The sequence below is a fragment of the Corythoichthys intestinalis genome, chromosome 9, assembly GCF_030265065.1.
Source record: "Corythoichthys intestinalis isolate RoL2023-P3 chromosome 9, ASM3026506v1, whole genome shotgun sequence".
NCBI classification, from domain to species: Eukaryota; Metazoa; Chordata; class Actinopteri; order Syngnathiformes; family Syngnathidae; genus Corythoichthys; species Corythoichthys intestinalis.
In genome coordinates, this window is record NC_080403.1 from 54,748,176 (window position 1) to 54,865,442 (window position 117,267).

The window sequence follows — 117,267 nt, forward strand, 5'->3', positions numbered from 1 at the left end:
ATCAATCAGGGAATAGTGTCTTTTCTCGTATTTATCAATCGACTGTTTGTATTACTCTAACACACCCAATATAAAGTAAAAAGCACTTATACCAAAGTTTAAGGAAAACAAGCAGAATATAGGGCATAAGAGATACATGACGCCTTCTTATCATGGAAGCTGTTGAGTTAATTCTCGAGGGTTGATTGAATATTTGCTTGTGCTCATATATACCTAATGCATATTTTTTATTGATATAACCAGTAAATTATTATTGCTTGCTATTATAGGTTGTAGTATAATGTTTAAAGTGTTATAAAGTGTTAAAGAGGGTCGGGGTGACAACTGCCTTGCTTCATGGCCGCAACATTGCGTAACAAGACCTTCTGGGACATCTTCAGCATCTTACGTCTAGACTTTCGAGGACATCTTCCATTCGAGGACATCTTCCATGGCCGCAGCGTTGCATGACTGAAGTGTCTGGGTCAATCTGACCACTTTATCTAAATCCCCTTGCTTACACACGTGTATTTAGTTAGTTCCGCCTACATGCTCACACATAGCCAATCAAAATCACATGGGTGTCTCCAGCTTGCTTTCCCCTCCCTTTAGGGCGACACCTTTCTGTATTAGGACAAGCCCCTAATAAAAGAAAGAGTAAGGAGTTTAGTTTTAGATCAATTTTGGTGACTAAACAGCGTAATCTAGCATTTCACTGTCTAGTCCCTCCTTGCTCTCCTTGGCCAAGAAAACTGAGTGTCTTCTCTCCTTATTTTTGGGTAATTTTACAAATGTCTACCTAAGGATCTATTTTTGAACTTGACAGAAGCCCAACATGTGCGTCATGCAACTGACTGAGCAAGATTGACGCTGACAAGCCCACGTCTGCAACACCAACTTTCGCAATCAGTTCTCCTGGACAGTCCAGAAAAAATGGCGGGAAGCCCTGTCCCAACAAAAGCAACACCGAAAAATGCCTGATATCCAACTGATAACACAAATGATATGAAAAAAATCATTTTCAGTGTGGCCAGTCACAGCTGTGTCTTGACACTCGGTGATACATGCTACGTGGAGTTTTTGGATGGAAAAGAGGTAAATACGCGATAATATCTTGTAAAAATCATGGCGTCTTTAATTTTGCTCTTGCGTGCTCTCACCTCTAGTTAGGGTTTTGCTGTTTAATTTTTTTTTTTTAAATGCCTTCCTGTTCAAAAATTTTCTTCCCTCAGAAAATTGAGATTTTAAGCTTTCCAATGATGTATCAGAGGACAATTTTTAAATTTGGCCAAACTGGTGGTCTTAGAGCGGAACTTCAAGTCACCTGAGTGTTTTCCGCCTTATATATCTTGTTTATATCATAATTATTACATTTGCCGTGCTTAAAAACTATTTATAAAAAATATAATATAAATATCAGGGTTTTCATAGTTTTTTTTAAATGATACTTTGGGAAATACTTGTCTTATGTGCATCTCTTTCCAATGCTGTTAAATCTGAATAAATACATTGAATAAACACAAAAAAATTATGTAAATACTAATAGGCTCCGCCTATGCTTCGCGGATTTTATTTTTTCGCAGGGGTGGGGGTAGGAGGCACTCCCTATTTACATTTACATTATTAACTTTTTTTCCCGATATTTTTTTTGTGTTATTAACAGAGTTATATACACTACCGTTCAAAAGTTTGGGGTCGCTTTGACCCCAAACTTTTGAACCGTAGTGTATTATATGGGATTTTTCATTATGTACAATCCGGTTCAAAAGTTTGGGGTCAAAGCGTTCCCAAACTTTTGAACGGTACTGTATGTACAAACAAAAACAGGCTCTTGATAGTACAGCATTTTAACAAGAAACAACAAATAACACTCTACATCACAATCTACATAAAATCTTACTTGCTTGCCATATGTTTGCATTCAAACACTCCCCCCCCCACACACACACACAAAGCATCTTCAGAGACCTATACCAGAGAAGAAACTCATTCATCCAATGTTTAAAACAAGGTTTTGTTTTAAAGAATCTGCATTTGTGAATGAATTTTCCGAGTATTACAATCACATCAACCAAATTTTTATTTTTGCCACACACTATGGTATCTAGTGTCCACATTAAAAGATCAATTTATTTGGACTGAAGCCAGCTCCGCATATCTTTCCATAACAACTGCACTGAAAAAAAGTAGACTGACTCGTCCTTAATGCAATAGCGTCATCTAGCTGTTAAATTTGGTGATATTCACATATAAAGAAGCGGTTGTTGTTTGGTGGCGCTACATAAATTAAGACCACTGCCTCTGCAAATTACTTCACCCCCCCCCCCCCCCCACTCATTTTGTCTTCACAAACCATAATTCAAAAATGGATTAAAGTCATATTGGCCCCTCAAAAATTACATATGACACAATTAAAAAGCAATAATTTATACATGAATCTAGCTTACTCAGTCAGAATTCATAGTGTTTCATATGTATTTTATGTAACATGCTTGTTAAAATTGTTTTAAAAATTCCGACGTTTAAAATGCGACACTGCAAACATTTTTTTATATTATATTGCCATTTCAAAATGGAAATCATAAGCGGATTTTAAGGGGGGGGGCCTAAAAATGTCATTGCATGTAATTGACTTTCCTATACATCTAAAAGTTGCAAAGCAATAAAACTGCAACAAAAATGAATTAAATTAACAAAAAAAACAAATTTTTATGATGGGTCAAAATTATTTTTCGAGCACCTTTGACGGTCATTTGCTTTGCATATAATTTAAAAAATATATATAGTAAAATAAAACGAAAATATACATATATATATAAAAAAATATATATATATATATATATATTTTTTTTTTTTCAAAATGATATTTTTCTTTGATTGAAATTTTTTTTTTTTTTTGATTGTCGCAACTTTTTGGGGGATTAAATGATTTAGACACAAATGTCCTAATCATAATACAGGCCAAACACAAAAAGGATTGCTTCAATCAAAGAAAAATTTTTTGATAAAAAAACTAACTTTTTGAAAATCTATATTTTTTTGAAGAAACTTATTTTTTGATTGATCAGTAAAGACAAAAATGTCCAGGCAAAAATGTGGCCCAAACACAAATTAACATTACTTCAATCAAAAAAGTTGTTTCAATCAAAAAAAAAAAACTTGACTTCAATAAAAAAATTTAAAAAAAATATATATATAATAATAATAATAAATAAAAAATAACTTTCACATGCATTTTTGAGGGGGGGGGGGGGGGGTTGAGTTTCAAATTGATTTTTGCATCCTTGAGCAAGATACTGAACCCCACATTGCTCCTGGTGCTGCGTCACCAGTAGGTGGATGGCGATGTAGTGTAAAGCACTTTGAGAACCTTGAAAGATGGAAAAGCGCTATACAAGTACAACACCATTTACCATTTACCATTCAAACACATTTTTTTGGATTGAAGCAACTTTTTTTTGATTGAAAATAAAGACACAAAATCTACCTCCATATGGCTCCGCCCAGGCTCTCCTGGTGGCCTAAAAATGTCATTGGATGTAGTTGACTTTCCTATATATCTAAAAGTTGTAAAGCAATAAAACTGCAACAAAAATGAATTAAATTAACAAAAAAAACAAATTTTTATGACGGGTCAAAATTATTTTTCGAGCACCTTTGACGGTCATTTGCTTTGCATATAATTAAATAATGATAATAATAAAATAAAACAAAAATATACATATATATAAAATAATAATAATAAATAATATATAAAAATATTTTTTCAAAATGATATTTTTCTTTGATTAAAAATTTTTTTTTTTTTTTTTGATTGTCGCAACTTTTTTGGGGATTGAATGATTTAGACACAAATGTCCTAATCATAATACGGGCCAAACACAAAAAGGATTGCTTCAATCAAAGAAAAAAATTTTGATAAAAAACTAACTTTTTGAAAATCTATTTTTTTTTGAACAAACTTATTTTTTGATTGATCAGTAAAGACAAAAATGTCCTAGCAAAAATGTGGCCCAAACACAAATTAACATTACTTCAATCAAAAAAGTTGTTTCAATCAAAAAAAAAAACTTGACTTCAATTAAAAAAAAAAAAAATAAATAATAATAATAATAATAAATAAAAAATAACTTTCACATGCATTTTTGAGGGGAGGGGGTTGAGTTTCAAATTGATTTTTGCATTCAAGCACATTTTTTTGGATTGAAGCAACTTTTTTTTGATTGAAAATAAAGACACAAAATCTACCTGCATATGGCTCCGCCCAGGCTCTCCTGGTGGCCTAAAAGTGTCGTTGCATGTAATTGACTTTCTATACATCTAAATGTTGTAAAGCAATAAAACTGCAACAAAAATGAGTGAAATTAACACAAAAAAATTTTTTTTATGATGGATCAAAATTATTTTTCGAGCACCTAAGACGGTCATTTGCTTTTCACATAATAAAAAAAATAAAAAAATAAAATAAAACAAAAATATACACACACACACACACACATATATATATATATTTTTTTTTCAAAATGATTTTTTTCTTTGATTGAAAATATTTTTTTTGGATTGACACAACTTTTTGGGGGATTGAATGATTTCGACACAAATGTCCTAATCATAATACGGCCCAAACACAAAAGGATTGCTCCAATCAAAGAAAACTTTTTAAAATAAAAAACTAAATGTTCAAATGCAAATTTTTCAATCACAAATATTTTTTCGCGTTCAAAAACTTTTTCTATGACTGAAATTCTTCTTATTTTGATTAAAGTGATTTTTCGTTTTGAAAATCTATATTTTTTTTGAAGAAACTTATTTTTTGATTGATCAGTAAAGACAAAAATGTCCTAGCAAAAATGTGGCCCAAACACAAATTAACATTACTTCAATCAAAAAAGTTGTTTCAATAAAAAAAAAAAAAAACCTTGACTTCAATCAAAAAAAAAAAAAAAAAGAAAAAAATAATAATAAAAAATTAAAAAAATAACTTTCACATGCATTTTTGAGTGGGGGGGTTGAGTTTTAAGTCATTTTTGCATTCAAACACATTTTTTTGGATTGAAGCAACTTTTTTTTGATCGAAAATAAAGACACAAATCTACCTCCATATGGCTCCGCCCAGGGGATACAATTTTGACTAGGGTAACTACATTGGCTTGACACCGGCGGGCATACCATATTTAATGGATGACGATCTTGGCGAAAAGTATAGCTGTCCACAGCAGCCTGATTTAGAATTGCCCTCAAGAATGATGGGAAACAAAAAACGCTCATTGTCAACTATTATTATAAATATTCTTGTAAGTTAATTTTATTGCTGACACAGCGTTTCGGGTTCATCAACATGTTGTGCTCCCCCTGCCCCAAAAATCAAACTCCGCCTATGATAGAAATTGCTTCCTTTTGGCTGATTTTATGACAGGTTTCGGAATTTCGGAAAATAATTTTACAAATTATCGTAAAATTGTAGCAGATATTCGTTTAAAGGGGGAAAACAACCAATAGTTTTGCTTCAATAGTCTTTATTTCAAACAAAAGGCGTGGAAATTAAAACTTTAAAACGAGTTCGGATTTTCCACCTCCCGTGTTTCGCTCCTGAACGCAACTCAACTCAGGAACGACTTTGCGTGATGACGTATGCTCGCGACGTCACCCGGACTTGTCTGGAGCATCTCTGGTGGCTAAGCTAGGTGGCTAACCTCGCCGCTCTTGTTGTTTTTTCCCCCGACAAGAACAACAAACATAAATTTCCGTTTTCGCAAGAATAGGGAACACTTTGTCTTTTTCCCAAGTGTCCGCGTCGGGCCACTCGCGATGGCTCTGCAAGGCCCGGAGGAGCTGGGAGAGCCGGTGGAAGAATCGGAGGACCTGGACGACCATGACGCCAGTAGTATCTCCCCGGCCGAGGAGATAACGCTGCCAACCGGGCCCGGGGGCGATGAAGAGGACCCAGCGGGGAACACCGTGTTACTGCCCTGGGACCGCTTCTCTGCCTGGCTGCACTGCATATGCGTGGTGGGCTTCGACCTGGAGCTGGGACAGGCGGTGGAGGTGAGGGAAGACCCGCCGAGGTCACCCGGCGCGCCGGGAGAACTAAGTCCGATGGGAATGGATCCAAAAGTTAGCTATGTTCTGGAGTCCGTCTAATTCCTGGATAGAAAAACAAAAACTTTATGAAGCTGTCTGCTTATTGCTTAGTTGCAGTCGATAATCATTAAATTGGTGTCAAACATGCATATTGGGCTTAAAAAAAACATTAAATATGGACTAGCATCAAAAATATTTGGCAAAATATTTTGAAACGAGTAACATAATTATTACTTAATAATCTGCCAGAAGAAGGAGTACATTTGACATTTTAAATTTTACTCATTGATATGTTGACAGCCCTCTGAGATTGATTCATTAGCTGCCATTGACAAAAATCGAAGTCGAATTGATTTAAACTGAGAGGACTGGCTGTGAATTAGTGCTGTAACGATTCGAGTAATTTGATTAGAAAAAAGCTTTGGATCAAATGTTGCTGCTTGGAGTATTCGTTTAATTAGAGTGATGTTGTAATTAGGGTTGTTCCGATCATGTTTTTTTGCTCCCGATCGTTTTAGTTTGAGTATCTGCCGATCCCGATATTTCCCGATCCGATTGCTTTTTTTTGCTCCCGATTCAATTCCAATCGTTCCCGATAATTTTTCCCGATCATATACATTTTGGCAATGCATTAAGAAAAAAATGAATAAAACTCGGACGAATACATACATTCAACATACAGTACATAAGTACTGTATTTGTTTATTATGACAATAAATCCTCAAGATGGCATTTACATTATTAACATTCTTTCTGTGAGAGGGATTCACGGATAGAAAGACTTGTGACTTTGTATATTGTGACTAAATATTGCAATCTAGTGTATTTGTTGAGATTTCAGTAAATTATACTGTAGCCATGTCCAAATGCATGATGGGAAGTGGAACCATGACTGTGCGTAGTGCTACCAATTGATATAGCTGCTCTGCACATTGCTTCCCATGAGATTTCTAATCGCAGGGAGAGGAATTGCAAGGCTTTAGCCATTTTAAAAAAGGCTCCAAAGGCTGCCAAAATTCACTCAACTCATTTTACGCTGCCTTTTATCTCTCTATATAGGTAAAACGGTGTCATTACAGATTGAGCGCGACAATGCGTGAGTGGGTCGTGCAGCGCATGCATTAATTGCGTTAAATATTTTAACTTGACACATTTTCTAAAAAATTAATTACCGCAGTTATCGATTAAATTTGATAACCCTGCCTTAAGCCTAAACTAAAGACTCTGGATGAGTGTAACATATTATGTCTGTAACGTTAAATACAATTAGAAAACGATTTAATTAAAAAAAAAATATATATATATATATATATATATATATATATATATACTGTATATACAGTATATATAAAAAAAAAATTTTTTTAATGCATGGCCGATATTTTTTTGCCAATTCCGATACTTTGAAAATGACGTGATCGGACCCGACATTTCTAGTTTTAATGCTTTGTTTTGAAAGTGTTTGCATTTAGTTTTATTGATTTTTTGGGTGGATACACTGCCCACTAGTGGGAACAGTGAGTATGACATAACTCATTTCACAAAATAATAAATCATCATAATCATTTCACATGGCTGAATCAAGCTGCTCCGTGTTAAGACCAACGTAAGATATATATTTCATTTAAGATCATACGTTTTTGTATGCATTCTTAATGTAGTTTACAGGTATATTTATCTGTTTTTTTTGGGGGGGGGGGATTATGTGTTTGAACGATTTATTAAGTGCATTGTCAAAAAACTTTGGCATTTTATAACATTTAAGCAAGCAGACTTTTGCAATGCAAACTAGCCAATTGTTCTTTTGTTATAATTAGATCCTCATTTATTTATTTTAAGCTCAGGTATTTTATTTGATTTGTAAAATAAAAGTGCAATACTGCATAGTTTAAAGAAACTCTGGAATTTTGTTTTGTATTCACATTTAATGCTACTTTCAGAGTGCAGTCTTAACAAGCCTTTGTTTTACATCTCCTAAATTTAATTCTACAACATATTAAATGCTCCGACTCCGATTACTTGATTAATCGACTACTAAAATAATCGATAGCTGTAGCCCTAACAAGTACATTTGACATTTTAAATTTTACTCATTGACATGTTGACAACACTCTTGAGATTGACTCATTGGCTGCCATTGACAACAATGGAAGTTGAAATGATTTAAATGGCGAGGACTAGCTGTGAATAGAATACTCATCTTCAATGCCATTGTCGGCGCTAGACGTCCAATCCATGTTGACATCCAACATGGATTGGACGTCTAGTGTCATCAATGGAAATGAATGATTTAAATGGATTGACACATTAAAATGATCGTTTTACTTTGGCTGGCCGTGACCCAATTTTGTTGTTTGGCCAGTTTTTCCATGCAATTATTCCAAAATTCCACAATATTTTGTGACGAAAGCTTTGGACTTGAAAGCGTCTAACAGGGCCCATTTGTCCTCCAGGTGATCTACCCGCACCATTCCAAACTGTCGGAAAAAGAGGTGAGTGAACCATGGCAATAAATCCGATCTGCAACGTTCTGGTCCGTTCACACAACTGATAAATCCTGCCATTGTTGTGGTTTCCCTCATAGAAAACGAGCATTTGCTACCTTTCCTTCCCAGACTCCAACTCAGGTAAGTTTTAACTTGAGTTCTTTTAAATAATTTGATGTTAAAGCCATGTTAAGATGTTTGAAGAGAAGTTTGTTTTTACACCAAGTTCCATAATATTACCTCTACATGAGAGTTGTCCGATAATGACTTTTTAACCCACATCCTGATATTGTCCAACTCCAAAAGTCCCATATCGATATCAGACTGCAACAGATATACGCGGTCGTGGACATATTAAGGCAAATTGTATTGTGATGCCTCACTTGATGCTTTAATAATGATAAATGTAACAACTTCAAGGTTTTCCAAACAAATGTCGAAGTATCAATTTGACTAGCAACTGGTAGTACAGCTTGCAAGCAATGAAATAATGTAACTAGTGCTGCAACGATTAATTGATTAACTCGAGTATTCGATTAGGAAAAAAAAGATTCGAATTGAATTTTACTGCTTCGAGTATTCGCTTAATTAAAGTGGCATTGTAATGGTTTATTTTGAAAGTGTTTGCATTTAGTTTTATTGATTTGAGTGGATACACTGCCCTCTGCATCATTTCTCATGGCTGAATCCAGCTGCTCCATGTTAAGACCAACATAAGCTAAGTTTTTGTTTGAGCTAAGGTTTTTTTTAATGCATTTGTAATTTAGTTTATAGGTATATTTAGCTGTTTTTGGTGGGAATATGTGTCTGAACCATTTAAGAGCGTTGTTAAAAAAAAACGTCAGTGTTTTATAGCATTTAAGCTTGCGGACTTTTGCTGTGTGAGTTAGCCAATTGTTTTTTTTTGTTGTACATAGATCCTTATTTACATTTACATACAAATGTGACATAATTTGCCGGATCACATCTGTCATAAACATTCAGTAAAGCCCAGGTTGGTGTCATGTCATAATTATGACGGTCTTTTGACAATCTTATGACCCCGCTGTCAAATATAGTGTTACCTATTACCCCAAATAAATAAGCAAATAAGCTGCACCGGACTATCAAAATGAAAGAAAAAAGTAGCGGCTTATGGTCCAAAAATTGTGGTACATACACATCAAGGGCGTAGGTTTGCATAGGGATGGTATGGACATAGTACTACTAACTTTTCAGGATGCTTAAATTGTCCCCACCAACTTTTAAGGAACCTTATTTGCATTACATAATGACTTCAGTTATATAGGTCATTTAGATTGTCTTCTCATATGTTGTAAGGATAGAATTGACTAGTGATGCACGATAATACATTTTTCAACCGATACCGATAACCGATAATTTCCTCCTCATTTCAACCGATAACCGATAATGTCAAGCCGATAATTCTATTAAAACATTTATGTAAAATTTTAAACTATACACAAAAGAAAATATTACTGTGCAAAAATATAATTTATTTCTCTTTTTTTCAACATAAAATATGAACAAGTATTCAATTCCAACATCTAAATAATGACAGATTGTCTGACATTGTGTAATGGTAAACTTTTGGCAATAATTACTTACAGAGTAATACCTAAGTTGCACAAAAATGCCTTTAAAAGTAAGCCATTCCTAACATATATAACATTAATACACGGCAAAACACACCTCCCTAAAACTAGTCAGTTTTAAGTGTAAATCTATTGGAAATAAGTGAAATTATCTGCCATCGCTTCAAGTGTATTTCTCTCAGATTTCTTGGAAGAAAAATAGCTAGCTGAAATTAATCTTAACAGCCTTATTTTAAGCAATACATTATTATACTTAATCCTAAAAAAAAAAAAAAAAAACTTAGAAGAAGAAAATATTTTGAATAATATTTGTGGCTACAGAATATTGTTGTTATTTCATTACAACAGGAATGTGCATATTTAAATTGATAGGTTTTGATTATCTACTGTGACTGTAATTGAGCAGACAAATAAGTTAAATTAATTTTAAAAGTGATTGTTAATGTTATATGCTTTGTTGCACACTGTGAAAATGATTAACTCAAAAGAGCGAGATGTCATGTACCCATTCTGCAGCGCTTTGTTTACATTTGCGGCACTCACGAGTCACGACATTTGCTTTACAACAGCTAAACTGATACACGGCAGTACTATCTGGATGGAGTTGGAGCTCGCATCTCCGTGCGTGTTCTTTTGTGCCTGAGTTTTGTTAAGCCGAAAATAAAGGCAGCGTTACAAAGTCATCTGACCGCTCGTCATTTTATATACTGAATGCATTATTGACTGGCTGACTTTGTTTTCTCCATGTTTAAATTATCATCTAACCACTGTGCCGTCATAAGCTTTCTTACTGGACATCACTTTTCAAAATGTTCATGGTGAAAATGCGATTGGCATGTTTTTCATGAAGAATGGTGGTCGTATAAACTGCATTATTTTTTTAACCAGGGCTTTGGCTCTCGGGTCATTTCGGTAAAAAAAAAAAAAAACGTCTCTCGTCTCGGCGGCGGCGGCTACGTTCGTACCGGATAATCCGCCCGCACCGGCCGGTTCGCCGCGGCGTATTCGAGGCCTGGCTCTGCTCGCACGCCGTGGGGGAACGCTCGAGAAACCGGGGTGTTCGCCGGAGGTCCTGAAGCCGGAGAACCGGGCTCGTTGGCGGGGCGGCCTACCGGACCGTCCAGAGCAGCAGGCTGCGTCGGAAGACGGCTACTTGCCGACTATCGGTCTCCAGTCGTGCCGGTGTTTAGCTTTAGATGCGAGTTTACCACCCGCCTTGGGCTGTTTTCCCAAACAACCCGACTCTGTATTGTCACAAGCCTCGTAGTTTCACTTAGTTTGTGTTTACAATAGCTTTAGCATTCCCGCTAGCAGCAGCCTCGTATTCGTTCCAAAGATCTTTGTGATGCAGTTTTAAATGGATGCTGGGTTAGTGGTTTTGAATGAGGACGCTTTCTTTCGGCCCCGTGGAACTTCTGCGGTACATGTTTCGAAGATGGCGAGAGCGTCGTTTTTTTAGTAACAGCCACCATAGTATTCAACTATTTCTTGTCGTGTAACTCCTTCTCCTCAACCCCTCCTCCCTCAGGGGCTTCAGAGAGGGGAGGGGTTGAGGAGGCGGCGTGCTGAATTCTTCGGTTGCGCACATTTGGAGGCTAAATCAAGTACATAATTATCGGATTGCATTATCGGTTGAATTTTTTATTATCTGGATTATCTGTGTGACGTCATAATTGCCATTATCAGCCGATAATTATCGGCGACCGATATTATCGTGTATCTTTAGAATTGACCCTACCATTATTCAGTGAATTACTTTCATTATGTTCAGACTTACATTGACCCCTTTTCACTTGCTGAATGTGTCATTTTTTTTCTCAAATGCACTTTTGATTGGCTGATGACCTGACCCCCCCATCACAGCCCCAACACAAATACAATATGCCGCCCCCTTCGAAGACGAGGAATATAGTTTTTTTCCGCTAGCAGTATCCACTATAAGTAATGTAAAAAAACATAAATGTTGTGGAGGTGGGGAACACACCACTAATTGGCTACTGAAAGTCCGACCTGCATCAGAGTTAGCATAGCATTAATCTGTGTGTATTTCCCGAGCTCGAGTGGAAGCTGTTTTGAAAGAAATATCCTCCTGCATTGTGAATCGGGCTGCAGCTATCGAATATTTTAGTAATCAAGTATTCGACTGAAAATTCTACCGATTAATCGAGTAATTGGATAAAACATATTGTAAAGGGCAATTATAAATGTATGTGAGAAAACAAAACATTTCACCTAATATTGAACCATTTTTAGACGATCAATGTCTTTATTTTCAATGTACATTGTTGAAAACAGCCCGTAATTGCATCTCAGATGTGACTACAAAAAACAAAAACAACAAATTCACGGCTTTCACTCAAAAAACTTCTAGATCTCGTAAAAATTAAAAATTAAAAAAAAAAAAAAAAAACTTCTTACTAGGGTTGTTCCGATCATGTTTTTTTGGTCCCGAGCCGATCCCGATCGTTTTAGTTTGAGTATCTGCCGATCCCGATATTTCCCGATCCGATTGTTTTTTTTTTGCTCCCGATTCAATTCCAATCATTCCCGATAATTTTCCCCTATCATATACATTTTGGCAATGCATTAAGAAAAAAATGAATAAAACTCGGACGAATATATACATTCAACATACAGTACATAAGTACTGTATTTGTTTATTATGACAATAAATCATCAAGATGGCATTTACATTATTAACATTCTTTCTGTGAGAGGGATCCACGGATAGAGAGACTTGTAATTCTTAAAGGATAAATGTGACTTTGTAAATTGTGACTAAATATTGCCATCCTGTGGATTTTTATGAGCCTCCAGTAAATGATAATTCAGGCATTTAACTTCTGCCCAAATGCATGATGGGAAGTGCAACCATGACTGTGCGTTAGGGCTGGGCGATATGGCCTTAAACATGTATCACGATAAATTGAGCAGATTTATCTCGATAACGATAAATGACGATAAATTCGCCCAAGCGGACTGTTATATAATTTGAAAATCTGAATCAATGCATGAAATACAGATTAACTATTTCTTGTTGATTTATTTACCAGCATTCAATTTGATATACTGTATTTAACAATTGTACATGCAGTCTAAACATTAAATTTGTAAAAATTAGGGCTGTCAAAATTATCGCGTTAACTGGCGTTAATTAATTTTTTAAATTAATCACGTTAAAATATTTGACGCAATTAACGCACTTGCCCAGCTCAGACATATTTAAATGTCACTAGAGTGAAAGGCCCACCTGTTGTGTTTTGCGGAGTTTTGCTGCCCTCTGCTGGCGTTTGGGTGCGACTGATTTTATAGTGTAAGTAATTATTGCCATCAACAATGGCGGGCTACTAGTTTATTTTTTGATTGAAAATTTAACAAATTTTATTAAAACGAAAACATTAAGAGGGGTTTTAATATAAAATTTCTATAACTGATTTAGAACTGATTTATTGTTATAATAAACAAATACAGTCCTTATGTACCGCATGTTGAAAATATATATCCATCTTGCGTCTTATCTTTCCATTCCAACAATAATTTAGAGAAAAATATGGCATATTATATAGATGGTTTGAATTGCGATTAATTATGATTAATTAATTTTTAAGCTGTAATTAACTCGATTAAAAATTTTAATCGTTTGACAGCCCTAATAAAAATGTATTTGTAAGCAATAAGAATTCAAGTATGAACATTTATAACAGCGTGTATGACTTGAACAATGTACACTGTCAAAATCAATATGCCTGTGCAAACATGTAATTGTAACACAAATGACTTGCAGCTTGAACAGTACACTTCAAAAAGACAACTTATTGTTAATGGCTGCTGTGATATAATTATTAAATACAAGTGTTTACTTTATGGTTTAAGGGTTTTTTTCCCCCCCAGTGCATTTTTTCATAAATGCACGCACAATAAAAATAGCTGGGGCCATTTCTCGGTCATTATAAGTTTCGCCGTTGGATTGTCCTTTATGCAGAATTCTTTACCATCACAAAAGCTATCAGAGGAATCACACACACAGACAGATACAAAATAACGCCACATAGTAATTGCTAGATGCAGTCCGTGCCCAATCCACTCATTAAGTTCAGCCGTTTCGACCAGGTTAGAGCCTCTATCCGACTCCATAACGTTCATTTGTAGCGTTAGCCGCTAGCTAGCGTTAGCCTGGCTACCAGTAGAAAGCACTGAAAGCACCATCTCCGGAAATCGTGAGAACAAAGGAGGACAGCGGGTGAAAGCCCGTCTGGATGCCACCAAGAGTCTACTAAATGTCGGTTGAAAGTTTGGTGAACCTCCCTTAAGCCACACTCCATCACGTTTTGCTTGTAGCGTTAGCTGCTAGCGTTAGCTTACCGGGCTTCTGTTTGATTGGCTTCCTGATGATCACGTGACTCCCTACGTAAGCACATTCACTGCTTTCTTAAAGGGGAATGAACATAGACGAACAACACAGAATCAAAGCGGGATGAAAAGACTATTTTCTTGTTTTATTAATTTACCGAATTTACCGACATGGTCAAAATTACGTCGGTCATCGTTAAGAATTTCGGTGACGGTAAATTTTCGGTTTACCGCCCTGCTCTACTGTGCGTAGTGCTACCAATTGATATATCTTCTCTGCGTTGGGGATTAACCTAAGGTGGTACGACAAAGATCAATTGCTACCATGCTTCCCCACATTACTCCCCATGATATTTCTAATCGTAAGGCAGTGATGGGATCTGTCGTTCACTTGAGTAAACGAATCCATTCCGGATCGTTCAGTAAAAAGATTCGTTCAAACGAATCGTTCAATGAATCGTTCGCCCCCCTCATCTCCCTCCCCGCCCAAATGAATCGTTCGGTTAGTGAACGGGAAGTGACGTTGCCGAACGAATCACCAAAGACCGCTTCGCAGTATAACTGAACGGGAAGTGACATTTTTGGTCCCTCCCTCTCTCTTGCACACAGGCTCCTCATTGACCGCTCGTCGTAGTTTCAGTAATGAGTGACAGGCAATATCATTCTGCTTTCACAGACAGCCTCGTCTCCCTCCCTCCCGCTGCTGCAAAAGCGAGGGAGAACTTCCGCGTCGTCTGTCCTAGTTTAATGGGATCAAAGTCATGGCTCGTGCTTGCATTTCGATTGAGGACACGGTTAAACATTTTCCTTTTGTGGGGGGAGCGGGGGGTTGGGGTCGGGGGCGCACGGACTTTCTTTAGCATGTTCTTAATCACATTTACAATGCTGCTGCTACCAGCCAACGCAGCATGCTTGCTGTCACGAAAATAAAAATAAATCGAAAGTTTAATTTCTAAATATGGAACGACCAACACATCATATTTACCTCTCGCTCTGTTGTATTTTTGTTTTTATGCTCATCACTATTATTTTTAGTTACTATTGTTAAAACTATAAGTGTAAATAGCTAGTTGTCGAATGTGCTGCTCTGAAATAAAGACAATACTACATTTTGATATTTGACAGTTTAATTGCAAACCAGTATTAAGATGATCGTATTGAATTTTTGCACTGGTATTAATAAATAAAATAATCCGGTCAACTCCCCTGTCGTCCCCGCATCTCAGATCGTCAAATGCTGACGAGAAATGATTGCTTGCTCTTTACGATGTCGCCTTTCTACCCTCATTAGTCTGTTAAGAAAAATGTAGACATATTGCGACATCTCCCGTGTCCGCGTGCGTTGTTTTGGGGCGCTTGAGTAGCGCATGATGGTAGGATTGACATAATTTGTCAAACCAACCGACACGCTCTGACACGAAAAAAAAAAAAAAAACACTCGGAAAAAATTGACATGTATATACAGTTTCATTGCAAATCAGTATTATGGTGATCGTATTGAATTTTTGGACTGGTATTAATAAATAAAATAATCTGGTCAGCTCCCCTGTCGTCCCCGCATCTCAGATCGTCAAATGCTGACGAGAAATAATTGTTTGCTCTTTACGATATCGCCTTTCTACTCTCATTAGTCTGTTAAGAAAAATGTAGACATATTGCGACATCTCCCGTGTCCATGTGCGTTGTTTTGGGGCGCTTGAGTAGCACATGATGGACGGATTGACATAATTTGTCAAACCAACCAACACCTGACACGAAAAAAAAAAATAAAACACTTGGAAAAAATGGACATGTATATACCGTTTCATTGCAAATCAGTATTATGGTGATCATACTAAATATTCTTTTTTTCTGTGCACATATGAGGTAAATATCGCTGCCATGAAGCCTCCTTATAGTGACAGTTCTTTGCTCCCTTCATTGCCGTCACGCGACCGCAGCTCAGCTTTTGCTTGCCTCGTAGCTACCCGTGTTTTAAATTACTGTAAATTTGATAGTATGTCGTAATAGGTAGTCGCGAGTCTGTTGAGAAAAGTAGTACACTAAACCATGCTCGCTAGATTTGTGTGGTGTTTTTGTCTTTTTGAGCTGCATTTGATAGGCTCCACGTTAACAAATATGTGACAAAGTCCTTTCCTTTCATTTTTTGATTCGTTCACCGCATAGTCATGACTGAAAAGTCAAGTTAGCAGCAAGCTAGGTCAGGAACCGGAGGACCGAGTCACTGAACGGGAAGTGACAAAACTCAGTCTTGCCCCCCTGCCTGCACGCTGGCTGCTCATTGGCTACGCGTGGAAGTGAGTGACATACGCCCTGTTTCTGTTTCCGGTCCCTCCCCTGCCCGCGATGAGGCTGGCGTCTGATTGGTAGTGTGCGATGTCAGAAGCCGCTGCCGCTTGCTCAACGCCCTCCCACGCAGTGAACAAGCAACAACTTCATAGAACGAATCAGTGCAGATGGTGATTAGTTCGGTCTCGTTCACCCAAACAATTCATTCAAAAAGAACGAATCGTTCGCGACCGATACAACACTATAAGGAGAGGGATTGTAAGGCTTTAGCCAATAAAAAAAAGGCTCCAAAGGCTGCCAAAATTCACCCTACTCGTTATACGCTGCCTATTATCTCTCTATATGGGTAAAACGGCGCCATTACAGATTGAGCGCGACAATGCGAGACTGGGTCATACAGCGCATACATTAACTGTGTTAAATATTTTAACGTGATACATTTTTTAAAAAATTAATTACCGCAGGTATCGGAAAAATTTGATAACCCTACCTTAAGCCTAAACTAAAGACTCTGGATGAGTGTGACATATTTTGTTTGTAACGTTAAATACAATCAGAAAACGATTTAATTAAAAAATATATATATATTAAAAAAAGGCATGGCCGATATTTTTTTGCCGATTCCGATACTTTGAAAATGACGTGATCGGACCCGATCGATCGGCATCTCTACTTCTCACCTAAAAATGTCATTACGCTGGATAACACACACCACTTAAAAGTTAGGTGTTTTTCCCACGTATTTTAATTGAATTTCCTTTGTGTCGATTACATCCGATTACTCGATTATTCAAACTAGTTCCTTGATGAATCGACTACTAAAATAATCGATAGCTGCAGCCCGAAATGTAACCATATTTGACCACAAATGTTATCTTTGTAACGAATTAACTTTAGATATTTGTAATTAGCCGTTAGCCTCACAGAACTCTTCTTCATCGGCCTGCAGGTTGCCTGGGCGACACCCAGTTCTGCTTCCGCTTTCGTCAGGGCTCCAACAGGAAGTCGTCGCTGGCTTTCTTCCTGGAAACGAGCGACAGGGACGCGCCGCCTTGTCTCAAGGTCGTGACTCAAACACACAAATGACTCCCTTTTTTAGCTCATTCACTTTCAGGACTGGTATATGTTCAAAGTTGACCAATATATCGGCCGACCGGCAATTAATCTCACACAATTAATCACGATTAAAATGACCTTTGCTTACTGTAGCTTTAAAAAAATGTCTTCCATTTTCCTCACATATGTGATGGTTTGCTAGAAAGTCATTTTCCGGAAACTAAATGTCAGCCGATATATCAGCCGATATCACTTATGTCAGGATAACCGATGTTCAGTTTGTGGGTAATGATCCTACTAAAAGAGGTGGACTGATATATTGGCCGGCCGATATATCGACTCGATATATGGATTTTTCAAGCTCCGCCAATACAGTGCCCTCCATAATTATTGGCACTCCTGGTTTTTTAGCTTCTAATCTTTTTTGTATTTAAATGATATGGGACCTTAATGGAAAAAAAGAGAAAAATCCAACATTCAATACAAGTGCACTTATTCAGTGGGGAAAAAATCCCACAGAAAGAAATAATGATTTGAATTTGAATGAATGAATTTATTGTCATTGTCATCATCATCATCATCATCAAATCATCATAAAACAAAAAATCATCAAAAAAGAAAACATTAACAGTTTCAGAGTGTGGAACATTATCAGAGTGTGAATTTGTTTACCCGAAGGAAAGACAAAGATGAAGACAGACAAGGAAGACGGGAAAAGCAAAAGTTTATCGGAAACCCGTCCCCCATCCGCCCGGGTCGCACAAGCAGCATATTGTGTATCAGTCCAGTCATAGTCTAACACATTTCGTTCAAAAGTAATTGATTGCCATGGAAATTTCGCATATAGTAATTTGAGTTTATTGTATCAGTTCATGTCCAAGTAAGGGAGGGAAGGCCTGGGGTGCTATGGAGGCTCGCGTGTGTGGTATCCACTGTAGGAGATTTCTCATCATCATCCCTTGCCCGGTTTAGGAGATTAGTCATCATCATCCCTAGCCCGGTTTGACCGAGCGAGTCTCTCATGATCACGCAGCTCCGCATCGATTTTTGTGGCCAGTCGTGCAGCGGCGTCACTTAGCGTTGCTTGCTCCTTCGTCACCAGTGCCAATTTGTCGCCGTTGTGACGAGCAACCTCCAGTATCTCGTGGAGTTGGTGCTTCATCCTCATCGAGAATCTGCGAACCCAGAGGGCACCAAGTAGCAATAGGAAGGCAAGAGCCATCAGAGAGCCGAAGATATACAGGTCCTCAGCGTCTTCTATCTGGAGGGACGTTAGGCATAGCGGCCTCCATTTACCCCAGGCATCCTCCACATAACCAGACGTGAAGGTGGTGGCTGGACATGGGCGTTGTCCCGATGTCGGTCTCATCGTAGAGAATATTTTATCCATAGAACTCAGTGCCCAGTCTACCAGTTCCATTTTGTCTCAGGAGTAAACTCAGCACGCAACGTTGCAATGGCAGTTCAGTAGTGTGATTTTGCTGAAGGGCATGTCCTAAGCAAGTGTTATGTCTTGTTTTTTGACCCTGACATTTAATCATCCTTTGCTGTGAGAACATCTTATCTGTGATGTGTGTGCATTTTACAGTTGAGTTTGGTCAATGTACTGTTTTATTATATCTTGTTTATACATTTTTTTGAAGTCACTTAATGAATTTATATTTGTTAGCGCTGCATCACATGTATTCCGTAGGCGACCCCCAGTGTTTACAATCGAGAACGATTTCATTGTAGTCCTAATGGTCTGGTAGGAAAACATTCTACTTACTCTCAGATCGTAGGAGGATTCTCTTATTTGGAATAATGCTTGGAGGTTAGTCGGGAGACTGTTTGTGTTGGCCTTATACATCATTTGAGCATGACATCAAATAATGTGTGTCACAATTATTAGCACCCCTGGTGTTAATACTTTGTACAACCACCTTTTGCCAACAAAACAAGGTCTGGGGACTGAGATGGCCATGGGAGGAGCTTGATTTTGTGTCTGGGGAAAGCTCAATCTTGGTCTCATCTGACCAGTTGAAGCCTGGGACCGTGTACTTTGGTCAGATGAGACCAAGATTGAGCTTTTTGGCAACAAACACTCTAAGTGGGTCTGGCGTGCCATGAAAAATGTGCATGCTGAAAAGCACCTCATACCCACTGTGAAGTATGAAGGTGGGTGATACTGTGGGGCTGTTTCGCTTCCAAAGGCCCTGGGAACCTCGTTAGGGTGCATGGCATCATGAATGCCTTGAAATACCAGGACATTTTAAATCAAAATCTATTGCCCTCTGCCCGAAAGCTGAAGATGGGTTGTCACTGGGTCTTTCAGCAAGACAATGACCCTAAACATATGGCCAAATCTACACAGAAATGGTTCACCAGACACAAAATCAAGCTCCTCCCATGGCCATCTCAGTCCCCAGACCTTGTTTTCTTGGCAAAAGGGGGTTGTACAAAGTATTAACACCAGGGGTGCTAATAATTGTGACACACATTATTTGATGTCAAATAATTATTTCTTTATGTGGGATTTTTTCCCCCACTGAATAAATGCACTTGTATTGAAGGTTGGATTTTTTTCCATTAAGGTCCCATATTATTTGAATTAAAAAAAAACTTATAAGAAACTAAAAAAACACATCTTAACCAGGGGTGCCAATAATTATGGAGGGCACTGTATATAGTTGATATACAGTGGTACTTCTACTTGCGAACATCTCTACAAACTGAATTTTTAGGTTACGACACGCCTTGACGGGAAAATGTTGCCTCTCGTTACGAAAGAGTTGACTGAACGTAACATACTTATAGCTGCAAATGTATATGATGTGTTTGTGTCCACAGAGGGAGCAAGGCCATTATTATGGTTATGTTTATTTTCGTCAAGTGCGTGACAAATCTCTGAAGAGAGGCTACTTCCAGAAGGTGAATGAAACGCTTATTGATATGTACAAAAGTATTATTTTGATGGATCTTGTTATTTTATTTGCTCTACAGTCACTGGTTCTGATCAGTAAGCTGCCCTATGTGACCTTCTTCCACTCGCTGCTCAAGATCATGGCTCCTGAATACTTTGAGAAGCACGAACCCTGTCTAGAAGCGGGTATGTGGAGGGGGGAAAAAAAATAAAAAACAAAAAGAAAACACTTTTTTTCCCTTTCTTTTGGGGTTTTTGAGAGGCTTTCAGTACTTTTTTTTTCCAGAAAGCAATATGATGAACCAAACAAAATGTAAATTATAGTGCATCCAAATGAAAAAAAAAAAAATTCTGGATAAAATACAGTATTTGTTGAAAATATTGAACGAAATCAAATTTATTAGATAGAAATACTGAAATATTGGAACGAAACACAACTATTAGTAAAATATGAACATAATTCATAAATAAAAATATTATTCGAAAAATAAATAATAAAAAATATCATTTTTGATCATTTATTTTGTATTAATTTAATTTTTATTTATTTCATAATTAAATACAAAATAAAATTATCAACAAATATGTATTTATATTTATTTAATATTATATGTTAATATATATATTATTTTATATGTTAATATATTTATTAAATATGAAAAATTAAACATGTTAATTAGAGCTGGGAATCTCTGGGCACCTAACGATTCGATTACGATTACGATTCAGAGGCTCCGATTCGATTATAAAACGATTATTGATGCACCCCCCTCCTTTTTTTTTTTCTCTCTTTTTTTTTTTTTATTTATTTATTTTTTTAATGTTTTGTACATTAGTTCCAAAATTGTTCAAAAATACTCTCAGGCTAAACCACACTACTATTTCAGTATCAAGTTAACATATAGCAGTAAACAAATATACAAAAATAACAGTAAATAAAAAACTCCAGTCCCCATTCTGTAACAGCAGCTTTAAACTACATTCAATTAATTTAATGTTGTGAATCAACTGTTAAAGTTGTTAAAATTGCTCCTGTTATTCCATAATTTCCCTTTTGTCTACTTTCGACATGTGAAAGTTTTAAAACTATTTTAAAGATAGATTCAAGTCAATATTTTACCGATTTAGGAGTATTTTAGATAAAAAGTTAATTAGGTTTGCTTGGAAGGTTCGCTACAACAGCCTTGCAGGGAAGTGTACTGCTTTAAGATGGCGGCCGTTTACTAACGCCCGCATCTAGCTTTTTGTAGATGTGCTGCTAACACTACCAAATCTATAAAGCATCTAGTCCTATATTAATGATATCCACCGTAACACTATATGGATGTACTTGTAGCAGCTTTTCGGCAGCAGTCAGGTATGTTGTTGTGTTTTTTTATCTCGTTGCATGAGTTGAGCTAGAGCCGTGAGTTGAGCATTGGCATTACCTGAGGGGCCGGGTAATGGGAAGCATGATGTTTAGCTACTCTCGCTCTGTTCCGTCCCGAAGACTGCGCGGCGCGCTGAGTGTTGTGTACTTCCGCTTTACTTCGCATATTTCAATAATCGGAATTTGGATGTTTGTGAATCGTTCTCGAATCTTCCACGGCCGAATCGCGAATAATCTAAGAATCGGAAATTTTGCACACCTCTAATGTTAATATATAAAAACATTTGTTTATGTTTATTATTTTATTATTTTAATTATTTTTTCATTAATTTTAGATATTTCTCTTAAAAACAGTTTACCACAGAAATTGGAAAAAAAAATTGACAAAAAAAATTTCATGAAAATATTAATTGAAAATAAATGTTACAAAAAAATATTAATAACAATGTAAAATCAAAACATATTTCAGAAATTGCACCAAAAAAAAAAAAATCAAACAAAAACCCAGCCCAGAAATTGAAAAAAAATAATACTTAAAACAAAAACTATAGTAAAAATGTAAAACAAAAATGTTAACATATATGAAAAAAAGAATTATACACTTGAAATTTTTTAAAAAAAGCCCACATATTGAGGTATAAAAAAAGCATGTTGCATTAGGAAAAAAACAAAAAAAGTCAAACAAAAACATACCCTTCAAATGGAGTGGGAAAAAAAATACAAAAACATATTTTGCCTCCTAGCTTGTAACGACATGGACCGCTGGCCCGCGCCGCAACCGGGGAGGATCCTCACCCTGCCTATCATGGGCGTAGTCATCAAGGTGAGATCGGCGTGGTTGCATTCAGTCCCAAAAATGACTTTTTTAACACACGCCGTAGGTCCGCATCCCCACCTGTTACGACAAACCGGGAACGTCGCAGCTGGTCCAGTCCACTCAGGTGACGACACACGCACATCCGTACATCTCGTCTTCCATTTTATCGAGTCGGCTCACACTTAGCGTGATGTTTTTTTCAACAGAGTGACAGTCTGGTGTCCATTGTGCTTCCCACCATCCATGAGGTGGACCTCTTCAGGTGAGAACTACAAGCTGAATCATCTGTTTTCTTGCAACCAAACCCAAATCAAATGTGGCTGCCTGCCTGCACGCAGGTGTTTCTTTCCAGTTTTCTTCCATATCCAGATGTTGTGGGAGTTGGTGTTGCTCGGCGAGGCGCTTGTGGTCATGGCGCCTTCTCCGGCCGAGTCGGCGGAAACCGTTCTGGCGCTGGTCAGGTGGGTGTGCTCATGCCACACATAAATAATGCTCAAAAATTGTTTGTAAAAAAATGTTTTTGGCTATACTAAAACATGCACTCTCTCTGCACGCAGTTGCATTTCGCCTCTGCGCTACTGCAGCGACTTCCGGCCTTACTTCACCATCCATGACAGCGAGTTCAAGGAGTACACCACCAGGACGCAGGCGCCGTCAGTCAAAAGACTCATAAGAATTCTGCTTTTAAAATACATAAATGTTTTAAAAAAAAATCCCATTTTCTTGCAGACCCTCAGTCATCCTCGGCGTCACCAATCCTTTCTTCGCCAAGACTCTGCAGCACTGGCCTCACATCATCCGAATCGGTGACATGAAGCAAGCAGGTGATTGCATATTCAATTGTGTGGTATCAGGCAATATTGTACCGAAAAATATACATACGGCATATACACATCAAGGGCGTAGGTCTGCATAGGGACGGTAGGGACATAATACTACCAACTTTTCAGGATCCTCAAATTGTCCCCACCAACTTTTAAGCAACCTTATTGGCATTATATAATGACTTCAGTTCTTTCGGTCATTTAGATTGTCTTCCCATATATTGTAAGGATAGAATTGAGTCCCCCTCCCCCACAATCACAGCCTCCTCCGGCACCTTCGAAGACGAGGAATATTAAAGTTGTTTTCCGCGAGCAGCAGCTACTGTAATGAATGTAAAAAGACGTCAGTGTTGTGTAAGTGGGGAACACACAACTAATTTTGCTACTGAAAGTCCGACCTGCATCAGAGTTAGCGTAACATTAATCTGTGTGAATTTCAAGTAGGAAGCTGCTTTGAGAGAAATATCCTCCTGCATTGTAAATAGAGATGTCCCGATTTGATATTTCGGACGCCGATATGGGCAAAAAAATACGCATCGGATCGGAACACGGAAAAATTCCGATCCAGACTTCCGATCCAGTTTTTTTAAAATCCCGTCCGGGTTTTCCAGCCCACCGATTTACATAATCCATTCCAGTTTTTGCTTCGGTTTCCCTAAAATCCGGTCCGCATTTTACGGCACACCGTCAACACACTACATTTACATTACCGTCTCCCAATTTACCGAGAGACTTTATCGGTAAAAATGTCAGCTGTGTGGGGTGATTTCACCTTAAAGGACGACAAAGACGACGAGGCAGAGTGCAACATATGCCACAATAAAGTCAAGCGTAGTGGTAAAGCTATAAGAAGTTTTAATACAACCAACCTAATCAAACATTTAGCGAAATAGCACCACAAACAATATGAGGAGTATGTTAAGAAAACCGGAGACAAAAAGAAAGGTCCTACGCAACTAACACTGGCAGAAACTTTTGCTATGCGTGACAAACTGGCACTCGACAGTCCCAAAGCCCACGGAATAACATGAGTCATTGCCGAAGAATTCATTCTGGATGACGAGCCATTATCTCACTTGAGTAAAGACGCACCATCCAACACTTAGAACCACGGTACAACATGTCCAGCCGTCATTACATCCTTGAGCGGTTTGGCCGTGGAAGATTCGAGAACGATTCACAAACATCCAAATTCCGATTATTGAAATATGTCAAGTAAAGTGAAACTAATACACAGCGCGGTCTTCGGGACGCAATGAGAAACTGACCGGATTGCGTCCCGAAAGTAAACATAATGCTTGTCATAGACCCGGGTAATGCCAGTGCTCAACTCACGGCTTTAGCTCAACTCATGCCGCTGGATAAAAAACACAAGAATACCTGAATGCTGCTGACAGCCGCTACAAACTACGTCAACGTCGTTTTACTGGAGATAATAGATATCATATGTATATAGAACTAGATGCAAAACGACAGACTCGACTGCGTTAGCAACTTTGAAATATTGAAAACCAGATGCGTTAGTAAACAGCCGCCATCTTAAAGCAGAAGACTTCCCTAGTAGGCTGTTGTGAACCTTCCAAGCGAACCTAATTAACTTTTTATCTAAAATACTCCTAAATCGGCAAAATCTAGACCTGAATCTATCTTCAAAACAGTTTTAAAACTTTCACATGTCAAAATTAGACAGAAGGGAAATTATGGAATAACGGGAGCCATTTTAACAACTTTAACAATTGATTCGCAAAATTAAATGAATGTAGTTTAAAGTTGCTGGTACAGAATAGAGACTTGAGTATTTTATTTACTGTTTTAAAATGTTAACTTGATACTGAAATAGTCGTTTATTTAAACCTGAGAGGCTTTTTATACAATTTTTGTAACTAAGCATCTAATATCTTGGGGGATTTGTGGGATTTTCCACTGAGGTTGTTGGTGTGTTTGGCTTTTTTAAGACAGTTTACAATATTATTTGCACGTTTTACTGACTGACTATGCCATTTCTGTTTGTTATTTATAATGTTTTGTGTTTGTCACTGAATAAACAGGTCAGTTTCTTGTTACCAACCGTTGTGTGTTATTCAAACTCACCTAATTCAGCTGGCTAGTTGTTATCAAGAGTACTAAAACCTTTTTCAACATGAGTCTGACAACTTAGTAAGGAGGCTAAATAACTTGAAACTTTAACACATGCTCAGATAGGTCGGTATCGGCCAGTATCGGTATCGGATCGGAAGTGCAAAACAATATCGGTATCGGATCGGAAGTGCAAAAACCTGGATCAGGACATCCCTAATTGTAAACATATGACGGGTAAGATGGCGCATTTTCACCTCGTTCTTGTTTCATCAGACGTAAATAGCGTACCGCACGCAACACGTCACTTTTGCTCATTAATATTCATGACGTTAGCAACTGTTGCTGGGGGGGGGGGGGTCAAGGTCGCGTTTGTCCCTCTTGCTAGATACATGTAAATAGTGTACAAACGAGATGTTCACTGAGCTAAACTTACCAACTCTATCCGAAAATGATGTCCCTGGTGCCAAATTCACTGGTAAAGATGTTCAGTTAAAGAGATGGCTTGAGTGTCAAGGGCTGAAAAAGACGGGAAAAAGAGCCGACCTGGTCCAGAAGTAGCTTACCTCTTAGGTAATAAGGTTGTTTCTTTACAACAGAAAAGGTAAAGCTGTTAGAGCCTACCTGTAGGCATGAACAGGCTTACTATACAAAAAGACCAAGGCCAAAATTTGTTAATTTATTTAAACATCCGTATTTTAGAAAAGTAGGCCTACATGACTGTTGTGATATATAAATAAAATTTTGATTTTTTTCAGGTCATTCATTGTCAGACAGAAGCAGCACGGCAAAATGCCACGCTAAAAAATAAGTACAAACAAAATGGCTTACCTCTTCGGGGCAGGATTGTCGATCTGTAGGATGATGGCCCCCAACAAAATTTTTACTGCTTATGAAAGTGAATTGCTTCACCTTGCTGGCATTAAACTGGTCTTTTGGACGTCCATACAAGTTAATCCATTGTTCACATTTTGTCTATCCGAGTTTTTGGCTTAGGGAAACGTATGAAGAAAACATCCTTCATATGTGGACGGTCGTAATGTCTAGAGTTGTTTCTACAAGTTCCATAGCAGCAGTGTTTAATCGCCATGTTCTTTTTTGAAAGATTACCGACAGAAAACAAGCAATAATAGCTAGGGTTGTTCCAATCATGTTTTTTTGTTCCCAATCCGATCCCGATCATTTTAGTTTGAGTATCTGCCGATCCAGATATTTCCCGATCCGATTGCTTTTTTTTTTTTTTTGCTCCCGATTCAATTCCAATCATTCCCGATAATTTTTCCCGATCATATACATTTTGGCAATGCATTAAGAAAAAAAATGAATAAAACTCAATTCAATTGCTCCAAGTATCTTTTTTTATTGTCCAAGATGACATTGTTCCACTGCTTTGGATCAAAACAAAGCTTATCAGCACTGTGCCATAAAATATGAAAACAATAAACATGTTAAATAAACAGTTTTTTTCGGTGCCACACTTTGTGAGTGCGACAATAAATGGCAAAGGAGGATGTTTGTTGTTATTATGAACCAATCTTTAAACCAAAACTAAAGACTCTGGATGAGTGTAAGACATTTTGTCTGTAACGTTAGATGCAATTAGAAAACGATTTAATTAAAAAATATATATGTATTAAAAAAAAGGCATGTCCGATATTTTTTTTGCCGATTCCGATACTTTGAAAATGACGTGATCGGACCCGATCGATGCCAATCGATCGTGACATCTCTAGTAATAGCATTAGTTGTATGTGAGTGCGCTTATATGTTGACCCTCTTCTTTATCATGGTGACGTCACGTTGCCTTGTGGTCTAAAAATAGCATTCTTGCGGTACGCTATCGGCAATCTTTTCGTCATGTTACAATCATCCAAGATGTCTTTTCAGCTCCTCGTCGTCATGAAAAAATTGTTCGTTAACGAAATGTTTTTGGTGTCGTCGTTGACGAAAACAACACTGTTGGCAACTAATTTGTTTATCGATTTTATTTGTTTTAATTGATTAGTTATTGCAGCCTTAATATAATACTAAAATACTGCATACTTACCTGAACATAAAGTCATTGCTATCATGTTAATAGACGTCCAATCTAGGCATGTCGCGATAAAAATTTTTTAGTGTGCGATAATTTATCTCATAAATCATTGCGATATGCGATATTATTGTGCCCCCCCCAATTTTTTAAAAACCAATTTACAGTAACAGAGTGAGAATACAGTATATATTAATAGATCAAGTACACCCATTTAAACGCGATAAGAAATCACAACTAAAAAAAAATAGGCCATGCCTCTTAAGTAAACAACAATATTAATACCGCACAGAAACACAGAGTAAATAAAATGTGTTTTTCAAGGGAAAAAAAACTATTGCAGTTAATAACTTAAGCATTTAGGCAAATGAAAACTTTTCCCCTAATAGCTTCAGCAATGGTGCCTCATAGGGATGCAACAATACAGTTAAGTCAGTGTTCGGTACGATTTTCGATACGGGGACACGACTTTCGATCTGATTCAATGCATTTAATGCACTGGGGAAAAAAAGTAACAACTGTATTTTTTTTGTGTCTTTTTTTTTTTTGCAAACGAGCAAAAATTAAATTGCCATCATATAAACATTAGGGCTGTCAAACGATTAAAATTTTTAATCGAGTTAATTACAGCTTAAAAATCAATTAATCGCAATTAATCGCAATTCAAACCATCTATAAAATATGCCATATTTTTCTGTAAATTATTGTTGGAATGGAAAGATAAGACACAAGATGGGTATACTGGACTGTCTCAGAAAATTAGAATACACAATATTCTAATTTTTTGAGACAGTCCTGTGTATATATACAGGACTGTCTCAGGAAATTAGAATACACAATATTCTAATTTCCTGAGACACAATATTCTAATTTCCTGAGACAGTCAGGAAATTAGAATATTGTGTATTCTAATTTCCTGAGACAGTCCTGTATATATACACAGGACTGTCTCAAAAAATTAGAATATTGTGTATTCTAATTTTCTGAGACAGTCCAGTATACATTCAACATACGGTACATAAGGACTGTATTTGTTTATTATAACAATAAATCAACAAGATGGCATTAACATTATTAACATTCTGTTAAAGCGATCCATGGATAGAAAGACTTGTAGTTCTTAAAAGAAAAATGTTAGTGCAAGTTATAGAAATTTTATATTAAAACCCCTCTTAATTTTTTCGTTTTAATAAAATTTGTAAAATTTTCAATCAAAAAATAAACTAGTTGCCCGGCATTGTTGATGTCAATAATTACTTACACAATGCTCATAGGTGCTGAAGCCTATAAAATCAGTCGCACCCAAGCGCCAGCAGAGGGTGGCAAAACTCTATTAAACACAGTTAACAAGTAAGCGTTTCACTGTACCATCATTTAAATCTGTCTGAGCGGGACATCTGCGTTAATTGCGTCAAATATTTTAACGTGATTAATTTAAAAAATGTATTAATGCCCGTTAACGCTATAATTTTGACAGCCCTAATAAACATGCTAACTTCTTACTGATCTGAAGAAATTTAGTATAAAAGTGCTGAGAACAATCTTTACTGTTTGTAAAGTGAGGCGGGGCACACTGTTGATTGTTACAGCTCTCTTAGCAGCTAGGTTTACTACATGAGCAAGACATCCTATTTGTGGTCCGAATCCATCTGTGTCACGTACAGAATTAACAATATTTGCAGCATTATCTATAGTCACTGGTATGGATTGATTTGGCCTTCTTAACTTCCATTCAGTCATGGCGGTTTATACTTCATCGATGTAGTAAATGGACTAGTGCTGCAACGATTAATCTATTAACTCGAGTATTCGATTGGAAAAAAAGATTATAATTAAATTTTGTTGCCTCGAGTATTTGTTTCATTAGAGTGGGGTTTTGATTGATTGATTTGGGTGGCTACACTGCCCTCTAGTCTGCCTCATTTCAAATGGCTGAATCCAGCTGGTCCATGTTAAGACCAACATAAGGTAAGTTTTTGTTTGAGCTTTTGTTTTCTAATGCATACATAATTTAGTTTACAGGTATATTTAGCCATTTCCTGTGGGAATATGTGTCCGAACCATTTGTTAAGAGCATTGTAAAAAAAAAAAAAAAAAAAAAATTGGCGTTTTATAGCATTTAAGCTAGCGGACTTTCATATGTAAGTTAGCCAATTATTCTTTTGTTGCACATGGATCCTCATTTATTTATTTATTTTATACCATTTGAGGCTTATCCCAGGTATTTTAATTTTTCATGTTCCTTATCCGATTACTCGATTATTCGAACTAACTAGTTCATCGATTAATCGACTACGAAAATAATCGATAGCTGCAGCCCTAATATGGGCTACATGTCCCATAATCACTCTGGGCTCACGTAGCCAATGCCATGGCACATCTAGTTTGCTATTTCATGATATCTAGTGTGTGCACGCATTATAAAAGGCCACAGAAGTCACATCTGCTCATTACTGCACAACACCAGCATATGACAATCGACTTTCATAAACAGGACGAGTTTGAAGCACAGCGCTCTTAATTTGCCACTCAAATATCTGGTGTTGTGCTGAAAAATAGCCGCCCCGCGTGAAATGTCACCCCTGCCGCACGCTTGCACGCACGTGCACACGAGGCGACAAATCGCAGCGGAAAAATTACCCCCTTCATTTTTATTTATCGTGCGATAAATGGAATTATTGCATCTTGCGACAGGCTTAGTCCAATCCATTTGAAGGGCAAGGGTGGCAGCAAATTTCATTCAATCGGTGCCACCCTTCCTCATTAAATGGATTGGACGTCTACGAGTGATAAACCCATTTCAATTCACGGCAGACGCATGAAAAAAAACTTTCATCGCCTCTACCAACATGGCTGCCCCGAGGCGATTTTTCCAACAGAGTCAATGCAGTGACGTTAAAATTAAGTCATTACTACCTTAATTTCTTAACCGATTTTTTAAAGATTATTCGCTGCCACCCTCCCACTTCAAATGAATTGGACATCTCCTGGTGATAAACTCATTTCAGTTCTTGGCAGAAAGATGATTGAATGCCACATGATTCGAGGGTAAATCATATTTTTTTGCATGATAGCATGCCTAGCTTGTGGCCATCTTTGGGAAAGCGACCAGCGGTTGGAAACTTGGTCTCAAAGAGAACATATTCTCCAGAATCTGAATGTTATTTCTTCGTACTCTCAGATACCGATGACATCATTTTAGTGTTGTATCTGCATCGGTGCAGTACGAGTTAAACTATACTTTCCTCACAGGCGACATGGTGAAGCAGATGAAAGTGAAGAAACTGAAGAATTTGAAAACTCTGGACTCCAAACCTGGTAAAATTCCGCTCCTGGTTTCACTCGTAAGGTAACGGAAAGTCTGAAGATTTGGCTGAATTCTGGGTCTTGACTCCTTTCAGGTGTATACACGGCGTACAAGCCGTACCTCAACAAAGATGAGGAAATCATCAAGCAGCTACAGAAGGTAAGGGTTTTAGCTATTTGGCTGGCCAATGGAGATAAATGCATTTCCAATGTGAAGCAGCAGAACATTTTTTACTTTAACGACAGCAAAACTGAATGTATAACTTTTGGCATGCCATCCATGATGAATGCTCTTGAACCCAACTCTGGTGCTCTGGCACCCGTTTACCCATTAATTTATTTATGTGTGGGGAAAACTGCGTGCACACGGAAGCAAAAAAGTGCAAGAAACCTCCAATTTGCCTCCAATTGTCCATTCCCAATGTGTAGGTGGCAGCACCCGAAAAAAAAAAAAAAACACGCACACAAATGAATGACAGCTAGTCCCCGGGTTACGACGTCCCCGACGTACGATTTCAACAATACGATGAGTCTCGTCCTGTTGCTTTTTAGTTTTTTAAATTATGTTTGTCGTTCTCTAACATCATAATTTACGTTTTCTTTTATCGAAAACCCATTTAGAAAAAAAGAAAAATCATTTGTTTTGCTGATGATTTTCCGCTCTCAGGGTGTCCACCAGAAGCGTCCCTCAGCGGCCCAGACCGCCATTTTACGCCGCTACTTCCTGGAGCTGACGCAGAGCTTCATCATCCCTCTGGTAGCTACCGGTCCCGAGAGACAGCGAGAACCAAAAGTGGTATCTGCCATGTGGCAAAATGGATTTTACCATGTGGCATTCTTTATGCCATGTTACAAAATGGATTTCGCCATGAGGCAAAATAGATTTTGACAAGTAGCATTATTTTTTTTTGTATGTGGCAAAATGGATTTTGGTGGTAGCATTTTTGGGTGGGTTTTTATATGTCATTTTTGGGGGGTAAATGGCAGTTTTGCAGGCCATGCACGTCCATGCCATTTAAAACGTGTAGCTGTGATTTTTGACCATGAATGCAAAATTTGGACTTGCATGGCCGTCAATGGCATGGATGTGCATTGCCTGCAAAACTGCCATATACCCCCCAAAAATGCCATATACCCCTCAAAATCCATTTTGCCACATGGCAAAAAAAAATGCCACATGGCAAAATCAATTTTGTCACGTGGCAAAAAAAAAAGCCACATGGCAAAATCACATTTTGCCACATGGAAAAATTGCCACATGGCAAAATCCATTTTGCCACATGGCAAAAAAAATGCAACCTGGCGGCATCCATTTTGCCACGTGGCAAAAACAATTTGCCACATGGCAAAAAAAATGCTACATGGCAAAATCCATTTTGCCTAATGGCAAAAAAATGCCACATGGAAAAAACAATGCCAGATGGCAAAATCCATTTTGCCACATGGCGAAATCCGTTTTGTCACATGGTAAAATCCATTTTGCCACATGGAATAAACAATGCCATGTGGCAAAATCTATGCCACATGGCATGCCACATCTATTTTGCCACATGGCAAGAACAATTTGCCAAATGGAAAAATCCATTTTGCCAAATGGCGAAATCCATTTTGCCACATGGCAAAATCCATTTTGCCATATAGCAAAAAAATGCCACATGGCAAAACCTATTTTGCCGCATGGTAAAAAAAATGCCATAGGGCAAAATCCATTTTGCCACATGGCGAAATCCATTTTGCCACATGGAAAAAACAATGCCATGTGGCAAAATCTATGCCACATGGCATGCCACATCTATTTCGCCACATGGCAAGAACAATTTGCCAAATGGAAAAATCCATTTTGCCAAATGGCGAAATCCATTTTGCCAAATGGCGAAATCCATTTTGCCACATGCCGAAATCCATTTTGCCACATAGCAAAAAAATGCCACATGGCAAAATCTATTTTGCCACATGGCAAAAAAAATTGCCATAGGGCAAAATCCATTTTCCCACATGGCAAAAAAATGCCACATGGCAAAATCTATTTTGCCACATGACAAATACCACTTTTGGTTCTCGGCCCTGCTGTCAATCAAAGACGATCAGTGACGAGACTTTTAATGTTTGGCTTTACGTTTGCTGCAGGAGCGCTACGTGGCCAGCCTGATGCCGCTGCAGAAGTCCATCAGCCCTTGGAAGAGTCCTCCGGCACTGCGGGCCTTCGTGCAGCAGGACTTCATGAAGACGCTGGACAAGGCGGGTCCCCAGCTCACTTCCAGGCTCAAAGGCGACTGGATCGGGCTCTACAGGTGACCTTTCATTTCTTGTACTTCTGTCCTGAGACGGCTGTTATTGGATTTAAATGGAGTATCGGATGTAATGATGTGAGGCCCGACAAAATGTCATGCTCTACACTACACAGACGCAGATTTTTTTTTTTTTTTTTTTTATTCCTCGCCATAAAATGGAAATGTAAATTAAATGAATTGTTGTTAGGTTAACAATCCTTTAATCTGTAAGCGAAGCGACAACAGTTACCTCATCTCGTGCCTGCCTAGAGAGCGCCATACTCGGGTTGGGGTTGGCAGCCACTCGCTCCGACGTCAGTCGGTTTGTCCGCCGAGAATTTTCGGCGTTCATTCCCCTGCTGCTCCCCTGGCGACGAGCACTCCTGCCGGACGCCGGCTGACATTGCCCTGGGTCTGATGGGACTGCCTGCCAGGGCCGGAGCAGAGAAACGACGAGCCGAAACTTGCTCGCCGCCGGGGGCTGGCCGATCGGTGAAGGCAATCACCGTGTGTGACAAGAATCGGGGCAGTTTTATGTGATTTTTAACCCCAACCCTAACCAGTGTTCGAAAGGAAAGGAAGAGCCGCTCGATTTGGGTTAGCATGTAGCCTAGCTCTCACGCCTCCTCTTTTGTTTACGCTCTTTCCTTTGTCTCCGAGGCTGCAGTAGGGAAATGACAAGATCCTTAGTCACTGAAACTCCGGTGGTATGAAATACCGGTCAATTCTTGTTGTATCACCATATAAAATTATCATCATTATCGTGAGCCTTGTATCGGAATTTTTATCGTGAAGTACCCAGAAGTTCCCATTTCCCACCCCTACTTGTGACATTATCAAGAAGCACAGGCCCCCGAACAGTTTGTGCAACTCGAGCAGTTTGTTTATCAACACCGGCCAACAAATTTGGACAATTTGGTTCTAATTTGTAATTTCTCCACCTTCTGCCAAAGGCATTTCCTGAAATCTCCCAATTTCGACGGCTGGTTCCGGAACAGGAGGAAGGAGATGACGCAGAAACTTGAGGCTTTGCACCTGGAGGCGCTATGCGAGGAGGTAAGGTAGAGAATTTGTCAGTTCCGCTTGCTTTTTTTTCCTCAGACGCAACCGTTTGTCTGTGTCAGGACCTGCAGCAGAGAGTCCAAAAGCATTCAGAGGTGGAGACCGTGGACCTGGTTCTGAAATTGAAGGACAAACTTATTCAGGCGGAGAGGGAGCGTCTGCCCGTACGCGCCGGGACGTTGGCCAAACTGCGATCTCACATCGACGGCGTCATCCTGGCCTTACCCGAAGACCTCCAGGGGATCCTGCACAAGCCCGACACGCCCTGAACGCCTCATGCAAAATGGCCGCCCGACACTGAAGGACGCTGCTTTTTAAATCTTCAATTTTTCTTTTAACTTGCTTTTTAAGTGCACTTCCTCCCTCCCGTTTGCGTACGTGAATATGCAAAGAACCCGGCAGCCAATCTTGGTGCTTTTTAATTTTCATATTTTCAAAGGAAACAGCACAAGAACAACAACACCAGCGACACACGGGAGCCAATCGGCCGTCTGCGTCGATGTCATGTGACCACTCCCATACCCGGAAAATTTGAGAGACTTCCCTCGGGAAATGTGACGGAATATCCCTGGAGAACATCTCGAACTCAAGATATTTTCCAGGTTTTTTTGTGGGTAATATGGGGAACTTTTTGGGAAATATTTCCAGAAAGTTTTCCAAATTTCAAGGCTGTTGTTGAATTTTTTCATGGAAATTTTAGAGAAAATTTTCAGCAGATTTAGAAATTTCTGCTCAAAGTTTTCAAGTACATTTGTTGGAAATTGTCCGGACGAAATTTGGTCAATGGTTTCTGCTGAAATTTGGGGAATTTGGCTGAAAATTTCCAAATTTCTATTTTTTTTTTTTTTTATGGAAATTTTGGAGATAAACTCCTGTAAATTTATGAATTTCTGGTCAGTGACTAAAAGTTTTCAAATAAATTTGTTGGAAATTGTCTCAAAGACATTTGATCAAAAGCTTCTGCTGAATTTTGGAGAACTTTGCTGAAAATTTTCCAGAAAATGTCCAAATTTCAAGGCTGATGAATTTTTTTTTACAAAAATCTTGGAGAAATATTTCCAGCAGATTAAGAAATTTCTGGTCAGTGTACATTTCTTTCGAGTACATTTGCTGGAAATTGAAAGAATTTTGGAAAAGTTACTGCTGAATTTTGGGAAATTTAGCTGAAAACTTCCATTTCCATCATTTTTCATGGAAATTTTGGAGATAAATTCCCAGTAAATCTATTAATTTTTTGTCTGTACCTGGAAAGTTTTCAATTGAATTTGGTGGAAATTGTCTCAAAGAAATTTGGTCAAAAGCGTCTGCTGAATTTTGGGAAACATGGCTGAAGATTTTCCAGAAAATTTGCCAAATTTCAAGGCTGATTAATTTTTTTTCATGGAAATTTTGGAGTATAATTTCCCGTAAATTTATGAATTTCTGGTCAGTGACTAAAAATTTTCAAGTGAAATTGGTTGAAATGTTTTCAAACAAATTTGGTCAAAGGTTTCTGCTGAATTTTGGGAAACTTGGCTGAAAAATTCCCTGAAAATTTCCAACATTTCAAGGCTGTTGAATTTTTTTTCATGGAAACTTTGGAGAATAATTTCCACTATATTTCTGGTCGGTGTCAAAATTTTCTACTGGATTTGGGGGAAGTTGTCTCATACACAAATCTATCAAATTTTGAGGCTGTTTAAAAAATTTTCATGGAAATTTGGGAGAAAATTTCCAGTAAATTCATGAATTTCTGGTCATTTCCAGAATATTTTTGAATTAATTAGGTTGGGATTTTCTTAAAGAAATTTGGTCAAGTTTCTGCTTAATTTTGGGAAATTTGGCTGATTTTTGATTTTTTTCATGGAAATTTTGGAGAAACTTTTACAGTAAATTTATGAATTTCCGGTCAGTGACTGAAAATGTAAATTGGGTGGAAATTGTTTCAAAGAAATTTGCTGAAAATTTTCCAAAAATGTCCAAATTTTAGGTTGATAATGAATTTTTCATGAATGTATTTAGTGGAAATCTTCTCAAATTTTTAGTATATATGGTTTTTGGGAAAGTTTGAATTTAAAAAAATGGACATAAAGAAATTGATTAGCACTTTTTGTTCTCAGTAAATTCAGAACTACAAGCCAGAAACTATGTAAAGGTTTCAGCCACAGACTTGAAATTTAAAAAATTTGACTGGAAAATTTTCCATAAATTCTACACCTGAAAGATTTTCAGCCATTAACCTGAAATTTACTCGAAATAATTTCATTTTTACATCAATGTGTTTCAGCAGCTCCTTGAATTTTAAAAATTTGCTGTCCAATTTTAACAAATTTTGCAGCAGTTTCTTCCAATTTTCATTTCACAAAGTTTGTTGAAATTTCTTTTCGGCAACAGCCTTGAAATTCAGCGCCGTCAGACAGATAATGAGTTAATGTCCATTAAACTAACATAATTATTTTTTTAAAAGTGTTATTTTTATTTTTATTATTTTACAGTATAAAATGCCTTGAAAATCTCTCAGGAAGTCTCGCTAAATTTCACTCACACGACAAACAGACATTTTTTTGGCTTTGCTTGTAGCCTTGAATCATTTTTGAGCTTACATCATCGGCGTTAGATGTCCAATCATTTTGGACATCGATCGCCGTCAATGGCAGCGGATGAGTTCAAGTTTACTTTTAGCATTTCAATTTTTTGTTAAGATTTCGTGTAACAAGATGGCTGCTTGATTCATTTAAATTAATAATTTTATGTTCTGTTTTGTTTCATGCGTTCGGCAATGGGGAAATTATAACGGAAATTTCCAGACGGTCCTCGAGTTTACCCTAAGGATACTTTCCACCACAAGCTGGTGAGCTGTGACAATTCTCGGAATTTCACAAAATTGGGGATACATTTCATTCCAAATCTTTCCATGAGAAATTAAGAAATTCCAAGAATTAAAAAAAAAAATCATGCAAAATTTGTGAAACTGAATTCATTACTGTATTTTGTGTCATTTTAGTTCATGTAATTCATTCAGATAAGCAGAGGGTTTTATTTACGAAGGAAAAACATGTTTTGTGGTAAATTGTACGGAAATTTCTGCTTATTCTAGTATAGTTTTCAAGGTGATGTACAGTTGTGGTCAAAAGTTTACATACACTTGTGAAGAACATAATGTCATGGCACTCTTGAGTTTCCAGTTATTTCTCCAACTCTGATTTTTCTCCGATAGAGTGATTGGAACAGATACTTCTTTGTCACAAAAAACATTCATGAAGTTTGGTTCTTTTATGACTTTATTATGGGTGAACAGAAAAAAGTGTTCAAATCTGCTGGGTCAAAAATATACATACAGCAGCGCTAATATATGGTAACATGTCCCTTGGCCATTTTCACTTCAATTAGCCGCTTTTGGTAGCCATCCACAAGCTTCTGGTTGAATCTTTGACCACTCCTCTTGACAAAATTGGTGCAGTTCAGTTAAATTTGATGGCTTTCTGACATGGACTTGTTTCTTCAGCATTGTCCACAAGTTCTCAATGGGGTTTAAGTCAGGCCATTCGAAAACCTAAATTCTAGCCTGATTTAGCCATTCCATTACCACTTTTGATGTGTGTTTGGGGTCATTGTCCTGTTGGAACACCCAACTGCGCCCAAGACCCAATCTTCGGGCTGATGACGTTAGGTTATCTTGAAGAATTTGAAGGTAATCCTCCTCCTTCATTTGCCCATTTACTCTCTGTAAAGCACCAGTTCCTTTGGTAGCAAAACAGCCCCACAGCATAATACCACCACCACCGTGCTTGACGGTAGGCATGGTGTACTTGGGGTTAAAGGCCTCACCTTTTCTCCTCCAAACATATTGCTGGGCATTGTGGCCAAACAGCTCGATTTTTGTTTCGTCTGACCACATAAGTTTCCTCCAGAAGGTCTTATCTTTGTCCATGTGATCAGCAGCAAACTTCAGTCGAGCCTTAAGGTGCCGCTTTTGGAGCAAGGGCTTCCTTCTTGCACGGCAGCCTCTGAGTCCATGGAGATGCAAAACACAATTGACTGTAGACACTGACACCTGTGTTCCAGCAGCTTCTAATTCTTGGCAGATCTGCTTTTTGGTAATTCTCGGTTGAATCTTCACCCTCCTGACCAATTTTCTCTCAGCAGCAGGTGATAGCTTGCGTTTTCTTCCTGATCGTGGCAGTGACAAAACAGTGCCTTGCACTTTCTACTTACAAACAATTGTTTGCACTGTTGCTCTTGGGACCTGCAGCTGCTTTGAAATGGCTCCAAGTGACTTTCCTGACTCGTTCAAGTCAATGATTCGCTTTTTCAGATCCATGTATGTATATTTTTGACCCAGCAGATTTGATCACTTTTTCTGTTAACCCATAATAAAGTCATAAAAGAACCAAACTTCATGAATGTTTTTTGTGACAAAGAAGTATCTGTTCCAATCACTCTATCGGAGAAAAATCAGAGTTGGTGAAATAACTGGAAACTCAAGAGAGCCATGACATTATGTTCTTCACAAGTGTATGTAAACTTTTGACCACAACTGTATATCATTGCTATCTGAAATGTAAAAAAAAAAAAAAAAAAGCAACAGGAATTGACCTATAAGTGCCCCAAAATTAACAGGAAGTGACTCGATATCAAGAAGTGACGCATAAATACCACAAAATCGATAGAAAATCACTGATAAATTCCCCAAATCAACAGGAAGTGTCTAACCGACCAGCATATAAGGACTTTCTGCAGAATCTGCATTGATTATAAATGATTATTATTGTCACTTGCTTTTCATAAAGCTTTAACTCCTTGTCTGCCATTGACGGTGCTAGACGTCCAATCCGTTTGAAGTGGGAGGTGTGGCAGCACGTTCATTTGCTGCCACACCTCCCACTTCAAACGGATTGGATGTCTACGAGTGATAAACTCATTACAATTTACATGATTTTTGTTTAAATTGACAATTTAACATAAAGTTTATTTAAATGCTCTGCATTAATAGCTGTATTATTATTGTTTTTAATTTTTATCTCACGTGATGCACACTCGGAGCAGTGAAACTTTTATATTTATAACAAATATGCGTATTTTAACAATATTTTTTTGTTTTGTTTTTTTGTTGTGTGTGTGTAACAAAAGTTTTTGTATGAAAAGGTGTCATGTACAAATTATTATTTTGCAAAATATGGATTACGGACACTAGAATTGAACCACTATCAAAAACCACTTGGGTGATTTATGATATGAAATGATGGATTATTTCAATTGAAAGTACACTTTAATTTTTCCTAATTTTTAATGAACAAAAAAAAATGTATTCTTGAGTTATTAGTGTTCTAATAAATTGTTCGACCAGCTACACAGGGAAGTTTTTTAATTTTGTTGAATTATTATTATTTTATTTTTGTTTTTTTAGATTTTTTTAGGACTTTTTTGCATGTTTAATTTTTATTTTTTTTAATAAATTATTTACTTTTAATATTTCTTTTTAAAAAAACATTTCATTTTATTTGAAATATTACATATTTTAAAATAGTTTTTAAATACTGTTACAAGACAAAAGTATAGTAAATAAAGTAAAAATATTTTTTTAATTAAAATTTAATTTTAAAATGTATTCTTTTTAGAATTAAATTTGTATTTCTATTATTTTTTGGCTTTTCATTTTTTACTTTAATAAATGTTTTTATTTGAAGTAAGTTTTTAGGAATACATTTTATTTTTTACATTTGTTTATTTAATTTATGATTTTATGAAAGATGGAATTCATTTTATATATAAATACTTAAAACTACATATAGAAACTTTCAATGAAAAATACAGCTAAAAATGAGGAAATCCTACCATTAAAAAAAGATTTTAAAAAAAATAATGATAATGACATGTAAATATAGACACTTTATTTTTTCCAATTTTTAATGAACAGAAAAAAATATTTATTGAGTTATTAGTGTTCTCATAAATTGTTTGACCAGCTCTACGCGGAAGTTTTTTTTTTTTTTTTTTTTTTTTTTTTTTTGTATATTTACATTTTTTTTCGGATTTAATTTCTTAAAATTAATGTTTTTTTCGGACTTTTTTTTGCATGTTTATTTCTTTTTTTTTTTTACGAATTTATTTATTTTTAATAAATATATGCATATTTTGTCTGATTTTTAAAATATTTAATTATTTGAAAACATTTATTTCTGATTACAGTATTTTTAAAAAAAAGTAGAAAATGAAATAAAAAATATTTTTAATTTTATAAATGTTTTTATTTGAAGTAGGTTTTTAGGATTACATTTTATTCTTTACATGTTTTTTTCTTTTAAATTTATGATTTTATGAAACATTCGATTTATTTGATATATAAATAAAAACTTAAAACTACATATGGAAAAGTTCAATGAAAAAAATACAGCTAAAAAGAGGAAATCTGAACATTAAAAAAATATTTTTAAAAATAATAATGATAAATGTCCCATGGGGCCCGGCCGGGCACTGCCCGAAAAGGCAACGTGGGTTCCTATCCCATGGGCTCACCACCTCTGGGATGGGCCAAAGGTGTCTGGTGCGTAGGGAATTGGGCGGCAGCCAGAGGCGGGCACCTTGGCCACACAGCTTGGTTTCTGGTACCAATCCTCTCGAGAGGGGTTGGACTCTCTTCCACTCTGGAGTTGCCCACGGTGAGAGGCGCCGAAAAGGTTTGGGCATACTTATTGCCCCCCGGCTTGGCGTCTGTACGTTGGGGTTTACCCTGGTAGACGAGAGGGTAGCCAGGGGACGGGTTTTGACTGTTGTTTGCGCCTATGCACCGAACAGCAGCTCAGAGTACCCACCCTTTTTGGAGTCCTTGGAGGGTGTGCTCGAGAGAGCCCCCTCTGGAGACTCCCTCATTCTCCTGGGGGACTTCAACACTCACGTGGGCAAAGACAGTGAGACCTGGAGGGTTGTGATTGGGAGGAACGGCCCCCCCGATCAGAACCTGAGTGGTGTTCTGTTATTGGACTTCTGAGGTCGTCACGGTTTGTCCATAACGAACACCATGTTCAAGCATAGGGGTGTCCATATGTGCACTTGGCACCAGGACACCCTAGGCCGCAGTTCAATTATCAACTTTGTAATCGTGTCATCGGATTTGTGTCCGCATGTTTTGGACCGGGTGAAGAGGGGGGCGGAGCTGTCAACTGATCACCACCTGGTGGTGTGTTGGCTCCGATGGCCGGGGAAGATGCTGGACAGACCTGGCAGGCCCGAATGTATTGTGAGGGTCTGCTGGGAACGTCTGGCAGAATCCCCTGTCAGAAAGAGTTTCAACACCCACCTCCGGCAGAACTTCTCCCTTTTCCCGGGGGATGTGGGGGACATTGAGTCCGAGTGGGCCATGTTCCACACCTCCATTGTTGAGGCGGCCGATCGGAGCTGTGGCCATAAGGTGGGTGGTGCCTGTCGTGGCGGCAATTCCCGAACCCACTGTTGGACACCATCGGTAAGGGATAACGTCAAGCTGAAGAAGGATGCCAATCGGGCCTTTTTGGCCTGTGGGACTCCGGAGGCAGCTGACAGGTACCGGATGGCCAAGCGGACTGCAGCTTTAGCTGTGGCTGAGGCAAAAACTCTGACATGGAAGGAGTTTGTCGAGGCCATGCAAAACGACTTCTGGACGGCTTCGAGGAAATTCTGGTTCACTATCCGGCGTCTGAGAAGAGGAAAACAGTGCATCATTAAAACTGTGTATAGTGGAGATGGGGTACTGCTGACCTCGACTGGGGATGTCAAGAGTCGGTGGGGAGAATACTTCGAAGCCCTCCTCACTTCGAACGACACGCATTCCTGTGAGGAAGCAGAGTCTGGGGACTCCGAGGTGGGCTCTCTGATCTCTGGGTTTGAAGTCACTGAGGTGGTTTGAAAGCTCCTCGGTGACAAGGCCTCGGGGGTTGATGAGATCCACCCGGAGTTCCTAAAGGTTCTGGATTTTGTGGGGCTGTTGTTGCTGACCCACCTCTACAACATCGCGTGGACATTGGGGACAGTGCCTCTGGATTGGCAGACCGGGGTGGTGATCCCCCTCTTTAAAAAGGGGGGCCGGAGGGTGTGTTCCAATTATAGAGGGATCACACTCCTCAGCCTCCCCGGTAAAGTCTACTCAGGGGTGCTGAAGTGGTCCGTCGGAAAGTCAAATCTCGGATTCAGGAGGAGCAGAGTGGTTTTTGTCCCGGCCGTGGAACGGTGGACCAGTTTTACACCCTCGGCAGGGTCCTCGAGGGTGCATGGGAGTTCGCCTAACCAGTCTACATGTGTTTTGTGGATCTGGAGAAGGCGTTCGACCGTGTGCCTCAAGGAATCCTGTGGGGGGTGCTCCGGGAGTACGGGGTACCGAGCCCCTTGGTCAGGGCTGTTCGGTCCCTGTACGACTGGTATCAGAGCTTGGTCCGCATTCCCGGCAGGAAGTCAAATTCGTTCCCAGTGAGGGTTGGACTGCGCCAAGGCTGCCCTTTGTCACCGATTCTGTTCATAATTTTTATGGACTGAATTTCTAGGCGCAGCCGAAGCGTTGAAGGGGTCTGGTTTGGTGACTTCCGCATTGAATCTCTGCTTTTTGCAGATTATATGGTGCTGTTGACTTCATCAAGCCGTGACCTCCAACTCTCACTGGAGCGGTTCGCAGCCGAGTGTGAAGCGGTTGGGATGAAGATCAGCACCTCCAAATCCGAGACCATGGTCCTCAGTCGGAAAAGGGTGGAGGGCCCTCTCCGGGTTGGGTATGAGATCCTGTCCCAAGTGAAGGAGTTGAAGGGGTCTTGTTCACAAGTGAGGGTATGAGGGAGCGGGAGATGACAGGCGGATCGGTGCAGCGTCTGCAGTAATGTGGACTCTGCACCGGTCCGTAGTGGTGAAGAAGGAGCGGAGCCGAAAGGCGAAGCTCTCGATTTACCAGTCGATCTACGTTCCTACCCTCACCTATGGTCACGAGCTGTGGGTCGTGACCGAAAGAACAGGATCCTGGATACAAGCGGCCGAAATGAGTTTCCTCCGCAGAGTGATCTGGCTTTCCCTTGGAGATAGGGTGAGAAGCTCTGTCATCCAGGAGCCGAATCTCTGTGTTAGGTAAGGTTTGCCATGTTTGACATCATATCCAAGAACATTTCCCGAGCCGCTACTACTCCGCGTTGAGAGGAGCCAGCTGAGGTGGCTCGGGCAGCTGGTTCGCATGCCTCATGGACGCCTCCCCGGAGAAGGGGGTTCCAGGTATGTCCCACCAGCGGGAGGCCACAGGGACGATCCAGGACACGCTGGAGGGACTATGTCCCTCAGCTGGCCTGCGAATGCCTTGGGATTCCACCAGAGGAGCTGGTTGAAGTGGCTGGGGAGAGGGAAGTCTTGGCTTCCCTGGCTGCTGCCCGCCCCCGCAACCCGACTCCGGAGCAAGCGGAAGATGGATGGATAGTGATAAATGTAAATATAGAAAATGAAATTAAAATACATGCGTTTTTGAAATTTATTTTTTTAATATAAAATTATCATTCTTGCTTTTTTTTCCATTTCTAATATTTTTTCAAAAAAATGCCTTTCTTTAGAAATATAATTTTCTGTACTTTTTTTTTTAAACATTTTTTGAATTGAATTTTTAAAACTTTCTTTCAATGAATTTCCCATATTTTCTCATATTTCTATTTTGCATTTTGTAAGTTTGTATCTTTATTTATATCATTTCCAAAATTTAGTAGTACATATTTTTTTCAATTTACTTATGCACTTATGTTTTCCCTCAATGATTTTTGGATGCATATTTGTTCAATGTAAATTTACGCATCAAGGGGTTCATCCACATTTTATAAATTTGTATTGATAATGACAAACATTTCCTACATTAAAGTTAGATTTGGACATCAATTTAAAAAAAAAAGAACAAAAAAAAAAAACACAGAATTCAAACCCATCCCGTTTGACAACAAATAGTAATGTTTTGAAAATGATTTCATAAATGCGTATCATATAAATAATTATACAACAAGAATGAATCCAAGCATTTTTCATGCAATGTTTTATTTATTCTCCACTTTTTAGTGATTACACAAAAATGTATGATGATTTCAAATTTGATTATATAGTGTTATTTTTTTTTTGCATTGTGAAGAATTATGACAGAATTAAGGCTGTGTTGTGTTTGTTAGTAAGATTTAGATGACCCATGAATGAAACCAATGAATGATTGGAGATGTCCAATCCATTTGGCAGCCAAACTTGCAAGAAAATCGTTTTTCATCCAAATTTCCAACATTCACCAAACTTTAAGAGAAAACTTCTAGCAAAATTTTTGGGGAAAAATTTCCCATACATTTCTTGCAAATTTTTTGACATGAAATTCTTCAATTTGATGGACGTTTTTCATAAATGTGCTCAGTCATTTTGATATTTACTGGAACATTTCCTCCAAATTTAAATCCGAAAGCACGACGGACTTGTAAATTCTCATGTCTGAAATTTACTGGACATTTTTTTAGCAATTTTCTTTAAGAACATGTTCAAAAAGTATCATGAAATTTTGAAATTGAAGTTTTCTTCCAAATTCACTTAACTTTCTTAGACAAACATGAAATTTGGAAGTTCTCATTAAAACATTTTGAAATTTAATGGAAAATTTGCAAAAAAAATTCTCAAACACGTGAAATTTAGACTTTCACTAGAAATTCTCTTAGTTTTCTGAAATTCCGAAATTTACCGTAAATTTTCACCAAAGCTATCTTTAAATTCTGATATTTACTGTAATTTTTCATCCAATTTCCATTTTTTGAGCGAAGGACAGAAAGAAAAAAAAATCAGCAAATTTTTGCTTGAAATTTTTAATTTTACTCAAAAATGTCCTCCAAATTGTCCAAACTTTCTCAAAAAAACATGAAATTTGGAAGTTCACAGGAAATTCTCATCAAAAAATGTCTGAAGTCTGAAATTTACGGTAAATTTTTTACCAAATTTTTCTTCAAATTCTGATACTTTACTGTAATTTTTCATCCAATTTCCGTCCTTGTCAGCGAATAACCGAAAAAATTGAATTTTTTTTTTTCATAATCGTGTTAAATAACAACCTTGAAATTTACTCGAAAATGTCCTCTAAATTGTCCAAACTTTCTCAGAAAAACATGAAATAGTTCACTAGAAATTCTGTTATAAATTTTCTGAAATTCCAAAATTTACTGTAAATTTTCACCAAATCTTTTTTTAAATTCAGATATTTTACTGGAATTTTCTGTCCAATTTCCATGTTTTCAGCAAATGATCGAATAAACTGAAAAAAAATTCTGCAAATTTTTCATAATCGTGTTCACTACCTTGAAATTTTGGAATTTACTCAAAAATGTCCTGCAAATTGTCCAAACTCTCTGAAAAACATGAAATTTGAAAGTTTACCCGAAAAACTGTTTTGTTAAGTCTGAAATTTACCCCAAAAAGTTCACCAAATTTCTGTAGTCGTGTTCAGTAACTACCTTGAAATTTTTTAAATTTACCTGAAAATTTCTCAGAAACACGTGAAATTTAGACGTTCACTAGAAATTCTCTTCTAAGTTTTCTGAAGTTCTGAAATTTACCGTAAATTTTCAACCATTTTTTCTTCAAATTCTGATATTTACTGTTATTTTTAATCCGATTTCAATCTTTTCAGCGAATGGCCCAAAAAAACTGAAAAAAAAAATTCTGCAAATTTTTCATAATCATCTTCAATAACTACCTTGAAATTTTGAAATCCACCAGAAAATTTTGCACCAAATTGTCCGAACCTTCTCAGAAAGGCGTAAAAATTAGAAGTTCACGGAAAATTCTCAGTTTTCTGAAGTCAGAAATTTACTACAAAATTTTCACCAAATTTCCATAAATGTGTTCAATAACTACCTTGAAATGTTCAAATCACCAATCATTTTTTTTGCCCTATCAAGTTTCAGACCTGAAATGAGTGGAAATTTTCCCACAAATTTTCCATAAAATTGATTTTTTTTTTCCAGGACCAGACCTGAAATTTCGATTTTTTTTTTTTCCTCCAAATTTTCCATAAAGTAACAGACAATAAATTCAGAAATGTTGACCCTCTTGTTCAAAATGGATTGGACATCTATCACCGTCAATTGCAGCCAGGACGGCTAATTAGCTGTTACAATTTCTTTAGCGCCTTCTTTTTTGCTCTTGCGCATCTTCTTGATGTTTTTGCCACGCTTGGCCGCCTGCTGTCGTTCGTAGACATCCTCCACCAGGGCGCGCCCCGTCAGCGAGTAGCGGATGTTGGACCACGTCAGTACCGAGCCGGTGGGCCAACTTCAAACAACGAAAAGAAAACAAAAAACAGTTCTTAAAACCTTTTACAGTCACTTAAAAATTAAATAAACAGTGAAACTAAATGTATCGGTCAGCCGATATATCGGGCCGATAACTAGCCGACATAACTTACAGTATGTTAGCTGTTTAGGTGCTGATCCTTCTCATAAAGGTCGACCGATATATTTGCTAGCCGATATATTGAGCCGATAGATTGACTTGATTCAAGATCGGCCGCTATTAGCTGATATTTTGCCAATATAAGACAATAACTCTTATGTTCATTGTTTGGGTCACGTTATTATCTGGTCTTTGCCTTTTGGCAAAGACCAGATAATAACGCCTTTAATAATAATAATTGCCTTTTTGGCTTTTTTTCGGCGCGCCACACAGCCCGTACTGCTGCACCGATCGGCACCGTTCAGGTATCGACACGTCCGGAATTTTCGTGTGACTGTGGCTTTTTGTCAAACGGCCCCGAAAAATTTTCCGTTCTGCCGTAAACGGCGATTTTCCGATTTTTAAAAATTTTTTCAAAACGCTACTTGTCCTACAATTTTCGACCAAATTAAATAATTTGGACATCAAAAATTCCGGGACGGTGAGGGGCATAAAGGTATTATACAGAATTTGGGAAAAATTTACGGTTCCCCGGAAATTTGCCAAAAACTTTCCTATTCATTTCTAATGGGATTTCCAATGGCATTTACATTGCATTGAAGCCATTGACGGCCATGCATGTCGAATCTATTGATGCCAATGTACTTGGGTTCAATTGATTATATGGATGTCGATGCCATTGACGGCCATGGACGTCCAAAATTTTTCCCATTCATTTTCAATGGGGAAAAAACAAAAATTTCCCCAAATCAACAAAAAATGACCAGATATCAATAAGACGTGTCCCCCAAACATCCCCGATTCTATTGACGCTTATAGGGGGTGCTGCCATTGACGGCCATGGACGTCCAAATTTCCCATTCATTTCTCATCGCATTCACTTTGTTTAATGACGTTGACGGGCATGTTTCTCCATTGTATTGATGCCAATGTACTTGCTTTCCATTGAAGCCTATGTAAGTCGTTGCCATTGACAGCCATGGACGTCCCAAAAATTTTCCCATTCATTTTCAATGGGGAAAAAACAAAATTTCCCCAAATCAACAGAAAATGACCAGATATCAATAGGACACGTCCCCAAATGACCTGATATGATCAGGCAATGCCCCCCAAATTTTCCCAAATGACCTTATATGATCAGGCGACGCCCCCAAATGCTCCCAAATTACCTGATATGAATAGGCCACGCCTCCCAAATGTTCCCAAATGACCTGATATCATTATCCCAGGCCCCATAAATGTCCCCAAATAGACAGGAAGTGAACTGATATTGTCCCCGAATTGTCCCCAAACCAACCTAGGCTGGGTCTAAGATCCGTATCTCCACATGGCAAAGACCGGAAGTAATTTCTCCCGAAATTGCAGTTTCTTGTTAATTGTGATATTGCACCATTTATGGGCCAATGTCGGAAAAGGAAGAAGCAAATTTGAACTTTTTAATAATTAAATAGAAAATGCAAATTCTGGAGGAACTGCGATGGTAGCTTCGCTGTGATGGTTGGTATATTGGGTCACTTCCTGTTGATTTTAAGGAAATTTTGGGTCACTTCCTGTTGAAATCGCATCACTTCCTGTTGATTATAGGCATTTCGGGGTTGCTTCTTGTTATCATCAAGTCACTTCCTATTTATCTGGGGTCATTTAAGGGTCACTTCTTGTTATCGGGTCACTTCTTGTTGATCTCAGGTCATTTAAGTGTCACTTCCTGTTAATATCGGATCACTTCCTGTAGATTTTGAGGCATTTCAAGGTCACTTCCTGTTAATTTTTAGGATTTTGAGGGTCTCTTCCTTTTGATATTGGGTCACTTCCTGTTGATTTGGGGCATTTCAAAGTCACTTGCTTTTGATTTTAAGGCATTCCAGCCAGTGTTACTTCCTGTAGATATTGGATCATTTCCTGTTGATTTGAACCATTCCAAGGTCACTTCCTGTATATTTTGAGGCATTCCAAGGTCACTTCCTGTAGATGTCAGGTCACTTCCTGTTAATTTTGGGCATTTCAATGTCGCTTCCTGTTAATATCCGATCACTTCCTGTTAATTTTGAGGCATTTCAAGGTCACTTCCTGTTAATTTAGAAGAATTCGAGGGTCACTTCCTTTTGATATTAGGTTACTTCCTGTTGATTTGCGGCATTTCAAAGTCACTTGCTTTTGATTTTAAGGCATTCCAGTGTCACTTCCTGTTGATATTGGGTCATTTCCTGTTGATTTGAGCCCTTCCAGGGTCACTTCCTGTTGATTTTGAGGCATTCCAGGGTCACTTCCTGTAGATGTTAGGTACTTCCTGTTAATTTTGAGGCATTTCAAGGTCACTTCCTGTTAATTTGGGGCATTTCAGGGTCACTTCCTTTTGATATTAGGTTACTTCCTGTTGATTTGCGGCATTTTGAAAGTCACTTGCTTTTGATTTTAAGGCATTCCAGTGTCACTTCCTGTTGATATTGGGTCATTTCCTGTTGATTTGAGCCATTCCAGGGTCACTTCCTGTTGATTTTGAGGCATTCCAGGGTCACTTCCTGTAGATGTCAGGTCACTTCCTGTTAATTTGGGGCATTTCAAGGTCGCTTCCTGTTCATATTGGGTCACTTCCTGTTGATATCAAGTCACTTGGGTTGGAAATCAATAGGAGTGAATGGGAAACCTACCTGAAAAATTCACAGTAAATGTTTAAGTCTCACCCGTAGCTTGACCTAGCCACGTAGTTGAGGATGCCGTTGTAGGAAAGCGGAAAATCCCACATCTGAAGATCGGTCACCTGACCGTTTGTGTTTGACACAGCGACGATGGGCTCACCAGACCATGCGTACTGAGCACACGCAAACACAGAGCAGGTTATTCACAACTACCAATCGAATCGGCTCCTTGAAGGAAATTTTTGGCCTAATTTCTCCTCTGATGGGATGTCCGTTTCACCTTGGGAACCATCCCTTTCCTGATGCTCATGTAGCCTCCTTTGAAGATCTGCACGAATCCCTTGACGGAATCCACCACGAGACATATTCGGTTCCACATGTTGTCTGTGAGGGACCACATCCTCACGTTAGCTCTCAACCTGACGGACTGGTAGCTGCGGCCCCAGGTCAGCCTGTAGCCGTTGCCGTCATAATATGACGTCAACGTCAAAGCGTCTGGGCTGTTCGGGCTGAGGGTGAAGATGTTGTTGCTGTCAGGGTCCAGCAGATAGCGTAAACACACTGTCACACCTGGAAAAACAAGTTATGGTGATTTTGGGGCATTTAAAGAGCACTTCCTGTTGATTTGGAGTTACTGAAAAGGAAGTGACTCGCTAATGTCCCTAAATAAATTGGACGTGACTCAAAATAAACAGGAAGTGACTTGTTCATGCCCACAAAATCCTCAGAAAGGGTCCCAAAAATCAACAGAAAGTAAACGTAAGTGCCTCAAAACACAGGAAGTGTCCCAGAAATGCCCCAAAACCAAGAGGAAGTGACGAATAAACAGGAAGTGATGTGAAAATGCCCTACAATCAACAAGAACTGATCCTAATTAGACAGGAAGTGGCCCAGTAATGCCCCAAAACCAACAGGAAGTGACTAATAAACAGGAAGTGACCTGGAAATGCCCTAAAATCAATAAGAAATTAATCAAATTATACAGGAAATGAGTCCAAATTAACAGGAAGTATCCCATAAATGCCCCAAAAACCAATAGAAAGTGATTAATAAAGAGGAAGTAACCTTGAAATACCCCAAAATCAACAAGAAATGATCCAAAATGTACAGGAAGTGACACAAAATCAAAAGGAAGTGACCCAGTAATGCCCCAAAACCAACAGGAAGTGACTAATAAAGAGGAAGTAACCTTGAAATGCCCCAAAATAAACAAAAAAAATATCCAAAATGTACAGGAAGTGACCCAGAATCAAAAGGAAGTGACCCAGTAATGCCCCAAAACCAACAGGAAGTGACTAATAAAGAGGAAGTAACCTGAAAATGCCCCAAATCAACAATAAATTATCCGAAATGTACAGGAAGTGACCCAGTAATATCCCAAAACCAACAAGAAGTGACTAATAAACAGGAAGTGACCTGGAAATGCCCTAAAATCAATAAGAAATGAATCAAATTATACAGCAAATGACTCCAAATTAACAGGAAGTATCCCATAAAGGCCCCAAAACCAATAGAAAGTGACTAATAAAGAGGAAGTAACCTTGAAATACCCCAAAATCAACAAGAAATGATCCAAAATGTACAGGAAGTGACACAAAATCAAAAGGAAGTGACCCAGTAATGCCCCAAAACCAACAAGAAGTGACTAATAAAGAGGAAGTAACCTGGAAATGCCCCAAATCAACAATAAATTATCCAAAATGTACAGGAAGTGACCCAAAATCAAAAGGAAGTGACCCAGAAATGCCTCCAAATCCAACAGGCAGTGACTAATAAACGGGAAGTGACCTGAAAATGCCTTAAAATCAAAATCAAATGATCCAAAATGTAATGGAAGTGACCCAAAATCAAAAGGAAGTGACCCAGAAATGCCCCGAAACCAACATGCAGTGACTAATAAACAGGAAGTGATGTGGACATGCTCTAAAATCAACAAGAAATGAATCAAATTGTACAGGAAATGGCCCAAAATAAACAGGAAATGTCCCCAAATTTAGATTTTCACTAGAAATTCTCCTAGAAGTTGTCTGAAATTCCAAAATTTACCGTAAATTTTCACCAAAGCTATCTTTAAATTCTGATATTTACTTTAATTTTTCATCCAATTTCCTTTTTTTCAGCGAATGACAGAAAAAATTGAAAAAAATTCAGCAAATTTTTCATAACCGTGTTAAATAACAACCTTGAAATTTACTCAAAAAATGCCCCAAAATAAACCAAAAAAAATATCCAAAATGTACAGGAAGTGACCCAGAATCAAAAGGAAGTGACCCAGAAATACCCCAAATCCAACAGGAAGTGACTAATAAAGAGGAAGTAATCTGGAAATGCCCCAAATCAACAATAAAGTATCCAAAATGTACAGGAAGTGACCCAAAATCAAAAGGAAGTGACCCAGAAATGCCCCAAAACCAACAGGAAGTGACCTGAAAATGCCTTAAAATCAAAAGGAAATGATCCAAAATGTACAGGAAGTGACCCAAAATCAAAAGGAAGTGACCCAGAAATACCCCGAAACCAACATGGAGTGACTAATAAACAGGAAGTGATGTGGAAATGCCCTGAAATCAACAAGAACTAATCCAAATTAGACAGGAAGTGACCCAGTCATGCCCCAAAACAAACAGGAAGTGACCTGAAAATGCCCTAAAATCAACAAGGAATGAATCAAATTGTACAGGAAATGACCCAAAATAAACAGGAAATGTCCCCAAATTTCGACTTTCACTAGAAATTCTCTTAGTTTTCGGAAATTCCGAAATTTACCGTAAATTTTCACCAAAGCTATCTTTAAATTCTGATATTTACTTTAATTTTTCATCCAATTTCCTTTTTTTCAGCGAATGACAGAAAAAACTTTTTTTTTTAAAAATCTGCAAATTTTTGCTTGAAATTTTGAAATTTACTCGAAAATGTCCTCCAAATTGTCCAAACTCTCTCAAAAAAACATGAAATTTACTCGAAAATGTCCCAAAAATAAACAAAAAAAATATCCAAAATGTACAGAAAGTGACCCAGAATCAAAAGGAAGTGACCCAGAAATACCCGAAAACCAACAGGAAGTGACTAATAAAGAGGAAGTAACCTGAAAATGCCCCAAATCAACAAAAAGATTATCCAAAATGTACAGGAAGTGACCCAAAATCAAAAGGAAGTGACCCAGTAATTCCCCAAATACAACAGCCAACCAAATTTTTGCTTGAAATTTTGAATTTTACTCGAAAATGTCCTCCAAATTGTCCAAACTTTCTCAAAAAAACCATGAAATTTGGAAGTTCACTGGAAATTCTCACCTAAAAATGTCTGAAGTCTGAAATTTACTTTAAATTTTTTACCAAATTTTCTTCAAATTCTGACATTTTACGGAAATTTTTCATCCAATTTCCGTCTTTTCAGCCAATAACCAAAAAAATTGAAAAGAAATTCCTCAATTTTTTCATAATCGTGTTAAATAACAACCTTGAAATTGACTCGAAAATGCCCCAAAAATAAACAAAAAAAATATCCAAAATGTACAGAAAGTGACCCAGAATCAAAAGGAAGTGACCCAGAAATACCCCAAAACCAACAGGAAGTGACTAATAAAGAGGAAGTAACCTGAAAATGCCCCAAATCAACAATAAATTATCCAAAATGTACAGGAAGTGACCCAAAATCAAAAGGAAGTGACCCAGTAAGTCCCCAAATACAACAGCCAACCAAATTTTTGCTTGAAATTTTGAATTTTACTCGAAAATGTCCTCCAAATTGTCCAAACTTTCTCAAAAAAACCATGACATTTGGAAGTTCACTGGAAATTCTCAGCTAAAAATGTCTGAAGTCTGAAATTTACTTTAAATTTTTTACCAAATTTTTCTTCAAATTCTGACATTTTACTGACATTTTTCATCGAATTTCCGTCTTTTCAGTGAATAACCGAAAAAATTGAAAAGAAATTCCTCAAATTTTTCATAATCGTGTTAAATAACAACCTTGAAATTTACTCGAAAATGCCCCAAAATAAACAAAAAAAATATCCAAAATGTACAGGAAGTGACCCAGAATCAAAAGGAAGTGACCCAGAAATACCCCAAAACCTACAGGAAGTGACTAATAAAGAGGAAGTAACCTGAAAATGCCCCAAATCAACAATAAATTATCCAAAATGTACAGGAAGTGACCCAAAATCAAAAGGAAGTGACCCAGAAATCCCCCCAAATACAACAGCCAACCAAATTTTTGCTTGAAATTTTGAATTTTACTCGAAAATGTCCTCCAAATTGTCCAAATTTTCTCCAAAAAACATGAAATTAGGAAGTTCACTGGAAATTCTCAGCTAAAAATGTCTGAAGTCTGAAATTTACTTTAAATTTTTTACCAAATTTTTCTTCAAATTCTGACCTTTTACTGACATTTTTCATCGAATTTCCGTCTTTTCAGTGCATAACCGAAAAAATTGAAAAGAAATTCCTCAAATTTTTCATAATCGTGTTAAATAACAACCTAGAAATTTACTTGAAAATGCCCCAAAATAAACAACAACAAAAAAATCCAAAATGTACAGGAAGTGACCCAGAATCAAAAGGAAATGACCCAGAAATACCCCAAAACCAACAGGAAGTGACTAATAGAGAGGAAGTAACCTGAAAATGCCCCAAATCAACAATAAATTATCCAAAATGTACAGGAAGTGACCCAAAATCAAAAGGAAGTGACCCAGTAATTCCCCAAATACAACAGCCAACCAAATTTTTGCTTGAAATTTTGAATTTTACTCGAAATTGTCCCCCAAATTGTCCAAACTTTCTCAAAAAAAACATGAAATTTGGAAGTTCACTGGAAATTCTCACCTAAAAATGTCTGAAGTCTGAAATTTACTGTAAATTTTTTACCAATTTTTTGGTAACAGCGCCCTCTTGTGTTCGCTTAGCGACATGGCCATTTCGCCATTTTGCCAATTCAATATGGCTGCACGACGTCTCAGGCTGATGCCTTCGTTATAATGTTGTGCTTATATCATCCCTAGACGAGATTTGTCCCTAATTATGGATCTGTAATAGAATGTATAAAATCTCTTATAGCTAGGAATGTTATATTTTTTATACAAGACGTCTGTTTGTGTATGTTTAGCGAACTTATCTGGCGTGCTAACGTTGTTGCTAATGGTCTATGGTTTTAGTTCATTCTATTAATAGAACAAAAAGGAAGAATTCTGATCATCAAAGCTTTGTTAACTAGCTGTCTAGCTTGGGAAAAAAGTAGACGCTTCGGAGTGAGAACAGCATAATATATATATTAAAAAAAAAGTTATTAAAATGTAAATATCTGCAGGCTATTGGCGGCAGAGTATTTGCGCCCCCTAGCAACCAGGTGAGCGCCTTGCCCGCCCATTCCACTGGGCGACAGCTCAGATGTTTGTCGTCTATCACCGTCAATGGCAGTGAATAAGCGGATTGATGATGAAAATGTCTCACCTGTAGTTGTGGGCGGTGTAGTCCAGCTCGGGTAGGAGGACGTCGTCCAGGGATACCCGCTCGGATAGGTAGCAGTCGGATAGATAGTGGGCGAGTACCAGTTGCGAGGGGCTCTGTTGGGGTAGAGCCAATTGCTCTTATGGAGGAAAGAGTAATTCGGCGGGTAGAAGGAAATGCCGCCGAAACCATCAGACGACAACGTGATCATCTTCCCGTTTAAATTGTTGGCTGGGGAAGCTGCGGCGCAAAAAGACGAAAAAAAAGGTTTCATGACCTCACTTGTTAGGACAGTGAAGATTAAAAAAACGTATCACCAAATACCATAATGAGCAATTGATGAAACAACCGGAACAGTAACTGAAGAAATAATTAGCACAGAACATGAATCATCACTTCCTGTTGATTTGGGGACATTTCGATTTCGGGGACATGTCCTGTTGATATCAGGTCACTTCCTGTTAATTTAGGGGCGATTTCGGTGACACTTCCTGTTGATATCATGTCACTTCCTGTTGATTTGGGGACATTTCAGGGACATGTCCTGTTGACTTCAGGTTACTTACGGATAATTTAGGGACATTCGGGGGGGACATGTCTTGTTGATTTTCATTTGAGGGACACTTCCTTTTGTTATCAGGTCATTTCCTGTTGATTTGGGGACATTTCGGGGACATGTCCTGTAGATATCAGGTCACTTCCTGTTGATTTGGTGACATTTAGGGAACAAGTCCTGTTAATTTCGGGTTCCTTCTTGTTAATTTAGAGACATTTTGGGGAAACTTCCTGTTGATATCATATCACTTCCTGTCAATTTGGGGACATTTCGGGACACGTCCTGTTGATTTGGGGAGATTTCAGGGACATGTTCTTTTGATATCAGGTCGCTTCCTGTTGATTTGGGGGACATGTCCTGTTGATATTCATTTGGGGACACTTCCTTTTGATATCAGGTCATTTCCTGTTGATTTGGTGACATTTAGGGGACAAGTCCTGTTAATTTCGGGTTACTTCTTGTTAATATAGGGACATTTGGGGGACATGTCCTGTTGATATTCATTTAGGGGACACGACCTATTGATATCAGGTCCATTCCTGTTAATTTAGAGACATTTTGGGGACACTTCCTGTTGCTATCATATCACTTCCTGTGAATTTGGGGACATTTCGGGACACGTCCTGTTGATTTGGGGACATTTCAGGGACAAGTCCTTTTGATATCAGGTCGCTTCCTGGACATTTCAGGGACATGTCCTGTTGACTTCAGGTTACTTACAGATCATTTAGGGACATTCGGGGGGACATGTCTTGTTGATTTTCATTTGAGGGACACTTCCTTTTGTTATCAGGTCACTTCCTCTTGATTTGGGGACATATCAGGGACATGTCCTTTTGATATCAGGTCGCTTCCTGTTGATTTGGGGGACATGTCCTGTTGATATTCATTTGGGGACACTTCCTTTTGATATCAGGTCATTTCCTGTTGATTTGGGGACATTTCGGGGACATGTCCTGTAGATATCAGGTCACTTCCTGTTGATTTGGTGACATCTAGGGGACAAGTGCTGTTAATTTCGGGTTACTTCTTGTTAATATAGGGACATTTGGGGGACATGTCCTGTTGATATTCATTTAGGGGACACGACCTATTGATAGCAGGTCCATTCCTGTTAATTTAGAGACATTTTGGGGTCACTTCCTGTTGATATCATATCACTTCCTGTCAATTTGGGGACATTTCGGGACACGTCCTGTTGATTTCAGGTTACTTCATGTTAGTTTAGGGACATTTGGGGGATATGTCCTTTTGATATTCATTTGGGGGACACTTCCTTTTGATATCAGTTCACTTCCTGTCGATTTGGGGACATTTCGGGGATACGTCCTTTTGATTTCAGGTCACTTTTTGATGATTTGTGGACATTTCGGGGACACGTCCTGTTAATTTCAGGCTACTTCCTGTTAATATAGGGATATTTGGGGGACATGTCCTGTTGATACTCCTTTGGGGGACTGTTCCTTATGATATCAGGTCACTTCCTGTTGATTTGGGGACATTTCAGGGACATGTCCTGTTGACTTCAGGTTACTTACAGAAAATTTAGGGACATTCGGGGGGACATGTCTTGTTGTTTTTCATTTGGAGGACACTTCCTTTTGTTATCAGGTCACTTCCTTTTGATTTGGGGACATTTCCTGGACATGTCCTTTTGATATCAGGTCGCTTCCTGTTGATTTGGGGGACATGTCCTGTTGATATTCATTTGGGGACACTTCCTTTTGATATCAGGTCATTTCCTGTTGATTTGGGGACATTTCGGGGACATGTCCTGTAGATATCAGGTCACTTCCTGTTGATTTGGTGACATTTAGGGGACAAGTCCTGTTAATTTCGGGTTACTTCTTGTTAATATAGGGACGTTTGGGGGACATGTCCTGTTGATATTCATTTAGGGGACACGACCTATTCATAGCAGGTCCATTCCTGTTAATTTAGAGACATTTTGGGGACACTTCCTGTTCATATATCACTTCCTGTCGATTTGGGGACATTTCAGGGACACTTCCTTTTGATATCAGGTCACTTCCTGTCGATTTGGGGACATTTCGGGGACACGTCCTTTTGATATCAGGTCACTTTTTGTTGATTTGTGGACATTTCGGGGACACACCCTGTTAATTTCAGGCTACTTCCTGTTAATTTTGGGATATTTGGGGGACATGTCCTGTTGATACTCCTTTGGGGGACACTTCCTTATGATATCAGGTCACTTCCTGTTGATTTGGGGACACGTCCTTTTGATATCAGGTCACTTTCTGTTGATTTGTGTACATTTCGGGGACACGTCCTGTTAATTCCAGGTTGCTTCCTGTTAATTTAGGGACATTTGTGGGACATGTCCTGTTGATACTTATTTGGGGGACACTTCCTTTTGATATCAGGTCACTTCCTGTTGATTTGGGGACATTTCGGGGACATGTCCTTTTGATATCAGGTCACTTTCTGTTGATTGGTGGACATTTAGGGGACACGTCCTGTTAATTCCAGGTTACTTCCTGTTAATTTAGGGACATTTAAGGGGCATGTCCAGTTGATATTCATTTGGGGGGACACATTCCGCTGATATCGGGTCACTTCCTGTTCATTTGGGGACATTTTGGGGAGACAACTTGTTGATATCAGGTCACAAAATATCAATGGGCTGTAATGGTGAATGGTCAAAAATCACAAGAGCCAATGTTTTCCTGCCATTCGAAATGAATAGGAAATTTGGACATGCATGGCTGTCAATCTCAATACAAATAAATAGGACAGTTTTTGGCGAATTTTGGGGGGACCGTACATTTTTGCCAAATTGTGTATATATCTTTTATGCCCCATACCATCCTGGATTTTTTTTTGTGTAAGTTATGCGATTTGGTCAAAAATTGTAGGATAAGTAGCGTTTGAAAACATTTTGTTTTTTTCAAAAAAATCCACATTTACTAAAGAAAAATTTTGGGGGGTTGTTTGAAAATTTCATTGCGTCACGTGAAAATTCCAGTCATATTGATATTTGAACGGTGACGGTGAGTCAAACGCACATACACATGCAGTAGAGGTCCCTCTTAGCCAATTGGGATGCTAGGAATGCTAAGCAATAGCCAATGGCAGAGCAGCTATAAGTATGTTACCTTCTGTAAACTCTGAACTGCGAGTAACAGCCATACTGTATTTTTGCCTTTTCTATCCTGAAATTTATTTCTTAACAAGAGGCATTAACTGAAAATTCTGTATGTAGAGACATTCTGAAGTAGAGGTACCACTGTATATGGAGTTAAATCAAGGCTAAAATATTGTGCTGGCTAGAGTCGCCAGTGCTAAGTGCTACTTGAAATTTTCCAGTACGTTACTGCCACCCTGCGGTCATAATAATTCATTGCATCCATTTTGTGACGCATTTCTGCCTTGAAAAAACAATAAGTCTGTAAATATTTTACATAGGGCTGTCAAAATTATCACATTAATGCGCGGTAATTAATTTTTTAAATTAATCACGGTACAATATTTGACGCAATTAACGCACATGCCGCGCTCAAACAGATTAAAATGACAGCACAGTGCAATGTTACTTGTTACTTGTGTTTTTTGGAGTTTTGTCGCCCTCTGCTGGCGCTTGGGTGCGACTGATTGTATGTTCTTAAGCACCCATGAGCATTGTGTAATTATTGACATCAACAATGGCGGGCTACTAGTTTATTTTTTGATTGAAAATGTAACAAATTTTATTAAAACGAAAACATTAAGAGGGGTTTTAATATAAAATTTCAATAACTTGTACTAACATTTATCTTTTAAGAACTACAAGTCTTTCTATCCATGGATCGCTTTAACAGAATGTTAATCATGTTAATGCCATCTTGTTGATTTATTGTTATAATAAACAAATACAGTCCTTATGTACCGTATTTTGAATGTATATATCTGTCTTGTGTCTTATCTTTCCATTCCAACAATAATTTACAGAAAAATATGGCATATTTTATAGAAGGTTGGAATTGCGATTAAATACGATTAATTAATTTTTAAGCTGTAATTATTCATTCATTCATTTTCCATGCCGCTTTTTCCTCACGAGGGTCGCGGAGGTGCTGGAGCCTATCCCAGCTAACTCGGGGCAGAAGCTGTAATTAACTCGATTAAAAATTTTTATCGTTTGACAGCCCTAATTTTACACCAATACCAACCGGTTTATACGCAGTATGCTTATGAGCAAAAGTCATATGCGTGAAACTTGTTCACAATTAAGTCCTGTTGTGTGGAAGCTGATCTATGTTTATACAGTGCCTTGCAAAAGTATTCGCCCCCCTTGAACCTTGCAACCTTTCGCCACATTTCAGGCTTCAAACATAAAGATATAAAATTTTAATTTTTTGTCAAGAATCAACAACAAGTGGGACACAATTGTGAAGTGGAACAAAATTTATTGGATAATTTCAACTTTTTTAACAAATAAAAAACTGAAAAGTGGGGCGTGCAATATTATTCGGCCCCCTTGCGTTAATACTTTGTAGCGCCACCTTTTGCTCCAATTACAGCTGCAAGTCGCTTGGGGTATGTTTCTATCAGTTTTGCACATCGAGAGACTGACATTCTTGCCCATTCTTCCTTGCAAAACAGCTCGAGCTCAGTGAGGTTGGATGGAGAGTGTTTCAGCTCTTTCCACAGATTCTCCATTGGATTCAGGTCTGGACTTTGACTTGGCCATTCTAACACCTGGATACGTTTATTTTTTAACCATTCCATTGTAGATTTGGCTTTATGTTTTGGATCATTGTCCTGTTGGAAGATAAATCTCCGTCCCAGTCTCAGGTCTTGTGCAGATACCAACAGGTTTTCTTCCAGAATGTTCCTGTATTTGGCTGCATCCATCTTCCCGTCAATTTTAACCATCTTCCCTGTCCCTGCTGAAGAAAAGCAGGCCCAAACCATGATGCTGCCACCACCATGTTTGACAGTGGGGATGGTGTGTTCAGGGTGATGAGCTGTGTTGCTTTTACGTCAAACATATCGTTTTGCATTGTGGCCAAAAAGTTCAATTTTGGTTTCATCTGACCAGAGCACCTTCTTCCACATGTTTGGTGTGTTTCCCAGGTGGCTTGTGGCAAACTTTAAACGAGACTTTTTATGGATATCTTTGAGAAATGGCTTTCTTCTTGCCACTCTTCCATAAAGGCTAGATTTGTGCAGTGTACGACTGATTGTTGTCCTATGGACAGACTCTCCCACCTCAGCTGTAGATCTCTGCAGTTCATCCAGAGTGATCATGGGCCTCTTGGCTGCATCTCTGATCAGTTTTCTCCTTGTTTGAGAAGAAAGTTTGGAAGGACGGCCGGGTCTTGGTAGATTTGCAGTGGTCTGATGCTCCTTCCATTTCAATATGATGGCTTGCACAGTGCTCCTTGAGATGTTTAAAGCTTGGGAAATCTTTTTGTATCCAAATCCGGCTTTAAACTTCTCCACAACAGTACCTCGGACCTGTCTGGTGTGTTCCTTGGTTTTCATAATGCTCTCTGCACTTTAAACAGAACCCTTAGACTATCACAGAGCAGGTGCATTTATACGGAGACTTGATTACACACAGGTGGATTCAATTTATCATCATTGGTCATTTAGGACAACATTGGATCATTCAGAGATCCTCACTGAACTTCTGGAGCGAGTTTGCTGCACTGAAAGTAAAGGGGCCGAATAATATTGCACGCCCCACTTTTCAGTTTTTTATTTGTTAAAAAAGTTTCAATTATCCAATAAATGTTGTTCCACTTCACGATTGTGTCCCACTTGTTGTTGATTCTTGACAAAAAAATTAAATTTCATATCTTTATGTTTGCAGCCTGAAATGTGGCGAAAGGTTGCAAGATTCAAGGGGGCCGAATACTTTTGCAAGGCACTGTATATAATCTGTAGTTTAGACAGTCACAGATTCGATCAAAAAAATTATTTTCCAATATTACCTGTGGTCCAATAGTTAACTTGTCCTCCGCTGCGCCGAGCAGACGTTTGGGTTGCGGCCATCGTCGTCAACAACAACAACAGCAACATGTTCTCCATCTTGTTCCTCACGCACACAGGCTGTTTCTGGTCAATGTCCTCAGAGTGTGAGTGGGCGAGCGAAAGCCTAGCTCACTTTCACTTCCTGGGGGCTTTTAGCTTTCGTTTCTGACGAAATAAACAAATCCTCATAGTGTTACAGTGGTATGAAAAAAATCTGAACCTTTTGGAATTTCTCACATTTCTGCATAAAATCACCATAAAATGTGATCTGATCTTTGTCAAAATCACACAGATGAAAAATCAGTGTCTGTTTTTAATAGAGATGCCGATCCATCGGATCGGTCGGAATCGGCAAAAAAATATCGGCCATGCCTTTTTTTAATATATATATATATTTTTTAATTAAATCGTTTTCTAATTGTATTTAACTTTACAGACATAATATGTTACACTCATCCAGAGTCTTTAGTTTAGGCTGAAGGTAGGGTTATCAAATTTATCCCAATAACGGCGGTAATAAGTTTTTTTAAATATCACGTTAAAAAATTTAACGCAATTAATGCATGCGTTGCACGACCCACTCACGTATTGTCGCGCTCAATCTGTAATGGCGCCATGTTACCTATATAGTGAGATAAAAGGCAGCATAAAATAAGTATGGTGAATTTTGGCAGCCTTCGGAGGCTTATTCTAATTGGCTAAAGCCTTGCAATCCCTCTCCCTATTTTTAGAAATATGATGGGAAGCAATGTGGGGAAGCAAGCACAGTCATGGTTTCACTTCCCATCATGGTTCCACTTCCCATCATGCATTGGGGCATGGCTGCAGTATCATTTACTGAAAGCTTAACAAATACACTAGATGGCAATATTTAGTCACAATATACAAAGTCACAAGTCTTTTTTTTTTCACATTTATTGTTTTTTATTGAAAAGCCATTTGTTCTTTCGACATACCAGACGAAAAAGATTTTTTTTTTTAGTTTTCTTCTGCTTTTCCTTTTTTTAAAACAAAATAAGTTTTTACCAAAATAATAATAATAAATAAATAAATAAAGTTAAAAAAAAAAAAAAAAAAGCTCAACAAATACACTAGATGGCAATATTTAGTCACAATATACGAAGTCACAAGTCTTTTTTTTCACATTTATTGTTTTTTATTGAAAAGCCATTTGTTCTTTTGACATACCAGACGAAAAACAATTATTTTTTAAGTTTTCTTCTGCTTTTCCTTTTTTTTAAACAAAATAAGGTTTTACAAAAAATAATAATAAATAAATAAATAGATAAATAATAAAGTAAAAAAAAAAAAAAAAAAAAGCTCAACAAATACACTAGATGGCAATATTTAGTCACAATATACAATGTCACATTTATCCTTTAAGAATCACAAGTCTTTCTATCCGTGGATCCCTCTCACAGAAAGAATGTTAATAATGTAAATGCCATCTTGAGGATTTATTGTCATAATAAACAAATACAGTACTTATGTACTGTATGTTGACTGTATATATTCGTCCGAGTTTTATTCATTTTTTTCTTAATGCATTGCCAAAATGTATATATGATCGGGAAAAATTATCGGGAAGTTGATTTACTTCTGTGTTTTTGATCATTGTCTTGTTGCAGCATCCATCCTCTTTTTGGCTTCAACTGTCTGACAGATGGCGACAGGTTTTCCTGCAAAACATCCTGTTAAACTTTTGAATTAATTCTTCCATCAATGATTGCAAGTTGTCCAGGCCCTCAGGCAGCAAAACAGCCCAAAATCATGATGCTCCCTCCACCATGCTTCACGGTGGGGATGAGGTGTTGATGTTGGTGAGCTGTTCCATTTTTCCTCCACACATGACGTTGTGTGTTACTCCCAAACAATTCAACTTTGGTTTCATCATTCCACAAAATATTTTGCCAAAACTTCTGTGTAGTGTCCAAGTGCCTTTTTGCGATGTTTTTTTTTAAAGACAGCAGTGGCTTTCTCCGTGGAGTCCTCCCATCAACACCATTCTTTGCCAGTTTTACATATAGTTGATGTGTGCACAGCGATATTGGACTGTGCCAGTGATTTCTGTAAGTCTTTAGCAGACACTTTAGGGTTCTTTTTTACCTCCCTGAGTATTCTGCGCTGAACTCTTGGCGTCATCTTTGATGGCCGGCCATTCCCTGGGAGAGAAGACACAGTGCTAAACTCTTTCCATTTGTACGCAACTTCTCTGACTGTCGATTGATAAACATCCAGACTTTTAGAGATGGTTTTGTATCCTTTCCCAGCTTTATACAAATCAACAATCCTTGATCTCAGGTCTTCAGACAGCTCTTTTGAACAAGCCATGATGCACATCAGACAAGGCTTCTCATCAAGACTATTCTTACCAGGTGTGTGTTTTATAGTGGGCAGGGCAGCTTTAAACCACTCATCAGTGATTGGGCACACACCTGACTTAAATTGTTTGGTAAAAATTGCTTTCAATTGCTCTTTAGGCAGAGGGTTCACTTACTTATTTTCCCCCTTCTGTCATTGTTTACATGCTAGCCTCATTAAAATATGAAAACTTATAAATGTTTGGGTGGTTTTAGTTAAAGCAGACACTGTTTTTTCATCTGTGTGATTTTGACAAAGATCAGCTCACATATGATGGTGATTTTATGCAGAAATGTTAGAAATTCCAAAAGGTTCAGATACTTTTTCATACCACTGTAAATAAACCTATATAAATTATAATCCAATGTGATGAATTGAAATATCTTAGTTGCAATTTTTTGGGGCATTTTTTATCAGTAGTGTAAACATAAATATTGCAATATCCTTATCCTTCTGGGTTATTTTCTGCCATTGTAGTCTTAGATATCAAATCATTTTCAACTGAGAAGGGTAGGTAGGAGTGACAGGGTAGGGCAGGGCAAGACAGATGAAGAGTGCTGGCGGGAATGAAGCTGTCCTGTCTGGCTTTGCCCCGCCTCCTTGGTTAGCTTTGTTTACCCTGAAAGACAAACACTTAAAGACTAGTAGGTCCTTATTTAGAAAAGAATGCTGGACAAGAAATCCGCACTCGACATGTGAATCCAGAGTCATTTCAACCAGGAAGGCTCATGTTGACATTGACAGCGATAGACGACCAACAATACAATACATACGCCTGGATTGGCAGTGAATACGTTAATAAATCTGTTTTTTTGTTAACATGTTATGCTTTCTATAGGTGAATGAGGAACAATTCTTTTTAAACTTCAAAATAATATTTTTAATAATGATTTTTTTATCTGTTGCACACACACACACTGCTTAATGTGCATTGTTATGCTGTTGTATTTATTTTAGTTGTATATACCTTGGATATACCTTTTATAAACTAGTAGTTCTTTTTATATGTTTTGATGCTGCTGCAATACCTGAATTTTCCCGTGATTGGACCTGATCTCATCTGGATTTGGATCTGAATCAGATCTGATTTAGAACTGAATCTGATCTTGATCCTGATATGATTTAGAACCGAATCTGATCTGGATCTGATCTTGATCCTTATTCTAAACTTATTTTGATCTGGTTTGAATCTGATCTAATCTGATTTTGATCTGGATCCGATCCGATTTTGATCGGAATCTCGTCTTAATTTGAGCTTGATCCTGATTTGATTTAAATCAGAGTCGTTACATTTTTCCTCCTTATTCTACATATTAGATTTATTATTTTTTGCCAGCGAACCCAAGTAGCTGTAGCAGCTGTAGTAGTAGCAGGTAGCTCTACCGATTTCACCGATGAGACGTCGCAACAATAATCACATGACTCCATTATACCAATCGGACACAAGCTTGCAGTTCTAGCTTCACGTTAGCTTGTTCAATCTTTAAAGCACCGTAAAAAATGAAGTATTTGATATAAAGCACTGCCCTCAACATGACTCGAAAGTGCGGATTTTAACTTCTCTCCCAGTTTTTATTCAGCACCGATTGACCACGGAAAACTGGAGATATTATGGACGAATATTTCCTCATTTATGTCATTATTTTCTCTTATTAGAATTCAATGATTTCCCCCGCCCTTTGGCTTAATGTGGTTATGTAATGTGTTATTGTGCATTAACATTATCACAACAGTTCATAAAGATAACTTTGTGCCCAGAAAAAAAATACCATTATTATTTTTTTTTAAATCCAACAAAAATATTATTAGTTACTCACAATGCTACGCATTACTTGAGTATTCTTTTCACCAAATACTTTTTTACTTGTTCTTGAGGACATTTTTTGGCAGTGGCGCCACCAGGGGGTGGCCACCCCTATAAATTGGTTGGCCACCCCACTGGCCACCCCGCTTGCCAGTATATCGTTAGATTGTTGTAGCATCAGTTATGCATTTCATCCCAAATGAATGCATTTATTTTGTTTTGTTAAATGTAAGGCTGTCAAATTAATCACATTAACGGGCGGTAATTAATTTTTAAAAATTAATCACGTGAAAATATTTATCGCATTTAACGCATTCGCTCTACGACTCATTCACGCATTGCCGCAAACAGCATACAATGGCGCCGTCTTACTTATTTACAGAGATAAGAGGCAGAGTGGAGTAGATACAAGCATTCATTGGGGCCGTGCTTTTAATTGGCAAGAGCTTTGTCATCTCTCCCACAGCACATATAAATATTGATTTGAATCTGATCTGCTCTGAATTTGATCCGGATCTGAGTCTGATCTTAATCTGATGTGATTTTGATCTGGATCTGATTTTGATATGATGTGATCTGATTTTGTTATGATTCTGATCTGATTTTGATATGAATCTGATCTGATTTTTACTTAATCTGATCTTGATTTGATTTTCATTGGAATCAATCTGATTTGAATCTGATTTTGATCCTGACCTTAATCTCAACTTGATCCTGATTTCATTTTGATCTGATCTGAATCCGATCTAATCTGATTTTGATCTGATCAGATCTTGATCTGAAGCAAGTCTGAATCTGATCTTGATCCTGAGTTGATTTTGATCTGATATAATTTTGTTCTTAATCTGATCTGGATCTGATGTGGCTCCTGATCTGATTTTGATTTGAATCTGATCTGCTCTGAATTTGATCTGGATCTAAGTCTGATCTGATTTGATCTGAATCTGATTTTGATCCTGATTTCATTTTGATCTGAATCTGATGTGATTTTCATCTGGATCTGATTTTGCTATGATGTGATCTGATATGGTTATGAATCTGATCTGATGTTGATATGAATCTGATCTGATTTTGATCTCTGATCTTGATTTTGATCGGAATCTGATCTGATTTGAATCTTATCTGGACCTGATCTTGATCCTGATTTCATTTTGATCTGATTCTGATTTGAATCTGATCTGATTTGAATCTGATCTAACGTGATTTTGATCTGATCCAACCTTGATCTGAATTAAGTCTGAATTTGATCTTGATCCTGATTTGATTTTGATCTGATACTATTTTGTTCTGAATCTGATCTGGATCTGATGTGGATCCTGATCTGATTTTGATTTGAATCTGATCTGCTCTGAATTTGATCTGGATCTGAGTCCGATCTGAATCTGATTTTATTTTGGTCTGAATCTGATCTTGATTTCGTTTTGATCTGATCTAAATCTGATGTGATTTTGATCTGGATCTGATTTTTATATGACTGATTTTGATCTGAATCTCGTCTGAATCTGATCTTGATTTAATTTTGATCTGATTGTAATATTAACCGGATCTGATTTTGATCTGAGTTTAATCTGATCTGATCATCTAAAGCAGTAATTTGAGAGCACAGACTTCCGCCTAAGCAAGCAAATTCAAAGCATCACCATATTTCTGATGTTTTTTTCTTCTCGTCATATCACCCAGCCTGCAAATTTCAGTTAAATAGCTGCAAGGCAAGGCAAGAACTGACTCCCCTCCCCCCAAAAGTCCACTTTTAGGGTGGGCCAAGAGTCCTTATGTGTGTGAGGAAACTTTCCCAGTGTTCCCTGGCCCAAAAAGTGTTGAGCATTTTTGAAATTTTGAAAGAAATGTCAACTTTAACCTTAAAAAAAAGTGCCAAAATATGGCTACCCTCGAAATGTACACTTTTTTGGCATATTTTACCAGCACCAAGAGTCATGGTGCGTGTTTAGAACGTTTCCTGGCTCTCCCTGCCCAGAAATAGTCATTGCGTAATTGAGGCAGACATACGGAACCAAATACATACCAAGAAGTCTCACCTCCTGGCGGAGATTATAATCATAACCATACATAAATAAATCAGATTTTAAAAAAATGTCATGGTGGAAAACATACAGCTGCTGTAAAGCGAACCTTGGAACTCAAAATATGGCCGCTAGATGACATCATTTCTCTGCAAAATTTGACACTTTTAGTTGGCATTTTGCATGTTTAAAATGTCACATTCTGAAGAAAAGATATGGAAAAAAAAAAAGACTTTTTCCCTCTAAACAAATGTTTATTCCCCACATAAAAATACAAATGTTTTGCAACTAATCATGGATAGGAAAAAATACATATGACAACAATATAAAAATATATATTCATTAAATCTCACCAAATAAAGATAAAATATATATTAATTAAATCTCACTAAATAAAGAAGTAAAAGATAACAGAAAGCACGATTGGTCAGGCTGAATGTCGCAAACAAATACGTTTTTTTAAAAATGAAGAAAAAAAACTACACAAATCTATATAAATACAGACATGCGACACACAAAATACAAAAATATTAGCTGAAAAGTGGAAACAAATATTACAGTGAAAAACACAAATCCTTAAAGAAAACAATACTTATTTACACAGAATACAAGAGCAGTAGTTGAAAAAAAATAAACATAGAGGAAAATTAGAAAACAAATACTTAATGGTTAGCACACGAATGACGACAGAAAAACGTTTACAAAAATAATACACGTAAAACATAAACGTATCAGCTCAAAAACACAAATATTTCAGAAATGATGTTTGTTTTGTCGTTTCGCGCCACGTGGAGAAAGCGGCTAAGCGGATGTGACGTACAAAGATCCACAGACACAACGTGGGAGGATGTCTCACTCTCCTTCCAGTTCTTTCGCCTTCAAAAGAAGCCAAGTCGCTTTACACACTAGTTCAACAGAAGCGCAAGGAGTGTGTCGTCTTTTCAAAGATCTTCCAAATTCAACTTCCGCCGTTTTTTTGTTTTTTTTAAAGCGGAAGTTGAGTGTCACCGGTGTTGCAACTTGTCCGTTCCACCGTTTTACGGTCTGACATGTACACAAATGACACAAGCGATAGACGCCCCGTTCAAACGTATAAAAAGCAGACATTTAACGCAACACGGAATAAGTTGCACTTGAGGTGGCCACGCGTAGCACAACAACGATGGGTGTTTATATTTCCCGACTTTTTGCTATGTTTACTGCCAAAACTCCTGCCAGGATTCTTATGGGTGAGTCAACATTCATTTTTTGTTCATAATTATGATCATTTATAGTATTAGTAGTTGTATGAGTAGTTGTATGAGTTTTCTATTTGAACTGTTTGAGGGACAGTGGTCACTAAATGTAATCCTTAATAGAGCAAGTGACTATTTAATATTATTTACATTTATTTTATTCATTTTTTGGCATGTTCAATGTATTTATTCAGATTTAGCAGCATTGGAAATATAATTATAATTTAAAAAACCTTATATGTACAGTATAGTTTTATAAATTGTTTTTAAGCACTGCAAATTACTGGAGCCCCTAAAGGGACATCGACAGAAATAAAATAAATTTGGGCATTCTCGCACGCACCAGAAACTTATCCGGTAAACATTGGCATTATATAGCATTTAAGCTATTTTTGCTATGGAAGTTAGCCAATTGTTGCAATCGGCTAACTGGCATAGCAAAGATCTGATCTGAATCTGATTGTGATCCTGATCTGATTTTGATTTGAATCTGATCTGCTCTGAATTGGATCTAGAGCTGAGTCTGATTTGACTCTGGTCTGATTTAAATCTGAATCTGATCTTGATCCTGATATGATTTTGATCTGAATCTGATCTAAAACTTATTTTGATCCTGATCTGATTTTGGTTTGAATCTGATCTGCCCTGTATTTGATCTGGATCTGAGTGTGATGTGAATCTGAATTTGATCTGGATCTGAGTCTAATGTGATTCTGATCTGATTTTAATCTGAATCTGATCTTGATCCTGATCTGAATTTGATCCTAATCTGATCTTTATCCTGATCTGATTTTGATTTGAATCTGATCTGCTCTGAATTTGATCTGGATCTGAGTCTGATCTGATTTTGATCTGAATCTGATCTTGACCCAGATTTTGTTTTAATCTGGTCTTGATCAGAATCTGATCTGAATTTGATCTGACCTGAATTCATCTGGATCTGATCTGAATTTGAATAAAAACCAAAACTTTTTTTATAAAATTACCATTTAAAATAGGGGACTTTTGTTAGTTTTGTTTGTTGACAAGTTAGCCATTTGTTGCAATTGGCGCACCAGATTCCTTATTTTTATTTCTGTTGATGTCCCTTTAGGGGCTGTGTAGTAAATGTAATAATTAAGATATAATGAGATATTTATATATACAGTATATTTATATGAAAGAATACAATGATTTGTACACAAACGGATGCATATATCTAAACTAGGGCTGTCAAACGATTAAAATTTTTAATCGAGTTAATTACAGCTTAAAAAATAATTAATCGTAATTAATCGCAATTAATCGCATTTCAAACCATCTATAAAATATGCCATATTTTTCTGTAAATTATATATATATATATTCTGTAAAATAAATTGTTGGAATGGAAAGATAAGACACAAGATGGATATATACATTCAACATACGGTACATAAGGACTGTAGTGTGCATTTGTGCAAAGCGTCTACTTTTTCCAAAGCTAGACAGCTAGTGAACGACGCCTTAATAATCAGACTTCTTCCTTTTTCATCTGATTTATTAATAAAATAGCCTCAAACCATTGTCCTCTTTAGACCGTCGTAAAACTACAAAAAAAAAAAGTACACAAGCATTCCATTAGCAACAAGGTTAGCTTAGCACGCTATACAGGTTCACTAAACATAAACAAAAAGCGTCTCATACAAAAAATATAACATTTCGCTTACTAACATAATATGTGCATTCTTTACAACAACCATACTTACGGACAAATCTTGTCCAAGGATCATATAAGCACAACATTACAACGTAGGCGTCAGCCCGAGACGTCGTGCAGCCATATTGAACTGGCAAGTAAGCAATAAACCATGTCGCAAAGCGACCACAAGAGTTCGCTGTTAGACAGCACAAAAAGCTTTGCTGTAAAACTTAACCAAAAGGCAGAATACAGTCTGAGCGGGACATGTGCGTTAATTGCGTCAAATATTTTAACATGATTAATTTAAAAAATTAATTACCGCGCGTTAACGCGATAATTTTGACAGCCCTAATCTAGACATAAAGAAAAAAAAAATTTTTTTTTCAATTGAAAAAAATCCGCGATGGACTGAGGACGTTGAAGTTTGAAGCGTGAAGTAGCGAGGGATCACTGTATTTTTTAATTTTACAAACAATTGCCAATGAGAGTGAATTTAAAAAAAATGTTATTTATGTATTTTTTCAAGATTTTTTTTTTCAAATAAAAACATTAAATAACGTAATTAGGTTTTTTTATGTGGGTAGAATCTCACAAAAAAGGACACTTTAATCCATTTGGAATTTGTTAAATAAGATTCAAAGAGAGGGGTGCGTCAAAAAAAACCTTTGAAAATTTCTCATCAAAATTTTTGCATTTTGAATGCTTATAATGTCAAAATTGGTTGTCACAGTGGGTCTGGATGCGGCGGGTAAAACCACTTTGCTGTACAGGATGAAGCTGGCTGAAGTGGTCACTACTATCCCCACAGTGGGTACGTCTATAAATCCAAAAATTCATTTTGCACCCCAACAAAAAATCGGAACGTTGATAAGATGATCTTTTTGTGTGCAGGATTTAACGTGGAAACGGTGGAATACAAAAACATCTCCTTTACCGTTTGGGATGTTGGCGGTCAAACTATCATCAGACCACTATGGAGGCACTACTACCAAAACACCAATGTATGTACACACGATGCACAAGGATGAGTTAGGGTTTGTGTAATGTGAACGCAATACAACAGAATGGCAGATAAAACACATACTGTATTTACTTTGAGTTGCAGCTGGAATGATTTAACAGTAAAAGGAATGGTCATTCGCCCTTCCCAGTCTTAACGGACTGGACGTCTAGCGTCGTCGGTGGCGGCCAATTAGTTTAAAGAGAACCTTACTAAGAGCTCCATTGGAATATCTGTTCAGGGTATCATCTTCGTGGTGGACAGCAACGATCCTCACAGGCTGAAAGAGGCCTCCGAAGAGCTCCACTTGATCCTGGAAGAGGACGAGCTGAGAAACACGGCTTTGCTGGTGTTAGCCAACAAGCAGGACCTCCCTCGCGCCATGACTGTCAGCGAGGTCACCGAGGGTCTACGCCTGTCGGGGGTCGCGCAGCCGGTGAGTCATAAGTCGTATCACGTCGTGGAACAAGAAGCGTAGACTAAACCCGAGGGTTTTTTTAAAATTTGGATTGTCTAAGAAGTTAATAAAGAGGGCAAGGAATGCCAAACAAAATTAAACCAATATGTAAATCTGCCATAAAATGTTATTATTTTACTATTGATCTCCTTCAATAAGGATTTTTATATTTTCTATTTAAATTTTTATTTAATCCAAAATTTATTTATTATTTAAATGTTGTCATAGTTTTATTAAAATGTGCCTTAAATTACAAAGTTTTTCCCATTTTTATTTCTACATGTATTTATTCCTTTTTTTTAAATATACATTTTTTTTCATTTTCAAAATTTCAACATTTATATTCCCAGTTTTTGTTTTGATTTTATATATATATATATATATATATATATTTTTTTGTAATGATTTCATTTTTTTAATCTATATTCATGTCAACATTGATTCCAGTTTTATATTTCAGTTTTTATTCATTTCAAAAGGTTTATTTATTTAAACTTCATTAATTTATTATTAAAATGTTTTATTTTTTTTATTTATTTAAATATGTATTAAATTGCTTTTGTTTTCATTTACATTTTTATATCTATACTTACTTATTCTAATTTTTGTATTTTATTTTTATTTCATTTTTAAAATTTTATCATTTCTTTATTCCATTTTTTATTTTGATTTTTATTTGTTTTTGTTAATGTAATGTTCATTCATGTGTAAAATTAATCGATTTTAATTTTTCATTTCAAAATGTATTCTAATTTTTATATGGTTTGATTTATTTAAACTTGCATCCATTTAATCTTTTTAGAATTTTATTAAAATTTTCATTAAATATAGTTTTTTCCATTTTTATTTCGATATGTATTTATTCCAATTTTAATATATTTTATTCTGATGTATTTCATGTTAAAAATTTCAATATTCAATTTTATTTATTTAAATTTATATTAATTTTTTTTTCTAGTATCTAGGATAATTTATTCCTGTCAACATTAATTGATTTCAATATTTCATTTAAATTTTTATTTATTTATGTCTTTATTAGTATTTTTATATGGTTGAATTTATTTATTCAAACTTGCATTCATTTATTAGATACATGTTTTTAGAATTTTATTTAAATTTGCATTAAATATTTTTTTCCACTTTTATTTCAGTAATTATTCCAATTTTTATGTATTTTATTCTTATTTAATTTTTAAAATTTCACCATTTGTTTATTCCTTTATTTTTATTTTATAGTTTTTATTTGTATTTCATTTTCATTCATGTGTAAAATTAATTTATATTTGTATTCATATAAATGATTTTTTATTAAAAGTTTTCTTTTTTTTTTTTTCCAATTTATATTGATTTATTTCACTTTGTGTTTATTTGAACATTAACTCATTATTTTCATTTTTGGTCACCCCATTGCCTTTGCGCAGCTTTAAATCATTTGCTAACCCCACCCAGTTCAAAATAGATCGGACGTCTATCTCCGTCAATGGCATCCATTGACTATAACCACTGTTCTTGTGTGCAGTATTACATTCAGGCTTCCTGCGCAGTGAGTGGATCGGGTCTGGTCGAGGGTCTGGATTGGCTCTCCAACCAGATTCTGAAGCAGTTTTAGCAGAAACGTTGTGAACTTGTTCCTGCCTCGGTCCTTACCTTGCCAACATGGCGGCCTTTGCATCGTCCCCAACAACATGGCGGCTACTCAGAAGAGGTTCTTGTAATAACATTGGTTATGTTATTGCAAAAAAGCATTAGCACTGTTTGATTACATTTGTGACAAATGCTTGATGGGTATTTTTATATTTGACGCTCTTAAAAGCAACAAATCGACTATGGATGGAAACATAGTGACATCTTTGAGTTGCGTTAAACTTCCTGTGTTCGGTATGGGAAAATAAATGATTGTACTGTATGACTTTTGATTTTAAAGCAACACTTGGTAACTTTTCAGTTTTGGTCGATTTTAGCACCACCGGTGGACAAAAGCGGTAGTGTTTTACCTTAAGGAAGACGGCATTCCACCTGAGGACCAACGGTGCGTTTCCCATGAGGACCAGCGCACACCCGCACAGTGTCGTAAAATCATCAATCAAAAATCTTTCTCCTGGTCACCAGTAGAAGGATTAAACAACATTTCTCTTTCCAGCGGCTGTGTGAAGGATGAAGTAATACGGTAATGAATCCAGTTGTGGCTAAACAATAGCATATGACGGTTAGCAACCATGTTGCTGATACACCCCACCCGAAATCGTCAGCGCTGACGAGTTCGGTTGAAAGCCAGACCAATGTTTATTCTTTTTTCCCTCCTCAGACAAAACTTTTTGTCTCTTTTGTTGCTCTGCCATCTGTGCAGAATTCACGCGAAAGCGTTGGCATCGACTTCCGTCTTTATAATGAAAGGGGGAAGTGAAGTATGCCCTGAAGCAGTCAGCACATTTATAGTTTTTTTGTGTGGCAGGGTTCCTCCTCAAAGTTAATAAGTGATACAGAACCACTCAATATATAAAAGAGGTGTTCAACTAGTTGTCAGTCAACGCATTTTCACAAATGTTATGAAAATATTTTATAAAAGTTGAAAAGTTGCCTAGTGTTGCTTTAAGTGTAGGATGGGGATGGCAAATCATGAATTAATGTTTTTTTGTGTGCGTGTTTCTGTACTCTACTGTGGGGTTAATAAAGTGCAATATAATCTGTGTGATACGAAAATGTATTTCAACCGTGCAATACAATAAAACAAACATATCCTACAATGTACATTTTGTCACACATTGAATTTGAATTAAAAAGAAATATTTACAAAAGGCAATTTAATTAGAAGTTTAAGGGAAGCTAACATGTTTTTTTTTTTTTTTTAAATGGAAAATAGTAATAATAACAAAAAAATACAAGTTTCCAATTTACGCTGATGTCCGCCATTTTGGCTCAATTTGATCTTGATCGACATCAGCGCCACAGTGCCGTCATTTCCTATAATTATTACTAATATTTTGGACCTAACTTCTGTTTAAACCCTATGAAAACAAAATATCAATTCATATTTACAATAATACGACAAAAAAATGTCAAAACTTAAGTTTGCAAAGGCCACCATTTTGGCTCTAGGTCTACTAGTTCGAGACTAGTTCCGAGTCGGAGCCACAATGGCGCCCTTTCCTCTATAACCCAAATATCCAATCAAAAGCTTCGACACTTTGTTCGTCCAATCATTATCCTGGAGGTTTTCATCTATCCAATCGGAATCCAGTTGACACAAGGCGAAGTCATTTTCTGGCTGTTGTGGTGAATTCCGCGTTGCCTCCCCCCTAAAAAAATCTCCAAAGTGGGAGTTGACGGGCTAATTTCTCGTCTTTTTTCTGGTCTGTTGTCACCTATATTCAAGCAGAAGCCATGCCCGGGATAGAGAAGCTACCTCTCGAAGAGACGTTGGAGGACAGCCCGCAGGTGAAGTAGAAAAAAAGACGCACTGACTTGTCAAGCTTAACGTTTACGCGCTAACGCTAGCAGCTCTAGCTTGATGCTACGCTAAGAGTAGTGTTTGTCAACAGCTACCCGCATGCTAACCGCTAGCAGCTGGACGTTTTCACACTAAAGTTGCGCCAAAATATCCGATTCTGGAAACCGCCACGTCAGTGGTCTTTTCCCTTATTTCGGGTCATTTTTACAGGCATGCCACTGTGTTATTGTGTATTAAATGGGAGCGGTGGTCGGACAACACCTGTAGTGGTGACGTCACTCAACTTCCTGCTTTGAACTAACTCACTGGCGGCTATTGACGGTGTAAAAATCTGCTTTTACATTGACCTCACAGTAACTAGCATGATACCAATTACAACACTGAAACTATGGAAACCCATCAACAATCTCCCAACTCTTCTAACAGCTGTAAATGTTATTTCATTCACTGATTGGCTGCTGTTGACATGGATAGACGTCCAATTTCGCCCCTCCCATTCAAAATGATTTGCATGTCTGTCCCCTGATCAGATCACGTTATTTTCAGAGGCTCACAATCGGGTATAAAAGTGTATTTTTTTGTTAGGTATTAACTAATTGGCTGCCATGCTAATATAATGTTTTGTCCGTTCCAAGACACTTTGACTTGATCATGACTCGTTTTTATTTATTTTTTTTTTTACAATGTATCGAAAAGCTGATATATGGTGATACTTTGTAGCCTAAAAGGTTATTGATATGCTTTCACCAAGAATCACTGTAGAGTCACTGTTTAATACTAGAAAACCCAGCAGAGGCCGACTTGGCCTTTCCCAAGACAAACACTCCTAATATTCCCGAGCAATGGCCGATTTGGCCTTTCCACCGTGACTCATGTGATAGTTTGTGTCAGTTAAAGTCAATCTACATTTATTTAATTACATTTATATATGAACTTTGACACTTTTTACACATTTTTTAATTCACTTCTCCTATACTCCACACATAACGACAGAAAGAATGGCCCAAATGTGTACATTGTTTTGAAGAAGAAAAAAAAGCGTTTTAGAACTGTAATTTGAGTGTAAAGCAGGAATTGTGTCTATAGTTTAGAAGGACTGAATCAGGGGCATGGAGTATGGATTGTGGTCATTGTTTCTGAAGTTAAAGCTGTAATGTGAAGTAAGGTTGGCCAACCATGTTTTTGAATAATATCAATGGCTAAACAGTTATAAGCATATTTTCATTATTTTTTTTAACGCAACCCTCCCAGATTCTTTGTTTAACCCATAGCAACGCCCTTGACAACGAAAATGCTTTTCTTCGGCAATCTTCGGAAATTACGTCACACCGGGAAGTGCGAGGGAAGTCCGCCATAGAGCAGTATTGTTTGTTGCATTGCTTCTCGGTAAGATGCCACGGCGGTGTGTGGCGATGTTTTGTTCTCACTCAAACGAAAAGTTGTATAAGTGGCCAAAGGATAGCAGGGCACGTAAATGGACATCTTTCGTTCGCACGAAGCGAATGAATTTCATGCCATCATCGAGTAGTGTTCTCTGCTGCAAACACTTCGAAGATGCCTGCTTCCTTAACCGGTCTGCTTATGCTCAAGGATTTGCCAAAAAGTAAGTGTGATTTTTGGATAGATGACTGATGACTTTGTCAAAGCAGAGCAGCCAACTGTTGTGGAATGAACAGTAGAAGCTAGCGACGTTAGCCGAAAGTTAACTCGTGGCAATCCCCGATCATAGTTATTGCGTGTTGTTGCTAGGTTAATCGTGTTTAAATTGTGCGTCATCTACGATATTGTCCGAAAGGGTTAATCCACTGTCAATCGGGAAAGGGGTGTGGATGTGCACATAAGCGGGTTGGCGCCGCGGTAATTCACGGTTACGTTGCAGTAAGAGACACACACCGCCGGTGAGTTTGTGCACATTTATTTGTATTTTTATTATGTATTTCCACCTTTATGCTTCTAGCATTGCATTGCATTTGTACGGTTTGGCGTTTCTTTCACGGTGATCGCTTGATAGCCTTCTAGTTTGTTTCGCGAGAGCCGCTGACAGGGGATAATTTAGCGTGTTGGCATTGAGTCAATCTCGCAGCGAATCAGCGAGCGTGCAGGTCACGCAGTGAATCATGGGAAATGTGGTCTCGGGACAACACTGAAGTGGTGGTTTGTAATCTGTTCGCTAGTGTGAAAAAACTATATTTCCTCACACCATTAGACGCCACTTTGTTTTCTTATTGTTGCCACAATAAAGTGGAGAAAGCCATCGACGACTGTGATATAGTGGGTATTATTTAGTTGTAATACGGGAGTTCACCAGTAGTGGGTACGCATGTCATTTAGATGTGTTATTGTTTGTGCCTTACTCCTTGACTAAAAGAGAGAAAGGTTGTTGTTCAGAGTCACTTGGCAAGATGTTGAGTAAAGTTGTAAAAGCCAATAAAGGTGTTGTGTGGGTCACTCGGTCAAGATATAACGACGACTCATCTCCTTCTTTCCCCCCAACGTTTTTATATTATTATTTTATATGCACGAGAGCTGCCGGATCTGCCAAAATGAACATGAAGTCTGATTATTATTTTTTTAACAATGTCATCAGATAGACAAAAACATAAAATTATGTGCAAATGCCAACAGCCTATATTTTACCAATGTTGTAATCTCGATGGGTCTTGTATCCATTCCATGTCAGGTAGTCTAGGCACATTGTTTGCATCCTGATTAGCGTCTGGCTAATACATGTTGGGTCCAACATAAAATTCCAAGCTCCTCTTCTTCCTCCAACTCTTCAAAAACTTGGATCTCCTCCCTTGCGCTCGATCTATCGCTTATATCACTGTTTGAATCATTGTTTGAAGGGCTTTGTATGGCGGCCGTATGTATGGAGGTGCCATCGCGTTCCCGGTGTGACGTATCACTTCCGTGTTCGTCCCCTTTCAGGCAGGATTTTGAGGCATTTTTGGGTCACTTCCTGTACATTTTGGATTATTTCTCGTTGATTTTAGGACATTTCTAGGTCACTTAATGTTTATTGGTCACTTCTTATTTTTTGGGGGGCACTTACAGTGGGGAAAACAAGTATTTGATACACTGCCAATGGGTTTTTCCCATTGGCAGTGTATCAAATACTTGTTCTCCCCACTGTATGTTCGCTTTCTGGTTATTTTAGGACACTTTCTGATGATTTTGTGGGTATTAATTTAAAGGGAACCACGGATAGAAGGACATGTAGTTCTTAAAAGATAAATCTCAGTACGAGTTAGAGGCGTGCAAAATTTCCGATTCCTAGATTATTCGCTCTTCGGCCGTGGAAGATTTGAGAACGATTCACAAACATCCAAATTCCGATTATTGAATTATACAAGGTAAAACACAGCGCGGTTTTCAGGACGCAATGAGGAACGGACCGAGAGTACATATCATGTTCAACTCATGCCGCTAGATTTAAAAAAAACAAACAAAAAAAAAAAAAACGACAACAATACCTGACTGCGGCCGTCAGCCACTACAAACGGCGCCCAGTTGCTAGTTGCTACAAACATACGGCAACATTCGGCTATGGTAGATATCACATATACCAAGAACTAGATGCGAAATGACAGACTTTCCCCCGCTTGTAAACAGGTGCCATCTTAAAGCAGTAGACTTGTCTGTAATTTCAATACACCACAAGGTATCAATGGCGAGTTTGAAATTAATTAGGCCTGAAACCCCTAGACCGGGGCGTAACAGATCAAGCCAACGAATGTGTTTTGTCCCTTGACTGACGCCGTAGTTTTCCTTTAATCCACAGTGGGGTTCAAGGCAACGAGAAAGGAGAGTGGACACAGGCGTTCAGATTCGTAGCTCGCGCCGTTTATTGGCATAAGCTTCGGCAACAGTAGCCACGTTTACATGCTGACTTTTTTTCATACCGATTCAAATCATTCCGAATGGAAATTTCACATCAGCTGTTTACATGTCACTTCATTTATTCCGATCCAGTGTTTACATGTGTCTGCCTTTATTCCGAAAGGACGTTTGACAACTGCCGTCTGACATGCGCAGATTAATCAAAACAAAGCGTCACGTTGCAAAACATGGAGATCGATCGTCAGATCAGCTGCTGTTCTAACTTTTCGAGTGGAAACAAAACTTCAGAATGACACGCCGTTCATTTAAAAAGTTGTGTGGGTGCGCTGTGCGTGTGCTTGGAAGCCATGTTGCATGTGACGTTACTTACGTCACCAAGTGACGTCACCACGTCAGTACGGAGCATGTGCAGAAAGAACGCAGCCAGACACCATTCCGCTTCCCTGTTTACATGATATAATTTTACTTCTAATCGGTTTGGGAAAAGGAATATTCCACCCCTGTGAATCGGAATGAAATTCCATTCGGTTTGGGCCTGTTCATTCCGAATGAGGTGTTTATATGGAACACATTTATTCGGTTTGAACAAATATTCCGATTGAAATTGGAATATTTGGCTCCATGTAAACGTGGCAAATGATAAGTATCATATAGTGAAAATACAACAAAAATGTATCCCTCAAAAAATAATGTTCTCAAAAGGAAAAGTGCTTCATTCTGTATTATTATTCTCACACAGTTAAAGAACAATGCAAGGAGAGCTAGCATTCACAAATTCACAATCAAAGTAGATATGCAAAATACACACAAAACTTACTCAGACTTTGGTCAAACTCTATTTAAACATTTCAGCAACTCGTTTAGCTCAACAAATACACTGGATGGCAATATTTAGTCCCAATATACAAACTGATGCTGGGAGGCATGATCAGGAATCTTGTTTGTTGTGAAGACAACACTAAATGAACGTAAATCACAATAGACCCGCACTAAACAGGAAATTACAGCGTCAGTCGAGGGACAAAATGCATTCATTGGATTGATTAATTTAAAACTAGCCATTGACACCTTGTGTCGTATTAAATCACTACCTTACATAAAGAGTGACACCGTGAAGTACGGCAGCGTGGCCATGTGAGGTCGCCACCCTTACAAATTTAATTCAAACGAAAACATTAATATCAAATTATTATACCTTGTTCTAACATTTATCTTTTAAGAACTAAACTTTCTATCCGTAGATCCCTTTAACAGGTCACTTCCTGTTCATTTTAGGGCATTTACAGGTTACTTCCAATTGATTTTGATTTTATTTGTTTTGGGCACTCATGTTCACTTTCTGTTGATTTTGGGAGATTTTCTGTTATAGTGGAAAATTTTGCTAGTTACTACTACTTCAACAGCTGTCACTCATCGTTAACTTTGAACAAGCAGCAAACTGCAGTGCACTGATGAGCATAAGCGGAGTTTAAGGGGGAGCCAGGCCACCCTCGGTGGCCGAAAAGTCTCATTACATGTAATTGACTTACAAGAAAACAAACAACAAAAATAAATGAAAAGAACAAAAAAGATTTTTATAATGGGTCAAAATTATTTTTCGAACAGATCATGTGACTAGTACCTTAGACGGTCATTTGCTTTGCATATTATTTTCCCCAAAAAATAGGGGAGGGCAATTTTATTTTAATTTAATTTTGTTTTTTTCTTTGATTGAAAATATTTTTTTTTACGATGGAAGCAACTTTTTTGGGGATTGAATGATTTAGACACAAAATGTCCTACCCATAATATGGCCTAAACACAAAAAGGATTGCTAAAATCAAAGAAAACGTTTTTTAATGAAAAATTAAGTTTTCAAATGCAAATTTTTGAGTCTCAAATATTTTTTCGCATTCAAAAACTTTTTTATTATGATTGAAATTTTTCTTTTTTTCTTGACTGAAGTGATTTTTCTTTTGAAAATATATATTTTTTTGTGTGAAGCAACTTATTTTTTGATTGAGTAATAAATATGTAAATGTCCTAGCCAAAATGTGGCCCAAACACAAAACAACATTACTTCAATCAAAAAAATTGCTTCAATCAGGAAAAAAAAGTTCAAATAAAAATAGCTCTCAAATTAATTTTTTTGAATTTCAAACTTATTTTTGCATTTGAACACATTTTTTAGATTGAAGTAGCTTTTTTTTTTTTAATTGAACATATATATTTTGATTGAAGCAACTTTTTTTTTATTGTAGCAACTTTTTTTTTGATCGAATAATGAAGACACAAATCTACCTCCATATGGCTCCGCCCAGGGGATACAATTTTTGACTGAGGTAACTACATTGGCACGGTACCGGCTGGCGTACCATATTCAGTGGATGATGATTTTGGCTAGCAGCCTGATTTAGAATTCCCCTCAAGAATGATGGGAAACAAGAAAACGCTCATTTATTATTATAAATATTCTTGTAAGTTAATTTTATTGCTGACACTGCGTTTCAGTCATCAACATGTTGTGACCCCCCCCCCCCCCCCGCCCCGCCTAACTCCGCCTATCTCCGCCTATGCTGGTGAGCAAGAAAAGCAGCAAGAGGGAGAGTGAAGACTGTACGCGCATGGAGCAGAGAAACATAAATACTGTATATTTCTTATTTTAAAAACCCGATCCTTTTAGTCTATTCCGATCCTCTTAAAAATGACTCAATCAACCGGATTTCCAATCACGTGATTGGATCTGGACATCTCTTATTTCGATATACAGTCCCTATACTGTGAAGTATGGAGGGTGGGTCAGTGATGCTGTGGGGCTATTTTGCTTCCAAAGGGCCTGGGAACCTTGTTAGGGTGCATGGCATCATGAATGCTTTGAAATACCAGGACATTTTAAATCAAAATCTGTTGCCCTCTGCCCGAAAGCTGAAGATGGGTTGTCACTGGGTCTTTCACCAAGACAATGACCCTAAACATATGGCCAAATCTATCCAGAAATGGTTCACCAGACACAAAATCAAGCTCCTCCCATGGCCATCTCGGTCCCCAGACCTTGTTTTGTTGGCAAAAGGGGGGTTGTACAAAGTATTAACACCAGGGGTGCTAATAATTGTGACACACATTATTTGATGTCAAATAATTATTTCTTTATGTGGAATTTTTTTCCCCACTGAATAAAAACACTTGTATTGAAGTTTGGATTTTTCTCATTTTTTCCATTAAGGTCCCATATTATTTAGAAAAAAAATATTAGAAGCTAAAAAACACATAATTATTAAAAACCCAATAATTATGGAGGGCACTGTTTTGCCCAACCCTACCGTCACTAGCAGCCAATGAGCTGGAAATGACTAAAAATATACAGAAATTGTTTGTTTTTAGACACGGTCTCTGCTGGGTGTGTTCGAGGAGGACACGGCGGTTATGTCCAACTACTGCACCATGCTTTATCAGGCTATGCACAGGATTTTTGATGCCCAGGTAAGCAAAAAGACGCACACCAGTACATTGGAATGAGCGGCCTCGCTAATGTTTTGTGTTTTGCAGGTCGAGCTGAGCGCCGCAACACATCTCGCCTCCACTTTGCTTAAAGAATACGACAAACAGGTTTGGAATTATCTTGTTTAATCAACGTGTTGGCGCTGTCTTATGAAGGAAGTTTTCATATGGGGGAAGGGGAAATCACAGTGGCGATGATGTCATGCGTTTTCTCTTTGCTAATATTTTTTTCAATTAAAAACATTTAACATCACACGGTAACATATGGCTCCTTTTTTTCTTAACATAACACAGTAATCCTCTCTGTAGCGTTTTCCTTTAGGGGGCGATGACGAAGTGATGAGCTCCACTCTGCAGCAATTTGCGAAAGTCATTGACCAAGTGTGTGGATGACGCATTGCATCTTTTTTGTTTGTTTGTTTTGACCTTACATTCAAATGTCCTCTTCTTCTCGGTGGTATTTTTTGGTTTCTCCAGCTAAGCTCCTGTCACGCCGTCCTGTCCACCCAGCTGGACGACGCCATGATGTTCCCTATAACGCAGTTCAAAGAGCGAGACCTCAAGGGTATTTGGGAGTGAAATGTTCTATCCAGTCATGTTTAAAAGCAAAAATATGACGGTTGTTTGTTTTATTTCTGTCTATGCAGAGATCCTAACGCTGAAGGAAGTCTTCCAAATGTCCAGCGATGGTAAGTTAGCTTCCGGCTAACATACACAAAGATTAGACAAATGAGAAAATACGTAAATCTTAGAAAATGAAAAAAAAATCATTACAGCAAAAAAATAAATAAATTGCATGATTAAGTTTGTTAAAAATAAAAACTGATAGTCAAACACCAAATATAGAAGTATATTTCTTTGGGAAAAAAAATGAAAATATTAGAAAAATAAAACAAATATTTACAAAAAAAAAAAATAAAGAGGTCAGAAGAGCAGACTTCCATCTAAGCATTACCATATTGGGTACCGTAGGCACTTCAAGTCTGAAAGAAGTTTTTGTGAAATTCCTTTTCTGACCTCTTTGACCTCATGACCCAAACCTTTAATCATCTCTTCCATTTCATATTATAAAATATTATGTATCATGTATCATCAGTTCGCCTATAATGTCAGAATCCGTTCTTGAGTTATGACAAAATCTATTTGACCTCATGACCCCAAAATTTATTCACCTCTCCAGTTTCATATTATAAAAATATTCTGAAAATTTGATTGTGATTCCCTTGTACATTCTTAAGTAATGGTGAAATTCCTTTTCTAAACCCGTGGCCTTTGACCTCATGACCCCCAAATTTAATCAGCTCTTCCATTTCATATTACAAACATGACCTGCAAGTTTACTAATAATGAGTTAATGAGTTATGAAAAAAATCATTTTCTGACCTCTTATGACCCCAGATGTAATCACCTCTTCTGTTTCATATTACAAACATATCCTGCAATTTGGATCATAATCCCTTCATTCATTCTTGGGTTATGGCAAATTTCCTTTTCTAACCCCTATGACCTTTGACTTACTGACCCCAAAATTTATTCGCCTCTTCTGTTTCATATTATAAAAATAACCTGCAAATTTGATAATAATGCCTTAATCCGTTCTTGAGTTATGAAAAAAAATTCTTTTCAGACCTCTGTGACCTCATGTCCACAAATTTAATAACCTCTTCCGTGTTATATTACAAACATATCGTGCAACGTTGATCATAATCCCGTTATTCATTCTTGGGTTATGGCGAAATTCCTTTTCTAAAGCCTGTGACATTTGACCTCACGACCTCAAAATGTAATCATCTCTTCTGTTTAATTTCGCCACCCATGAGTCATCACCTTATCGTGGTGGAGGGGTTTGCGTGTCTCAATGATCCTAGGAGCTATGTTGTCTGGGGCTTTAAGCCCCTGGTAGGGTCACCCATGGCAAACAGGTCCTAGGTGAGAGGCCAGACAAAGTATGGCTCAAAAAGACCCCTTATGATGAGCAAGATTATTGAACCCCAGTTTCCCTTGCCCGGACGCGGGTTACCGGGGCCCCCCTCTGGAGCCAGGCCTGGAGGTGGGGCTCGAAGGCAAGCGTCTGGTGGCCGGGCCTGTCCCCATGGGGCCCGGCCGGGCTCAGCCCGAAAAGGCAACGTGGGTTCCCCTTCCCGTGGGCTCACCACCTGTGGGAGGGGCCAAAGGGGTCGGGTGCGTAGGGAGTTGGGCGGCAGCCAAAGGCGGGGGCCTTGGCGGTCCGACCCCCAGCTGCTGAAGCTAACTCTTGGGACATGGAATGTCACCTCTCTGGCAGGGAAGGAGCCTGAGCTGGTGTGTGAGGCAGAGAAGTTCCGACTAGATATAGTCGGACTCTCCTCCACACACAGCTTGGGTTCTGGTACCAATCCTCTCGAGAGGGGTTGGACTCTCTTCCACTCTGGAGTTGCCCATGGTGAGAGGCGCCGGGCAGGTGTGGGCATACTTATTGCCCCCCGGCTTGGCGCCTGTACGTTGGGGTTTACCCCGGTAGACGAGAGGGTAGCCTCCCTCCGCCTTCGGGTGGGGGGACGGGTTCTAACTGTTGTTTGTGCTTATGCACCGAACAGCAGTTCAGAATACCCACCCTTTTTGGAGTCCTTGGAGGGTGTGCTAGAGAGCGCCCCCTCTGGGGACTCCCTCGTTCTACTGGGGGACTTCAACGCTCACGTGGGCAATGACAGTGAGACCTGGAGGGGCGTGATTGGGAGGAACGGCCCCCCCGATCAGAACCCGAGTGGTGTTCTGTTATTGGACTTCTGTGCTCGTCACGGTTTGTCTATAACGAACACCATGTTCAAACATAGGGGTGTCCATATGTGCACTTGGCACCAGGACACCCTAGGCCGCAGTTCGATGATCGACTTCGTAATCGTGTCATCGGACTTGCGGCCGCATGTTTTGGACACTCGGGTGAAGAGAGGGGCGGAGCTGTCAACCGATCACCACCTGGTGGTGTGTTGGCTCCGATGGCGGGGGAAGATGCTGGCCAGACCTGGCAGGCCCAAACGTATTGTGAGGGTCTGCTGGGAACGTCTGGCAGAATCCCCTGTCAGAAAGAGTTTCAACACCCACCTCCGGCAGAACTTCTCCCTTGTCCCGGGGGAGGTGGGGGACATTGAGTCCGAGTGGGCCATGTTCCGCACCTCCATTGTTGAGGCGGCCGATCAGAGCTGTGGCCGTAAGGTGGTTGGTGCCTGTCGTGGCGGCAATCCCCGAACCCGCTGGTGGACACCAGCGGTAAGGGATGCCGTCAAGCTGAAGAAGGAGGCCTATCGGGCCTTTTTGGCCTGTGGGACTCCGGAGGCAGCTGACAGGTACCGGCTGGCCAAGCGGACTGCGGCCTCGGCAGTCGCCGAGGCAAAAACTCGGACATGGGAGGAGTTCGGTGAGGCCATGGAAAACGACTTCCGGATGGCTTCGAGGAAATTCTGGTCCACCATCCGGCGTCTGAGGAGAGGAAAGCAGTGCACTATTAACACTGTGTATAGTGAAGATGGTGTACTGCTGACCTCGACTCGGGACGTCGTGAGTCGGTGGAGAGAATACTTCGAAGCCCTCCTCAATTCCACCGACACGCCTTCCTTTGAGGAAGCAGAGTCTGGGGACTCTGAGGTGGGCTCTTCGATCTCTGGGGTTGAAGTCACTGAGGCGGTTGGTAAGCTCCTCTGTGGCAAGGCCCCGGGGGTGGATGAGATCCGCCCGGAGTTCCTAAAGGCTCTGGATGTTGTGGGGCTGTCATGGCTGACACGCCTCTACAACATCGCGTGGACATCGGGGACAGTGCCTCTGGATTGGCAGACCGGGGTGGTGGTCCCCCTTTTTAAAAAGGGGGACCGTAGGGTGTGTTCCAATTATAGAGGAATCACACTCCTCAGCCTCCCCGGTAAAGTCTATTCAGGGGTGCTGGAGAGGAGGGTCCGTCGGGAAGTCGAATCTCGGATTCAGGAGGAGCAGTGTGGTTTTCGTCCCGGCCGTGGAACAGTAGACCAGCTCTACACCCTCAGCAGGGTCCTCGAGGGTGCATGGGAGTTCGCCCAACCAGTCTACATGTGTTTTGTGGATTTGGAGAAGGCGTTCGACCGTGTGCCTAGGGGAATCCTGTGGAGGGTGCTCCGGGAGTACGGGGTACCGAGCCCCTTGGTAAGGGCTGTTCGGTCCCTGTACGACCGGTGTCAGAGTCTGGTCCGCATTGCCGGCAGTAAGTCGAATTCGTTCCCAGTGAGGGTTGGACTCCGCCAAGGCTGCCCTTTGTCACCGATTTTGTTCATAACTTTTATGGACAGAATTTCTAGGCGCAGCCGAAGCGTTGAGGGGGTCCGGTTTGGTGACCTCAGCATTGAATCTCTGCTTTTTGCAGATGATTTAGTGCTGTTGGCTTCATCAAGCCGTGACCTCCAACTCTCACTGGAGCGGTTCGCAGCTGAGTGTGAAGCGGTTGGGATGAAGATCAGCACCTCCAAATCCGAGACCATGGTCCTCAGTCGGAAAAGGGTGGAGTGCCCTCTCCGGGTCGGGGATGAGATCCTGCCCCAAGTGGAGGAGTTCAAGTATCTTGGGGTCTTGTTCACGAGTGACGGTAGGAGGGAGCGGGAGATCGACAGGCGAATCGGTGCGGCGTCTGCAGTAATGCGGACGCTGCACCGGTCCGTAGTGGTGAAGAAGGAGCTGAGCCGAAAGGCAAAGCTCTCGATTTACCAGTCGATCTACGTTCCTGCCCTCACCTATGGTCACGAGCTTTGGGTTGTGACCGAAAGAACAAGATCCCGGATACAAGCGGCCGAAATGAGTTTCCTCCGCAGGGTGTCCGGGCTCTCCCTTAGAGATAGGGTGAGAAGCTCGGTCATCCGGGAGGGACTCGGCGTCGAGCCGCTACTCCTCCGCGTAGAGAGGAGCCAGCTGAGGTGGCTCGGGCATCTGGTTCGGATGCCTCCCGGACGCCTCCCTGGAGAGGTGTTCCGGGCATGTCCCACCGGCGGGAGGCCCCGGGGACGACCCAGGACACGCTGGAGAGACTATGTCTCTCGGCTGGCCTGGGAACGCCTTGGGATCCCGCCGGAGGAGCTGGTTGAAGTGGCTGGGGAGAGGGAAGTCTGGGCTTCCCTGTTAAAGCTGCTGCCCCCGCGACCCGACCCCGGAACAAGCGGAAGATAATGGATGGATGGATGGATGGATGTTTAATTTCACAAACATATCATGCAAGTTTGATAATAATGCCATAATCGGTTCTTGAGTTATGACAAAATTCCTTTTCTGACCTCTGTGACCTGAGGACCCCAGATTTAATCACCTCTTATTTTTCATATGGCAAACATATACTGCAACTTTGATAATAATCCCTTAGTTATGCGGAATTCCTTTTCAAACCCCTGTGAACTTTGACCTCATAACCCCAAAATTTATTCACCTCTTCCTTTTCATATTAGAAAAATAACCAGCAAATTTGATAATAATACCTTTATACATGAAATAATGGCGAGATTCCTTTTCTAACCCCGTGACCTTTGACCTCAAGACCCCAAAGTTTAATCACCTCTTCCGTTTCATTTACAAACATATCATGCAAGTTCGATAATAATGCCATAATCCGTTGTTGAGTTGTGAAAAAATTTATTTTCTGATCTCTGTGACCTCATGACCCCAAATTTAATTCCGTTTCATATGACAAACATATCCTGCAACTTTGATCATAATCCCTTCATTCATTCTTGGGTTATTGCGGTATTCCTTTTCTAACCACTGTGATCTTTGACCTCATGACCCCAAAATGTATTCACCTCTTCCATTCTATATTATAAACATACCCTGCAAATTTGATAATAATCCCTTTATTTTTTTATTTGTAGCAAAAATCCTTTTCTGACCTCTGTGACCTTATGACCCCAAACTTAATCACGGTTTTAAAAAAAAATCCTGCAAAATTGACAATAATCCCTTTCTTTGTGCAGGAGTTATCTTGAACAGAAACGTACTATTTCAAGTAGGGGTTGTGACCTTTGACCTCATGACACCAAAATGTATTCACCTCTTCCGTTTCTGAATAGAAACATATCCTACAAGTTTAAGAATAAACCATGTATTCATTCTTGAGTTAACATACAAACATACTAATACATTTTTTCTCTGTGACCTTTGACCTCAATACCCCAACATTTAATCACATCTCATTTCATATTTCAAACATATCCTGTAAGTTTGATAATTCTATTATTCGTTCTTGAGTTCAACACAGAGAGACAGAAACGAATATGTAAAATAAAATGTTAATGTTAATGTTAAAATAACAGAAAGTAATAACTAAAGTACTGAGATTTTTTTGGAAATGTCAAAGCAGAAGAAAAAAGCCTAACGCTGACACGAGCCGCCTAAAACTCTTAAATCAGGTCACACTTCAGTAACGCTTCCAAACTGTAGAGGGAGCTCCTCACTCAAAACACTGTCCTCGCCACAGATCATGACACGGCCATCAACCGATATAGCCGCCTGTCCAAAAGGAAGGATAACGACAAGGTTAGCGCCTCAAAACGCGAGACTTCCCGCAGTGCCGCGCGAGAAGCTGACCCGTCGCTTGTAACGCAGATGCGCGCCGAGGCTGTTGAGGACGTCTACACATCTCGCAAGAAGCAGCACCACACCATGATGCACTACTTCCGCTCCCTCAACACGCTGCAGTACAAGAAGAAGACGGCGCTGCTGGAGCCGCTGCTGGGATACATGCAGGCGCAGGTGCGCGCTTTGCGATGTCCCAAAATGGACGCTCGGTGGTTGATGTCTTTCCATTTTTTCCATCCTCCTTTTTTGTTTTTTTCCGCAGATTAGTTTCTTCAAGATGGGCTCAGAAAACCTCAGCCAACAGTGGGAGGACTTCCTGGCCACCATCGGGACCAGCGTACAAAAGTAAGGAAGCTATTCGTAAGCTGGCATTGATGCCGATAGATGTCCAATCCATTTGAGAAGAAATTTAAAATTCTCAAATTTGCTAGAAAATATGCTCTAAATTTTCCATAAAACATTAAAGAATGGCGGACCTAAAATTGAAATTTTCTGGACGAATTTTCTCCAAATTTTTCATAAGTAGTTGCATTGACAGCCTAGAAATTCTAAATTCATTGGAATTTTTTCAGTGAATTATCCATAAAAAAGTTTTTATTTCCAGGTCACTTGTTGTTCCTGTTGATGTTGGGTGATGTACGGGTCACGTTCTGTTTGTTTTTGCTCACTTCATTTTGTGGCATTCACAGGTCACTTTCTGTATATTTTGGGTCAGTTTCCGTTAGTTTGAATTGATTTAAACCAGCATAAAGGAATGACACCATTTTAAATCAAATTGGTGGACTGGTTGACCTCAGATTGACCTCTATAAGAATTGTAAATATTGTAAAAACACTAACCGTAAAACAAAACTTTTTTCCAGCACAAATAAGCACAAATGATTGACATCATTTTTATATAAAATTGTTTCTGATGGGGCGCCAACTTCACGGAGGTAATTATCGGATTTCATATATTTTTTTGTCAAAAATACTGACCACCATTTTTTGCTGGTCTGAGCTGAAAATGAAATGGAATGAATGGAAACGTTTTTCTGGGAGTTGAATGTGGCTTTTGAAATGAATAAACCATTAAATATATATATGACAAATTATTTGTATGTTTTGCCAAAAATTGGCTAATAAATGTTGTGCGCCTTGTGAATTTTTACAACCGTTCGCTCCATTCCAATCTTTTGGACGTCTGTCACCATCAGTGGCAGCCAACGAGGTAATTGTAGGTCACGTCCATGTTAATTTTAATATTTAATATTTTGATATTCAAACCCCTTTTAATATTTTTTTTTTTAAAGTTTGTAAAATTAGTTTAACTGGTAGGTCGGGGTAGTGAGAGGCAGACAAACAAAAACAAAAAAACAATACAAACTGTCAAATGGCAGCAAGTCAATTTCTCGGCAAGCCACCTGGGATTGGTTTAAAGACACTGCTGATGAGCTGGAACTGGATATACAGTGGGGAGAACAAGTATTTGATACACTGCCGATTTTGCTGGTTTTCCCACTTGCAAAGCATGTAGAGGTCTGTAATTTGTATCATAAGTTCTCTTCAACTGTGAGGGACGGAATCTAATACAAAACAGAAAATCATGGTGTATGATTTTTAAATAATAAATTTGCATTTAATTGCATGAAATAAGTGTTTGATACATCACAAAAATCTAACTTAATATTTGGTACAGAAACCGTTGTTTGCCATTACAGATACCAAACGTTTCCTGTAGTCCTTGACAAGGTTTGCACACACTGCAGCAGGGATTTTGGCCCACTCCTCTATGCAGATCTTCTCCAGAGCCTTCAGGTTTCGGGGCTGCTGCCGGGCAACACGGACTTTTAGCTCCCTCCATAGATTTTCTATCGGGTTCAGATCTGGTGACTGGCTAGGCCACTCCAAGACCTTAAGATGCTTCTTACGGAGCTACTCTTTAGTTGCCTTGGCTGTGTGCTTTGGCTCGTTGTCATGCTGGAAGACCCAGCCACGACCCATCTTCAGGGCTCTCATTGAAAGAAGGAGGTTGTCAGCCAAGATCTGGCGATACATAGCCCCATCCATCCTCCCCTCAATACGGTGCAGTCGTCCTGTACCCTTGGCAGAGAAGCAGCCCCAAAAAATGTTTCCTCCTCCATGTTTCACGGTTGGGATGGTGTTCTTGGGGTTGTACTCATCCTTCTTTTTCCTCCAAACACGACGAGCCGAGTTTAGACCAAAAAGTTCAATTTTGGTCTCATCCGACCACCCACATGACTTTCTCCCATTGCTCCTCTGGATCATCCAGATGGTTTGTGGCAAACTTCAGACGTGTCTGGACATGCAGCAGCGGGACCTTGCGTGCGCTGTAAGATTTTAATCCATGACGGCGTAATGTGTTTCCGATGGTTTTCTTGGAGACTGTGGTTCCAGCTCTCTTCAGGTCATTGACCAGGTCCGGCCGTGTAGTTCTGGGCTGATCCCTCACCTTCCTCATGATCAGTGATGCCCCACGAGGTGAGATCTTGCATGGAGCCCCAGAACGAGGCAAATTGACCGTTAACTTGAACTTCTTCCATTTTCTAATAATCGCTCCAACAGTTGTTACCTTCTCACCAAGCTGCTTGCTTATTTTCCTGTAGCCCATCCCAGCCTTGTGCAGGTCTATTATTTTATCCCTGATGTCCTTACACAGCTCTTTGGTCTTGGCCATTGTGGAGAGGTTGGAGTTTGTTTGTTTGAGCATGTGAACAGGTATCTGTTATACAGGTACCAAGTTTAAAGAGGTGCAGTTACTTCCGGTAATGAGTGGAGAACAGGAGTGGTTCTTAAAAAAGACTAAGAGCTGAAATATTTACTAGTTGGTAATGTATCAAATACTTATTTCATGCAGTTCAATACAAATGTATCATTTAAAATTTATACAATGTGATTTTATGGATTTTTGTATTAGATTCCGTCCCTCACAGTTGAAGAGAACTTATGATACAAATTACAGACCTCTACATGGCTTGCAAGTGGGAAAACCAGCAAAATCGGCAGTGTATCAAATATTTGTTCTCCCCACTGTAGGTACGACGTTGCGAACTCATCCCACATCCCATCTCATCCCATCTTTGTAACAAAACAATCTGACCAGCAGCAGAAGGTGACAAAATCATGCCAGTCGTCATACTAGCTTCGCTTGCTAGCTGGCACAGCTATTCTCCCAGTCCAGGCCAACTGCGTCATCACCCCCAGCGTGCATTGCCCGCGTTAAACATGGCACCCTCTGTAAGTCAAAACATGTACTGATTACCGGTATTATAAATTTTTCTGTAAATTATTGTTGGAATGGAAAGATAAGACACAAGATGGATATATACATTCAACGTACGGTACATAAGGACTGTATTTGTTTATTATAACAATAAATCAACAAGATGGCATTAACATTATTAACTTTCTGTTAAAGCGATCCATGGATAGAAAGACTTGTAGTTCTTAAAAGAAAAATGTTAGTACAAGTTAAAGAAATTTTATATTAAAACCCCTCTTAATGTTTTCGTTTTAAAAAAATTTGTAAAATTTTCAATCAAAAAATAAACCAGTAGCCCCCCAATGTTGATGTCAATAATTACTTACACAATGCTCATGGGTGCTGAAGCCCATAAAATCAGTCGCACCCAACCGCCAGCAGAGGGAGGCAAAACTCCATAAAACACAACGTGAGCGTTTCACTGTACTGTCATTTAAATCTGTCTGAGCGGGGCTCTGCGTTAATTGCGTCAAATATTTTAACATGATTAATTTAAAAAATTAATTACCGCCCGTTAACGCGATAATTTTGACAGCCCTAATTTTAATATAAAAAAATTGGGGGCAAGGAATTGAATTGAATTGAAGTCTGAGGTTCCCTTTAAGGTACTTACAGGACATTTCCTGTTCGTTTTGGATCATTTATGGTTGATTTTAGGCACTCCGGGTCTTTTTGGTGGGTTTCTCGGGTTCTTTTGTGCCACTTTTTGTTGATTTTTTTTTTTGGGTCACTTGTTAATTTTGGGGCAATACGATGACTTTTTCAGTTGTCCAAATTAAAGACCACCAATGGAGATTTTTCTGTTCAAGTTGAAAAATCATTAGTATAAAATGGAAACGTTTTGGTGGGGGTTAAATGTGCCATTAGAAATGAATGGGGCTGTTGAAAATGTCAAATTTTGGTAGAATTGAATGTTTTTGACAAAAACTTGCTCTCTTTGGACGTCTGTCGCCGTCAATGGCAGCCAATTAGTTAAAAAAAAAAAGACTGCTTAGCCACTCGAATCCTTGATTGAAGTGTGCGTCGTGAGATGGAGCAGGAGGCGGGCCACATGCAGGAGACCATCGAAGAGATGGAGAGGTCGTGCGACCCGCTCTACGCCCCTTGCGACCCGGACCAGGTGCACTCGCCCGTTTGCCGCAACCTCACCCAAAAGCAGGGCTACCTCTACATTCGCAAGTAAGTACGCTGAGAGATATACCCCCAAAAACAAATCTACTGAAGCCACATCCGTTTACAGTAGGACGGGTCTGGTGTCCACGTCATGGGAGCGCCAGTACTTCTTCACCCAGGGCGGAAACCTGATGCAGCAGGGCCGAGGCGAAGTGGCCGGCGGCCTGGTCACCGACCTGGACAATGCATCTGTCATGGCCGTCGACTGCGACGACAGACGCTTCTGCTTCCAGGTCACGGCCTTCGATGGCAAGAAGTAAGGAGAGACGGCCACGAAAATCATGTCGCAAAGTGAAACTCATTTTGGAGGACTAGGAAGAAAAATGCGTAGAGCACAAAAGAAAAATAATAAAAAAGGCAAAATCTCTGCATAAAAACAGCAAAGAACCTCCTAGTAATAATAATAAGGACTAAAAGTAAAAAGTTCCCCAAAATCCGAATGCGTTTTTCATTTGGCAGAATGGTGACCCTGCAGGCAGAGAGCAGGAAAGACTGCGAGGAGGTAAGGGAGTAAATGACTTCACCTCCTGTTGCGGGAATTTCTCTAAGCACCATTTTTGTGCCGCCCCAGTGGATCGCCACCATCAACAACATCTCCAGACGCATCTACCTGAGTGAGAACGCGGAGGAAGTGGCGGCCAGAGTCAACCAATCAGCTATTGAAGCGGTCACGCCGTCGCCGTCCTTCCAGCAGAGACACGACAGCATGCGGCCCGCCAGGTTAAAACACAGGAAATATTCTTTTTCATTTGTAAAATACATTTTTTATGTTATTTTTTAATTTTCTTTTCATTCAAAACAAAAAGTATATGGCGGAAAACACTCAGGTGACTTGAAGTTTTGCTCCCAATTTGGCCAAGCTTCAAAATTGTCCAACATGCACGTGTGATACATCATTGAAAAGCTTAAAATCTCAATTCTCTGGGGGAATAAAAAATTTGAACGGGAGGGCATTTAAAAAAAAATGTAAACAGCAAAATCCTAACTGGAGGTGACCGCATGAGAGAGCAGAATTAAAGACGCCACGATTTTAACGAGATATAATCGCGTACTTACCTCTTTTCGATCCGAAAACTCCATGAAGCATGTATCACCGAGTGTCAAGACACAGCTGTGAATAGCCACAGGTGGATTTTTGGGGGATTTTATGGGTGACACATGGTCATATAACAAGGGTCGTGATGCAGAAATCGCAGACATCAAGGAGTGGTCAAGATTTTCATATATTGACCCTTTTTAACTTTTTCATTATTTCTTTGTTTGGATCAATTATTTATCATTTAAAATTAGGGATGTCCCGATCCAGGTTTTTGCACTTCCGATCCGATACCGATATTGTTTTGCACTTCCGATCCGATACCGATACTGTCCGATACCGGCCAATCTGAGCATGTGTTTAAGTTTAAAGTTATTTAGCCTCCTTACTTAGTTGTCAGACTCATGTTGAAAAGAGCTTTACATGGTACCCGCGGGTTATTAAAAGTATTAAAAAAGCATTGAATTTAGTTTTCCTTTAATAAAGGTATTAAAAGTATTACATTAGCAGTTGTAAGTCTGGAATTTTTTTCACCCTGGTCTTAATTTTCAAGATTATATCCGTGACGAAGTTTTTTTAAATCAATAACGAAGATGACACACATAATTTTAACCATGCACTGCACGACAAATCGAAATGCAACTTGTGCGTGCCAAACCACCACAACCGGCAAAACGGAGAATCCATCCATCTCTGCATCGGGAATGCATCCGTTTGCCGGTGGGACGAAAACCCTGCAGGCAGAACAAGTATTGTGGATTCTGAACACCAAAACAGACTACCATTCATATGATAAATGAGTTATACTTGTATAGCGCTTTTCTACCTCTCAAGGTACTCAAAGCGCTTTCCACTACATTGCCATCTACCGACTGGCGACACTACTTAGGCGAGTTCATCAGGGTGGAGAATCGAACACACAACATCTGGGTTGGGGGACAACGACTTCACCACTGAGCCACGCCATCCCCATATACTTCAAATGAGTCCATTGGTGATCTGTTTCGGATATTACGTCATTTTTGGTCGGCATCAGCTGTCACAATGTTGGTCACATTGCGTTTTGTTCCAGAGCGTTCCCGATGTCGTAACTGTCTTTTGTAACGAATTTTCATTTGGCAGAAAAAAACCCCGCACGTTTTCCTAATGTTAAAATAGACTACGAATTTTTTTTATCATTATAAATGTATTTACACAACGAACTAACGCTGGAAAAGTGTGTTAAATATAAATAAACAGATGCGGTTTTGCGGCAGAGGGGAAGATTAAAAAGGGCGTATAGGCACGCTCTGGCTCTGCAATGACCATACAGCGCCATCTTTTTTTTTAAATCCAAATTATTTATTTTATAACAAGTATTCCTTAGTTTATCATTCATACATCGTTGATATATCGTTATTTAAAAAGTTAGTGAGAAAGAACCCTGGCCCGGCCCGACGTAATAATTGACATTTTAATTTTGGTCATGTTTTGAGTTTAATTTAGCTGTTTCTAGCTTGCTATGTTTATAATTGCGATGTTTGTTTACCGCTTTTGCTCTTACTGCGAAGGGGGAGGAAGTTACATGGGCCGCCGCTATGATACAGTGCCTTGCAAAAGTATTCGGCCCCCTTGAACCTTGCAACCTTTCGCCACATTTCAGGCTTCAAACATAAAGATATAAAATTTTAATTTTTTGTCAAGAATCAACAACAAGTGGGACACAATCGGGAAGTGGAACAACATTTATTGGATAATTTAAACTTTTTTAACAAATAAAAAACTGAAAAGTGGGGCGTGCAATATTATTCGGCCCCCTTGCGTTAATAGTTTGTAGCGCCACCTTTTGCTCCAATTACAGCTGCAAGTCGCTTGGGGTATGTTTCTATCAGTTTTGCACATCGAGAGACTGACATTCTTGCCCATTCTTCCTTGCAAAACAGCTCGAGCTCAGTGAGGTTGGATGGAGAGTGTTTGTGAACAGCAGTCTTCAGGTCTGGACTTTGACTTGGCCATTCTAACACCTGGATATGTTTATTTTTGAACCATTCCATTGTAGATTTGGCTTTGTTTTGGATCATTGTCCTGTTGGAAGATAAATCTCCGTCCCAGTCTCAGGTCTTGTGCAGATACCAACAGGTTTTCTTCCAGAATGTTCCTGTATTTGGCTGCATCCATCTTCCCGTCAATTTTAACCATCCTCCCTGTCCCTGCTGAAGAAAAGCAGGCCCAAACCATGATGCTGCCACCACCATGTTTGACAGTGGGGATGGTGTGTTCAGGGTGATGAGCTGTGTTGCTTTTACGCCAAACATATCGTTTTGCATTGTGGCCAAAAAGTTCAATTTTGGTTTCATCTGACCAGAGCACCTTCTTCCACATGTTTGGTGCGTCTGCCAGGTGGCTTGTGGCAAACTTTAAACGAGACTTTTTATGGATATCTTTGAGAAATGGCTTTCTTCTTGCCACTCTTCCATAAAGGCCAGATTTGTGCAGTGTACGACTAATTGTTGTCCTACGGACAGACTCTCCCACCTCAGCTGTAGATCTCTGCAGTTCATCCAGAGTGATCATGGGCCTCTTGGCTGCATCTCTGATCAGTTTTCTCCTTGTTTGAGAAGAAAGTTTGGAAGGACGGCCGGGTCTTGGTAGATTTGCAGTGGTCTGATGCTCCTTCCATTTCAATATGATGGCTTGCACAGTGCTCCTTGAGATGTTTAAAGCTTGGGAAATCTTTTTGTATCCAAATCCGGCTTTAAACTTCTCCACAACAGTATCTCGGACCTGCCTGGTGTGTTCCTTGGTTTTCATAATGCTCTCTGCACTTCAAACAGAACCCTGAGACTATCACAGAGCAGGTGCATTTATACGGAGACTTGATTACACACAGGTGGATTCTATTTATCATCATCGGTCATTTCGGACAACATTGGATCATTCAGAGATCCTCACTGAACTTCTGGAGTGAGTTTGCTGCACTGAAAGTAAAGGGGCCGAATAATATTGCACGCCCCACTTTTCAGATTTTTATTTGTTAAAAAAGTTTAAATTATCCAATAAATGTTGTTCCACTTCACGATTGTGTCCCACTTGTTGTTGATTCTTGACAAAAAAATTAAATTTCATATCTTTATGTTTGGAGCCTGAAATGTGGCGAAAGGTTGCAAGATTCAAGGGGGCCGAATACTTTTGCAAGGCACTGTATTTAAGTCATCAGCCATCTGCTGTGACCCGGGAATTTAACGCCTGCTTTCACGCACACTGCTTCCCATGTCAGTCGACACGGGAAATTGTTTTCACACACAACTGCTGCACGGTTAAGTCCCGCGATATTTCCGTTGTTTTAGAGTATGTGATAGGGGCTCAAGTTAGATCCAGGTACTTTCGGTTGCAGTTTATGGGTCATGCAAAGGCAGTGGATCTGCTGAAACATTTCGGTTTGCCTTTCGAATTAATGTGAATTTCGCCGTTTTAACTCAAGAGTTAGCCAGGTTCACTGGGGTCTTGGCAGGTGCACTAGCGGCTAGCCTGTTACAGAAGATGGCTGGTCTGAGTCCTGTCCTTCTCCTCTTTTTGTCCATAATTATTGTGTGCGTGTGTGTGTTTAAAAAATTCTGACAGACTTTATAGTGTTACTTTAAATGTGTTTTCATTTTATCTTCAATATATGTGCATTCTTTTGTCAAACACACTTAGTAATTGAGGTTAAAATTGATGTTCAGTGCTTAATTTATTTAAAATGATTCAATATCATCTAAATAATGGGTGCGAGAAAAGTATTAATTTTCAGTTGAAATGGCATTAAAAAAGGTCTTAAAAGTCTTGAATTTAGATTTAACAATCCTGGGGGACCATGTTTTAGTACTCTTGATAACAACTAGCCGGCTGAATTAGGTGAGTTTGAATAACACACAACGGTTGGTAAAAAGAAACTGACCTGTTTATTCAGTGACAAACACAAAACATTATAAATAACAAACAGAAAAGGCATAGTCAGTCAGTAAAACGTGAAAATAATATTGTAAACTGTCTTAAAAAAGCAAAACACAAACAACCTCAGTGGAAAATCCCACAAATCCCCCCAAGCTATTAGATGCTTTTAATGTTTCGTGCATTTGTTACAATAATTGTATAAAAAGCCTCTCAGGTTTAGATAAACGACTATTTCAGGATCAAGTTAACACTTTAAAACTGTAAATAAAACACTCAAGTCCCCATTCTGTATCAGTAGCTTTAAACTACATTCAATTCATTTAATTTTGCGAATCAACTGTTAAAGTTGTTAAAATTGCTCCCGTCATTCCATAATTTCCCTTCTGTCTACTTTCGACATGTGAACGTTTTAAAACTGTTTTGAAGATAGATTCAAGTCAAGATTTTGCCGATTTAGGAGTATTTAAAAAAAAAAAAGTTAATTAGGTTCACTTGGAAGGTTCACAACAGCCTATTAGGGAAGTCTCCTGCTTTAAGATGGCGGCCGTTTAAAACGCATCTACCGTGGGGAGAACAAGTATTTGATACACTGCCGATTTTGCTGGTTTTCCCACTTGCAAAGCATGTAGAGGTCTGTAATTTGTATCATAAGTTCTCTTCAACTGTGACGGACGGAATTTAATACAAAAAAACAATCACGTTGCATGATTTTTAAATAATAAATTTGCATTTAATTGCATGAAATAAGTGTTTGATACATCACAAAAATCGAACTTAATATTTGGTACAGAAACCTTTGTTTGCTATTACAGATACCAAACGTTTCCTGTAGTCCTTGACAAGGTTTGCGCGCACTGCAGCAGGGATTTTGGCCCACTCCTCCATGCAGATCTTCTCCAGAGCCTTCAGGTTTCGTGGCAACACGGACTTTAGGCTCCCTCCATAGCTTTTCTATCGGGTTCAGATCTGGTGACTGGCTAGGCCACTCCAGGACCTTAAGATGCTTCTTATGGAGGCACTCTTTTGTTGCCTTGGCTGTGTGCTTTGGCTCGTTGTCATGCTGGAAGACCCAGCCACGACCCATCTTCAGGGCTCTCACTGAAGGAAGGAGGTTGTCAGCCTGGCGATACATAGCCCCATCCATCCTCCCCTCAATACGGTGCAGTCGTCCTGTACCCTTGGCAGAGAAACGGCCCCAAAAAATGATGTTTCCTCCTCCATGTTTCACGGTTGGGATGGTGTTCTTGAGGTTGTACTCATCCTTCTTTTTCCTCCAAACACGACGAGCCGAGTTTAGACCAAAAAGTTCCATTTTGTTCTCATCCGACTACATGACCTTCTCCCATTGCTCCTCTGGATCATCCAGATGGTCAGTGGCAAACTTCAGACGTGTCTGGACATGCACTGGCTTCAGCAGCGGGACCTTGCGTGCGCTGTAGGATTTTGATCCATGGCAGCGTAATGTGTTTCCGATGGTTTTGTTCGAGACTGTGGTTCCAGTTCTCTTCAGGTCATTGACCAGGTCCTGCCGTGTAGCTCTGGGCTGAACCCTCAACTTCCTCATGATCAGTGATGCCCCACGAGGTGAGATCTTGCATGGAGCCCCAGAACGAGGCAGATTGACCGTCAACTTGAACTTCTTCCATTTTCTAATAATCGCTCCAACAGTTGTTACCTTCTTACCAAGCTGCTTGCCTATTTTCCTGTAGCCCACCCCAGCCTTGTGCAGATCTATTATTTTATCCCTGATGTCCTTACAAAGCTCTTTGGTCTTGGCCATTGTGGAGAGGTTGGAGTTTGTTTGTTTGAGCATGTGAACAGGTGTCTTTTGTACAGGTAACAAGTTCAAACGGGTGCAGTTACTTCCGGTAATGAGTGGAGAACAGGAGGGGTTCTTAAAAAAGAACTAAGAGCTGAAATATTTACTAGTTGGTAATGTATCAAATACTTATTTCATTCAGTTAAATAAGAATTTATCATTTACAAATTATACAATGTGATTTTCTGGAATTTTGTATTAGATTCCGTCCCTCACAGTTGAAGAGAACTTATGATACAAATTACAGACCTCTACATGGCTTGCAAGTGGGAAAACCAGCAAAATCGGCAGTGTATCAAATACTTGTTCTCCCCACTGTAGCTTTTATCATTTTATCTATTAAAAATTTAAATATTTCCTTTTTTCTTCAGATATTTATTGTTCAAAACTATTCAATTCAAAAAAACCTTGTTTAAAAAAATGCTTTTTAAAATATGATTATTTTTAAAAAATAATTCAAAATATTTGAAAACAAAGAAGGAAAAAAGCAGTAAAATTTCCTATTTTAAAAAAGTTTTGAATTTTTTTTTTTTTTTTAAAATTCAAAGTACTTTTAATTTGTTTTTTAATTGGTGGGAAAAAAATCTATAATTATTCTCCTCATTCATTTTCTTTTTTTCCCCCGTTTTCAGCAAGGGCCACACCGTCCGAACGGGAAGCATCAGCTCGCTAGGTTCCGAGCCGTCACCCGCCCTTTCCGCCCTTTCCTTGGACGCGCTGGTCGCCCCGGAGATGCCCATCCAGTTTGACATCATCTCTCCCGTCAGCGAGGAGAACGCCGGGCACGGCAAGACAGCGGCGCAGGCTGGCAGGTAGGCTTCATTCCGCGCCTGACTTTTACATGAACATTTTCATGAATGAATCATTACGTTCATATAGACCTAGACATAGAAGATAACTTTTGAAAAGGCGTCCACTCTAGTAGCCACTGAAAGATTGAAAGTAGCGACTTCTCGTCTGCAAAATACTGTACTTCATGTTAGTTTGATCACCCACAGAAGAAGCAATCCGTTCGGGGAGTCCGGTGACAGAACAGAGGACAGTGAAGGTACGCTATGCTCTCCGAGAGTCCGTCGCTGCCTCTTGTGGCTTTGTAAAGCATTTCCATCTTTCGTGGTGTTTCAGACTCGATCCTGCACCAGCTCTTCATCGTTCGCTTCCTGGGCTCCATGGAGGTGAAGAACGCCGAGTCGGCCGACGTCATCCCCGAGACAATGAGGCAGATCTTGGCGGCGCGCGCCATTCACAACATCTTCAGGATGACCGAGTCGCACCTGCTGGTCACCTGCGACTCGCTCAAGTAACGATCTCGGTCTCTAACCTAATTTCAAGGTTTACTTCAGAAAACTTGGAAAGCCTGTTGGTGCGGAAGCCCGCCATGATTTTGGAATAAATAGATTAAAAGTTGACAGGAATTTTGGAATTATTTAGAAAATGCAATTTCTGGAGAAATTGCGATTGTAGCTTTGCTGAGGCAGGTAAACCCCATGGGGTCACTTTCCATTGATTTGGTGGCATTTTATCACTTCTGTTTGATAACGGGTCACTTCTTGTTGATTTAGCAGGCATGAAAATCTCTCACCTTTCGGCGAAATTCGCCGTTTTGAAGTCAAAAAGGGCGACCTACGTGAATTGCGTAGATCCGAGAAGAAATTCTTTTTTTGGGGGGGGGGGGGGGGGGGGTCGGGAGGTTTTATTTAATTATTATCATCATGTGATTAACTTAGTATGTAAACTGAGCACTTAAGAAATCGGTTCTTTAAAAAAGTGACACTTGGACAGTTAGCAAATCCTTCGAGATGCTTCGCTGACGAGAACCAATCATCGGCCCAAGCTGCGTTCCATTATTCCAAACGCGTGCACTCCTTACGTGTACACTGCGGTCAAGCCACCCTCCACTCGTTAAACGCAGTACATGACCATAGAGTGCTCGGAGAGCCTTTGGTTGCATTGCAAAGCTGCGAAAACAAAAACAAGGCCTTATCCACACCGGGGCAGACCAGAGCGCAGCATACACACTTGCCTGTATTTGCCAGCAGATTGAATTTGGTGAGTAATGGTTTCAATCGTTTTCACATTTTGCGATATAAAAAAGTTACTGCCATTCGTTGCAGCTTGCGTTGAACACTGCCAGAGCTAGCCAAATCTCCCATGAAAAAAAAATAGCTCCCGTTAAATTGGCGTCAAGCTTGTGTATTTAGCAGTAATATAGACGAAGAAACACACTGTTGAGTCAAATTAAGCGGCATGCTCTCTGATGGAGGGGGGCGCCTCGTATCGCTCCCGTCGTCCGCCTGAGACGCGTTATTTTCGGTTGTGACTTGAGCTGACGGCCCGTGTCGGCACAACACCGGCCCGACGAGTGGTGGGAATGACTCTTGCTAAGCTTTTCAGAAATACAGGGATCCCTCGTTTTTCACGGTTAATGGGGACCAGAACCTGCCGCAATAAGTGAAAACCGCGAAGTAGCTCCCCCCCCCCCCCATTTTTTTGTGTGTGTTCAATGTATTTATTCAGATTTTACATAGGAAAAAAGATACATATATATAAGACATGTTTTTTCACCAAAGTATCATTTATAAATGGTTTTCAAGCACAAGTTTTAAACATGTTACTGCCCCACCGAATTATTTTCAAACAAGAATAAAGTAGTAAGAAAATGCTTGGCTTTATTAAATGCTTCATAGTGAGTCTACTCAAACCCTCTCAGGCTTTGTTAAACGGTGATTGACACATGTGCAAAGTTTTTCTTTTTATATATATTTTTTTGTTTGAAGCAACTTATTTGATTGAATAATAAAGACACAAATGTCCTAGCCAAAATGTGTCCCAAACACAAAACATTACTTCAATGGAAAAATTTGTTTCAATCAAGAAAAATAGTTTTCAAATGCTTTTTTTGTCTCAAATTTATTTTTGCAATCAAAAACAAATTTTTTTATTGAAGTGACTTTTTTGGGATTAAAAGTATATACTGTATTTTGATTGAAGCAACTTTGTTTTTGGTAGAAGTAACTTTGTTTTTTGATTGAATAATAAAAACAAATCTACCTCCATCGTTATTGAGAGAGAAAGAAATTAAGAAAGCTTTAAAACTAAACGCCACTGGGGAGTCTTTTTTTTTTTTTATTTTTATTTTTTTAATCTTTATATTTCATTACATAGACATGCCTCGTAGGGATGTCACAGTCGCAGCCAATTATTATCTAAAGTTGGTTAAAATTGAAGTTATGTTGTTTTAAGGTGTATTGAATACTTGTTCATGTGCCCCTTTTGATCTACGAGCACCCGCCCCTCCACCGGTCTCTGCACGGCCCTGCTGAAACACAGTGTGGGTCAACAGAGCTCAATATTTTTTTGGGGTGTACAGTGTACTGGAACATATTTCCTCCACACCTTTCTCACCTTTTTAACCCTTGACCCATTTTCATGCCTGATTTAGGGACATTTCAGGGTCACTTCCTGTTGATATTACTTTATTTCTTGTCAATATTTTGAAGTACGTGGACGTCAACGGCATCAATTGGCAATTACATTGGCATTAATAGAATTGACATACATGGCCGTCAATGGCGTGTACGTACATTAGTGTCAATGGCATGGACGTACATGGCTGTCAATGAAATCTACTTATTTGGGCGCCAGTTGAATGTCAATGGGCTGTAATGGTAGGATTTTGGTCAAAAATCACAACCACCCATGTTTTTCTGTCATTAAAAATGAAAGTGGAAATTTGGGCCATAAGAAATGAATGGAATGACGTCCATGGCCGTCAATGGCATCTCATTAGAATTTTGAACGAATGTTCATTCGCTGCCATCCTCCCAGTTCAAACTGATTGGACATCTAGTAGTGATAAACTCAGAAGTTTGAAAATAGCTTGTTTTTTCTGTTTATTAGTTGTTTTGTGGAGTATCCTCGAATTGTTAGCCTTGTGTCGTATCATATTGTATTGTGAAGTACCCAGAGGTTCCCAACCCTACTTTTTACTTTTACACACAGTGTGTCATAAGGACAAACATAATAATCATGACCCCCCCAAAAAAAAAAAAACTAATCCCCCACCCCTCTTCCCTGCAGACTCATCGACCCACAGACGCAAGTGACCCGACTCAGGGTGGGTCCACGCCTGCGCGAATTCGGCACGGGTGGCCGCCCGAGTTCCAACCGCTGTTTTTTTGTATCCCGCGCCAGTTTCCTCTGTCCAGCGTACTCCAGTCGTCGTCCCATCAGGACAACAAGCGGCTTTTGGGAATCATTTTGCACGCCGCCGGCCGAGCCGTCTGCTACATCCTGGAGTCCAACGATGACGGCGAAAAGGTTGACGGCTCTTTCCGTTGACGTCCGATCTGTTTATCTCTATATAAATCTCTCAATCAAAATACATTGGATTTCTTTCGCCGTCAGTGGCAGCTGGTATTAAGACAGGCAGACTTCTATTTACTACCACAACACCAATTCTCATTTCCTTTCAGATCTGCGACAGCATCGAGCTAGCCAAGCAGATTGCGCTCCACTCTGCCTTGGTGAGTTTTAGGTCTACCAAAAATTTTACCCTAGTGTGCTGCCCTCTTGCGGCTCCAATGAGTAACTACAAATTTAGAAATGTTTGCTGCCATCTTGTGGCTGCATTAAGTAATTACAAATTTAGAAACGTGTCCTGCCCTACTGTGGCTCGAACGAATAACTAGATATATAAAGCGTGCTTCCCTCTTGTGGCGGCATTATGTAACTACATCAAATCACGCTATCGTCTTGTGGCTACACTGATTTCCTAGATCAACGAATGTGAGCTGCCCTCTCGTATGTAACTGCCCGAAGTTAGCTGGGATAGGCTCCAGCACCTCCGCGACCCTCGTGAGGAATAAGCGGCATGGAAAATGAATGAATGAATGTAACTACATTTAAAAAAAAAAAAAAAAAAAAGTCTGCTGCCCTCTTTTGGCTGTTCTGAGTAACTACATAAAACTGAATGATGATCGCTTACCAACAAACATAACTAGCAATTATTGAAACAACTGGAACAGTAACTGAAGAAATGATTAGCACAGAACATGAACTTTGAATTTTAATTTATATCGGTATCGCTGAAGTGCATGCTGGGAGGAACGTTGGATGACAAATGTTGATAGCAGGTCAAAGAAAAGTTTCAAAACGAAACTAAAATTATTACTTACCAACAAAGTAAAGAGCATAACTAGCAATTAATGAAACAACTGAAACAGTAACTGAAGTAATAATTTTCTCAGAACATGAACTTTTGAATTTTTATTACATAGTATTTTTAAAAATATTTTCTTGCTATCATATCCTGATGCGTCGTATCATGACTAGGGATGGGAATTGATAGGATTTTTACGATTCCGATTCCATTATCGATATTGCTTAACGATTCAATTCTTTATCGATTCTCTTATCGATTCTAATTTGGGGAAAAAGAACACACGTTTTGATTGGCATCGAGTTTGTTTACTCAGAAGTCACAACCTTACAAACTCACAACGAGATCAAAAGAGGCCCAAAGCCTCAATGTTAACTGTGGCAATAAGTGGCAAATACACAAGAATGTGTAACATTTTACTGAAACATTTATCTAATAGAAATAAAAAAATATTGGTATATATTGGCAGATAGGTTTTTGTTCTGCCTTTGGCAATATGTGTTAAAGCAGGGGTCCCCAAACTTTTTCCTGTGAGGGCCACATAACTTTTCCCTTCTCTGATGAGGGGCCGGGGTCAGTTTGTTACAGAAAAAGTGTGACGATTGCAGAAGTGCATAAATGTAAAAAATTATTGTTTTTCAGAAAGCCACAATCAAATAACCCTTTCTGGATTCTTTATTCTTTATAATAATAATAATAATTAATCATAAAAACACTATTAATTAAATAGATAATAACCAAATAACCCTCTCTGAATTCTTCAAGGAAAAGGCCAGAAAATAAATAACACGATTGAGGAAAAAAAAAAAAAAAAATTCAAAATGGCCGGACCAAATGTGGAGGCGGGCCGTATTTGGGCCGCGGGCCGCAGTTTGAGGACTGATGGAGCGCGCATACACCCAAAGAAGAAATGCCGCATCCAAGTGAGTGAGAGAGGGAAACACTTCTACGAGCCTACGTTCTTTGTTAATGTTAATATCTACAGAGGCAACGCCTGTATGTATCATCTTTTGTGTTGTTGTTGTTGTATTTCCACTCGCGATCGGACACTTAAATCCAGTTGTGTAGTGGTTTGAACGATGTGCTAATGCTAGCGAACGAATGCTAACCATACTGTTATTAGCAGCTAATCATAGCTGATTTACGTTGATGCAAACCTGTTTGTTATTGGGGACGAAATTGATTTGTTTCATTTCTATTCTTAGTTTCACTCTTCAAGTGATGTTTAAATAAAGTCAGCAAATTATACCAACGTCTTCTGCATCGTCATTTGGGAGTTTAGCTAGCTGTATAGCCGGGACTTTTTTTTTTTTTTTTTTTATAGCCAGGACTGAGCCTTAGCCTCTCTGTGAGGACAGCGCAATCGTATTCCCTCCCGATGCAGTTATCTCCACCTTGCAATGACTGCAAGTCGCTTTGTTGTCATTTTTCCTCGTGAAGTGAAGACACACTTTCGAGCGTTTGAACCTACGTGCTGTCATTGTTATGTTTATGGCTGCAATGCTCGTGCTTACCCGTCGTAACCTTTCATTTTCAAACTCTTTCCTGGTGTGAGTGTAGTCAAACTTTGGAGCGAGTGGTTCCTGACGCCATGCTAGTTTGATGCGTCTGGACAACAACACACATCACGACGCAATACGCGTCTTTAGGAATCGTTAAAGGGATCGTTCAGGCTTTTTCATTGTGATGTCGAGGCCTCGAAACACTCGGAACCGGTTCCGAATTGGAATCGGATTTCGATTCCCATCCCTAATCATGACCCTGGCATATTTAGGTGCATTGTATCGTGAGTTTAGGTATATGTTCCCATCCCTAGTAGTAGTGTGGTAATGAGCTCAGGTCCAACGGCTATCAACGCTAGCTTTAGCATAGCATGTTGATCCACTTTCTTTTTCATGGCTAGCCTGAACTTGTTCTTCTTTAATGGCAGCAAGCGTCAGACAGCGATAAAATTCCTATAGTGCCTAACCAACTCCGCTAGCTAGCTTTCATTGCAAGCTGTAGCTTTAAATAATTCTTCCATAGTGGCTAGCTTGTCTCGTTTTGAACGCTTTTACCGACTTTTGCAGGACCGCAAGGCAGCGGAGCAACGCAAGGAGCAGGACAAAGCCAAAGAGAAACAGCAGGAGGAGCTTAGCAAGCAGAGACAGATTGAGAAGGTAATAGGGCAACTCATAAGCTCATATAAATCACCTTATTTACTGTTATGTTAGTGTGGGCTTGATATTTCAGCTGGATATGTGTATTGGAATATTTCAACCAAAAGCTAAGAGTTGAGAAAAAATTCCCAAAACAAAAGTACAAGTTGGCAAATATCTTAATTTGATTCTTTACAGATGTAATCATCTACCTACAGAAATTAAACAATATTTACCTTTTTTCATGTAAAAAAAAAAAAAATATATATATATATATATATATATATATAAAAATATAAAAAACATTTAATGAACAATTTTATTCTTCTGTTTCTTTTAAGTATTTTATAAAAATATATTTTTAAATGTGTTTTGTTTTCAACTGAAACATAAGTGTAAAAAGTATTTTTAGTTAAATTAATTAAAAAATAAATTCAGTTTGAAAAATTATTGAAATACAGAATATTTAGTGTTAAAATATGAATTTAAAAAAAATTATATATATATATATATATATACATATATGTATTTAAACAATGAACGAATCCAATTCTAGTTTTTTAAGTTAAATCCAATGAAGAAAATCCCTGATAAAAATAAGTTGAAAATATTAAAATGTATTCATTTTGGTTACAATTAAAAAAAAAAAAAAAAAAGTGGTTTTATACTTTTTTTATTTACAATTTTTTAAAGTATAAAAACGAATAAGGGCGACATTATATATGAACTCTTTCAGTGCCATTGACGGTAATAGACGCCCAATCCATTTGGACTGGAAAAACTGGCAACAAAGTTTCTGTGCCAGCTTTCACAGTCCAAATCGATTTGACGTCTTTATTCGTCATTGGCACTGAAATAGTTAAGTTTTTAAGGTGCGAGTATGTTCTTAAAGCTTTTAGAAAAGAGTGCCTCCCCCCCCATCAAAAAGGGCATTTGCAAAATTTTTAGGTCCAAAACTTCTCTCATAAAAAACAACAACAACAAAAAAAACAATAATATTAATAGACTATCTGAACAGTCAATTCCTTTGATTAGTTGACCAACACGTGCACAGCCGCAGTGTTTTAAAGGGAACCATGAAGAGAAAGACTGGTAGTTCTTAAAAGATAAACGTTATTATGAGTTAGAATAATTTGATATTAAAGCCCCTCTTGATATTTTCGTTTTTATACAATTTGTAAATTAAATAGTTTAACTAGTAGGTCGCCATTGTTGTCGACGTCGTAGGGCGGTGACGTCACATGGCTATGCTGCTGGGCTTCCAGAGTATGACTCTAGCACAGTGGTTCTGAACCTGGGTTCGATCGAACCACAGGGGTTTGGTGAGTAAGTCAAAGGGGTTCGGCGAAGGTCACAGAGCCTTATTTTCGTGTGCTTATTAGGCCAGGTTCTGGATTGGTTTGCTCCCAATTTACAGGCTTAATCCATTTCTTTTAACTGCTAGTCCTCGATCTGATGGGTGGAGGTACTGGTTTGCTCAGTGGAAGGTTGACTCGCACTTGGTATGAGGGATTACAACAGACCAATGGGCAGCATGGTCTCAAATTTTGACCTTTTTATAAAACATAATTTCAAAAAGAGAAGAATTTTAACGGGAATTTGCTAAATTATTAGCTTGCTAGCTTAGATATATAAGTTTTGAATTTGAAAAAAAATGCTTTATTATCTAAATCCAAAGGGTTCGGTGAATTCACATGTGAAGAACCACTGCTCTAGTAACATAAACATCATATGTTCAGCCCTTTCATTTTGAACCCAAGAGGAACATTAATGAGCATGACAGCACTGTCCATATTTCACAAAACGAGCAGCAAAAGCAAAATGAACACGAAAGACAAGATGAGACGAGAGTAGTACAAAACCGGTGTTCTGCCAAAATGTGCTACACTGGCGAAATGTGCTACAAGAGGCAAATTTTACACCCAGAGCGCTTTCAGCTGGTTTTGTTTGGATGCATACAGATAGAAGATACTAAAGATGTCTTAAGAAAATACTTAAACTTATCAAATAAGGGTGGTTCAAATACGCTATGTGACGAATGTGGTCAACAGATCAACAATCTGCTTCAAATCTACCGAAAGAAAACACAATTATTAAAAGTATGAGAGGGAAACACATGCAAAAAAGTATTTTGAGGAAATGAAAAGGTAATAAAAGACTTAATAAAAAACTAGGGCTGTCAAACGATAAAAATTTTTAATCGAGTTAATCACTGCATAAAAATTAATTAATCGTAATTAATCGCAATTCGAACCATCTATAAAATATGCCATATTTTTCTGTAAATTATTGTTGGAATGGAAAGATAAGACACTAGACGGATATATACATTCAACATACTGTGTACATAAGTCCTGTATTTGTTTATTGTAACAATAAATCAACAAGATGGCATTAACATTATTAACATTCTGTTAAAGCGATCCATGGATAGAAAGACTTGTAGTTCTTAAAAGATAAATGTTAGTACAAGTTATAGAAATTTTATATTAAAACCCCTCTTAATGTTTTCGTTTTAATCAAATTTGTAAAATTTTCAATCAAAAAATCAACTAGTAGCTCGCCATTGTTGATGTCAATAATAATTATGGTGCTAAAACCCATAAAATCAGTCGCACCCAAGCGCCAGCAGAGGGCGGCAAAACACCAAAAAACACAAGTAACAAGTGGAAATGACACTGCTGTCATTTTAATCTGTTTGAGCGATGCATGTGCATTAAATGCGTCAAATATTTTAACGTGATTAATTTAAAAAATTAATTAATGCCCGTTAACGCGATAATTTTGACAGCCCTAATAAAAACACAATAAGTACTTGCCGCTTTTAACCAATGTGCGCATGTGTTAGACGTCTCTCCGCGTAGGAAGGAATTGCAGAACACCGGTAGTGTTCGTCTAGTGACAGTGACGTACACTGCGCACATAAAACATGGCGCCCTCCGTACGTCAAAACATGTACTAAATATTATAGATTTTCAAATCAATGGCAATATTTTATGTGTCTCTAATAATATATTTTAGTAAAAGAGAACAATTGTGGTTTATTAGACCCCACAAGTCTTAAAGTCCAAGGTTAACTTTAAAGCCGCATTGTGTTTTGTTACTGTGGTCCAGGACCTGGAGGAGCAAAGCCGCCTCATCGCCGCCTCTAGCCGTCCCGCCAACCCCTCCGGTGCCGACGGACAATTTGTGGTGCTAAGCAACAGCCAATCGGAAGACAGCGACGCCGGCGGGGAAGACGGGAAGAAGAAAGACGAGTCGGACGCCTAGCCATGCGGCTAAAAACGGGTACGAACTCAGGAATCCACACCTGCCCATCCGCCTGCCTGGGGATGAAAATCGAGTTCACCACTGACTCTTGTTTTAGTCGATGCCTATAAAAAAAAAAGCTTTTTATACTGGCGACATTATAAATCTCCAACTTTGTCGTTATGCATTTTTTTCCATAATTTCATCCACAGGTTAAACGTCCATTTTATTTTTTTCTGCTTCCTGGACTGTTTTGTTATTATTTTTATTATTAATACAGGCACATATTGGAAAAAGTCCAGACTAATGTTGCAGAAAATGAGAGCTGGTATATGATAACACATTTTATTTGCGATTAATCGTAGTAGATTAACTGCGATTAATGGCATGGTTAAGTTAAAATAGTCTTTAGGCTTTTTATTATTACGTGTACTAAATACTACTGTAGAATTTATTATCAGATCATCATGTATATGACAGTGCGATGAATCGCAGTTAATCTCATGCGATTAATCGCGATTAAAATGTATAATCATTGCCCAGCGTTACAAAAAAAACGTTTGCTAATTTGCAGGTTTTCCCCCTCATTGCTGTTTTTCTTTGCTGCCATCTTATGGCAAATATGGCCAATCGCTGTACAGTTGAAACATTTGGGGGCTAGCATCGTAAAGTAATCACTTATATTAGAGTTTTGGGAGGTCGTTTTTGGCAGTGATTGCTTCCTGATGTCCTCATGATGAAAATCTGCTATTCAAAGTTATGAGAAACTCGTTGGGTGCCATTGACGGGAATTAACGGCTGATTTGTTTGGACTGAGAGGTGTTGGCAGCATTCTAATTAGCCCTGATTTTTACTGTAACTGTTTTCCCTCGAACTTTTCTTCAAAAACTTTCAGCCAGAGGCCTAAAAATGTTTTTCCAACATAATTTAGACCTAAAATTCTCCATAAAAAGGTCTTCAGTTGCAGAAGGGAAATTCTAAAATTGACTGGACTTTTTCTTCCAAATTTTCTAGAAATAGGTTTTCACTTACAGACCTAAAATTCGGACATTTATTGTAAATATTCATCCAAATTTTCAATAAAATTTCTCAAACAAATCGATATAAAATTGTTAAATTTACTGGAATTTTCCAATGAAAGGATTCTAGCATTTGATCAAAAATTGGCAAAGTTTTTGGAAATTTTCTTACAAATTTTCCACAATAAGTCTTCCGTTACTGCCTAAAAATTTTGAAATTTACTCTAAATTTTCCTCAAAACTTTCCATAAATTTCCAGGAGCAGACAATCTATAATATTTTGGAGAAAAAAAAGGCAAAATTGTCAAATAATATAAAACATATAATAAAATACAAAAATATTAAATGAAATTTCACTTCACAACAAAAATATACACACAAATATCTCCGGAAAATACAACAAACAGTAGAACAAAATAATACGGAAAAATGTTAGTTTCAGTTAGCGTAAATTCACAAATTTCAAATTTAACACAAACGGCGCCGCAACACGTCCAAACAGGTACATGGCACAATTTAAGCCTAAAAGTACATGAAAAGTTAACTACATATTTAATTGATTGAAACAATATTTGACAATGGAAACATTATTCTGACATTTTTAATTTTAATAATAATAATTTAAAGTTTTCCATAAAAGGTTTTCAGCAACAGCCTTAAAATTGTCTAATTTACCGTAAAGTTTCCTCCAAATTTTCTATAAATTTCCAGGAAAAAAACCTGAGATAATATTGTGGGGAAAAAACTTTTGCAAATAATACAAATTGTATTAAAAAATATTCAATTTCACTTCGCTGCAAAAATATTCACACAAATATCTCCGGAAAATACCACAAACAGTAGAACAAAATAATAAGGAAAAAATGACCATCAGTTAGCGTGAATTCACAAATTTCTAATTCAACACAAACGGCGCCGCAACACGTCCAAACTGGCACGTGGCACAATTTAAGCCTAAAAGTACATGAAAAATTAACTACATATTTATTGGTTGAAACTATATTTGACAATAGGAACATTATTCTTACATTTACAAGTTTTCCCCAAAAAGTCTTCAGCAACAGCCTTAAATTTGTGTAATTTACTGTAAACTTTCCATAAATTTCCATGAGCAAACCTGAAATAATAATTTGGAGGGGAAAACCCCCCCACAAAATTGAGCAAATAACACAAAATGTATATTAAAATGCAAAAATATTGAATGAAATTTCACTTCAAATAGTAATATTGTACAAAAATAAACTCTATAAAAATATTTATTCCCGAATATACCATAAATAATCAAACCCTTAAATATTAGACATTCACAAAAATTTAGCTTAGCTTAAATTAATTATTTTTAAAAATTCAACACAAATTGTGCCGCAACACGTGTAAACAGGCACATAGCACAATTTATAGCAAAAAGCACACAAAAAATTAACTACAGATATAATTGATTGAAAATCTTAAATTTACTGGAATTTTCCAATGAAAGTTTTTCAGCATTCAATCTCAAATTTGCAAATTTACTGTAAATTTTCCTCAAATAGGTTTCCAGGAGCAGACCTGAAAGTATATTTTGATAAAAATGTGAATCAAAAATATTAAACAAAAATATTATACAAAAAATATTAAATCAAATTTAGCACCACTGTAAAAATATACACACAAATATTTCCAGAAAATATCACAAGTGATAGAACAAAGTAATGTTTAAATAGTACACAAATATACACCAAATTTTTGCCGTCAAATTAGCGTAAATTCCAAAATTTCTAATTCAACACAAATGGTGCCGCAACACGTCCAAACAGGCACGTGGCACAATTTAAGGCTAAAAATATATGAAAAATTAACACCATATTTAATTGATTGAACTATATTTGACAGTAGAAGCCTTAAATTCCTAAATTTATTGGACTTTTCCAATAAGGTTTCCAGCCTTTGATGTAAAATTCACAAATTTACTGTAAATATTCCTTTACTAAGTTTCCGTGAGCAGACCAAAAATATTTTGGGGGAAAAAACACTTAAAAATGAGCAAATACTGTAATACAAAATGTACATTAAAATATTAAAATACATGAAATTTCACCGCTACAAAAATACACAAATATTCCTGCTAAAAATACCGCAAATAATGAAACAAAATAACGAACAAACATTTTGTTGTCAAATTAGCGTCAATTCAAAAATTTCTGACTCAACACAAACGGCGCCGCGACACGTCCAAACAAGCATGTCGCACAAATTATGGCACGCAAAAAGCACGTTAAAAATGACCTACATATTCAAAATGTCGAAACTGCATTCGACAATAGAAACCTTCACATTTTACATCTTCGTTTCTTGAAATTGAAAAAAATATCTTGTTTAGGAATCGCCGCGAGTTGCTGAAAAGTCAACAAGAATAACACGTTTACAGATGTTTTTGTCGGTGTTGACCGTCGGGCACTTTACCTTTGACGTCATGTTGTTAAACTGATCAATGTCTCACGTTTGTGTCATTTAATAACAAGAAAAAAATGTTTTTAAAGATGAATAAAGCACTAACTCCACCTGTCTGGCTCGAGCGTGGTTAAAGGAGAAATATTCTCCCAAAATTACATCATTTTGTTTGTTTTTATTATTATATAGTGTATGTAAGCAGTGTTGTTTTTGTCAACGAACACTTTTTTCATGGCTATGACGAGACGATAACAAGCTAAAATCATGTTTTGGGAGACTAAAACATAACGAGAGGAATGCCAGTTTTCATCTGACGAGACGAAAATGTGCAATAGTTTGCGTTCAATGTGTGACATTTTATGTGTAGTTAGCCTGCATCAGAGCAGTGTATGGTTGTGTCACTCGTGACGTGCTGCACCCCTCTTCCCTTTCCCGACTCACCAGTGTGTCGTTTCCAGTCTCCATGCAGGCTTGCACGCACGGTAAGATTTGTTTTCTTGGCCAAAGAGTATTATTTTCTGTTACCCCCCTGGAAGACGTAAATGTTTTTGCGTTCCCCTCCAACTCTCTGCCACCAATATAAAAAGTATCATTTGTCTATAAAATTATGATTATAACTAGAGATGTCCCGATCGATCGGGTCCGATCACGTCATTTTCAAAGTATCGGAATCGGCAAAAAAATATCGGACATGCCTGTTTTTAATATATATATATATATTTTAATTAAATCATTTTCTAATTGTATTTAACGTTACAGACATAATATGTTACACTCATTCAGAGTCTTTAGTTTAGGCTCAAGGTAGGGTTATCAAATTACTCCCGTTAACGGCGGTAATTAATTAAAAAAAATTTTTATCACGTTAAAATATTTAACGCAATTAACGCATGCGCTGCATGACCCACTCACGCATTGTCTCGTTCAATTTGTAATGGCGCTGTTTTACCTATATGTAGAGCTAAAAGGCAGCGTAAAATGAGTAGAGTGAATTTTGGCAGCCTTTGGAGCCTTTTTTTAATTGGCTAAAGCCTTACAATCCCTCTCCCCACGATTAGAATCATCATGGGAAGCAATGTGGGGAAGAAAGGTAGTAATTGATCTTTTTCTTAACACCCTATGTTATTTCCCAACGCAGAGAAGATATATCAATTGGTACCACGACACACAGTCATGGTTGCACTTCCCCCATCTTGCATTTGGGCAGAACAGTTAAATGGCTACAGTATCATTTACTGAAAGCTCAACAAATACACGAGATGGCAATATTTAGTCACAATATACAAAGTCACATTTATCCTTTAAGAACGCAGAGAAGATATATCAATTGATAGCACTACGCACAGTCATGGTTCCACTTCCCATCATACATTGGGCATGGCTACAGTATCATTTACTGAAAGCTCAACAAATACACTAGATGGCAATATTTAGTCACCATATACAAAGTCACAAGTCTTTCTATCCGTGGTTCCCTCTCACAGAAAGAATGTTAATAATGTAAATGCCATCTTGAGGATTTATTGTCATAATAAACAAATACAATACTTATGTACTGTATGTTTTTTTTCTTAATGCATTGACAAAATGTATATGATCGAAAAAATTATCGGGAATGATTGGAATTGAATCGGGAGCAATAAAAAAAGCAATCGGATCGAGAAATATCGGGATCGGCAGATACTCAAACTAAAACAATCGGGATCGGATCGGGAGCAAAACATGATCGGAACAACCCTAATTTTAATTAAAACTTATTAGCGCAAGCTAAGCGCTACATAAGGAACTAACTAGGTTTAAAACAAATCAATTCAGACATTGAATTTGATGATTGCGATTTATTATTCATTTTGAGTTACATTTATTTCAATTTGTATTTAGATTTATATTTTCAATTTCCATTGAAATTTTTGTTTTTATTATGACATTTTATTTGTTTTTACTTCGAATTTTACATATGTCAATTGTAATGAACTTTTTTTTCATGATTAAGTTGAAATAAATTATTTTTTATTTAAGTAGTGTTTTTTTTATGTTTAAAATATTTTTTGTTATATAATTTTTAAAATGTTTTTAATTGTATTAATTCCTATTTTTATTTCTTTTGATTTTTCATGTTTATTTATATTAATATTTCATGTGTGAAAACTTTTTTTAATTTTGTTTCTATAAATTCTTATTTCAGTTTACATTTTAAAAATATTTCTATAATAATGAACTTTTTTTCCATCATAAAAGTATTCCGAAAAATATACTGAACATATAAAACTGTTTTTGAAATCAATTTTTATTTCAATTTAAAGTCAGTTTTTCAGTATAACATTCAAATTGTATTTAGTTGCATTTTTCATTTTAAGATTTTCAGTTTTTCAGTTCAGATTATCAGTTTTTTTTTATATAGTGTATTTTTTTGAAGAAAAAAAACCATTTATATTTATTCACATTTACATATTTCACTTTCTAGTCGAATTTTAGTTTCCATATTAACGTGTTTTATTTATATTTTAGGTTTTTAACTAAAAGTTTTATATATTTCAATTGTAATTCACTTTTTTCATGATAAAAATGTTGAAATAAGTCGTTTTATTTGAATTTCAAATGTTTTTTATGTTATATATTTTTGATAGTTGTATGGTTTTTTGCCAATGTTTTTAAGTTAATTCATTCCCATTTTTATTTTTGATTTGTATTAATATTATTTTTTATTTGTAC

The 117,267-nt window shown here is 38.3% G+C and overlaps 4 protein-coding genes across 4 annotated transcripts; 3 read left to right on the forward strand and 1 right to left on the reverse strand.

The window, feature by feature from the left end:
- Window positions 1-5,567: 5,567 nt before the first annotated feature.
- Window positions 5,568-38,858, forward strand: dennd6aa (DENN/MADD domain containing 6Aa). The gene is made up of 19 exons (XM_057845238.1): window positions 5,568-5,663; window positions 5,766-6,024; window positions 8,514-8,552; window positions 8,645-8,687; window positions 17,730-17,842; window positions 20,666-20,746; window positions 20,819-20,924; window positions 22,851-22,930; window positions 22,989-23,048; window positions 23,131-23,186; window positions 23,263-23,385; window positions 23,482-23,577; window positions 23,654-23,748; window positions 31,109-31,174; window positions 31,258-31,322; window positions 31,830-31,919; window positions 33,290-33,453; window positions 34,386-34,488; window positions 34,557-38,858. The coding sequence occupies exons 2-19, from the start codon at window positions 5,788-5,790 to the stop codon at window positions 34,761-34,763; spliced, it is 1,824 nt and encodes a 607-aa protein (XP_057701221.1). The 5' UTR covers window positions 5,568-5,663; window positions 5,766-5,787; the 3' UTR covers window positions 34,764-38,858.
- A 5,618-nt stretch (window positions 38,859-44,476) lies between these two features.
- LOC130921403 (uncharacterized) lies at window positions 44,477-61,598 on the reverse strand. The gene is made up of 5 exons (XM_057845240.1): window positions 61,457-61,598; window positions 54,962-55,198; window positions 49,789-50,078; window positions 49,554-49,681; window positions 44,477-46,752 (listed from the first exon to the last, which is right to left on the reverse strand). The coding sequence occupies exons 1-5, from the start codon at window positions 61,551-61,553 to the stop codon at window positions 46,581-46,583; spliced, it is 924 nt and encodes a 307-aa protein (XP_057701223.1). The 5' UTR covers window positions 61,554-61,598; the 3' UTR covers window positions 44,477-46,580.
- A 7,122-nt stretch (window positions 61,599-68,720) lies between these two features.
- LOC130921405 (uncharacterized) lies at window positions 68,721-74,770 on the forward strand. The gene is made up of 5 exons (XM_057845244.1): window positions 68,721-68,911; window positions 71,308-71,388; window positions 71,469-71,578; window positions 71,819-72,013; window positions 73,554-74,770. The coding sequence occupies exons 1-5, from the start codon at window positions 68,845-68,847 to the stop codon at window positions 73,641-73,643; spliced, it is 543 nt and encodes a 180-aa protein (XP_057701227.1). The 5' UTR covers window positions 68,721-68,844; the 3' UTR covers window positions 73,644-74,770.
- Window positions 74,771-75,284: 514 nt separating this feature from the next.
- Window positions 75,285-113,948, forward strand: appl1 (adaptor protein, phosphotyrosine interaction, PH domain and leucine zipper containing 1). The gene is made up of 21 exons (XM_057845236.1): window positions 75,285-75,469; window positions 82,683-82,781; window positions 82,848-82,907; window positions 83,109-83,180; window positions 83,277-83,364; window positions 83,447-83,488; window positions 89,257-89,315; window positions 89,385-89,531; window positions 89,620-89,702; window positions 93,636-93,797; window positions 93,859-94,047; window positions 94,251-94,293; window positions 94,363-94,511; window positions 101,191-101,370; window positions 101,557-101,606; window positions 101,684-101,858; window positions 104,639-104,675; window positions 104,753-104,878; window positions 105,034-105,084; window positions 107,789-107,878; window positions 110,972-113,948. Exons 1-21 carry the CDS (start codon window positions 75,416-75,418, stop codon window positions 111,125-111,127), a joined length of 2,112 nt encoding a protein of 703 aa, XP_057701219.1. The 5' UTR covers window positions 75,285-75,415; the 3' UTR covers window positions 111,128-113,948.
- Window positions 113,949-117,267: the final 3,319 nt, after the last annotated feature.

Coding starts and splice junctions, on each gene's coding strand:
- dennd6aa (XM_057845238.1), top strand. CDS start 5,788: ATGGCTCTGCAAGGCCCGGAGGAGCTGGGAGAGCCGGTGGAAGAATCG. Junction 23,749..31,108: donor CGGTGACATGAAGCAAGCAG/GTGATTGCATAT, acceptor CTTTCCTCACAG/GCGACATGGTGAAGCAGATG. Junction 31,175..31,257: donor AACTCTGGACTCCAAACCTG/GTAAAATTCCGC, acceptor GACTCCTTTCAG/GTGTATACACGGCGTACAAG.
- appl1 (XM_057845236.1), top strand. CDS start 75,416: ATGCCCGGGATAGAGAAGCTACCTCTCGAAGAGACGTTGGAGGACAGC. Junction 75,470..82,682: donor CGTTGGAGGACAGCCCGCAG/GTGAAGTAGAAA, acceptor GTTTGTTTTTAG/ACACGGTCTCTGCTGGGTGT. Junction 89,316..89,384: donor AAAGGAAGGATAACGACAAG/GTTAGCGCCTCA, acceptor CTTGTAACGCAG/ATGCGCGCCGAGGCTGTTGA.
- LOC130921403 (XM_057845240.1), bottom strand. CDS start 61,553: ATGGAGAACATGTTGCTGTTGTTGTTGTTGACGACGATGGCCGCAACC. Junction 50,079..54,961: donor TACACCGCCCACAACTACAG/GTGAGACATTTT, acceptor TTGTTTTTCCAG/GTGTGACAGTGTGTTTACGC. Junction 46,753..49,553: donor GTGGCTAGGTCAAGCTACGG/GTGAGACTTAAA, acceptor CGTTGTTTGAAG/TTGGCCCACCGGCTCGGTAC.
- LOC130921405 (XM_057845244.1), top strand. CDS start 68,845: ATGGGTGTTTATATTTCCCGACTTTTTGCTATGTTTACTGCCAAAACT. Junction 71,389..71,468: donor CACTACTATCCCCACAGTGG/GTACGTCTATAA, acceptor TTTTGTGTGCAG/GATTTAACGTGGAAACGGTG. Junction 71,579..71,818: donor ACTACTACCAAAACACCAAT/GTATGTACACAC, acceptor ATATCTGTTCAG/GGTATCATCTTCGTGGTGGA.